The sequence below is a fragment of the Mchenga conophoros genome, linkage group LG7 (assembly GCF_057382185.1).
Source record: "Mchenga conophoros isolate Kocher_MC1m ecotype Shallow Benthic linkage group LG7, M_conophoros_male_GT1.1, whole genome shotgun sequence".
Lineage (NCBI taxonomy): Eukaryota > Metazoa > Chordata > Actinopteri > Cichliformes > Cichlidae > Mchenga > Mchenga conophoros.
The window spans coordinates 52,643,593-52,754,492 of NC_140532.1; the positions used below are offsets into that span (position 1 = coordinate 52,643,593).

At 41.8% G+C, this 110,900-nt stretch overlaps 2 protein-coding genes across 4 annotated transcripts; both read right to left on the minus strand.

Moving 5' to 3' along the window:
* Positions 1–2,205: 2,205 nt before the first annotated feature.
* Positions 2,206–4,912, minus strand: LOC146571103 (E3 SUMO-protein ligase ZBED1-like). The gene is made up of 3 exons (XM_085280078.1): positions 3,555–4,912; positions 3,126–3,378; positions 2,206–2,954 (listed from the first exon to the last, which is right to left on the minus strand). The coding sequence occupies exons 1-3, from the start codon at positions 4,670–4,672 to the stop codon at positions 2,538–2,540; spliced, it is 1,788 nt and encodes a 595-aa protein (XP_085136204.1). The 5' UTR covers positions 4,673–4,912; the 3' UTR covers positions 2,206–2,537.
* Positions 4,913–25,365: 20,453 nt separating this feature from the next.
* On the minus strand, positions 25,366–99,328 carry col5a1 (procollagen, type V, alpha 1). Of its 3 annotated transcripts, none has more exons than XM_085280081.1 (66): positions 98,908–99,328; positions 83,625–83,792; positions 77,774–77,987; positions 77,269–77,431; positions 65,649–65,780; positions 63,600–63,704; positions 63,107–63,487; positions 61,464–62,021; positions 61,306–61,362; positions 59,892–59,933; positions 59,309–59,371; positions 59,133–59,207; positions 56,492–56,584; positions 55,975–56,031; positions 55,791–55,844; positions 55,537–55,590; positions 55,325–55,378; positions 55,143–55,196; positions 55,004–55,057; positions 54,522–54,566; positions 53,714–53,767; positions 53,201–53,245; positions 52,399–52,452; positions 52,262–52,306; positions 51,304–51,357; positions 50,283–50,327; positions 49,992–50,045; positions 49,315–49,359; positions 49,140–49,193; positions 47,376–47,483; positions 45,946–45,999; positions 44,906–44,959; positions 44,085–44,129; positions 43,843–43,896; positions 43,712–43,756; positions 43,548–43,601; positions 43,395–43,448; positions 43,245–43,298; positions 42,509–42,616; positions 42,306–42,395; positions 41,739–41,792; positions 41,341–41,448; positions 41,135–41,242; positions 40,001–40,054; positions 39,820–39,873; positions 39,612–39,719; positions 39,478–39,531; positions 39,252–39,359; positions 37,491–37,544; positions 37,188–37,295; positions 37,001–37,054; positions 36,843–36,896; positions 36,696–36,749; positions 36,555–36,608; positions 36,344–36,451; positions 36,114–36,167; positions 35,985–36,038; positions 35,719–35,826; positions 35,435–35,488; positions 35,313–35,348; positions 35,164–35,217; positions 34,780–35,047; positions 33,439–33,551; positions 31,844–31,912; positions 28,181–28,414; positions 25,366–27,947 (listed from the first exon to the last, which is right to left on the minus strand). In XM_085280081.1, exons 1-66 carry the CDS (start codon positions 99,005–99,007, stop codon positions 27,801–27,803), a joined length of 6,018 nt encoding a protein of 2,005 aa, XP_085136207.1. In that variant the 5' UTR covers positions 99,008–99,328; the 3' UTR covers positions 25,366–27,800. The 3 variants fall into 3 exon arrangements, with proteins under 3 accessions (XP_085136207.1, XP_085136206.1, XP_085136205.1); XM_085280080.1 differs by lacking the exon at positions 31,844–31,912 and adding an exon at positions 31,710–31,778 and having other exon boundaries at positions 63,600–63,707; XM_085280079.1 differs by having other exon boundaries at positions 63,600–63,707.
* Between the last annotated feature and the right edge of the window lie 11,572 nt (positions 99,329–110,900).

Below are 110,900 nucleotides of genomic sequence, written 5' to 3' on the forward strand. Positions count from 1 at the left end.
GATGGGTCAAAGGAAATGATTGTGACATATGGTGTCTCTGACTGCGCTTCCATCTTGTATGTCCGTGCGAGGGTCAGGATGTTCATGGTTTGGATCACTGCTGATGTTTGGTTCAGAAGGACAGTGTTCTCCTCTAATTGTGGCAATGTTGTGAAGAATCACACATGCCACAATAATGTCACATGCCCTTTCTGGGGTGACCCTGAGTCTTTGCAGGCACTGGAACCGGGCCTTAAGCATTCCGATAGTCATTTCAATTCTGGCTCTTGTCCTGCAATTAGCCAGATTATATCGCTGCTGTGGGCCCGGTTCAGGGTCAGGGTAAGGGGTAAGCAAATAGGGTAAACATGGATACCCCTATCACCAAGCAAGTAGCCAGTGAACTCTCCTAAGACAGAAGGATACACTTCAGTTCAAATGTCCCTGTAGCAATTGGTCTTTATATATTTTAAAGTATTCTCAACTCACCATGTCCAAATTGTGCTCAGTGTACATTCACGGAATATTTGTGAGTCATGGACAGAGCCTGGCCACTTGGCTTCCACATTTGTGATAATGTTGGCAGCATCACATATGATCTTCACAGTGCAGAGAACACAAATTAGCATCCATTACTATAATGAAATAATTTGTTAGTTTGAAATGCTACAGGGAACTATGTACCTGTACATTAATGCTGTGGAAAGACTTCCTGTTCACATAGTCTCCTTCATTTACTGAAGGAGCAATGATTGGAATGTGAGTGCCATCTGTACAGCCAATCACGCCTGGGAACCGTGAAAATAAATGTAAAATTTAAGTAGTAGTCCAAGTATCACCACATCATAAATTAAGTTTTGGTCATCCTGATACCTGCAATTTTGTGGCATCCCTCTTTGATAAATCTTGTGGGTCTGTGACCGGGGAACACCACAAACGAGTACAGGAGACGTTTCAGTGCAACTGTAACATTCCTGACTGCCCGACAGACGGTAGCCTTGGAAACGTGCTCAGCTTCACCAATATTATACAGAAAGCTCCCGTTTGCAAAAAACCGAAGTGCAATACAAATAATATGTACAGAACTGAGAGAATGTCCACGATGTGTCACATGCGTAATATATGGCCTGAGGATGTTATCCAAATAACTTATAGATTGTGCTGAGAAACGGTAACGTTCACACAGAAAATCATCAGGAAATGATAAAATGTCCAAACGCGCTCTAATCACTCTCTCCCGGCGGAGAGCTCTGCGGAGAATTTGGGCTTCACGATCTACTGGCTCTTCAAGGAAGGGGCACGCCATGTCCGACACTTCCTACTGTCAGGTTTCCGACAAAGGGGCGGAGACAGTCAGGGTTAGTTGTAGTAAACCTGCTAGGGGGCAGGTTAGCTTCACGGAGTGTGTCGTCATAGTGACTCACTGAGGCTTCATCTGAACTCGCTTTGTGAAACCGAAAACCCAGAGTTTTCGTTAACTCAGGGTATACTTACTCAGTTTTTCCACTTAACCGGCTTCCTGAAACAGGGCCCAGGTGTGCGGCCAGGACTTCGGGTGTGGCCAGCCCTCAAGTTAGACCACGCCCCCAGGGCTGAAGGTGCCTGTAACTTGGCCACAGCAGAAAGGCAATACACACACATACCTGCCTACATACAGATGTGCACAGGGGCAGTGCAGACAACACACCAAATAATAATAATAATAATACCAATAACAACAACAACAACAACAGTCATCGTCCCCACTGCCCACGGACCCCGAGTCCCCAGAGCCGGGTCCGTGACAGAAACACCCTTCATTCATGTTACGAGTGTTGATGGTGCATGGTTTGTCCACCAGAGGGCGATTGGAAACCTACCTGTATTCGGGACACTGTGTAGGCTATGTGAGTGGCCGAAACTGTTACCAGCAATCTACTTTTGGGCAGTGCGTTAATTACATATTTGTTTTGGTTGTGTCCCACCCACTTTGTAATACTTCACATCCAATCCAGTAGCTTTGGCTATTTCCATCTGCAAGACTTTATATTGAGGCAATAATTGTTATTCAGTCAAAAGCAGTATCAAAATTAGTGCTGTCAAGAGATTAAAAAAAAATAGAGATTAATTAATTATGATTTTTAATTAATTGATCTAATTAATCTCTTTTTTAATCTCACCTAAAAATAGCTGAGGAAAGCCCTCAACTTATTGTGGCAGACCAAAAGACTGATATAACAAAGAAAGTGACTTTATAAAGTCATTTATTGTTTAACAAACGTTAAACAGATGCAACCATTTACATACTGTTGTATTCTTTTGTAAAATAAGTGGAAAAATAAATACAAATAAAATCAAATAAATTAAGTGCTGCAAGTTAGCACATCAGAGTTGCTCTTTTCTGAGCAATACAGCACTGAAATTCCTCTGCTTCAGATAATGAAAAATAAAACTGACATTGCAGTGCTGCAAGTTAGCACATCAAAGTATTCTTCCATCACAAAAAAAAGTGCTGAACATCAAGCAATCTATTCTAGTAGGCTACAAATGACACAGCAGCTATGCTGACCACATGTGTCTCATTTCTTCTTCCTCAGCCAGTCGCTAAGACACACCAGCCTGGTAACATTTTCTGGAAGCAAGGCTGCCCTTTTCTTTTGCACTATGTGGCCTGCAAGGCTAAAGAGTCTCTCACAGGGTACAGAGGTAGCTGGGGAGGCCAGGTACTTTTGTGCTAGGACTGACAGCTTTTCATAGACTCCTGAGTGAGCATACCACCACTGCAGGGGACAGTCATCAATACTGATGCTGGGTTCTGCTCTGTAGCGCTGCAGCTCTCCAGACTCAATTCCATCTTCTGAGTCAGAGTCAGACCCCAGAAGGAGTTCACTCCTCCTCTTCTTCTGAGCTGGTCCATCATCCTCTGTGGAGGGCTGGAGACTATCTGCTCTTCTGGGCTCTGCTGCCTGGAGCATATTCTCCAGAATGGTCCACACCTGAATGAATGAATGAATGAATGAATGAATGAATGAATGTGATTAAAACTAAGTGCTTTTTTATTTTATTTTATTTAATCTTGTAAAGAACTTTGTGTTCCATATAATAAATAAAAGTTTGATTTGATAATGAATTGGACTCATTAGTCCAGCTTAACCTTATTGTCCTACCTGTTCCCTCTTTTCTCTTGGAAGACATTTCAAATCCTTAAACCGTGGATCCAATGCTGTGGCCACCTCGAACCATATCTCGTTGCCATTAGCTCGTCGTGCTGCCAGATCCTTCTGGAAGGCATTCTTGAACTTCACCACGTAGGCAGGATCATCATCAGTAATGTCCATGACACGGTACAGATGGCGAAAAGCAGGCAGCACTACAGAGCAAGAGACGTAGGCCTCACCACCCAGCAGCTCTGTCACATACCTGCAGAGGTGGAGAGGTTTGCTAAATAAACCTAGCTGGATTCATTTAAATCAAAGTGTAACTGATTTCCAATTTAATTGTCCTTAAAAGTTCCTTGTTATGTTCATTAATTTTGATTTTACACATGTAACAGTAGTTTATATAATTAAAATGGGAAGGTGTTTATTTGAACTTACTTGCATGGTTCAAGCAGGAGCTCCAGCCTCTGCAGTTTCGCCCACTCAGCTTCGGTTGGCAAGACCAACCTGTGGTTCTGTTGGTCCAACGTAGCCTGGACAGCCTCTCGGTTACATAGGAGGCGTGAGACCATTGCGAGAGTCGAGTTCCACCTGGTGGGTACATCCTGTATAAGTTGATCGCTCTTCTTTCCGAGTGCTACTTGTTGTTGGTTAAGTTCTGTGGTACTCGCAGGGCTTTGTTTAAAATGACCAACAATCTTGCGGCACTTTGCCAGTACACCGACAAAACCACTGCTATCGAGACATACCGTGATGGTCCTCTGGAGAATGTGAGCATTGCAGGCGATGTGCTCATATGGAAGTGCTCTCATAGCAGCCAGCATGTTTGCTGCGCTGTCTGTGCCAATGGTGGATATCTTGTTTTCAATACCCCAGTCATTTGCTACCTTGAGGAACTGTTCGGCGCATTTATCAGCAAAGTGCCTGGTTTCTGTTCTCATGACGGTCAGTGCAAATGAGTTGAGGTTCCACTCACTATCAATAAAGTGTCCAGTCACCCCAAAATAGCTGTGGTTGCCAGCTGAGGTCCAGTGATCTCCGGTTATAGCAACACAGTTGGGAGAATCCTCCGCCAAAATCTCAAGTTTGTTTTTCTTTTCGCCGTCGTACATTTTGCTGATTTTGGTCGTTACTGTAGTCCTGCACGGCGGCTTGTATGACGGGTCATTGGACGCAATTTGCAACACCTCTGTCAATCCTTCGTCCTCTACTATATTTATCGGCCTACAGTTCATCGCTATCCACTTGGCAATAACATTAGTCAGCCTGTCGGTCGCAGACTTGCTCATACGAGGGGTATTCTCTAGTTTTGTTTGGCGAAAAGCTTTGCTCTGGCTTGCTATATTGCTAACGTCTTCACTGCTAGCTGTTGCTGCACTCGCGGCTGGGTGCTTTGCGTTGAGGTGATAGGCCAAACTTGAGCTGCTTCGGTGGTAAGCAAACTCCTTCTTACACTCTAGGCAGACCACTTTACCTTTGTCAATGGTGCCGTCGGGGCGTTTATGAAATACAAATTTCCCGTTCATTGGGCCAACAACTCTCAGATGCGCCTCCATATCCACACTGTAAGCTAATCACCACTTCTCACCTTGACCTCACGACGTGACTCCACCCCCAACAAGTCAAGCACAAGGAGCCCAGCACATAAAAACGGATTTTATAACATAGCAACTCTCATACAAAATCAATGACGTCAAGAGATTAAAAATTAGATTAACGAGATTAAAAAACATAACGCGCTAAATAGCATTGTAATTAATTAATCGCAATTAACGCGATAATTTGACACCCCTAATCAAAATATGCAAAGGAGGGATCAACAACGCTGAACAGGCAAATCACAATAGTTGTAGGTGGTGGTTGTAGAACCCTCTTTTTTATCAGGTGGAGTCTCTCATTCAAGTAAGGTGTGATTTTTTGAGCATTACTTTATTGAATCACTTCACATTGTAAAATCAGCATTGAGTGAAGGTAAGAATGGCACAAATAAATCATTTATAAAATTTCAGTCTTACTCTTTTTTTAAGGCACTCAGGAAGCCAATGTTAAAATGCTACGAGCGGGATAACCTCATTAGGATTAAACGTTTCTCTTAAGACCGGTTAGTGATCTGTCTTGCTTAGCTGACTGCAAAAGAGTCTCCTGCAGGCCAAAGATGCTTCACTGGTTTTGATTTTGCTTGGCACCGCTGTCTCCTGCTGATGTTTAATCAAAGGTTTGGGAGGGGTTTTTTTTTACCTGCTGGGAAGGTGTTGATGTTGAAATGACAGTGATGAATTACCTTTATGCGCTGTGACCTCAGGTGGTACATTTGCACCCATCCTTATTTAATCTTCTCTTCTTTTTTTCGACCAACTTTGTTTTGGCAGGATGCAGTGAAGCTGGATGATTCTGGGTGACTTTAATCAACAGAAAATGACATTTGGGAGTTGGCAGTTGGCAGAGGCAGTTCTAAGACTTGAAATAAGAAATTGGAACAAAAAAAGTAACATTAAGATGATTTTAGACACTAAAAGTTGCTCTGTCTGTCACACAAGGACGGTATGTAGAAAGGAGATTACAAATCATTGTATTTCTTACAAAGAATATCTCAAAATATGGCACGTTGATATATCACCGTGTCATTTTTACAACAGCGTACATGCACGTCTCTCCATGCTAACGCTTGCATATACCGTGTGTTTTATTGCAACTGAATTTGCATCCGCAAATCACCTAATCCCGATTGTACTTTGTCATTCGGCAAATGATTTAATAGCACGTAAAAGCAGGGCAGAGAAATGTGAGACGGCGTGGCCGATAGCTTCGGCATCATGAAATATTCAGTTGAGTGCACAGACTCTGAAATGATTTTATCAGCTGATTCATTTGAATCTGTTAGACATATGCTGCTAGAGACCTGAAAGATGTGGCCTCCCATCCGAGAAAACAAAGAGGAACTGATGACTGAATCAGACATGTCCTCCGCTAGATCTTCCCTCGCATTGTTTAGAATGGCTAATAAATCTAGTGCGCATGCGCCAACCAGCGTGCAGCCTGTTACAGTCGCTCCTGCTTTTCTCTTAGTTTAGCTCTTTTTTCTTACGTATTCTTTTTTTTTTCTGACTTGTATTTTCCTCCGTTTTCTATCTCTTACTCAATCATGTGGATTGAGAGAGTTTTTGTTCTTCTGGTGGCCGTGGAACTGTTACTTTTATCATGGAACGGGACCGCGGCACATCTCCTACACGCACGGACTGTTTACTCCAGAGATCAGCTGATCGCCCTGATGCCGGCCGGCTCGCTGGCCAGGCCCGCAGAAGTGCCCGCAGAAGTACCAGCTGAAATTTGGAGGAAAACACATCGGGGATGCAGAGGTCAAGGACAGAAGAGAAGAAAAAAGGTGACGGTGAGACAGCGGAGGCTCGAAGCGAGGAGGAGGTTTAAACCGTGTCTGCCGTCTATCGTGATGGGAAATGTGCGATCGTTGGCAAGTAAAATCGACGAGCTCTCAGCACTGGTACGGAGTCAGAGGGAATACCGAGAGTGTAGCCTGATGTGTTTCACCGAATCATGGCTGCACCAGGTCATTCCCGATGAGAATGCTTCCGTGGAAGGCTTCCACACTGTTCGGGCGGACAGGGACAGCATCGCTAGCGGTAAGCGTAAAGGAGGTGGGCTTGCTGTTTTAGTTAACAACCGGTGGTGTAACCCTGCCAACATAACAATCAAAGAAAGGATTTGTTGCCCGGACACTGAACTGTGTGCTGTTGGACTCAGGCCGTATTATTTACCCAGGGAATTCTCTCACGTCATCTTGGTGGCTGTTTATGTTCCCCCCTCTGCTAACCCCACAGCTGCATGTGACACTATCCACTCTGCCATAGCTCGGCTACAGACTCAGCACCCGAGTGCCTTTATTGTGATCTCGGGTGACTTCAACCATGTATCACTGGACAATACACTACCAACATTCAAACAATATGTGGACTGTCCCACCAGGGGAGAGAAAACTTTAGACTTACTGTATGCTAACGTCAAGGATGCATACAGCTCCTCCTCCCTCCCCCCACTTGGTAGGTCAGATCATAACCTGATTCACCTCACCCCCCGCTATGTGCCAATTGTGAGGAGGGAACCTGTGACCACCAGGACTGTTAGGAGGTGGTCAGAGGAGGCAATAGCGGAACTACAGGGCTGTTTCGAGGTGACCGACTGGGAAACACTCTGTGAGCCTCACGCCGAGGACATCAATGGGCTTACTGAGTGTATCACAGACTACATAACTTTCTGCACCGACTCCATTGTTCCAGCTCAGACTGTTCATTGTTACCCAAATAACAAGCCGTGGGTGACTAAGGACATCAAAGCCCTCCTCAACAACAAGAAGAGGGCTTTCAGAGGGGGCAACAAAGAGGAGGTGAGGAAGATCCAGGTGTTACTAAAGGACAAGATCAGAGAGGCTAAGGACAATTACAGGAGGAAGCTGGAGTGGAAACTCCAGCAGAACAGCATGAGAGAGGTGTGGAGGGGCATGAAGACCATCACTGGATTCAGGCCAACCAACAGCAGGGGAGCTGAGGGAGGTGAGAATAGAGCCGACGAGTTGAATCTGTTTTTCAATAGATTCGACACCACAGTGTCTGCTCCCACCCCCACAACCTCACCTGCAGTCAGCCTGGAATCCAGAGCCACACCACTGTGCCAGCCTCTCTCTTCACATGTTGCCTCCTGTGAGATTCCTGACACCCCTCCCCCACCCATCACCTTCACTCAATACCAGGTTGAGATGCAAATGAGGAGACTTCACTCAGGCAAGTCTGCTGGACCAGACGGAGTGAGTCCCCTTGTCCTCAAGGCCTGTGCCCCCCAGCTGTGTGGAGTCTTTCATAAACTGTTTATGCTGAGTCTGAGTCTGCAGAGGGTCCCGGTGATGTGGAAGACATCATGCCTCGTCCCTGTACCAAAGACGCCTCGTCCCAGTGGCCCCCAGGATTACAGGCCCGTGGCACTGACCTCCCACATCATGAAGACCCTGGACCAGCTGCGACCCATAGTAAGACCACATCTGGATCCCCTTCAGTTCGCTTATCAGCCTCGTCTCATCTACCTGCTCAATCGTGTCTACACCCATCTGGACCAGCCGGCGAGCACTGTGAGGGTCATGTTTTTTGACTTTTCCAGTGCTTTCAACACCATCAGGCCGACCCTCCTGGGTGATAAGTTAGCAGCGATGCAGGTGGATGCTTCTCTGGTGTCCTGGATTGTTGATTACCTGACAGGAAGACCACAATATGTACGTCTCCCACAGTGTGTGTCTGACAAGGTGATTAGCAACACAGGGGCACCACAGGGGACTGTCCTCTCCCCCTTCCTTTTCACCCTCTACACCACAGACTTCAGCCACTGCACAGAGACCTGCCATCTTCAGAAGTTTTCTGATGACTCTGCGGTGGTTGGATGCATCAGCAGGGATGATGAGACAGAGTACCGGGCTGTGGTCGACTCCTTTGTCACGTGGTGTGAGCAGAATCATCTGCAGCTCAACGTGGCAAAGACCAAGGAACTGATCGTGGACTTCAGGAAGACCAGGAAACACTTGACCCCTGTTTCAATCCAGGAGGTCAGTGTTGACATTGTGGAGGACTATAAATACCTTGGAGTACACATTGACAATAAACTGGACTGGGCTAAAAACACCACAGCACTTTACAGGAAGGGCCAGAGTCGTCTCTATTTTTTGAGGCGACTGAGGTCCTTCAACATCTGCCAGAAAATGCTGAGGATTTTCTATGAGTCTGTGGTGGCCAGTGCGATCCTCTATGCTGTTGCATGCTGGGGGAGCAGGCTGAGGGTCGCAGATGCCAACAGACTTAATAAACTGATCCGTAAGGCCAGCAATGTTGTGGGGATGGAGCTGGACTCCCTCAAGGTGGTGTCGGAGAGGTGGATGCTGTCCAAGATAAAGACAATGTTGGATAACACCTCCCACCCACTCCATGACATGTTGGTCAGTCACAGGAGCACGTTCAGTGAGAGACTGAGATTACCGAAAAGCACCACTGAACGACACAGGAAATCATTCCTGCCTGTGGCCATCTCCCTGTACAACGCATCCACTTAACACACTGTTTGCTGCTACAACTACACATGTTTCTTTTCCAAATATTTATTTATAAGTGACTTATGTATGTATGTATGTATGTATATATATGTATATATTGTACTATTCTTAGTTAGCGTATTGTCTGTCTTGTCTTAATGTTGGTTTAAAATGGAGCACTGTAACAAAAAATAATTTCCCCCAGGGATCAATAAAGTATTCTGATTCTGATTCTGATTCTGAAATGGCGTGCAGTCTCCATAAAGCAAACCGGGGGGTTGTTAAGATCTCGTAATAATGGCTTCATCGTGATGCACATTCCTAATGCGACCCTGCTGCACGCTTGCATGTTAGACAACTGTACAATGATGCCACTGATCCCACCTGTGCTTACCCAGCATGCACCAGCAGAGATGTGGCTCATTAGTTTTTTTTGTTTGTTTTTTTTTGTTTTTTTTTTGTTTTTTTGGCCTGTCCCGTTTGGCTCTTTTGCCATCAGAATTGTTGTCTAAAGGCAAAGAAAGATGCCCAACGGATTTACTTTACCAAACTGACCATCCCAGCCTTGCCGTAATGGTCCATTTGATTCACCTTTTATTGTTTATTTTATTTTCACTTACTGAATACGGGACAGACGTGACTGGGGGAAAGAAGGGGAGAAAGAAAGAGGGAAAGAGAAACAGCTGAGAAGAGGGACGGGGGAGAAGGGCAAAAGACAAAAACCAACAGAACGGGCAGAGAAAAAAAAATGCATATATCAATCACCTGGATCACCTGCTGAGAAAGAAAAAAGAAAGCAAGCAGAAGAGAACAAGAGTAATAGAATAAACAACATCACAATGATATATGGGAATATGACAGTAAATACTAAATGTTAAACATTATTGTGCAGCACATAAGTATTTAGTATTTATTTATTTATTGTCATTGTCAAGAACAATGAAATTGCGTTTGGGGCTTCCATACAACCCAAAAAAAAGAAGAAAATAATAAATACCCCTTAAAACCCAAGTGTACATATTTAACCCAGTGTGACTCCAATGCAATAAGACAATCCTTAGCAATAATGTTCGTAGAAATTCAGACAAAGACCTGAGAAACATGACAAAATACAACAATGCAACCCGTTCAATATTATTGTACTGTGAGATATGATATCAGATATGATAGTTATCTATTTAAGAAAGAGGGGGGGGGGGGGGGCAGGAGGGGGAAAAGAATAAAGATATGATGCACCAATGCAGACCAGTTCATTGCTATTAAGAAGTTGGATATGGTTATTGTCCGTGAGAGGGGGGCAGAGAGTTCAGGAGCCTCACAGCCTGTGGATACAGGCTGTTGGCCATTCTGGATGTTCTGGCCTGTATAGACCTGTACCTTCTCCCTGAGGGCAGCAGGTGGAAAAGGTGGCGCGCAGGGTGATGTTGGTCCCGCAGGATACTGTGCACCCTCCTCAGACAGCGAGTGGGGAAGATATTACTGATCTCTGGCAGACTTGTTCCAATAATTCTGCCAGCTTCCTTCACCACCCGCTGGAGTGCTTGCTGATCGGCCTTGGTGCAGCTGGGGAACCACACTAGAAATCCATACGTCAGAACGCTGCTGATGGCACAGTTGTAGAAGTTCAACATCAGAGATCTGGGAATGTGTGCGCTCCGCAGTCTCCTCAGGTAGTAGAGGCGCTGTTGGGCCTTCCGTACAACTGAGGTGATATGGTTGCCCCAGGACAGGTCCTCGGTCACAGTTACCCCCAAGAATTTAAAACTGCTCACCCTCTCCACCGCCTCACTGCCAATGAAGAGAGGCAGATGGTTGTTATGACCCCTCTTCCGGAAATCTACAATGATCTCCTTGGTCTTTTTGGTGTTTAAGACCAAGTTATTGTCGTGGCACCATGACTCTAGTTGTTGCACCTCTGTCCTATAGTTTGTCTCATCATTGTTGGATATAAGTCCGAGCACTGTAGTGTCATCTGCAAACTTAACAATGAGATTGGACGCGCGGGAGGAAATACAGTCATGGGTGAAGAGAGTGTATAGCAGAGGGCTCAGAACACACCCCTGAGGGGCACCGGTGTTGACCACAAGGGTGGAAGAGGTGTTCTTACCCACTCTGACACTCTGTCTACGGTTAGTGAGGAAGTCTACAATCCAGTTGCACAGAGAGGAGTTAAGTCCCAGTTGGTGGAGTTTGGGACGGAGTTTGTATGGCCAGATGGTATTAAAAGCCGAGCTGTAGTCTACAAAGAGGAGCCGTGCATAGGTGTTCCTGTGTTCCAAGTGCTTCAGTAATGTGTGCAGCACTGTGGCGATCGCATCCTCGGTTGACCGGTTCTCCCTGTATGCAAACTGGTGCGAGTCCAGGGATGGTGGAAAAGCAGCTCTGATGTGTTTAATGACCAGTCTCTCCAGGCATTTGGCGGGAATGGGGGTGAGTGCCACAGGTCTGAAATCGTTCAGACATGTGACATTTGACTGTTTTGGGATGGGAACGATGGTTGCTGCTTTGAAACAGGATGGTACCAGTGAACAGGACAACGAGGTGTTATATATAGAGGTGAAGACGTCCGCCAGGTCCGCAGCACAGTCTTTTAGCACCCGGCCCAGCACTCCATCCGGCCCGGCCGCCTTCCTGGTGTTAATGCTCCGGAACACACGCCTCAGCTCATGAGTGCTCAGGACCGGAGCAGGGTCGGTTGAGGGGAGAGGGGACAGGACAGGGTCGGTGTTCTCCCTGTCAAAACGGGCATAAAAGAGATTTAGATCCTCAGCCAGAGTAGAACTGTCGGCTGAGGGTGATGGTGTTCTTCTTTTGTAGTCCGTGATAGCCCTGATGCCCTCCCAGACCTGCCTTGGGTTTGTGTTGTTCTCAAACCTGGCCTCGATACGCCTCCTGTGCTGCTGCTTGGCAGTCTTGATGCCTCTTCTCAGGTTGGCCCTGGCAGCACTGTATGCCTCCTGGTCCCCGGATTTGAAAGCGTTGTTCCTTGTTCGAATAAGTTGTTGAACTCCGTGTGTCATCCAGGGTGGATTATTAGGGAACACACGGAATCGTTTCCAAGTTGTTACATTGTCCACACAGAAACAGATGTAGTCCAAGACAGTGGAGGTGTAACTGTCCAATGCGACACGATTGTCAGTGTCCTGCCCTTGAATACATCCCAGTCTGTGCAGTGGAAACAGTCCTGAAGCATCGGAGTAGCATCCTGCGGCCATGTTCTCACGGTTTTGGTTGTAATCCCAGTGCTCTTGATCTTTTGTGTGTATATTGGGTGTAGCAGAAGGGAGAGATGGTCTGACAGACCCAGGTGGGGATAAGCCTGGGCTCTGTACGCATTCGCCATGTTGGTGTACACCTGGTCCAACGTTCTATCTCCTCTGGTAGCACACTTCACATTACGGTGGAAGTTGTGAAGTACAGATTTCAGGTCCGCGTGGTTAAAATCCCCAGCCGCAATAAAGACACTGTCCGGGTGTGCTACCAGGCTGTTATTGATGCTGCTGCTCAATTGTGCTAACGCTAGCTTAGCATTAGCATCTGGTGGAATGTAAACAGCGCAGATGTAAACGGCAGAAAATTCCCGAGGGAGATAGAATGGACGGCACTTTAACACCAACAGTTCTACCTCTGTACTGCACAGTTTTTCCGTTACCGTGACGTTCGTGCACCAAAGGTTGTTAATATAGATGCACAGCCCCCCGCCAGTCTTCTTACCCGAGTCCGCAGACCTGTCGGCTCGATAGGCTGTGCGGCCTGCTAGATCGATAGCCGCATCGGGAATGGCGCTGTCCAGCCAGGTTTCAGTGAAAATCATGCACGAACAGTTATTAAAAGTCCGTCGAGTGGCGATCTGCAGTCGTATTTCATCCAGTTTGTAACGGATTGAACGGGCGTTGGAGAGGAATATGATCGGGAGTGGTGGTTTAAACGGACTAGTCTTTAGCCGTGCCCACAGGCCTCCCCGCTTGCCTCTCTTCTGCCTCCGCTCGCAACGTCTCCTCCTGCGGCTTGCTGTTGCGGGTAGCCCCGGGGGTTGCTTAACGATCTCCGGGGGGATGAGATACTCGGATGTTAGTTGAAGATCTCCACGGCTTAGTTGTAGTAGATCATCTCTGTTGTATTGAAGTAACCCCAGACTGTGTGAAATAATACACAGTACCACCAAAAGTGCAAAAGTGTAGGAGCTCCGGGCCGCTGCGTCTGTGCGCGCCGCCATCTTCAGATCAACAGAACACAGTGTGCTTTGAGGTAGGAGCCAAAAAGGGTGTAGTTTGTGGGTGTGATCACCCGTGTGTACACCTGTGAGCATGGACGCGCTTGTTTTTTGTTTTTTAAAAGGTTCCTTCATGTAATAATCTGCTAGAGGGTGTGGGGGGGCCACAGCCCCGTCCTCCAGGGCATGAAGCAGGTGTGGATGAGATCAAAACTCCAGACATCCAGAGGCCCCCAGAACACAAGAGACCAAGGAAGACCAACACAGGGGCAGCTGCGCCACTGTCCCGGAAAGAGCTGAGGAGAGTCCCAGATGAGGGCTCACTCAGCAGCCGCGGAGCAGAAGCCAGGGGGAGTTGCAGTGACGCGCCCGTGAGCTCCGCCGGCAGCCAGCTGCGCCTGAGTGACCGAGCCCCAGGCCGAGAGGCCGGGGGCACCCCACCTCCGAAGTGGCCCGAGCGAGCCCCAGGCTCCAGGCCCCGATAAGCGGCCGCCAAGGAGTGAGCCGGTGTGTACCTGGACGCCCATCCCCGGACACAAAGAACCACCAACGCACCGATGTCTGAGGGGGTCCGCCACTGGCAGGGGAAGTGGTGGTAGGGGGAGATAGGCCTCCAAACCTTGGAGGGCCTGAGATGTCCCCAGAGAGGTGGCGCCTGACACCCAACCTGACATATAGACACAGACATACAGGCACACACAGATACAAACATCCATTCCCACCCTCATGCTCTCATATGCTCTTACTCCACACTCAACCAACGTGGAGACAGACATAAAGAGACGTTGTACACACGATCACACTCCCCAAGCGTACTCTACAAACCGGGTCTAGGTGCCCCCGCCCCTGGAGGGGGGAACTGCACCCAGACCCAGGTGGTGTTTCCCTTTTCCCTGCGGTGGGGGGAGGCAGACCGCCCCGACTCCGCAGCAGCAGGAAGGCTCCACACTCCAGACCGCAGTCGGACGGCCAACTCCTCCTCCTAGTCCTAGCCCCCCTGCTCCAGCAGGTCGCAGAGAACGGGGGTGAGAGAAGACTCCGAACCTCCCTCCACCCGCTCATTGTAATGTTGATGCATGTGTGTTCTAAGGTGCATTTAAAACCCAGGAGGGCATGGAGCTACCTGCCAGAGAGCAGCAGGTAAGCGCATGGTCCCTCCTGCTAGCCCTCAATGTCTACGTGTATTTAAAATTGAGAGGTGGGCAACGATGCCAGGGGTGGGGTGTACACCCTGATGGTACTTTGGACTCCGTGTATCGTGCCCACCCCCAAGATCCTATATGTATGTGTAATGAGAGTGTGAGTAATGTGAATGTCTAAGTTGTGGGATAAAATTGAGGCAGAGGCAGCCAGAAGGGGACAGGGGACAGGGGGGGGGGGTAGCCTCCTCTGCACCCTGGTGACATACCCCTACTCCAAGGCCCTGCATGTGTGGGTGGTTGTGGTGGAGCGGGAAGAGGGAGGCAGCTGGAGATGGGGAGGGAAGGAAGGGAGGGGCAAGTGACCCCTCCCTGGGGCCAGCTCCCCCGCTGACCCCAGTAGGCACCCCCATACTCCGCGACCCGCCAGGGAAAGGGGGCCCAGGCCCATCCAGACCGGGCCCAGTGCAGCAGCGCCGCCCGGCCCCACAGAATGTGGGGTCTTGCTTAGCTGACTGCAAAAGAGTCTCCTGCAGGCCAAAGATGCTTCACTGGTTTTGATTTTGCTTGGCACCGCTGTCTCCTGCTGATGTTTAATCAAAGGTTTGGGAGGGTTTTTTTTTACCTGCTGGGAAGGTGTTGATGTTGAAATGACAGTGATGAATTACCTTTATGCGCTGTGACCTCAAGTGGTACATTTGCACCCATCCTTATTTAATCTTCTCTTCTTTTTTTCGACCAACTTTGTTTTGGCAGGATGCAGTGAAGCTGGATGATTCTGGGTGACTTTAATCAACAGAAAATGACATTTGGGTAAGTTGGCAGAGGCAGTTCTAAGACTTGAAATAAGAAATTGGAACAAAAAAAGTAACATTAAGATGATTTTAGACACTAAAAGTTGCTCTGTCTGTCACACAAGGACGGTATGTAGAAAGGAGATTACAAATCATTGTATTTCTTACAAAGAATATCTCAAAATATGGCACGTTGATATATCACCGTGTCATTTTTACAACAGCGTACATGCACGTCTCTCCATGCTAACGCTTGCATATACCGTGTGTTTTATTGCAACTGAATTTGCATCCGCAAATCACCTAATCCCGATTGTACTTTGTCATTCGGCAAATGATTTAATAGCACGTAAAAGCAGGGCAGAGAAATGTGAGACGGCGTGGCCGATAGCTTCGGCATCATGAAATATTCAGTTGAGTGCACAGACTCTGAAATGATTTTATCAGCTGATTCATTTGAATCTGTTAGACATATGCTGCTAGAGACCTGAAAGATGTGGCCTCCCATCCGAGAAAACAAAGAGGAACTGGTGACTGAATCAGACATGTCCTCCGCTAGATCTTCCCTCGCATTGTTTAGAATGGCTAATAAATGGCGTGCAGTCTCCATAAAGCAAACCGGGGGGTTGTTAAGATCTCGTAATAATGGCTTCATCGTGATGCACATTCCTAATGCGACCCTGCTGCACGCTTGCATGTTAGACAACTGTACAATGATGCCACTGATCCCACCTGTGCTTACCCAGCATGCACCAGCAGAGATGTGGCTCATTTGTGAGAGGAGTAAAGGAAATAGAGTCAAAGAAATATTAGCAGAAGGTGTTTGTTGACAGATACCAGAACCACAAATAAAAGTCTCCCAAGTGAATCTGAGCGCAAACAAAATTGGTTTCTGTGTCATCGCCCCCCACCCCACGCTTCCGTATATTCGCTATATGATATGCTTTTTTTTTCTCCTTTGTGTCTCAAAATGTCAAGCCATAAGGCATCTCCATCTCCTCCCCTGACTCCAGCGGCAAACCTTTCTCTCTGCACACTGGGCGGTCAGTCTCAGGAAAAACATATGATGAAAACAAAACAAAAAAAGCTGCCTCAAGTGCATTCATTCATTTCCACTGAATTTGTTGTCCTGGCTTCTGGCTGGATGAATAAAAAAATGTGTTTGTTCCTGGTCTGTTTTCCTCATATGAGCTATAAACCTTCAAGGTGGGTTTTTTTTGTTGTTGTTGTTGTTTTGTGGGTATTTTACATGAGAGATGCCTGCAATTTTGTGCACCCAAAGGAACGGCATTTGAAGTGAAATTTGATGGGACTGTTTGTGCTTTGTTTCCAGCGCTCAGCTCAGTTTTAAGGCAGAAGAGTATACAATACGAAACACAAGAACTCGGTTAAGTGAATTCATTAAGCGATTAATTCACTCTGTCCTTGTTTGTCTTTCTTGAATGACATCAAGGGGAGAAAAAAATCTGCTCGTATTGTGCCTGGGAGAAATAATTAATGCTTTTAATTTGGGCCTGTCCTTGGCTGCTGTTCGGGCCCTGTACCACACACAGGTTTCAATGACCCTGCCTCTCTACAGGGGAGCACCGTAGTGTGGAGGAGAAGCCTGCAGCTTCAAAGCTGATACTCTAAGAGCCTGAAAATAGAACAGTGCTACTGTATGTGAGTGAAGAGCGGGGGGGAAGTGCAGGACCATATGCTCTTCCTTCTGGCTGTGAAACAAGATGATCTAATTAAATCAAGGGCTAAGTTTTACATGAGTGGGACAAAGCTTCTCCTGCTGAGAGAAGGTTCAAAGTCATATTGCTAACTGTTTCCGTTTGGCACCAAATTCAACAAATCACCTCGATACTTTAAGAATTTCTTCCTGAAAGTCGTCTGCACTGACACGCAATATGCCGTTTATGTTTACGTTGCAGGCTTTAATATTTCTTACTTCAAACTTTAAACATTTTTCTTCATTCTTGAGCCATCTCAAGCTTTCTCAGTCCCCTCGAGAAATCTCATTTCTACTAGGAAACTGAATTTAACGACCTCCCAGATGCTGCCTTCCCTCATGACGACAGCTGAGAAGAACAAAGGAGATCCACGGGACAGCAACGCTAATTCATCCCCAGCATGCTAATGATAACCGCTGACAATTATTTGAATATTATTCTAAATCCGATCCAAACTCATGTGTTATTTACCTGCTTTTCTGCAGGGAAAACATCACCGGCTGTGTGCTGTGTATTTACACATCAAACATCTCCCTCGCTTCCCTGTCGCTGCTTTCCCTTTTTTGTCTTCTAGTTCTTTTTTGCAATCCATCTGCTCTTAGCATCGGCTTTGCCTCCTCTCTAATCCTTTTACGTGATGTTTCTCTTTCCATTTTTTATTTTCTTGAAAACTTTGGCTCTCTCCCTCTCTCCCAACACAAAGTACAGCATTGTGATTATTGTCTGGTAATCATCTTAAAATTAGACCATGGTAGAAATAATTAGTTGTGCAACATCTGCTGGAATACATAAAATGAGTTGAAAGCCAAAGTAAAGGAAATAACTGCATGAATGGCACTATGAAGCAATGAACATCCAGCCCTGCTCTGTGACATGCATTAAAATGCTGAGCAGGCTCAGCTTCTTCCATCTTGCAAAGAAGATTAGATCTAAGACAGTTTGAAAGAGGGTTCATTGTTGGGAAATCAAATCATTGTTTACAAGTCGAGACAGAAGTACAGACATGCTGTTTGTCATCTTTATTCACTAAAATGATTGGTTTCAAAAGTATAAAACTGATGTAAATCTTACGCTGTGGCCTTAATGGTCACCAGGTCTCAACCACTGTGGACACGTCCGGTAGATTTTGGACGAATGTGTCAGACAGCACTCTGTCTCACCAAAACACCAAATCTTGGAATATCTGTAGGGAGGATGGTGTTTCATTCATCCATTAGAGTTTCAGAGACCTTTCAGAAGCCAAAGAGTGCTGAAGTTTTTAAGGTGACATTTGATAGACCGCCGCATTGCCAACACACTTGTTTTATCCTTCAATTTGTCACCAGTCTTCAGCAGAATTACAGAACACAGATTTCTTGGCAAACCCAGATACGATTCACAAACTTTGAATGTTTGAAGAATACTTAACACTAATCAGCAGAGCAGTGAAACAAATATATACGATTCTTCAGACTGCAGTGGCTCCTATTCTGCCTCTGCACGCCCACACAGGTGCTGGAGCGCCATGTGGGAGTGTGCAGACTATGTTTGAGTGACATGTTCCAGACTCCCCTGACATTTTTTTCAAGATCCTGTTTTGATTGTTTGGGAATAAAATATGTGGTTTTAAATCCTGGCAGATTTGTGTCATATGTGCGCATAATTTTCAAATCCTCTTCTATCCTAGCATTCAATACAATTCTCATGGCCCCAGTCTGCCGGTAGGCAGCATTGAGTGTTTAGTTTGGGGTGTTTATCTGCTGCTCCGCTAAACTGCTGTTGAGGTTCTATTACAGCTACAATTATTGGCAAGGTGGTGGCAGAAGGAACGCTGGGAAGCAGCAATGGTCTTAAGTTGGAGAAACTATATTTTGCTGCTATTGACAACGGTGGTACTAAAGGTGTTGGAGCATTGGTATTACAGCTAAATTAATTTTGCCACACATTTGACTGTTGTGTTGATTGTGGAATGCAAAGCCACGGGACGTGACAAAACGTCGGTATACTACGCCCCGGGAGTGAGAACAGGCTGAAAGTACTGTGCAAAAGCCATGTGTCACCACTCATTTCTTGATTCTGCTAGAAAAATGGGGGAAAAGATGCAGCACATGCATGAGGCAAAAACAGGGTTTTTATTCTTCTAACAACCTTGAAAGTCAGTATTTGGTATGACCACCTTTATTCTTCAACACAGCCTGAACTCTCTTAGGCAAACTTTCTTCTAGTTTCTTTAGGTAGTCCTCAGAAATAGTTCCCCAGGCTTCTTGAAGGACATTTAAAGCTCTTTTACACCATGTCAATAATCCCAAACTCACTTCTAACACAGTAAAAACATACCTGGAGAAAAAAAAACGCATGATAATAAAGCCCAGAGCCCAGAGCATGATGGGATTATCTTGACAGAGAACACAACAAATGGCAGTCAACAACCAAAGAAGATCCCCAACACCACTGGCCAAAATGCAGAGCATCTACCATGTTTTACAGAATGTAGACACTCACCGGTTGCCACAGATTTTAAATCCAATTCTTGTATAAATTGGCATACCTGAGCCTTTCCTCCCTGCTTCCCTTTCGAATAGTTTCATGACAGGAACCATTCCACATGCATGTCTCAGGTCCTGTGTCAGGATTTTGCTGGATTTTTTCCTATTTCTTATTTCAGTTCAATTCAATTCAATTCAATTTTATTTATATAGCGCCAAATCACAACAGCAGTCACCTCAAGGCGCTATATATTGTACAGTAGATCGTACAATAATAGATACAGAGAAAAACCCAACAATCACATGACCCCCTATGAGCAAGCACTTTGGCGACAGTGGGAAGGAAAAACTCCTTTTTAACAGGAAGAAACCTCCGGCAGAACCAGGCTCAGGGAGGTTGGGGCGAGAGAAGAAAAACAGGATAAAGACATTCTGTGGAAGAGAGACAGAGGTTAATAACAGATATGATTGAATGCAGAGAGGTCTATTAACACATAGTGAGTGAGAAAGGTGACTGGAAAGGAAAAACTCAATGCATCATGGGAATCCCTGGCAGCCTACGTCTATTGCAGCATAACTAAGGGAGGATTCAGGGTCACCTGGTCCAGCCCTAACTATATGCTTTAGCAATAAGGAAAGTTTGAAGCCTAATCTTGAAAGTAGAGATAGTTTCTGTCTCCCGAATCCAAACTGGAAGCTGGTTCCACAGAAGAGGGGCCTGAAAACTGAAGGCTCTCCCTCCCATTCTACTTTTAAATACTCTAGGAACAACAAGTAGGCCTGCAGTGTGAGAGCGAAGTGCTCTAATAGGGTGATATGGTACTACAAGGTCATCACGATAAGATGGGGCCTGATTATTTAAGACCTTGTATGTGAGGAGCAGGATTTTGAATTCAATTCTGGATTTAACAGGAAGCCAATGAAGGGAAGCCAAAACAGGAGAAATATGCTCTCTCTTTCTAGTCCCTGTCAGCACTCTTGCTGCAACATTTTGGATTAGCTGAAGGCTTTTCAGTGAGTTTTTTGAACATCCTGATAATAATGAGTTACAGTAGTCCAGCCTGGAAGTAATAAATACATGAACTAGTTTTTCAGCGTCACTCTGAGACAGGATATTTCTAACTTTAGAGATGTTGTGCAAATGGAAGAAAGCAGTCTTACATATTTGTTTAATATGTGCGTTGAAGGACATGTGCTGGTCAAAAATGACTCACAGGTTCCTCACAGCGTTACTGGAGGCCAAGGTAATGAGTAAGAATCTGCTTAGATACCATATTTCTAAGCTTTTCAGGGCCGAGTACAATAACCTCAGTTTTATCTGAATTAAGAAGCAGAAAGTTAGCGGCCATCCAGGTCTTTATGTCTTTAAGACATTCCTACAATTTAACTAATTGGTGTGTGTTACCTGGCTTCATGGACAGACTTCTTAAGGACATGCCCTTCACTTGTAGAGTTTCTTCAAAATTTTTTAGGAGCACACTGCACACTGTGCTGAGATATGCCAAGTCTTTGGCTTATAGCTCTTTGGGAATAACTGTGTTGGTGCAAAAACATTATTTTATTCTTGTCAACCTGTCTTTAGCATTTTTGTACATTCTATTAAACTAAAGAAATTAGAAGAAATGATGTGTTACTTAATGGGCTTTTTTATGTTTCAGTGAACTATAGGTCTGTGTTTTTAAAAGGTTTAACAAACATTTAAAAAAAAAAACAATTATTTCTCTGAAGACAATCAGGTAGGAGGGCTGGATTGAAAATGAGTGACAAAGCCAATGTCCAAAGAAAAACAGAAAGACCTTCAGAAAGCCTGAAGAACTATTGTTTAAGACAACTTTGAGAAAATTCAAAGAAAGTCTGGCTCTGTGGAAGCAAAATAAAAAGATATAAGGGTAGCTCAAACTTTTTGCACGGTACTAGTCATAAGTAAAGCTGAGATAAAGTTGAAATCTATCACGTGTAAGGATTTAATTGAAAAGCAGACCCCAAAATGCTGGCAGGTGTAAAACAGAAGATGATTTTAATAGGACTCGTGGAAAAATGTGACAACAAAAGCCACTGCAAGCTGAACAGGATAAAAACCAAACTAGGGTACAGAGAAAAAATCCAATGAGTACAAAGGGAGATTAATATTAAGGAAAAGTTAAAAATAAAATAAAATAAAAAAATAAAAACACATAGGGCACACAAAGAGACAGGAGGCTGATAACTTGATGAACTGCCAAAGACTAAATGAACGGACTAAATACACAGCAGGGAGAAGGATAATAAGGCACAAGTGAGCTCACAGGAAGACAGAAAGGGAAAAAGTATAACAAGCCAGATGAGGATATAATAAAGAAAAATGGAAATAAGAGAAAGAGTAACATACCACATTCACACAGTTACTAAAAATAGGGGAAGAGAGGTAGAACAAAATATTTGTTGTTTTTTTATTTTCAGATACAGAGACAAAATCTCACATTTTTCCCTCAATGTCTTCCTTAAATCTTTAAGAGAATCTTGATCCCTCTTAAACTGCGACAGGGTACAAACACGGCAGCGACAGCCGAGAACTGCAGCTCTGTGCAATGCTTGGGTGGCCGACGCTAATCACATTACAGCACGCACAACCTGAACTGTATGGCCATTCCTCAATCTCAAAGTCTATTAGAGCAGAGCAGCCTTTTATTAATATTCCAATATGTCAGTGCCAGTGTTGTAACGCTATCTCATTCTAGCTCCTCTATCTGATTCGTATGTAAGTAGGTCAGCAGTGCAGGGTCAGGCGATGAATGGGCTCTGTTAGCTGAAAATCCACAGGCTCAAAGCAATTACACGTGAACACCGGGGTTTGGTCCCAAATTTCGCGTTTAACATCTGGCTTTTGACCCTTTAGCTCTTCCCCAACTTGCAGACCAAACATTTTAACAATGAATAATTAGCCTTTAGAGTGTTACTGGATTTTTTTTTTTTTTTTTTGTATATATTAGGATCACTTATAAGAATCTAGAGGAAGTCCTATCCCCAACCTCACTTCATCAGTGCTACACACACACGCACACTCACAAGTTTCTTATTAAGCAAGCTATCAGAACAGAGGAAATGAAACTGGTTGATAAATAACTGCAGCTGGGAACAGTTTGCTACCAAAACAATGAAACACATTTACAGTGTTCAGATTTAGAGTGGTGTCCTATTCCTGTGGGATGCCTCAGAAATGACCTGCAGCAGTCCCAGACACAGGCGCTCTTTTGTCACTGAGTGAAGCACTAACGTACAGAATGCCAATAAATCCTCAGCGTGCCAGTTATTTATCAGATTCATACAAGACTCTAAATATGTTGTGCTGCATTACCACTATAGAGCATGGGCATCAGGCGTATTTTAAAGATAAAATCTTTGTAATATTACTATTAGTTGCCCATATTTCTCCTAAAGAAAGGCAATATAAAGTATACGTCTCATGAGACAGAGGACAGGTTTTGAAACTAAAAGGCCTGATTTGGCAAAGCAAAAAGATCAATAATGAAAATAAGACAATAGGAATGTATAGTAAAACCAACTAAGAGGATGACATAAAATACACCAGGAATTCAAGAGCAGGATTAGACTATATATACATTTCCACATGTCTGTCTGTCGGTGAGCCTGTGCAAACTGTGCCCGATGTGGACTTCTGCTGCTGTTACCCATCTGCTTCAAGGTTTGATGTGTTGTGCATTCAAAAGATGTTCTTCTGCATTGTGATTGTTTGAGTTACCATTGTCTTGGATATTGTTTTCTGTGTTGGACCATTCTCTGTAAAGCCTAGAGATGGTTGTGCAGGAAAATCCCAGTAGCTCAGGAGTTTCTTAAATATTTAGAACAGTCCATCTGTCATTAACAACGATTTGGCGTTCAGTCACTTAAATCACCTTTCTTTTCCATCCCGATGCTCACTTTGACAAAAAGTGAAAACAATAAACACAATCACAATAAAAGGAAGAAAAACAACAGATGCTGAAGACTAGCCTAAACTCAATCACAGACAGTGAAGCACAGAAGGCATAAGCACACAAACACAACAGAGGGAAATCAGTTTGGACACAATGGGAAAACAGCAAAACAGAAAGAAGAATAATTTTACAATCAAAATAAGTCCAAAAATACCAAAATAACTGTACTAGAATAATAATTAAGTCAAATATGAATTTAAAACTCAAAAGCCACAGAAAATCCTAGAACTGTGGTATCACTATTTAACAGTGACAAGCTTGTGTCTTGCAACAAGCCAAGAGAAGAAACAATGAAAACTAAAACAGAGTGTAATTGGTTCAAATGTCAGTGAATTGCTTGAAGTTTCAGTAAAGCAGTTGTTCCCAAACTGTGAAGCTGACCCCCCTGGTGGGACAGAGAGCCATTGCAGGGATGGCGCTGACAGTCAGGGTAAATGCGTGGTGGAGCGAAGCAAGCACAAAGTGTGCAGAAGGGCAAAGAGTACGCTGATGGGTCTTTATTTTACTTACATTTCAGCTTTGATCCTTTAAACTACAAAAAAGAAGAAGCTTCCCTCTGAGCTTCTTGGACACAAGCTAACATGGCACAAAAAAGGTGAAATTACCTTTACCATGAAGTAAGTAGTTTTACTTTTAAGTTAGTATAGTTTATATTATTGCTTGAGTATCTTACCTACGTAGAAGACCCAAGTGTCAGAGTATTTCTTAAAATTTCTCTGAGCTGATTGACCTGAGCTGCTTGCATCTTAAACAGCACACCTCGACATTTGGTGTTACATTTCTTTCACTATGCACTTCCTGGTCTGCAGCATTGCTTCAAGCGCATCTGCATGTCCCAAATCCATCCTTGCATCCATTTCAAATCTCACCACATCCTGAATCCACCCCTACAAAGGTTTCACAGGGCCTGTCACCCTCGTGTTGCTGTTGCAGTCTTTGACATTTCACCTATTGCCATAATTGGAGGGATCTAAAGGCCCTATGTGTGGCCCTCTTATCCCCACTATTGTAAAAAGTTGGGAGCTTAAATGAGGAATGAACTTTTCGCTTTGGCTTTGCTGCTTTACTCACCCAGGATGCTGCCTTAGTGGAATCCATGCATTCTGATCGTCCCAAATCCATCCTGTAAACACTGCATTAAATATTGATCACGGGTATCATGCAGAACAACGTTTTATTTATTTATTTATTTATTTTTGCTGCGCTAAGGCTTGTGTGAGGTTTTCTTCCTAATGAGACATTTGAAGTGCTGCGAGTCATCCTCACCACCGCAGATTTGATCAAAGCTTTGGAGATTATTGAAATTAGTGGTGCATGACAGGCTTTATTATAATGATCACCGAGGAAGGCTTACATAAAATACACACAGCGGTTAATGCACATATTCCTCCGCTTGTCCTGAAAAACCTGCAAGGCGAAGTAGAAAAATCTGCTGGAAGTGATAGATGTACACATTTTCGGTCCAAAAAAATCAAACAAACAAAAAAGCCTAGAAAGGAAGTCGGTTCTTTCTTTGAAGCCTCAGCAGGGAATAATCCACGGATGACCGTAGCTGTGATCACCAGCTGTGATCTTGCCTTTTGTGAAGCATCTGTAGAGCTATAACTGTTTACACTATTAAAAACATATTGTACTTTACCTGTTGTGTAGCTTAAACAGACATCCTTAAGGACACAATCTCTCACACACACACAGCCCACAGCTCGGTAAACAAGAAAGCATGGCTGCCTCAATGAATGTGTCAAAATGCTTTGTGCCTGGCTCCATTAAAAAGGTGCTCTCATATTGTGTAAAAATAGATGGCATGTGGAAAATAATAATAACCTTGCACGTAAAGAGGGCGCCTCTTACACTTACACTATGGTATCATTTAACATTTATTTTTTTATTTTAAATAATACAATAAATATACTACAAACGAACATTGGCTTTGGTAGAGTTACAAGTTCATCAGTTTCTCTCCACTTCACAATTGTGGACATGACCTTTTTATTCTTCTTCTTCTTCTTTTTTTTTTTCCATCTGTGGCAATGAAAAAAAAAAAAAAAAAAAGCTAACGTATCCTGATGAATAACACATGGACCGGAGATCATGCCACGCTACAAAAAAATCATAACAAGAGAAAAAACTTTACAATTTCATGCATACAGATAGGTTTTAATGCTTCAAAAGACATACAAGAGTGGATGGCCACAGTAAACTTGGATTTATTGACATAAAAACCAATATATCTTCTATCCTCTGATCCTTACACAGGTTTGACAAAACTGTGAAAAACAAACAAACAGAAAATCTACAAAATGAAACAAAGACAAAAAAAAGAAAATAATGGCAGCATCACTGCTGGTTCTGGAAATTTACAAAATAATTGTTTGTTCTTTTAAAAAAAAAAAAATCATTATAATTATTATTGAGAGCGGAGTGTTAAATTTGGATTTACTGCGTCAAATGAAAAATAAAGCCAAAGATCTACAAGCATATTGAGTTATCTTAACAGAAAAGGTTCAAGTCACATATTTAAAGATTTTTTTTCTCTTTTTTTAAAAAGGAAGCCAAAAAAAAAGAAGAGCTGTAACAATTCTGTGGTAGATACTAGTGGTCATAAGCATAAAGAGTGCATAGTTTGAACAAAGAGCAATATTACAATAAGGGCAAAAAATAAAAAAAGAATTATAGACCGATAGGCAAGTTTTGACGCTGCATGAACAAACCGTTCCATCTGGCTAATCAACAAGTTTCTCGAGTTGTTTTCCCATAACAAAAAAAAGAAAAGAAAAGAAAACCTTTGGTGGAAGGACCTTCTAATTTGCACTGTATCCATTTGGCCCAATTGCAACATGTCCATCTTTTAACCTAGTTTCATGTGGCACACATGATCAAAAAAAAAAAAAAAAAATGCAGCGTCACAGAGCATTGATACGCAAAGCCAACAGCACCATCTTAGATCCCTCTCGTCATTTCCAACATTTTTTACAGACCCATTTCTTATCTGTGTGGTCCGCTGAAGCAGGAGATAACATGCTGCACTGATCTCAGAGTGGCTATGTATGGGAAACAAACAAAAAAATAACGGCATGCATAAACCACCACTGGATGCTCAAGCGAGTCAAAGGGACTGGTGGCGATGGAGTTACTCTCAGCACAAGTTTTCCATATTTCAAACACAAAACTAGAAAAAATACATAGCACCACAGAAGAGAGAGAAAATAGCACCTAGGTTTCGATTTCTTTGTGTTTTCGTTACAATGTGACATCATCACCATCATCATCTCCCACTGCAGTCAGATTTCAGGAAACGTGAAGAAGGCTTTTATTAAGTTAAGAATATTGCCACCAATGCGGTTTGTTCTGTTCAGAGGACACAAAAAGGAGGAATGTATTTTTTTTTGTTCTTTTCGTTTTCTGTCTGCAAATTAACTGTCACATAATAACAGAGCTTGTTTTCGTCCTTTATTTCCATTTTGTTCTTAAATTACAACAAAGGCGTGCTCCACAGTTGCAACAAGACAGGACTCACCACGGGGTTGGGGTTTGTTTTCTGGATTTTGATTTTACAAGTCGAATTCTCTCACTTTTCTAAAATTTTGGATGTCGTCCACGCGCTCCTACCTCACAAATATAGAAAGTCACATGCATGTTTTGAAGCCAGAAGCAATAAAAGATACCCAGAAAAATATACAGAATGTACTTACAAACATAAAAAAAATCATTTATATATATTTATATATATATATATTTATATATATATATATATGGCCCATCCCAAGAGAATGGGGAGACAATTATGCACAAACAAAGCTCCCGTAGTGAAATGAGCAAACAAACTGAGAAAAAAGCAAAGCCAGGGAGATGAAGGAAAACATGAGATCAAAACTAAAGCAAAGAAAAAAAAGAGCCAAATCAAATGGAGTCCAAGGCACATAGCGCGACCGTCTGGAACGGCTGCGGCTCTCAAGGTCGCCTTCGTTGTTTGGAACAAAAGTGTGGTGACATGGGGCTAGGTTTTTGTGTGTGAGTGAACTGTATAGGAAGGAGGATCTGACATCCAGTTTCAAAACTTGCATGTGATGGAGAAGGCACACTGAGGTTTCAAGGTTTTTTCCTCTGTTTCCTATAAAAAAAATTTCACCGCATTCTCAACTTGATTTCATTTTACTTTATACTTGTTGCTTTTTGGAAAAAAAAAGTAACGTTTTTCTTTTACAAATAGAATCGTCTTATTCTTTTTCATCAATTGTTTTTGAGAAAACAAAAATATGCTTTTTTTTTTTCTTTCTCCATTTGCTCAGTTAAAAAGTCTTAGCCGATGAAACAGACGGGCCCCACTTCGAATCCGAACTTCTGCGTGGGGCCGCCAAAATCGTTGAACATGACGTCCACAAATGGCACCTGTTCCACCTTTGGTGTGTTGATCTCAAGTACTGTCTTTTCATAGCCCTTTTTCAGCTGTCAAAGAGAAAAGACACAGTGGGGTTGAAGAATCAGTGTGCGGAAAATATTCTTTTCAAAAAAAGAGAAAGAAACACCACACACACACACACACATTTGCTGGACTCCTGCTCACGCAACGACTACAAAGATACTCAAAGCATAACTTTCCAACAGTTTCCATCAAAGGAACCCAGCTTACCTCCCAAAAAACACACACCCACACATACGCACACACTTCCCTGACTTACCGCACAGCCATCAACTAAGGCGCGGATGTAGGGGTTGTTGTCATAAGACATCTCCTCATCGTTGGAGCCCAGGAAGCGGATGGCCTTGTCATAGTTGTCCTGCTCCTGGTCCTGCCATGCCACCGATTGGTAGCAGTTGTATGTCATGTTCTGCCTGGCTGCTGCGCTCAACAGCCGCAAGAAAGTCATCTGGACCACACCGATGGGATTGCCCTCGGCATCCACATAGGAAAGCTGCAAAAAGAAGACATTTCCATGTTTACACCATGCAGTTTCCTCTGTCACCTGGAAGCATTTTTTATGTGTTGACTATTGAAAATAGTCAACCAGACAAAAAACTTGATGTGCCATTAATATATAATATGACTCAGCATATAGACCTAGTAGAGCAGTAAGGCTGGCATTCATCAAAATTAGTAATAAAGACCTTAACCAAACAATGCTAATGTCAGTCCAATACTAAAGACTTTTCATTGTTTATTACCTCCACCAAGAAAGTTTTGTTTTTTAGGCGTTCACAAATATGTCGTTCTTTCTGTCTGTAAACGTGATAGCTTGAGAACTTTTGAATGAATTCTCATTAACCTTTGTAGTGGTGTAGAGTGGACTAATGTTAACAGACCATTAATATTTGTCTTACATCCAGGTTGTCAAGGTCAGCTTCATGATTGATTGGTTGGAAATTGAGGAAATTAACTTGATTTAACTATGTTTCTTTCAAGTTTGGTGTATATTATCAATATGCAGAAAGGACCAAGCTTTAAAATGTCACATCCGACCTCTGACCTTTCCTTCAAGTTCAATAGAGTGATCTGAAGGTCAATGTGATAATTATAATATATAGAGCAGTAAAACTATGTTTCTTACTGCCATTGTTTGTATTGATAACATCTAGGCATATAGGGATTCAAAATATCACAATACTTTGGATATCTAACCTCTTCTTCAAGTTCAAATAAGGTCAAACTTTCATTAAATCCCTTTTATCTTCAAAACTTTGCTAAAAAATTCTATTGCCTTTGTTTTTATTGCCAACATTTAAGAAATTACACTGTCATATGGGAATTATAAATACTCTATTATAGTTTGCATCTCAATATAATGTCACATTTGACCTCTGACCTCACTTTTACATTTCACAACAGCAACAACATTAAACATGGCGCCTAAAATGGAACCAGTTGAAGAGCCCGTGCAATTAGTTTACTGACAGCGTCCTCTTACAATCAACAGGCTACTTATGTGAGACCTGCGGCACATCTTTCTATGAATAACAGACCTGACCTTAATTTAGATGTTAATTTGGCCCCACCAATGTATGAACGTCGCAAACACAAGTGCGAGAAGAACAATGGAGAACTAATCTGTCTCTCCTGTTCTACGCCTTTTGAAGGCTTGTTTTTTTAAATGCTTTTCAGCAGCACTTGACAAGCTGACTGGGCAATACTCCAGGTGTGACAGAACAACGTCAATCATAACAGAAGCAGGAACATACACGGAGCATTTCCTCAAAATAGCAATGCCCTTTCCCATTTTGGAGACGATGAAATATCAAACCAAGACAGGGGGTAATTTAGTTTTTAGTGACCTATTCAGCTGAAATCCCATCTTTGAACAGGTGAAGTGCCTTGACATTACCAAGAGCAACCTTACTACCGAATACCATATGTTTAAATCTTTGCAAAAACAGCCCGCAATACAGAGCTGTCATTTTTACTTTAAGTTCTTAGAGCATCTGTGTTGTGTAGTTTTATAAGAAAAGATCAAAAAGCACATATTCAGCTGCAGTTCAATACACATTTAGTACAATTTTGAGTGTTTATAACAGCATCGCTATCAGGTGTTAAACACACTGTGCTTATTAGTGCTGTAATTCATTGTTGGTTTGGGTCTTTAATGAAATCTGCTGACAACGAATAAAAAATGTAATTACCAGCCTTATCCTTAAGTAACGTACAAATATGTGTAAATTTTTAGAAGAGGAGGATAAGTGCAGAATATTTCCAAGGCCTTATGCCCGGGAGCTGCACTGATGTTCAAGGCTTAATGCGGAACAAATCTACCTTCAAAGTATAAAAAATAAGCATAACTAAAGAGCTCATTTAAATCGTAATTGTGTGATTATGTAAACTATATAAGTGATACGAGCAAATTATGGTAAAATCATGAAAATGTATTGTCGTAATAGGAACTATGTGGCAGTAATGATATGTTAATTGCTTGCTAATTAGCCTATAATTAACCCAGCATCCCTGCTTTTCAGGCTCATGTTACAAGAAGGAAAACAAAAAGTCGCATTAAGCTGATTATAGTAATCCTGACTGACTGACAAGACAGCAGATTTTGGAAACAGTTGTATTTCATTTTAATGTCCGTAAATGACTATTTGCATACCAACCAGCAGGAATCCATTAGATCCACATGGTCACTTTGTCTTTCAGACAAACAGGACTTACTGAAGACTCATGCACATGCGGATCCCTTCCATGCAGCCAGAGCAGCAAACTGTCTGTGTGTCTGTTCGTCTATTACCACTCATTCTTCCACGTAAGCGAAGGTCCATGCACACACACATGCATATAAAGAGCCCAGAGTGCCGACACTTTGACTTGACGCAATCTCCAGCTAATAATGAGGATAAATGATCTAATTTGATTTTTTAATTATGAATATATTTTAAAAAATTAAGACTGTTTCTCTGTAATTTATGTCTGTGAGTGTCGGCACTGTGGCTCAAACTGTGGCTGAGCAGGTCCGTGCTTTTCTCATTTACCCCACCACTCGTCATCCCCTCCCTCCCGCCCTGACCCGTACAGCGTGTGAATCCAGCCTGGCATCATCATAGGCACATTACCTCTTTATCATCACAGTCGCAAGTCAACAGTGACTGAGTACCCAGAGGGCCCCTGGGTTGTGACTGAGTGCCTGACCCATTTGACTCAGAGGTACTCTCCAGCGTTTAAGGGAGAGAATGGGAATGTGAGTGCAAGCTGAGAGAGAATGACACTTGTGTTTTGCCATTTGTGGAGGACAGATGCCCTGCTGAGGCAAGAGCTTGTCGAGATCACAAAAAAACAATAACAAATGTGTAAGCGATGCATTCAGTCTGAGACGTTTTGTCCACACTAATAAATCAACTATCAGTGGATGAACTAACAGAGCCGTGGGATTGTCAAGGCACACAGTCACTCTTTAAAGATGCTCTCTTAATGTAGCAGAGGTATGACAAGAATTTTTACGCACATTGTTTTCCTTTTTTTTAGACTAAATATGTTTCTTCACCAGATTCCATTTCTTGCTTTGAATGGTCCACAAACCTCTCCTCCATTTCCGTGTAAGAGCATCCGACTATGTCGTTGGACTGAAGGTGAGTGCAGCTCATGCTGAATCATGCAACTCAATAACGAAACAACCAGCAAGCGAGGAGCCAGTCGATACATACTTCACAGAACCAGAACCATGCAGAGCCTCAGGCACACGGAGTCCAGACCTGAGCCAGGACTCCGGGACCGCGGGCAGCAACACTTACCAGGGAACCTCTCTTGTAGTGACTATACCATGTGCCTGGCGAGTCTTTGGGCCATTTTGCCATTTTGCTCTGTAAAATATAAGAGGCATTCAGGGAAGGGAAAGGGACTTGAGAAAGTCGGGGGTCTGGCTTACCAGTTTACCACGTTTGAATTCACTGAACCAGGAACCGGGATTCTCCTTTAGCCAGGAAGTGAGCCTAGCCTGGGGGCATGGATCGACAAAGAGGAAGAGGATGGAGGAGGAGGAGGAAAAACAGCAGTGTTATAAGAAAAGGAAACAAGATCCGACAGAAATCCCACATCCCCTCTCAGCTTTGTTCTCTCGCCTTCTGTTTGTCCTCTGAGGAGTCTTCCAAAAACCTGAAACAGTTTCGCAGTGAGACCGACCGACTGGACCAGGGAAGAAGATTTTTGTAAGCCATTATGCTATTTTGTACTGTACACACTGGGGCTGGCAGCTAATTGCCGCTGAAAAATTCATGAGTACACAGTGATTAATTAAGAAATGATCGCAGGCAAGGAGCTCTGATAGTGGGGGCCTCCATCCCTGCTGCTCGGTGTCAGCGCCGTGCAGCCATGGTGCACTAACTTTGTTACGCCATTAAAAGCTGTGAACTGGCCAACGGGGGCACAGCTCTAATGGTCTCAGCCATGACAATGATGAATTTCTCTATAATTAGAGAGCAGGGTCTGATATGGGGCTGTCATCAATGGCTTAATGCGTTAATGAATGATGGGCCGGAGATCGCTTATCGCTGGGAGATGGCACACATTAGACCCACGCTGCATCCAAGGTGACCTTCACTTTTTTTTTGCCACGGTGCACAGAGTGGAGGAGAAAATTCAACCTTGAAGGCAGTACTATCCCTTTGAGGATCTTACAAAGCGTGTGCTCTTGTGACCACTGCGCCCATCTCAAAACGCGCATGGGAGTGTTTGGATGTCTGAAAGCAAAAAGACAGACAACGCGGGCTTTTCTTTCTCACAGCCCTGACACGAATGAGAACAGCCCATCACCAGCGCGCTATAAAAAGTCTGCTTCATTATTCCGAGCTTAGGCAAACTCCCGCTCCTCTGAGGCTTGGTGAGTGGGATCATTAAAATGGCTGTAGCGCGCCGCTATTACACAACCCCCGACTCGTCAAAGACAGTGTTCCCAATGTTTCACCACTCCGCTGTGCTACACTCCTTCACGCACTCATGCATAATGAAGCAAAAATCTTCTCACCTGCCAAAGGCTTTTATGGGTGATAAAGTCCTTAATGTCATTCTATCTAAAAATGGTTCTGAAACAACAGAGTGAATGTGAGTGCTTGTCTCGCTGCAGGACTAAAAGGAGACTTTTGCACGCTAGCAAAATAACTCGGTCCCTCTCGTGGGATATGCAGGAGGAGTCCTGGTGAATTATCTCCCACATCTTCTTAGAAGCAACACACTGGCTAATCTCGCGGAGGCTAATTATACGGGTAAATACATTTACTGTTGTATATAGTGTTGCTTTGGCATGCTCAGGTTAGTCCCAAATGTGAAGGGTAAAAAATTTTAAAAAGCTTATCGAGAGTGCTCGGCTCACATTACCCTTGCTGTCAATCTTATCACCAAAATAGACGATGAAAATAGCAAAGATTTTGTTTTTTGTTGTTTTTTTAAGGCCCAAACTTTCTGTTTACTGTGTTGTCATCTCATGTTGTGCGATTGCATTGCTTGTATACACACAGCCAGACTTACCCCTCCAGACTTCTTATCTGGGAAGATGCAGCTCTCGCCGCTTGCTGTGAAGTTGCAGTAAACCTTGAAGGAGTCCCGGGAGCAGCCCTGGTTTGGATCAATCCAGTACTCACCTGGACAGATAAAGGAAGGGAGAAGACACACAAAAACACACCCACGCACACACACACGGATGGGAGAGAGAGAGAGAGCACAGAATATATAATTCAATATATATATAGTGTTTCATTGAGGTCAAGGTAAGGCTAGACACTGGGTGTGTCGTGCCTCTGTGTTTACATCTTCAGTTCACATTAGACACATTCTAAACTGTGGGTGTTTTTCTTCTAAATTAGCATTGCTAATAAATGCATAACTCATTATTTAATTTCATTATTTGATCCTATTTTTTAAGGTTTTGGCTTCGTTTTAACAGCTGCCAAAGCAGACAGCGATCAGGAAACTGGAGCAATTAGAGGGAATTGAACCTTGGATGTTGTGGTTATGCGGTATGCACCTCACTCATTAGCACGCCAGACATCCCGGATGGTTTATCAAACATTCATTTTTGAAAAGTAAATCCTGCTGTTTGATAACATCCTCACCTAGAGATGGATGATGCACCGAGAAGTGGAAAAGTACTTTGTTTACTAATTAATTAGTAATTAACTAGTCCGTATGTGAGCAATTGCAAGTGTCACGCTCCTGTGACGGATACACTGCAGATATAATACGCCTCTGTATTACAAAACAGAATTAAACAGTGATTTATATTTGGACGTTTGTTTGTGACTAACAATTATTTTCATGATAAATAAATATTAGAAAAACACAGGAATGCGATGGCTTGTTTTGTCCAGTCAACACATTCAAATATGAATACAAAAAGGTTTTTAATCTGCAGGCAGATTAAGAAAAAATTACTTAATTTAATGCATTATTATATTATTAATTTATTTTTGGTTTTTGGTTTGTTTTTAGTTGTAAGCATCTTTCGGATTTATTCATCATGACCCATTATTAAAGGCTGGGTTTAAGTTATGCAGGGCACATGACTCCCTGTATATGTTACAATATAGAAATAAGGGGTGACAAGTATATCCACCCCTGGAGCCCAGATGTGCATGTTGGGGTGGTGGAGGGGTTAAAAGAGCATGTAGTGAAACAGGAAATATTGAGTCAGGCTGTATTCTTCTTTTTTTTGTTTGTTTCACCATTAACATTACATACCCGATTTGTGGCCAGTAACACTGACTTTCTACAAACATTTCTAGCTAGCTGTGTTTGATTTTGTTAAAGTTTAAAAGGCGTAAAGAAAGAGAATTAAACAAAGCACCAATTTGGGCTAAATGTAACACGAACCATCAGGGAAATCAGGGTGGCAGAGCTGCAGGTCCTTGCAGGTACGTGCAGGGTTGCCCTGGGTGCCCAGTGGGTGCTTCATCTGCTCAATCTCCAACTTAAGAGAGTTAAGTGAGCCAAAGATTTCCTCCATGCCATCATCATAGTCTTTATAGTTGGCATCCATAGCTGCATCGTCCACCATCTGGCTGGCATCGATGTTCCTACGTGATCGGCCCTTAATAGGAGCCTGGATGGGGAGTGGGTGGATGACATCACCAGGAGGTCCCTTTTATGGAGAGATGACACGAGAGGAGATAAATGTCGGTTACTGTCAACCAAAATTATAATGACTGATTTCGTCATTTTGAATTTTACTGCTCAAAAAGTAGAGCATCTACTTACAGGAGGGCCAGGAGGTCCAGGTGTACCAGTCTCTCCCTTTGGTCCAGTTTGACCCTGAGCAGGACAAAATGAAACCAGCGGTTAATCTTCGTAAATAAGTGTCATGATAAATGCTTGCGTTTTTTTGCAGCTTTTGGTTAATCACTTACCGATGAGCCTTTAGCTCCTTTAGGACCCGGGGGACCCTAAAAACACAGAGACAATCAAGTGATCAGTACTGGCTCAAACATTACATCATGAGTCTATAGTAAGACACACGTGCTAAGCTTACAGGTAATCCAGGGGGGCCAATGGGACCAAGTGGACCCGCAGGACCAGCAATACCCTGAAAGAAAAGAGAAATTGCAAATCCATAAATGTTGTGTGCCAAGAAAAAAAAACCTTCTTTATTCCTAAGGCAACAGTATTGACTAGTATGAAAGATATTAACACCAGTGGTACCAATTTGCTCTTGCTAAATAAGGAAGATCAAACAAAAGTCTGTCAATAGCTAGCTGACTAATGGCACAAACTGAGCTGCTGTTCAAAAATGTAGGTGCAGTGTTGTTTACTCACATTGTCTCCTTTGGGACCAGCTGATCCAGAAGGACCAGGAAGGCCTCTGTCACCTTTCTCTCCCTGTTCACCTGGTGGTCCAATTAAACCAATAAGACCTGGATGGCCCTGAGCAAACAGAACAACACAAGCACATGTAATCAAAGCAACATTTAATGAGACACGTTCCAATCAGAGGAGTAAGAATTTGATGGTCAGTGGAAAACAAAAAAATAAAAGGAAAAAACAACTCAGCAATCACTAAATTGGTTCCTGAAGTAGCTCACCTTTTCTCCTTTGACACCAGAGTCTCCTTTCAAACCAGGTAAGCCAGGTGGGCCCTGTGAGAAAATGTAAGCTGTCAGATCCAGTCGCACATTATATGAGGCATGGCAATACAAGTTATTTCTACTCACCATAGGTCCGGGAGGTCCATCTGGGCCTGGGGCACCAGGTAGACCTTGTTCTCCCTGCAAAAACATTTGTAGAGTTTTTTTAACCCCACTTCACAAGAAAACCAGTTCCTTTTAATATTCTGGATTTATTTAGCAAATTAGCGAATCATATATGCTGTTTAAACAAAACCACACTACATAAAGGTATGACAGTGATGAATCGCTGCGAGGCTGAGAAATAAGATACTTACGACAGCACCAGGGATTCCCCTGAGACCTTCAGGACCTGGCTTTCCGGGTGATCCTTGAGGACCAACGGGACCTGTTTTTCCAGGGGGACCTTCTAACCCAGGCTCTCCCTTTCACACAGGAAAATGATTCACACGAAAACATTTGATGTTAGCTCATTTGTTAGGTTGTTTTACTTACACAAAAAAATTTTTGTGTTTTTGGATGAATTACCTTGCCTCCCTTCTCTCCTTGTCTTCCCTCGGGTCCTGCAGGTCCAGGAGGCCCCTATTTAAAAAATAAAATAAAATAAATTAAGCAACTTTTTAACATTTTCACAAGGATAGGAGTAAGACAGTGCAGGGCAGCACTTACTCTCTTTCCTGGTGGTCCAGCAGGACCAGATTCTCCAGTTGGTCCAGGTGAACCCTGGTTTAAAAGAAATAATTCAACATTGAAAAGACTATTTACATTTCTCAGTAATGACATGCAGCAGAGTGGAAAAGAAAAAATAACACTCACAGCCTGACCAGCCTCTCCATCATCGCCCTTGTCACCCGGTAAACCGTCTAAGCCCTGTATTGGAATTGAAGAGGGTCTCAGTCATGATGTTTTGCAATAAAAAGTGCATAAAGACTTAAGTTTGGATGGTTTATTCACAGAACAGCTGCCATACGTACAGCTGGACCAGGCTCTCCAGGGGGGCCGGGGTCACCAGGGAAACCACTTGGACCCTGAAAATGAATAAAGTTACATTTTTTGTTTGTTATTTTTTAGACATTTACTTTTAAGTAACTATGATCGTCCTCTGCTTAATGACTTATGTTGCAAAGTGTATTTTAATAAAAAACCTGGAACAGAACTTACTGGGCTGCCTTTTGGACCATCATCTCCTGGGGGTCCCTTAGGGCCTGGAGGTCCAGCAGCACCAGCCGGACCAGCCTCTCCCTTCTCTCCTCGTTCTCCTCTTGAACCCTTTAATAATATGCAGCATGTTACCAGTGCAATTACTTGTATAAGCTAGAATTCAGAGTTGCTAGTGTACAACATGAGGAAAATGGCCTGTGGAAGATAAATACAATCTCTTTTTAACATCATGGACATTATAGATAAACTCTTTGTTGTGTTTTTTTTAATAAAAATGAAATGAAATAGACTGAGATAACTCACTGGTGGGCCAACTTCTCCCTGAGGGCCTGGCTCTCCCGTTTCACCGGTATCTCCCTGAAAGAGGTGGGCAACAAGGGGTATTAGTAGGTGAGAGAGAGACATACATTACAAGTAAAGTGATTTGTTGATCTTCTGTGGTTCTAAAAATCCCATAATTTACTGCAGCCCCTCACTGTCCCAGTGTCCTTGTCACCAAAAATGGGAATAGAAAGAGATGGCACAAGAGATTTCAATTCATCAAGTGCAGGCAGACTGGGTGGCAGGAGCAAGGACGGCGCTGACCTCACTGTTCTCCCTGGACCCTGCCCATATATCTTGTCCTCTTCCTTTTGCCTTATTGCCCTGTTGACTCACCTATATGCCAAGCACTATCGTTATTCACTGCCATATGAGACTACTGTCCTCCCTACTGAGGTCTACCACACACGTGTTTAGTGGAAGAATATTAGCCCATGTCATGTTTGGGAAACAAGGATGTCAGTTGATGGCACAGCTCTGCAGAGCCAACGACAAGCTGCATAGTGACTCGTTATGATAAGCATATCCAGATTCCCTCTAGCATGAACAATAGCTCTGTGTTGTGAACATCAACTGACACTCTAAATTAGTGTCTGGCTGTTTTCCAAAATCTGCCTCCATGCTGTCAAGAAATTCCCTCTAAGCAGCTGGTATGGCTGTTTACAAGCCTCACTGATCCGCCTGTATTAGCGGCGTACGCTGCTGTTTTATGCAATGCTGCGCCTCCGAAGCCCTGCAGAGGCCTTGACTCCATTCTTATGATGACCTTCACTAAGGACTGCTGAGAATAGGAAAACCAGGAAAAGGCAGCTGCTCATCACAGACACAGTGAGGGATGTGTTTACCAAAAAAAGGCCAGGACTCTGTCGCTTGGCAGCTCCCTGGGCTGGATAATAAAATGCCAGCTCAGCTGACGCCCGATTAGCCCAAAGACCGCTGTGTTTGCTTGCACAGAAGCAGGACAGGCTATCCTCGGGGAGATTAGAAAGGAGCAAGAGGTGATTCTATTGACCGAACCAGATAAAGCAAATTATACCATCACCCCGGACAGCAAGCGCTGAAAAACAACAAAAAAACTGCCCAGCGCTGCATTCCAGCGGCTGCAAAAACTACCAAAGGAGGCCTCGATGATGAAGCAGCAGCAACAAATGAAAGCTGTAGCCGCCTTTAATAATGCATTTATCTTCTTAGAATTGCAGTAAGATCTTTTTGACAATTTATTTATAATCTCTCCACCCCAGCAGCAGGCTACTGTCGGGAATGACACCCTGTCCATTCGATTTGGCGTGCATCTGTCACTCTCGAGTAGGAAAAAAACATCCCAAATGGTATCATATAAATAGGCATGTGAAATATTAATAGCTGCAAAAGCCTTTCAAGAGGTATCAGTCTTTGTATAAAACACAACCCAAACAAACTGCTTAGCACAATGAATCTGACTTTTTTAAGTTCGCTTCTCCAAGTTAAAACTTTTTCTCTATGACAGGTGAGTCTGAAAATAAACATACCCAGCACCGCAAATATATCTATAACGGAGGAAAAGTTCGATCGTCAGGAGTCTAAACAGCTGATATGAATGTGTCATATCAGAATTTCAACTCATTAAATATTGATTATGTTATCAGCCTCAAAAGTCCCACTACTGACGGGACTAATCAAACTACATTATACACATGAATGGTTGAGTTTCCGGCTAAAATCATTCCATCCAAAAAAAAAAAAGAAAAAGAAAAAGAGTTTTACCTTTTCTCCAACAGCACCAGGGTTTCCAATACCACCGGGAGGTCCCTGAGAACCGTCGGCTCCCGGGGGTCCTGAGGGACCTCTGGGACCAGGGGGACCTGGTGGACCCTGTAGGCAACAAGCAGAGCCACCTCAGTTTAAGAAATGGAATTCATCTTCATGCTCCTTGTAGTGTAAAGGTGCTCAATGATAACACAGTCAGAATGCGCACAAACTAAGCTCTTACCATTTGACCAACATCTCCAGTTTCACCTTTCTCGCCAGGTGGACCAGGTAAGCCCTGAAAGGTTAAAAAATTATTTAATCAGATCTTTCTAAATAAAACCATGGTTGAAGTTTGCTTAATACTCTAGTTCGCACCTGCAGACCAACTGGGCCTGGAGGTCCGGGGAATCCTCTGGATCCTTCATCTCCTTTCTGGCCAAACATACCCTGCTGACCTCTGGGACCAGGCTCACCATCTGCACCCTGCACAGCAGAAGAGATAATGAGATAATGAGAGTCAGTCTGCTAACACATAGATAAGGCACTGAATAATGTGAACACATAGCTCAAAATGGACACTTACAGCAGGACCCGGTGCTCCAACAGGTCCTTGAGGGCCAGTAGGACCGGGTGGACCCTGCAGTTGGGAACATGAAAAAGCGTAATTTTGTCTGTCACTCAGTATTTAAAATTCATGTATCAGCCTCAGAATTCTAGAAAGCAAAACAATGAATAAATGATGTGTTTTCTACAGACAAACTTACATGTTCTCCTTTGTCACCCTTACTTCCTTTCTGGCCCGGCTCTCCAATCTCTCCCTGTGAAGAGAGCATCGAAGCGTGAAACAAAAAAATAGCCAGTGGTATGCACATAAAAGGAAAATAAAACTTTGACAATGAATATTCTTAACAATCTCTAATTTGCCTGAACTGTCCTTCCTTTCAAAAAACATTGTTTTGTACCTTTAGATCTGCCTATAGATATCTCAATTACATCACTCCTTCCCTAAAAAATATACTTCTGAAGGGGGCTTATCGTGATGGCTGACTCAGTGACAGAACAAGCAGCCAAAACAGAATATATTATGACTCCCATCAGAACCTGTTTAAACCAGAATATACCAACTGGAGAACCTTGTACTTTGTTCCCCCCAAATGCCTGTGTGGGTGTTAAAAATAATGCTAATAACCACCAAAAACCAAAGGCATTTACTTTGGTGTTTGAATCAGAAAAAGCTCTTTCTGTGGTGGCTTTAGTCTCCTAAATAAAGGCCTTGGACTTATCCATTCCCTGTGAGCTGGGCTTATAATGAGAAAGTGTCTGAATGTATGTAAACATTATCTGGCAAGATCGTTTTTTATCTGCATGGCAAATACCCTCTGTATTCTCTTTGTCCGTTTACACCACGGGGAATGTTGTAAGGCCAGTTAAGAACTGAGGCATTCTTCAAAGGATGAGAGATTATCCTCTGAGTATTTCCGCAGCTGATCTTCCTGCAAATGTTTTAGAAGGGATGAGCAGTTGCTTGGATCTGAATACTAAAGGGTCACTTTCACCCATCCTGTCGTTGCCTCTCTCTCTGTGTCTGTTTGTAAAGACGGGTACAAAGCAGCAACAAGGCCAGTTCTCCTTTTAAGGATCTGTTAATCGATGCAAACCCTGTCAGACAAATTCCCCTCACAGCGTTTTAAGGTCACAGAGAAAGAGACAAGAGGGTCTGGCTGGGAGCCCAATTGCAAAGTTTAGTGTCTAGTTTAGGCCTGTGCGTACACAGAGAGACACAGATTGTGAAACAACAACTGCTCAAAAACCAAAAAAAGAAATTTAAGTGCAGCTTTATTAAATTGCATTATATTTTTCTTCACGTGGATACAAATAAACCAAAAATACTATTGTACCTTGTCTCCGTCCTCTCCAGGTGGGCCAGGAGGTCCTCCAGGTCCTGGCAGACCAACAGGTCCCTGAATACCATCTCTTCCAGCTGGACCTTGAGGTCCTTTCTCTCCCTAAAATAATGATTGTTGACATAGAGCAACATTGTGTTTGTCAGTGAGACAAAAATGTGCAGTGTAGCCATGCTATTCCTACAATGTGGTGCTCTTACCGGTCCACCTTTCTCTCCAGCAGGGCCTGGAGGTCCCTGGGGGCCAGAGCGTCCTGGGAGACCTGTAGGTCCTGCTGGCCCTGCAGGACCACGCTCACCAGGAGAACCCTACAGCAGTACCACACACTGTGTTATTAGCTAGCTGGTAGCTAGTTATCGAAATAAGACACCATTAATATCAAAGCCATCCAACACAGGAAACTAAAGCATAATATCAGGCACATCAAATAGGTCAGACCTCCCTTATGTAAGTAGCAAACAGTGCATATCATTATATTATATAAGGGTCTGGAATAGCTGAGGGTAGGAACTTTACTATGAAGATATCAGAGATGCAGAGAGAGTACAGAAGGTGAGAGTGACAAAGTGGGGATACGGATGCGGTAAATTGTACTCACAGCAGGGCCAGGTGGGCCAGGAGGACCCTCATTCCCTTTCAGGCCATGAGCTCCCTGCAGATGAGAGTGAAATAAAGGCCTCAGAAAACAAACACATCTGTTGGGGAAGCACACATTCTACCTTACACTGCACTCCTTATCTGCAAAGAGGCTCAGCATGAGATGGAAAGCCTCCTATAGACTCCAAAGTGAAGGTTGAGAGTTGAAGGGGAAAACAGTTTGGCAAAACTGCAGCAAACACCCAAAGGAGCTAGTGCATCACATAAAGTCTGAATCCTAAGGTTAATGAAAAGGCTTTGTAATAAAATGGCATGAAGAAAACAATATAAGTTGCGTAACTACCAGGACACGACTTTGTCAAGTTAGAATTATTTGAAAAAGATAAAAAAATCAGCCAAGAGCAGGCTGTTCCTTTACTGACGAGTGGATCTGATATCATCTCCATTTCTTGAGGTTTACCGCATTCTTACAGAAATTTAATAGTCCAGAACTATTATGCAATAACCAAGCTGTGAGTGATATTGATTTTGTCACGAGGCTTTAAACAAAGCAGAAGGCAATACTAACCACAGGACCAGGCAGACCTCTCTCTCCAGGGAAACCTCTTTGCCCAGGTGGGCCATCTTTACCAGACGGGCCAGCAGGGCCAGGATCACCCTGTAAGTGAAATGGGAAACAAATATGAGCTTTGTAGTTACATACATGTATTTTAATTAGCTGACAATGTTAAAAAAAAAAAGTTCACTAATAAATAGAACTTCAAGTTTCACCTTGGCTCCTTCTTTTCCTGCAGCTCCAGGCAGACCTTGCTCACCAGGTGGTCCCGGGGGTCCAGGGTGTCCACGTTCTCCCGTTTGTCCAGTCTCACCTGTTGGTCCCTAGAATTGAAAATAAATAAATATATCCCATTCAACACTAAAGTATAAAACCAAGTTACAGAGGAAGTGTGAAAAGAGGGACAAAGCAGAGAGCAAAATCAGCAAATTAACACAAAAATGATATAACAATTTTTCCATTTATTAGAAACGTGGCGAGGAAAAGCTGAACATTTGCTGTGTGGGAGGCTTACTAGTCATTAAAGCCACATACAGCTTCATTATTATGAATGTCCTCAGCCGGCATTAGCAGAACGGCTGGGAGGAAAAGTCTGTTAAACATTTATGCATAATGGATGAAGAGCCCATTGCAAATATGAAAGAGGATAAACAACACTTAAGTCGTGGCTCTTGAGATATAGGTAAGAGGAGCTAAATCGATTTTCATTCACCGAGCAAAATGCTAAGAAAGCATTCCTAATGACAACTTATAGGTTTCTATTGTGCTTCTGTGTGTGAAAGGTTTGCAATTCTGCAAGAGCCTAATTTTTCGAAAAACAATGCAAATGCATATTTAATTATTTTTTGTAGGAAATTGATAGCTATTTGTTTGCGCACAAAGGAATACAGTGAACAAAAAGCTGTGCGTCAATGAAGCAACTAAGAGAAACACTCAATGGCTGTCACTCACCTGAGGTCCAACCACTCCTGGAGGACCAGGAGGGCCTGTTTTGCCTTGGAATCCCTGTGTATTATAAAAAGGAAATAAAAGTCATAAAGTTGCCTCAGTGGATGTAGATATAAGATAAAGAGTTGAATAACCAAAGCACAGCACACTCACAGTTTCTCCTCTCTGTCCAGGATGTCCTGGCAATCCGTCTTTCCCTGCAGGTCCCTGAGAATTTCAAACAAATTAAAGAATTTATATTAAAGGTCACACAGAATGGAAAGACAAAGGGCAAAGGTCATATTTCAGTAGAGTGTCTGGACTTACAGGGGGGCCCTTTGGTCCTGGGAAACCTGTTGGTCCCTGAGGCCCAGGCAATCCCTATAAAAATTTAAAAAGCACATAATTGAGTTAAGAATCGCGTGTCTGATCGAAACCTCTGCACGTCCCGAGAATAAAATGACTCCTGGTGATGCTGTTACGGTACGTACCCTCTCACCGGGAGGTCCCGGTGGGCCGTCATTCCCTGAGTTACCCTGGACACAAAAAATAAGGAATCAAATGTGAACATGTATAATGATATATTTCAGAAAGTGGCATTAAAATAAATACTAATACTCACCTTTGGACCAGCTTTTCCTGTCTGTCCTCTTGGTCCTCTCTCTCCTCGAGGCCCCTTAAGAAAGAAAAAAAAAAGCTTTTTAACAAAAAAAAAGTTTGTAAAGGATGCATGTGATCTGAAAAGCTTGGTTATTGTCTCAGTGTGGATTCCCCTTCGAGCACGTTCAGGTCGAACAGCCACTTTTACTCAGGTGCCAAGTTCGCCATCTGCATGGAAGCACGAGTCTGCTGAGTAAGACTAACCGTTGGTCCTCTCTGTCCGCGTGGGCCCGGCTTTCCTGCTGTTCCCTGTGGACACGAAGAACACACACAACGATCAAAGGAATGCCACTCACATTATTAAGATCCTGCATCCTCTGGAAGAATGACTCTAATGCCAGGAGACAATTGAGCCATTTATGAGCTCAGAAATAATCTTTTTATAATAAAATAGGATTTACTGTAAAAAAAAAAAAAAGACCATTAACATTTATCTTCACTTACATGTGAAGTCATTGCCACCTTGGAAAATGATATTTTAATAATCAATTATGCATGATATAGCAATTTTGCAGCAGTGTTACAATGACACTGGCTACATACAAATTTAATGAGGAAAACTATTAAATCTTTTATGTAGCTTTTTAAGTTTCAAACAAGTGTTGTGAAACTATCTTAATAGCTCTATTATCCCTTTCTGTCTCGGAGCTGGGTCTCATAAACTTTACAAATGTTTTGTGAAGATGACAAAGCTTAATGCGCCTTGCTCCACTCGTGTTGACAAACCATTACTCTTGCAGGCGAGCTAATGACCCATCCCTTCGACAAAAGAAAATGAAGCATTGCTCAAGAGCCACAAAGTGATAAACAAAGCTTTTGGGGTATCCAAATGAATTGTGCAAGTGGTAATGAAAAGCAATTGCAATGGTGAGCAATTGTGTCTCTGTTGCTTTGTGTTAGAGCCATGCAACTTCCACTAGGTTGATAAAGCTGGAGCTGGGACGGGAGCCTGTCTCTGGCGGTACGCCTGTATCCAACCCTTGAGGGAATGAGACGAATATCAAGAAGTCTATCTACATACATACCCGAGTTCCTTTCTCTCCATTGGCACCAGGGAAACCTTGGAAACCCTGGGATCCCTGTGTGTGAGCAAGAGAGCAATTAATCATTTGAGAAGCAAACACAGTCACTATATTCCTTGTTTATACCCTTGGCTTAATACATTTAACAGAAGACTGCATGCACACAAGTAACAGCATTCCTTTATTGCTATTGTATCAGCAACTGAAGGCTGACACCAAATAGCATATTCAAATCCCCAGCTCTTTGATCAGGAAGCTTCAAGCATGTCCGCTTGTCAGACTGCAGCTTTGCCTCAGAGAGGCTAAACGATGAGCCATCAAAAAGTTCAGCAAAAGCAGCCTGCACATGCACGTGTGTGTATTTTTTATTTTCCTCGTTCTCTTTCAAATACACACAGAAAAGCACGTTTTGGTCAGGTTAACTGTGTCTCTGTGAGTTCTAACATTAGCTTAAATTAAATTGTCAAGTAAGTTTAATAACAAGCAATGTTGGCCAAAGCAAGGAAATAAGACATAATTTAAATTATTACACTGAATTAAAAGAAAGATAAAGTCACATTAAAGCACAATTTAAAAAAAACTGTTAAAAAAAAAAAGAAAGGCAATTATTTGAGAATAATTTGGGATTATTAACACCATACACTAAACAACTTACACGTAAGTAGACATAACCTGAAAAGGCTTATGAATGGAGGTATATTTTCAGCCACGAAAAAACTATTGGAGAGCTAGATGATCAGCAATTAAACCAACCTGACAGGCTCTGCAAATATGGAACTTAATAAAATAGTAAAAAGCAGCAGTCGACTGACCCTAACAAGTGTCACGCAAGTTCATGTGTCCATGAACACAGAAAGCTCTAACAGATAACACAGAGCTAACCCAGGGACTGGTGGTGAAATACTGTATGTTCATCTAGCGGCATCATTGGTTTCATTGGTGCCTCGCCCAAATTAACATACAGTAATTACTGTAACCGAGCATGGATATGGTAAAATCAGTAAATTAATAACAATGCTCTTTAGCAGTATAAATGCAATTACCTTTGGTCCTTGTCTTCCTGGGTATCCTGGCAATCCAGGAACTCCGAGTTTACCCTGTAAAAGAGAAAGATTAGTAAGTATACTGTTATATACGGTCCTGACAGGAACTTATAAAAGTTTATCAAAAAGTATTTACAAAAATTAATTTACTACTTTTAACAAAAAAAACGACAAGGTTGAGCTCCATGAAACGATTCATCAAATTAAGAGACATAATAAGGTTCCTGCTCTATGTAAAAATGTAAAAACTGAACATTTAACGCAGCATTTACTTAATCCACTGATCTTCTCCTGCCTCAAACCAAACTCCTTATTAGAGCCGTACCAAATTATTCCTCTTAATCCGTGACACCTGATAACCAGTGATAACCTCTTCTCATATTAAAAAGACAAGATGTTTCAGACTTTGAGAGAAATGTGTGCTTTTGGCATCTGCCAAATGCATGGCGATGATGGGATTATTTCAAATAAAATCCTGTAAAAAAATGTAAATAAATGTTTTTAATTAAACATTCTCAAGCCAACAGAGGATTTCAATTGGCATCAAATTAAAACTTATAATTACAACGTCTAGTAAGAGTCTGTTGATTTATAATTTAATATTAACACTGTCTTTGCTATAGTACCTATAATCTACACATACATTATACTGTATATGAACCTTCTCTGTACCCAGCTGAACTACTACACTCATCTGAAGGGCAGCAGGACACTACAGCCATTACACAGAGGCTGCCAACTGTGTTTACTGTGATTAGCCAGGTTGCTACAGAGTAGCCGCAAACAGCTCTATATACATGAAGCACTCTGCTTATAAATCTCATCAATCCCGAATTCCACAGCCTCTATTTCAGCTATGTCTGTAGCAAAAGCAGTGTCTTAATTTTTTTTGATTCTTGCAATGCAAGAAGTATTTATAATGTTGAACACAAGATGTTTTCATGAACTACATAAACCAAAATAGCAGCACTTGTGAAGATGCCCACACAGTCTAAATAGGGTTTACGAGTTATCTACAGACTTTCTTTACCTCGCTGATCTCCTAATTCCATGTACATTCCTAACTTAATGCAAGTAAAGAAGGCTGGCTCTCTCCCACAGTATGCTGTAAGCTCTTTGCATCTGTGAGTTTAAGTAATAAAAACTCTGTTATTCTAGCGAGTAACATCTCCATTAAAACGTGCAGAAACACTACAGCGGTATTTTTAGAACCGGATCAGTGTGTGGGGAAAAGCTGGTGTGAAGGCTATAATTAGGCATGAAAGAGACTGCTGTTAGCTAATGTGTGACCAAGATTCGGATGGATATCTGCTTTTTAAATTACACTGTGAATAACAAACACAAGTTTCGCCTGTCCTCACTGGATAAGGATTGGACCAGTCAAGCAATTACTCTGCCTCTGTTTAAGTCAGTTTTTTTAAGAATCTCACCTTCTCACCACTTGGGCCAAGAGGACCAGCATCTCCTGGAAGCCCGGAACGACCCTTTGGCCCCTCGGGGCCATCTTCACCTCTGGGTCCTGCTGGTCCAAGTTCTCCCTGGAAAGCACAAGATGTAAAAAATACAAATGCCATTAGCCTGTATGGTAAACAAACAAACAAACAAACAAAAACAAGGTACTTGAGCACATCTCTCCCCTCAGGTTTTGCAAAGATTATTCTATTGACTGTGCATTCACAAATTATTAGCATCAGTGGGAATATTTTTCCACTCATATAGCTTTCTAAGGTGATTACAATGAATCTGGGTACTATAAGAGAGATCTGAAACAAGTATTTTGTTATGACTGGTATAAAAAAACAGTTTTGCTCTCTATAGTCTATAGCTTGTTACCTTAATAAGCAAGATGCTTGCCTTTAAAGTGTTTTACTTCCTCTGAGGGAGTATATCAACTTGTATGTTTACTCATAGTTGCCATAGTTTATCTCATTTACATAATGTTTAGTAGGCTATTCAATCACTTGAGCGAAATGTCCTACAAGACTGGTAAGCGGTCACGTGCCTGCAAAACATCTATTAGCACTAATTAGCTGGTTGCTAACCAAGCTAGCTTGCACTTTTGACAACTTAGACCTCCATCCTCTTGCACAAATATGGTCACTTTTTGCTCTATAACTTAAGAATGCTTTGCTTTTATTATTCATCGAAAAAGGGGCTTAAGGATGCTAATTTCTGTTGCTTCATCATTAAAGAAATTAGCTATTTTAATATTGCTTCTCTTTTTAAGTGTGCTTTCCTTCAAGCGGGACACATATTAAGTGACAGACTACAAACTCACTCTGACAGCCAGTCACTGTTGCATGAGACCTGGTGGTGTGTAAAAAGATATCTAGCTAAAGGCTTGCGCAGAGTTGAAGGCAAAGCCAGTGTGCTCGCACACCAGCACTTAAAACGGCATCAGACAAACTGTACTTGACTCACACTTGCAAGCTCATCAAACAGAACACTTTAAATTGAGCACACTCACACACTTTTCATAGGCACGCTTCAAAATGAGTCATTTACATTCCGGTCTATGTGCATCTCCAAAGCAGAGGGCCTCCTCAAATCTTTGCTTTCATCTGGATCTGCTGCATCTCCAGAGGAAAATAAGCCGGAGCCCCATGTCTCTCTCCCGGGTTTAAAGGGGTTTAAAGTGCCATTGATTTCTCCTTCCTTTCTATGCTCAGCTAGAGACAGCCTGGTCAGGGATTGGAGGGTTGATGTTTGAAGTATTGGCTTGTGCAAGTTATGTTTCTTACTGTAGAAAGCATTTTTTTCTTAAGACTTGACAGTGTAAATCCCTGAAGCACTTTGGAGAAAGAGGCTGTAGTCAGGAACCTGTCAAAGTCGCGCTTTTCTCCTAAAGTTGTCGAGGTTAGGAGTGACTGGAAAGAGGCAATGGGGATGGAAAAGAAATTGGAAACTGCTCACATTAAAACAAACGCACGCACACAAACCACTTGTCAACTGGAACAACACCTTGTGTTTGCTCATTAGCCACAATTCTGCGGTAGTCACAGAGGCTTAGGCAATGAAAGTGGATAAAGTGACAGGAGTGGTTGCTCCTTTCACTTACTGTGGATAAAGGTCACCCTCACCCCCCCCCCCAATAAAACAAAGGTAGTTCTGAGTGCAGCACTTAAGAGTTGTTTCATTAATGTGATCATTTGAGTGATTCATCCAGCAGTCAAGTTTAAACAAACAAGCCTTACCCTGTCGCCTTTGATACCCATATCTCCCTTGAAGCCGGGGAAGCCGTCTTCTCCCTAGCAGAAGGATAAAGAAAACGATGTTGAAACCATTTGATTGGTATGCATGCAGAGATGATCAAATAAGTCCACACAACTTTCTTAGACGTTTTTTAGCCGGCTGTTTGAATTCCTTTACCTTTTCACCCTTGTGTCCTTTAAGGCCACGCACACCGTCAGCTCCCTGTGATACAAGAACAGGCAGAAATTACAAACCAGTGGGGAGGATAACGGACGGCTACACTTTTTTTAAAACTTAGAAGTAAATTGTGCAAAAGAGGATACTCTTTAGGATGGATTCATTTTCATTGTTTTGGTGTATAAATTAGCATACAAAGTTTCTTCCTTCTTGACCAATCTTTTCATCTTCCCTGAGAGCAGACTTCAGCCATGTAACAGGGGGACTATTAGCTACGAGTCGAGCCACTTGTGTGATCCCCCTAGCTCAGTAGCAGCTTTAATGATTGGATCAGTCACACTTTCTTTCCAAGAATTATTTGATGGGAATTCTTTTGTCTCGGTTTCATCAGATACTAATGGCACAGAGGAAGGAGAGGGCTGTGCACCTTGAACTGTTATCAGCCCCTTTGCCATCTCAGTCTTTCTGACAAACACAGACAGAAGCCTATACAAAACATTTTTAAGGGGATTTTTATTTATTTATTTGCAAAATCACACTAGTCTGGTTGGCCAAACACCAAAAAACAACAACAACAACAACACTCAAATGAGATATTGGGGAACTATTAACACATTAAATGCAAAGTACAAAAAAATACATAAAATTAATTTCTTAGTGGTTGATAATCAACTCACCTTCACGCCTCGAGGCCCAGGATAACCAATAGGTCCTTGAGGGCCAGGAGGACCCTAGAGAGACAAATATTTAATAAGAGTTTGCAGCACGTAGTTTTTAACAATCCAAGCATGCACACACACACACACGCACACATTTTGCTAATCTTATCTTCGTGAATGCAAACACATTTTATGCAAATGTTTCTGAACAAGGACAACAGGAGGGGAAACGAAAAAGTGAGAAAAGCGTAAATAAAGGAAGGAAGAAATGAAAGCTAGCTCATGGGAAGCAAATGTAATAAAACTCACCATGTGGCCTTTCTCTCCAGAAGGCCCCTCTTTTCCAGGGTGACCCTGTGAATTATTAAGAGCAATATTATGGCATTTCATTTGAGGATAATTACTACCATAAATACCACAAGGCCCCTTAAACAGAGAAATTAGGTTATTAAAACTGTTGGAGGGACGTATCAAAGTGGAAAACTGCAAAAAAAAAAAAAAAAAAAAATAGAGCCATTGCAGTCTAATTGCATTTGAGATTTGTATTAAAGAGGCCCTACTAGCTATCACTGAGCTCAAAAAGCACAGACTGTCATTTTCTTAATTTTGTACAAGCAATATAGCAAACAGCATCGTGCATGTATGACACAAAACTCCACCTCATCAAAAAACGCACACATCCACACACATGCATGGATGCTCATCTGAAAGGACTAAGAGGAAAATGATTGCATTCTCATTAACAAAAGGAGCTGTGCAAACCCTCTGATGGGCTATTAGTGATATGAGGATGGAGAGAGAAACAGATACATGAGAAGAGGCAGAAAGGGAGCACTAAGGTTGGGAATATTGTGCTTGCTTTATATGCAACAAAGCAGATTTAACAGGAACAGCCTGGCTGTGTAACTCAGGGAGAACTACCCTCAAAAGAAATTATTAAAAGGCTGAGAGATATTGTGTGTCGTGGGGCTCTACTTTATCTCCTTTTTCTGTTTTGCTTTTTTTTTTTAAATCTTTTTCTTGCCCTGTAGTTATTCAAATCTTGGCCCTATCTCTCTTAGGTGCCACCTGGTACCTTCCAAGAAACATCTGCCATTATAGCAGGTGTACTGTCTGTGCAGGGATGTCAGAGGGACTGTTTGCCTATATAAAGTGCGTCTGTTGTGATGTGTTTTATCCTGTGAAGCAAAAGGCTGTATAAAATAAAATTTGAGATATGGCTTTAAAAATGTGAGTTCTCACAGCTACCTATAAAAAACTCTTTATAAACAGACAGAGGGGAGGAAAAAGATAAAATACGGCTCTTTGGAAACGTGGCCTAAAAACTCACCGGAGGGCCATCAGCTCCTGGCATTCCTGGCAAGCCTGGCTTTCCGGTCGGGCCCTGGGTAGATGATAGAAGGTCAGAGTAAACATGACAAGATAACAAGAGCACACGGAGCCATCACAGGATATAGATGTCTATCGGTATAACAACAACGTGAGGTTTAGCTGATATAACACTGACTATTGTTACATAATCCATTCAAATGCTGGCGAGACATATCCCAGAAGCCCACACATGACACCAGAACCCAGGGGATCACAAAATCCTGTAGGTGTCATCCTTTGGTGATGATGAGTGTGCGTAAAATTTCATTTATTGTCATTATAATTCATTTGAACCTCAGTGGCCAAAAGACAAACAGTAGGATTCTTAGACAAGCAAAGGTACAGACACATAAAATGAATCATGACGATAATAGGATGCAGATTTCTTTTCTCTTTGTTATGCTCATTAGCTCTAGTCCCAAAAATTATTTACATGGTGTTTTGGGGTGGCAAAGTCTTGCATATGTATTGAATGTGTTGTATTAAATTCAAAGATCTACGATTTAAGTCTACTGTTTCGCTTTATTACACTTAGCAAATATCATGATGGCTTTAATGTCTTTTAAAATCAGGGCACACGCGGTACCTACATTACCAAATCCCAAATGCTCAATAATAAAGTGAGTGTGCTCCATATAAGTTAGCCAATGTAATTTAGCTGAAATGAAATTAAAATGTATCAGGATTCAAATCTGTCTGTACCGTCTACAAGGCAACATTTAGTCCTGCATTGGGGATGAGGAGGCATTTGCATAATTGTGTGATAAGCATTTCTGAATAAGATAGCAACTTGGCTTTCCGCTCATGAAAATGAATGTGACCAGCTATTTTATACATTCTGATTCTTTTTGTTTTTAAAGCATCTTAGAGTTTTTTTTAGTGGAGTTACAGGATTTTAGAGCCACGTGGTATGTTACCTTCTCTCCTGGAGGTCCAATGGGTCCTTGAGGCCCTGCAAGTCCCTGTGGGGAGGATACAGAAATGATCAGCAAGCTTTCATTTCACACTTCCGAGAAAGAAAGATCTAAATTCACACTACATTTTCATCACTCACCTGGGCTCCTGGGTTGCCTTGCTGTCCGGGAGGTCCTGGCTCTCCTTGGGGTCCCTGAAAAAGAAAAATTGTCTTAGAAATCTCCCCATGTAGAAAAGACTGAATAATTTATTGATTTTCAACCAGGCTGTGTGAATGCGAAACTGATTTGGTGACCAGCATTGTCCAGCAAAGGGGAAAATTTCCTCTGAAAAAATATAAATGAGAAGCAGTAGCACACTTCTGCATGATTACCTCATAACAACACAATAAGCCACAACTTTTGGACTGATGGAGTAGCATCTTTCCACGGCTCGAGGTAAGAGACACACACACACGTACACAGTGCACATTACCACAACTACTTTCCTAATGAAAGAAACTGCTGAGGCACAAACACAACAACACCTTTCCCAATGAGATAACTGGCAATCAATTATATTTCCTCAGGCCAAGAGTCGGGGAACGCTCCTGGTCTTTCATCTCTACCTCGTTGGATCGTTCCCAACAGAACAAAGGAGCTGCTTCAGTTAGGCATTCTCTCATTACAGCCGGGCGCTGCCTGAAATTGAGCTGGAATGGTACAAGCGGCCGAGGTGGACTGCTCAAATAGACCTAAACACAGGCAGCCTATTCTTCATTATGTCTTAATGTCTGATTGAACTGGTGTGTGTGTGCTTGTGTGTGTTTGCCCATGAGTGCATATCATGGGCTTTTTTGAGGGTGAAATTAAGCAAACGTTGATTGAAATTGAAATTGTGCGTGTTGGTTTATCTGAGAGTTTGCACATATAGGCAATTTAGTTCATTCCAGCTTCACTTACTATGTTTCCCTTGGGTCCAGGGTGGCCATCCATTCCAGTAACGCCCTACAGCAGGTGACAAAAGAACATTAAGAACAAAAAATGAAAAGGGAAAGGCAGCAAATCTATAAAAGACTAAAATGGACAGAATCAACTGTGTGAATGAATTTTAAAGTCTGATGTATTTGAATCGCTAACTCCTACAGAGAGATATCAGTTTCAAAAATGTGCAGTGTCCACGTTAAATTAAATCCGCTGGAACAAATTAGATTGAAGCCTCGCTGCACTGTAGACATCTATCAGAGAAGCTGAAGTTAAACTCAATAACATATGCTACTCTTTTGTATATTGTGTCTGAGAGATATTGAGTTTTGTATTTCCCCGTGGTTGTTGTTTGTCCTTCCCTTTTCTCTCGCTGCTTATGAGATGCTAAAAAATTGATTCCGCTCTCTAAACTGTAAATCTATTGCTGGATATGAAAAGTTGAGAAGTTGAAGGAGAGGTGAGAGGGTTGGGTGGGGGGTGGGCACTCACAGGTGGTCCAGGAGGTCCCTGAGGTCCTTTTGGGCCCAGCAAACCCCGAGGCCCCTGTGGTAAAAATGAAGGGAAATGAGATTGAGAGTGATATCACACCTGTGAAAAAGGACTGATGCATTATTAAACACGTTCAGCTAAATCAAGTTTCAAAATTATACTGCTGGAAATAACCTCACTTTCCAAATGTCCTTGAGGATTTTCTACAGAGTGAGATGTGAGGGAAAGCTGAAGCCCGCTCTCCTTTTTTTCCTTCTTTCTTTCTTTCTCTCTCTCTTTTTTTACTACTCTTGCATTTCCCTCAGCCGTACCCATGAAACAGTGCTGTGATTTTCTTTCTGTGTGCCATGCCTCACAGCTACAGTTACCCAAGTAGATGGATTGTCCTGACTGTGTGAATTCAAACCAATGTAGCGCACCCTGGTGGATAAAAAAGATCATAACATGCAATATCAAGGGCTTTCTGATGGTTTCTCCTTTTCCTGTCTTTTCCACCCTCCGCAGGGAGTATCCTGCATGGGTGAGGCGGGGTGTGGGAGGCTATTAAAAGAAGCTTGATGTGTTCTGCTTGCTTTTCTCACCACTAGAGATTCCCCTGTACACATGAGTTCTGATCAACATTCACTTTGCACCACAATAGCACTAAAAAATAAAAAATTCCAAGTCTATATGACTATGAACATGTGATATATGATACCAGCCGACAGTATGATTGTTCAGTAACACAATAACATGATGACAGCAGGCCTGCAGCTCTTATACATTTCCCTGAGTGTAAGACTGAATGGTAATATATGTGATCACTCACTGGTTCACCAGGAAGTCCCCTGGGTCCGATCTCTCCATCATCTCCCTGGGAAAGAAAAGAGCAGGTCAGGCTGTGGAACAGACAGTGAATTATAATGGAGGAGAAAGTGAGGATGTGCAAGTGTGTGTGTGTGTGTGTGTAATGTGAAAACATAATGAAGAAACAGAGGAAGTGGGGGATCAAGTTGCATCAGTTGTGTTTAATGGAGAAGGTGAGGGAAATTGGGAAAAGGTATTTTTGCAAAGAGAAAAAACTGAACGTATTATAAGGAACGAAATCGACGAGAAGGAGAAAGTAGGAAGAGAAAGTGGAAGTTCAATTCAAATGATGACAAAACGGTGCGTTTGGGAAGAATCCTGCAAAGAAGTCATTTGTGCAAGAGCAGAACAAATTCAGATAGTGCGACTTCGTGTGCACAGCACTTGAGGTTGATAAGAAAATGAAGGGGCAGGAGTGAAATTCTTTTCTTTTTTTTGTTTTACCCTCTCTCCATCCTCTCCAGGACCACCCGGAGGTCCATGGGGGCCGGGTTCACCCTGTGAAAACAAATATGAACATGTTTAACTGTTGTCCAAATTCCAACAGGCACACACCTCTCAGGTTAAAGGTTAAAATGCTTACTCTGTGTCCTTTTTCACCAGGAAGTCCAGCCAGACCATCAAATCCTCTGTCTCCCTTAAAAGCGGGGAAAAAAGAACATTTAATGATATAGATCACCACCTCAGCTTAAAAATTAACTTCAAAAAATCTTTTTGTCAAAAGCGGCACATTTAAGTGCATCGTGAATGGAAAAGACGACATACCTTTGGTCCAGTCTGTCCTGGCATGCCCCTGGCACCATCAGCTCCAGAGCGACCCTGTAAAAGCAACAGCACATGTTCTACCTCCAGATCAAGACAATCACAGAGCATTTACTATTTGCAATCGCAAACAAACACTGTGAAGTGCATAAAAACTATCATGCTTAGTCTTAATATTACTTCTTTGCTGCTGAATAGCTTGGTTGACAACTTACTCGTCTACCAGGCTTTCCAGTAGGTCCAGGGGTTCCCAAAGGTCCACGTGGTCCCTAAAACAAAAGTGCTGTAAATCACTGAGCCATCTTTTTCATTTCCAATCTATCCACCTAAATTAGGCTTTTTAGCTGATTTGCTAGTAACGGAATATTACAAAGGCTCAGCATTAGTGAACACATTTCCACATTTGCTTAGACTGATATGATCAGAAACTGATCCTGAAAACAGAATGTAGCATGGTGATTTCTAGTACCTGAGGTCCTGCCTCTCCAGACTCCCCCTTCAGTCCTGGTACACCAGGAGGACCCTTAAAAAGAAAAATACTGACTAAAAATTCATATAACAATTGAGCAAGACCATCCTGTGTGCAACAGAATCTGCAGATCAGAGTATTTGTGCTTCAGTGTTTTTGCTGGGAGGTGATTTGCCATACATACCAGCGGTCCAGGTCTGCCAGTCAAACCCATTGGCCCTGTAGGACCGCGCATAGCCAGCTGACCAAAGAAAGGAGAAATAACATAAAAATGAAATCAAATGAAACATATGGAAAAGAAGGAAAGAGGACAATTTAGCTCATGTGTGAATAGAACTGCAGCAGATTTAGCAATTCATATTTGTCTCTGCTGTATACTGTGTCTATACTTGTGCTCTGCATGTTAATGTTAAACTTAATTCACAAAATGCAGCATCTATTAATAATAAATGAGGAAGAACATTGTAGGAAATGTGCCACAAATACAGTAAAAGTCATGTGATAAGCAGTAACAAAATGTTAAAAACGAAACAAAAATAAAAAAAAATATGACATTTGAGGAGAAGTGAGGGAAAAAAGTTAAAAGTATAGAATGAAATGATCTGAAATAAGATATTTTCCACATGAGAATCTTATAGTTCGCAGAGTTTAGCAACAAAGAGCAGTAAAAATAGCAGAAATGTGAAGGTGTAAACTGTTACCCTAGCCTGCTGCATGATGGCTTGCATCTGGGCCTCCTGTGCTGATACAGCAGGTCCCTTCTGCCCAGAGTCACCTCCGGCGCTGAGTCTGAACTATGGAAGGAATGATAGCTTGGTGAGACTTCAGTCCCATAAAAAGGAATACACAAGAAACAAAAAAATGAGAGCCAAGAGAAGCATGTGTAAGGACTAAAGTGCTGGCCTGTGGCAAAATTAATCTTTTAAGTTTAAACAGCCACACACTGTTACCAACAATAGCTCTAATATTTCTTTAATACAGTCTGTCCATTTAAGAAAAACAACAACAAAAAAAACAACAACAACTATGCTACAGCCTCCAGCTGTCAAATCAGCTCCATCCATGGCTGCTTGCAGGCCATAATGTTCACATTCGACTGCCATCTGGTGGTGATAAGCCAGCATTACACCCTAACATGAATATTCATGCCTATGGTGCAACTCTTGACTTTGTTTGGGCCAGACATCTTGGTTTGGATTACACGGCACAGTCCTCAGGAGACTGACTGTCAGTTGTGCTGCAGATGCAGAGGCAACACAGCAGTGAAATGCTGTGCAGGATTTCAAAGTCACAGAGAGGGTTGTTGCCACGAAGCAAAATACAAACCGTTGATCTAGAACATCAGGGATGAGTCAGATGTACTGCAGCTGAATAAAAACAATATTTTTTCATATTTTCCCACAAATCCCGCAGTTTTTCTTCGTCCACTTGATTCTATCTCTGCCATGCAAACGAGATGTTCTGATTTATCAAGAAATGGCTAAAAAAAAAGAGAAGCTGCTTCACCAGTGTCTAGATTTGCCACCTAACCCTGCCGTGCTGCTCATGTTGACTCCATCATTTCAAGACAGAACGTCTTGAAATGATGAGAAGGCGTGTTTCTCATTAGACTTGGAGCTCAAGGATCGCCGGCTTTCTGCCAGCAGATACACCAGAACACCTTGTCCAGACAGAGTTTGCCACATGACTCCGCCAGACAGTTTTTGAGGAATCCTGAAACCACAACTCTGTATCTGCACAACTAATCAGTTACAACCGCAGCAGCAGCATTTTCCCAGCACCTAATAAAGAAAGCGGAGGAGGTAGACATCACAGGAAGCTATTAGGATGTCTGAGCAACTGTTGCGGTCAAGTCTGACATAGAAAAAAAAAAGATGCTCGGTAGCATTAACTTTGCTGACTTGGCTAGGATTTGTGCAGCTTAAAGCAGCTGACATTACAGCTGTTATTTAAGAATCTCACTCAACATGTTGAAGCACATATTTATGCAACAAAACGCTCGTTAGTAGGGCTGAGTATCGTCACTGATTTCTAGAATCGATTCGATTCCGATTCACAAGGTCCCGAAACGATTCGATCCACGATTCGATTCAATTCGATTTGTATCTGGGAAATTTTGCCTCAGACAGTCAGAAATATTCTAATTCAGATCAGTACATTTACATATATTTGTATCTATAAAAAGGAAGCTGACACTCGCAAGACTTTATCAAAGGTGTGAGCATCACAGCAGATGCTTCTGTGTCAAAGTAGCTGAAGATAAAACACAGAAAAACATGAAGGTGATTTTTCCTGGCCTGGGATTTTATAAAAATATTCTGCAGTACATCAAAAACAAAAGTAAACCATTAATCAACACATGAACATTACCTCTGAAGTTACAGCGGTTTTATTAGAGACACGGCTAAGCGTTTTGCATTTTGCATAATTTTAAAAAGTTTACATTTGTTCAGAAGCCTATTGAACAGCAGAAATGAGGTTTTCTTTTCGGAAGTAAGTGAAAGGAAAAAAACAGCGGCCAACAGCGCTGTAAACAACGGTAGACTTGTGGGTAACAAGCAAGCAAATAATGAAGAAAACAGATTTTTAGACGGGAAACTGTTCTTGAAGTACAGAGAGAGAGAGAGAGAGAGAGAGAGCTGTGCATGAAGTGTGGTGGAAGCAAAACAGCAAAAGTCAGAGGGAATTCATGACGATGTTTATGTGAAGCGTAGTTTGGATCTTCTTTTGCTGCTGGTTCGGTCAATATTGTTTGGAGAGAAATAAAACTAACAGCTTTAGAATCAGCGCAAAAAGGGCGTAAACACAAAGCGCGGACCCGCCGAAACATCAGAATCAGCGAGCTGTCGGCTTTCAGCCCCGACCGTGTCCGTGCCGTCGGGTGAGAAAGGCGACATCTCACTGATTCTTGTCCGTGGGTCTGCGCTTTGTGTTTACATTTATGTGCAGAATCCGTGTTCCTGCTCTCATTTACTGTTTTAGCTGTTTGGTGGTTGTTGAAATTTTGTAAGGTTTCACCTGAGATTCTGGCATTTTGGGCAAAATAAATTTATATTAAAAAATCGATTCAGGATTTTAATGAATCGATTTTACGTTATCCAAGCCAGAATCGATTTTAATCGATAAATCGATTATCAAAACCCACCCCTACTCGTAAGGGTTAGGCTCATCATAAATGGCTTGATGGGAAACCCCCTTTATTCCACTTCATTGTATAAGTTATCGCTAAAACACGGTGTCAATAATAACAATTGGTCTTAAAGGAGGTTAAACAAGGATTAAAGCACTAAGTTAGAATTTCTGACTTTGGAAGAAGAAGAAGAAGAATTGTATTTTACTTACAGGCAGCATCAGGACAGTTCCAGGAGGTCCTGGCAGGCCATCAGCACCAGGAAGACCAGGACGACCTGGAAGACCCTTAGATGGGAAATTACAAACACAAGTGAGTGTTTTATTATTTGTATTTGTAAACCTCTGGTGATGTTTAGGACATAAAAAAAAACAAAAAACAACCTTACCCTCTCTCCAGAATCTCCAGGACTGCCTGGTGGGCCGGAAGCACCTGGGGGTCCAGGGAGACCCTATTTTAAACAGAAGACCTCATTTAACTTCTATATATACACACAATACAACACAAGGTTTTGCCTTCATCTTGCAAAATGGTCACATACAGCAGAACGGAATGTGCATGTGGCAATATTTTATAAGAGAGGCTGTGAAGCTGTAAATCTTTGTGGGGTATTCTTATTTGTTTATATTGTAGTGCAACGCTTCAGTGGCTGGACTCCATCTGCAGGGTGTCAAAGCAAATCTGTATTAAAGGAATCTTCCTAAATAAATGACGACGTTCCTTCGACATCTAATCAAGTCCAAAAACCGCTTTGGGGGAACTGCTCGGGCCACTCCTTTTTGCATCGGGAGCCAGCAAAGCATTAAAACTCGAATTTTCTGGTAGTGCAGACAAACAATGAATGCGTGAAAGGAAGCTCTATTGGCTTTTCTTTACCAAGCGGCTGCCAAGAAAAACGGCAGCGATTACGATGCGAGGGGGGGGGGGGGGGGGGGGACACAGGAAGTTAAGAGACAGGAAGATTGACTTACTGTTGGCCCTTCAGGCCCAGCCGGACCTTCCACTAACATTCCCTGAAACACACAAGCACAAATCATTAGGCCTCATTCATAAGCACATGGCTGCAAACAACACTGTCACACTTGAGTACAATACACAGGAAAACGTTCACTTGTAAACTTGTCCCTTCATCATGTTCTCATCTTTGCTGACTCATGTGCATGCATGCCTGTCACTGCAGCTGTGTTTGCAGTCGATCCACAGAGAACGAGAGAGTGGCTGCAAACAACAGGCAAAGCCATCCTGAGGTGCTTCCCCTACCCGGACAAGTTCAGTTAAGGGCTAATCAGATCAGTGGGGATGTTAAACTTATTCACACATGCAAACGGAAACATAAAGCCAGTTTAGCCATGCCTATGAACATTTTGGAATTAGTTCAGTCTAAGTGTAGGGTTAGTGTTTGAGTTAGGGCCTGATCAGTAACACTGAAAAGGCAATAATAGCAGTTCATCTCATTTCAATGTCTCAAAGACTCAAGGATCTGACTTAACAGATGCATCAGTGCAGCTCTACAGCTACATAAATACCACATTGTTTGCTCTTGTGGTAGCAATTTGGCTTTTTGTTTTCTGAGATTAAAATTCTGCCCACTCTCCAAAGTTCAAGCTGCCTTCAGAGCATTTTTATTTTAAACACTTCCTTCAGACTTGTTGTTTTTTTTTTTTTCTTCAATCCCTGCAGTTATTCCTGTGTGTCACCTGCATTTTTTAGCTTTCTTAGTTTTCTACCTCACAGCTTTTTGCATGTTGCAAAGGGACAAAAGCACACTGGGAGGTTGCGTATGTGTGTTCCAGCATGCTTATACGTGTGCATACACAAAAGCTCATTAAGGAAGTGGACTCAAAAAAACATGAACTCCTTCTGTAAACACTGAAGGCACTCAGTCACAGAGGCAGGTATGCCTGGTGGAGCTCCATGACTTCTGTTTGAAGTAAAACAGCTGGTGCTATATTAGATACATGCAAACCTTTTGTGGCATATATATCCATATAGGAAGAGATTTTCACAGTGTTACCTGCATATATATATGAGTGTCTGTCTTAGGTTTTTTAATTGAACAATTCCTTTCATACTTCCTATTGTTCTTCCTGGTTTTACTTCCCTTGTGATTACACGCTCCCTACACCGTGTGTAGAGCTTATTAACAATTGCCGCATGGCTCTACAACAAATGTTTATGGTTTAGCCACGATGAACAGCCAGGAGCAAGGCCTCGTCCGAGGATGCTAACAGATGACTGTGGTGAGCTTGTGTGGCTTATGGAGCCTTATTCAGGAAGTAAGGGATAGTTTGTGTTTAGATGTGGATTACACATATGTCCTCCCCATGAGCCCAAACGGAGCCTTCGTCTGCTGCTTGTGTATGTTGTTCAAACAGTCATACTCACAGGCTCAATAACAGCAGGCTCTCCCTTCTGTCCTTTCTCACCATGAGCTCCGTAACCCTACACAGCACAGACACAAAAACAAAGTCAGCCCACCCTCACTTATCTTCATCACCTTTATGATTTATTTTTATTCTGCAGTGTATCCTGTTTAATTTCACCTGCCCATAATCCTGAGTGTTAGCGGGCAGCCCTATGTTAGGCAGCTCTGTGCCGTAATCGTAGGTTTCATCTAGCTCTCCGTCATAGTTTTTCAGGTCCTCCTGATTGAACTCTTCCGTGTAATCATAGGCATCCACATCCAGGCCAGTGCCGGTGGAGATGGACCCTCGGTTTCCGGTGCCTGCGCTGGCTGAGCCGCCTCCCACTGACACGGAACTTCCTCCACCCCCGAGAGTGATGGTGGAACTGCTGCTGCTGCTACCACCACCTCCACCACTGACGTGCACAGTAGTGCTACTGCTGCTGCTGCTGCCTCCACCTCCAATGTTCAGAGTACTGCTGCTGCTGCTGCCACCACCTCCACCACTGACGTGCACAGTAGTGCTTCTGCTGCTGCCTCCACCTCCAATGTTCAGAGTACTGCTGCTGCTGCTGCCTCCACCTCCAATGTTTATTGTACTGCTGCTGCTGCTGCCATCTCCATCAATGGTGTGGGTCCTGTCAAAGTCATAGTCGTCATATCCGTAGGATCCGTAGTCATCGTGGGAGGCTCCTGCCTGTTGGAACAATTAACAGGACAGAATAATTGAGGATAACTGGCAATGTGGCCTTTTGAATACCATTCCATCCATAAACATGATAGCTCGAAAAGTTTTGAATGAATTCTGATCAAATTTTGCAGGGGTGTAGAGTGGGGTGGTGTTAACAATCCATTAACATTGGGCCTACATCCACCAACATTTTCAAGATAAACGTATTGATTTGACAATCTAATTATAATTGACTTACCATTGTGGTGTGTCAGCGTATAAAAGTATCGGATAGAGATTTAAAATATCATGACAAGTTTGACCTCTGACCTATCCTTCAAGGTCAATAGATTTAATGCTGATAATAATGCTACATAGAGCTATTTAAAACCATGTTTCTTACTGCTATTGTTTACACACATAAATATCACTTAACTTTGAATCTCAAGTCAAGGTCAAATAAGGTCAAACTTTCATGAAACATCTTTTATCTTTAAAACTATGCTTTAAATTCTACTGCCTTCATTTGTATTGGCAGCATGTAGGAAATGATACTGGTACATGGAGATTCTAAACATCACACTATAGTTTGCATCCAATCTATGCTTCATTTTTACTTTTCCTTGTTTTTAATCACTGTTGCACATTTTCTCAGACCCTTACTAGGCACCTGTGCACTTTTACATTAACTTTTTTGTTTATTTATTGTAGACTTTACTATCTATCTAGTCACATTTGACCTCTGACCTTATTTTTACATTCTTTACATTTCTTTCAAGAAGGCCCCAAAAAGGTTTTATGTCAACTGAATGAGAATGAGCCGCCTAGTTAGTTAGAAATAAACTGTAATATAATATTACATAATAAGCCCAATTTATATTTATGTCCCATTATTCACAAATCAGTAGTTATTATCTATGACCTATTCCTACATACATGTTTGTGTATTCTGTCACCCTACCTTTGTCTGACTTTGCCTGTGCTACAAACTTCTTAAAGTTTTTTTAAAAGAACAAAGAAAATAAAATGAATATATACAAAGTACAATACCATTCATAAAGGTGTGCAGTAATACTGGCAACAATTAACTCCCATGATTAATGTCCACCTACTGATGTTTTGTTGCTGGAGATTGTGACTGTAGTCCTTTCACCAGTGGTGATGACCCTCGTTCCAGTCCCGGCATTCAAATCAACCCTTCCCCCTGCTCCCAGGTCCAGCTCGCCCCCAGTGCCGATGCCGGTGATGGTGACACTTCGAGAGGTATCAACGCCACCAGGTGAAGACGTGGAGTCATAGTAGTCGTCATAGCCCTCATAGGTGCCGTACGTGACCCCCAATGCGTAATCATCTTCTCCTCCTCCAGTATCAGTACTTGAAGAGCTGCTGGATGAGCGAGAGGATGAGCCGGTGGAGATGGAGGTCCAGTCGGTGCCAGTCGAACTGCCTTTCAAAATCTCACCCCCTGTGATCAGACTGTCCCCTTCTGTCTCCTGTAAAGATATTTGGAGGGGGACGTTGGCATTGGATGCTTTACTGTAGTAACATAGAAACAATACAGTTATGTATAAGATGCGGGCATTTAGAGCAAACATGAAATGGTACCTCTTTTGTGGTTGTCTCAGTTGTCTCAGAATCAAGAGTTGAGTCATAAGGCTTTTCCAAATCATCGTAGTAAGGGTATTCATAATAGTAGCTGTCCTCCGCTTTCTTCTAAAGGGAGAAAAACATTCCACCAGCATTAAGAGAGTGTATGACTGAGAGAGAAAGATTGGCAATCAATTATTAGCAACATGATTTTTAAATATGTTGCACTGCGCTATTGCCTCTGGCTGGCTGATGTTTGTACAACCGGTCGACCATCGATCAGAAGCACACAGGAGTTCCTCCTCCTTGTGGAAAGCTCACACTGTATCTGCCTGTTGTAAACTGCTATGACTGAATGACACATTGCTCTTACATAGTTTTCCTAATGACTCCAGCACCTATCTTTAGAAAAAAGGAAAACAGAGGGGCAAGATTTTGTGTAACAAACAGGGCCCTGGGCAAATCAAAAAGTCAAAAGGAAGAGCTTCCTGTTCATCCTGTAACACTTCTTTGACATCCCGTTAATTAGCACACACTGAGTATATTGGTATTCAGTGGGAAAAATGACACAGTGCATGAATGCAAGCTTAGGCAGGCACCACATCATTCCTAAACATGATTAAGTAAATGCATAGACTGATAACTTGGTTCTTCCCAGTCAGCACTTTTCCTCTGGCACATTGCAGGTTTCTTACACAATGCCAAGAGGCTCTTTTCAGCACAGGATCCAGCAAAGATCTGATTTGAGTATTAGAGACAATTATGGTTTAATCATTTCCATGAGTAAGACCAGCAAGAAAATACTAAGTGGTTCTTTTGTTGGATTCTATAATGTGTAGTTTCATTCTGTATGTAAAGAATCTACAAAAACTGCTTCTAGTAAGCGGTAGCCTACAAAGCTGCACTTACACTTATGCACTGGTTAACAAGTAAAAAAAAAAAAACTTGGACGAAACCTGTGATTTTTTTTTGTCATTTATGTATAATTAGATGCATAGCTTTTTGTACACTAACATCTTCATGGGAAACACAGCGTTTGTTGACATCCAGCAGTTCTAGACTTTCGCACATTTTGATTACTGGCTTTAAAATACATTCTGGGATTGTACAGAGGCAAAATTACAAAAACCACATCATTGTTATCTCTGGCTCTGCATTACATTTCTTTCTTTCTCATGGACGAGCATTTTCTCTTCTAACACTGCTTCGTTAAGCTGTGGGGTTCCACAAGGTTCAGTACTGGGTACATTATTATTTTTTTACTATTTTTTTCTACATCCTTTCTTTTGCTATCACAATTCAAGCACCATTCAAGCTTTTTCTATGACAATGATGCTCACCTATATATGTCTTTTAAGCCTCACCAGCTGTGCAGGCTGCTCACCTTAGTCCATGGTTTATTGGTTGGCTCTTTAATAATTACCTTATTTTAAATGTCAACAAGACTAAGACATGATTATATCTCCTTGTGATATATATTCTCAAATCAGTCGGGCTCTTACTTCATTTTGTTCACATCAGTCAGTGCTACAAACCTTGGTGTAATATTTGAATCCTCTCTAGGTTTCAACTCACATGTAAAATTCATGTCTTGTTCCTGCTATTCTCATTTAAGGAACATTTCTAAATTGCAACTTATGGTCTCTTTTGGAACTGGAGAAAATTATTCATGCATTTTTTTCATCGTCCTTAGATTATTGTAATGCTTTGCTTACTGGCTTAGATAAATGATCTCTTTCACGTCTTCAAGCAATAAAGAATGCTGCGGCCAGATTATTAACGGGTTCCCACAATCGAGCAAGCATCACTCCCATTTTATATTCTTTACACTGGCTTCCAGTAGGTTTTAGAATTTGTTTTAAAATTCTCGTTTTCACATACTGAGCTCTAAACACACTGTTTATCCCAGCTCCTTACAAAGCACACTGCTGCTCATAGGCTTGGATCACAGGATCAGAATCTGCTGGTTGTTCTTCCAGCCAACCATAAAAAAATAATTTAGAGGAGTGCCAGAATAAAACATGGAGCCAGAGATGATTTGAAAAGCAGAAAAGTAATGTTACTCACAGCGTTGTCTGTGCCGGGGTCCTGGTTCTGTGGCTGGTCAGGGGATGGCACTTCACAATCGGGGCTGTAGTGCTCACAGTAGTCATAGGCAGCACGATGGTCTGCTACAATCATTAGCTGCTGGATGTCTCCCTAGAAACCCAAACATACATGCATGCTAATAAGTAAACAAATGAAAATGACAGAAGCAATGCATGACACTGTGTGACCTGTGAGGTGAAAAAGGGAAAGCATCTACACTGCAAATGTGACATTGCTGCAGAACAGGCAGTCAAGAAACTAGGTCAAGCCAGGGGAATCTCAGGGTGACTAAATGATGAAGAACGTTGTCAAGGGTCCAAGAATGCCATTTTGCATCAGAGTTAAGAGTGTCAGGCGAACAGAGTTACAGCAACACAATAAACAAGATCAAATGTTTGGAGCACAACATGTAAGCCTGACCTCAGTCTGTGTGAATTGTAAGTGATTTTACCTTCAAACTGATTGTGTAAGGCATGTGCATGAGCAGACCTGCAGCTAGGACTAGATCAGAAGAGATAAGAGCTCTGTGTATATCTATGTATACACTGAGTGGACATGCAGTTGTGGAACAGAAGAAGAGGAAGAGAGATTTAAGACAGAGAGAAGTTAAAAAAGAGACAGAACAGAGAAGGCTGCTAGAAAATTACTGAGAGAGAACAAGGGAGAGAAAGGCTCAGAAGGATCCCCAGGCTACATAGGGAGCTGGGTGTGCTTCCCACATGTTTCTGAAAAGAATTCATATGGCACCAAAACCTTGTATTGCATTTATCCAAACATGTCCTGGTCGCAATTCCAAATTCAGTGATGTCATTCCACATCAATCAAACACGATGTCAGCGTAGCTGACACAAATATATTTCCAGGAGGCAGGAGGATCGTGAAGCGACGCAGCTATGGGAACGGACCGCCACGGAGGATGAAGTGTTTTTAATTATGTTCAATTGCCAAAAGTTGAAAAAGAAAAAACCCTCAACATGTCTTTCCAGCTGAAATGAGCTTTCTTTACTGACATGCATAAATGGATTGCATTTGTGGTCTAACCAGTGAGAGTTCAATGAAGTGCACCAATCCCACTGCTTTGCTTGAACATACCACTCAGTACCCCTTGCCTCAGATCCTTTAATAACCCTTGCAAAACACTTCACTAGAAGTTGTTTCCTGCTCCATCCTTGGTTTATGTTATAGCTGGACTTTATAGTGGATGCAGGGAAATCAGTCTCTTCCTCCAAAACAGAAGGACTAGAGGAGCCATTACACAGCACTCCCAGCTATGGACTTTGAAGCTTTCAAATGGCCACCTCTGAAGCCACAATCTACAGGAGGGTAGACTTGGTATCACTGTAGCGCAATGCCCCCTCTTATTTCAGCGGAGCAGTGTGCCGCAGCTGCGCTGACAGGGGACGATGGGAATTCAGTGTTTGAAATGAGGTCACACTCAATAAGAAATAAACCCACTCTACAGCAAAATAGCCCCCTCCATTTGGAGCATTGCACCGCTTTCCTATTCACATGCCATTCTTGCACTTCTCTGTTTTCTTTTTTCCCCCCTCCATCTGCCACAGCAGCCAAAGGAATGTCAGGGTACATTATGGCCACAAGTGGTATTGCATGAACCTAAGTTTTCCAAGACGAGACTATTAATCATACACCAAAGCTTTAATTAGCACATCCTCGCAGCACGTAGAGCACCATGGCAGAAGGCGCTTAATGATCTGTGACATGTACACAGAAAGAAGAAAGAAAGAGGTCCTTGCTTGCCTAGGTAGAAAAGTATACTGTTGCACAGGCCCTGCTGGGGATAGAAGTAAAAAAAAAGGCTGACATCCATCAACCTCCACTAGAGTTTATAATGAGGCTCTCACTATGACTTCAGCTGTTTTATGAGTTGCATATCTGTATAAGACCTCCTTTAACTTTTAGCCTCAATTGCCAGGCATGTGATAATAGTAAGTCCACCGCTTTCTTGTGTGTTTTGTTTTCTACACCGACATTGAAAGCTGCACACCTTCACAGTAAAACTACTGTCGAAGTCTCGAGGCGGCATGGCAACCACTAAAGCTGGTTCTGATTTCCTGTCTTTGAGCCTCTTTTCACCACAAGTCACTCCACGGATTCTGAAGCCAAATGTTGCATAAGCTACTATTTTACAGTTAGAGGGGAGGAGCTAAATGTTCCCTATACTATACCGCAGACGTATGCTGATGCTTAAATTTCTCATTTTGAATTCTGGCCCTGAATGCCCAGCTTAGTCCAGCAACCCATTAGAGCATGAGGAATTTACTCCATTAGTGCAAATGGGTTGGGCTGTGTCACCATAATTTTGACGAGGGGAAACGGCAGTGCAACTGCAGAGTCAGACATTCAGCGTGTAATAAGGCTGATTGGTTAACAGGACATTATAGATTATTCTTCACCTCACGAGTCACATCACAAGGAGCCGATATGTGACCCCGAGAAATGAGGTGATTGACATCTGAGACAAAGGGTTAAAAAAAACAACCAAAAAACCCTGGTATTATTGCATAACACCCAAACGCTGGGTGAAACCATAGAACACATGCAATCAGCTCTCCTGTTAGAGGAGGGACAGTGATATTTTTCACTCTGGAGCATCATGTGGCACATCAGAGCAGTGCTTAAGGCAGAGTTCTCAGACAATAACAGGGCTGCAGTTGTCAGCATCTCCCCAGACTCCGCTGAAATACGACTCTGCTCCTCGCCAGAGCTCGCCTGATGTCGAGCTCTGGTGTTAAAGCCATCGCCTGTGGCTGTGAGCGACAGCCAGCCTCACTTGGACACGATTCACGCTGAAAGACACCTGCACGCACATAACATGTTAAGAGCGCAAGGCCACAGCTCGCAGCAAGAATGCGGAATGGGAGCAAATCCGTACAGATCAATGCCACTGAAAAATTCATCTTTTCAGAGTTTTCCTAAATAAAATATCACACAGTCTTTTAAGCTTTTATTCCCCAGCTCACCCTATTTTCTTTTTTTTTCTTTTTTCCCGAAACACAACACTGCTAGATTTTTCTGCTTATGTCCAGATGGGGGCAGGAGAGTGCTCTGGTGATCACAATGCCAAACATCTGTCTCCATTTGTATCTGACCCACAATCATGCAGGGTGGACCAAGTTCATTGTGTTCCGTCTTCTGAATTACAAAATGCGATGGATAGAACGAAAATCAATATTGGTGACATTTCAAAATCATCACATCGCATAATGAACAGGAGTAAACGTGGCTATGTTTGGAGGTTAAAAGTGGACAGTTACCAATGCACACATATTCTTCTTCCGTCTTTTTCATTTTACTTGCACACACAGAGACATACTTAAAGCATTAGGTGAGCATAGACCAAAAGAGGTGCATTTTGATTAGAGGAAGGGCCTAAGGCAACTCCCCCCGCCCTGCTGGTGGAGGGGCAGGCACTGTGTCCCATGAAATCTGCACCTTCTCAAGCTTAGAGTAGCGTACCACGAAATACACAGCACAAACCAACGCTCATTATGTTCACATATCCACGGGGACATCTGATAATGGTTCTTTTTACCTTCTAAACCTCACAGGAGACAAAGGCAGCAGTCAAAAGAAGAAAAACTCTAGGTGAGTTTTCATCATTTTTATGATCAGATGTCAGCATAGGAAAATGAGTAGGTGGCCCCCAAAGAGCAGAATGTAACTCTTGGAGGTCTTGCTGCAGTTTAAGGAGCGCTACTTTCCCAACATATTTCCACAGTCACCCCCGAGCTCCGAGCCAAGCGTTGGTGTCACTGCCAGCCCACACCGGCGCACTCACATGCAGCCCCAGCGTCTGGGCATTGTCCAACCTGACCACAAAAACCAAACAACAAGCTGCAGAGGTCAGCTCGCTGCATAGGGGAAATAAATCAGAAAGGACACATGCATAGAAAGTCACATAACCACGCACATGTAGGTATAGAAGTATATGTGTAGACACACGCACGTGCAGAAAACTAAAGCAAAATGCATAAATGTAAACCGTCGTCAGACATCAATTGAATTTTCATCCACTTTCCCCTCCAGACTCTAGTCCAATCTCAGTCCTCAGAGCTGCTGCCAACAGCAACATGTCTGTCTGCCGGCCCCACTTATCCACAACACAGCCCCCTACAGTAACCATTCCCCCACCTCATTGTCGCTGCCCAGTTTTTTGATTCCCTCTGGATGTCCCGTGTCACTCTAACCCTTAGTTTCCCAGCCCCTGCGACACTCACTGCACATAAGACTTTAATCCCACATCTCTATGGACTGCGGGAAGGCATATTCCCATTTCCTGTTCTTTTGGGAAAGCTGAAACCGCTTCACTCACCTAGGAGGGCGTTTGGCTTGGGCATTTGCTGAAATCTACATTAAAAAGAGCTGAGGGCACACTTCACGGTTTGCTGACACAGTAAAGGAATAACACGGAGAAAAAAAGGGAGTGAAATATCAACTTTTGACATGAGTTAAGGAAAATCTTAATTATCCGGGGAAATTCCATCTATCCCAAGGATAGTGATGTCTGGCCTAGAATGTACAGAGTAGTGTGCTTTTTCAGTGAAGCAGGATGTATACCTTGGACAAGATAATGCAAAGAAGCACGTGAAGACATAAGTATGTGGAGCAAGTGGCTACTAGGATCCAGGTCCATATACTTGGGGTTTAAAGTTATATCACTAACCACAACCCTTTTCCACAGTAAAGGCAAAGACAGCTGTGGCTTAAGGAGTACAGTTATCTACTAATTAGAAGGTTGGTGGTTCAATCCACAGTTGCCATCATAGTGTAATGTTAGGTATATAAGTACTTGTGTGATTGGGTAAATTAAACTTTCAGTAAGGACTTTCAGCATCATACACTGAGTTCTTTATTAGCTAAAGCTTTCTGCTGGAACTTTTTTCAAGTGCTGATTAAACTTTATCATATATTTAGGGGCTGGGTTTTGTGCATTGCATTGCATTTCACTGGAGTTTGCATGATATATGTGCCCTCTCCATTTATGCCCACCCCTCACCCAAACTGGTTGCATCTGCCGCAACTGGTTGCATCTGGGAAAGTTTAAACAAAAAGAGGTTTTGCTGGAGGTTTCTTCCTGTTAAAAGGGAGTTTCTCCTTCCCACTGTCACCAAGTGTGCGCTCATAGGGGGTCATCTGATTGTTGGGGATTTCTCTGTATTATTCCAGGGTCTTTACTTACAGTATAAAGTACCTTGCAGTGACTTTAGGTGTGATTTGGCGCTATATAAATAAAATTTAATCTAATTGAACTGAAATGCCATTACAAAGATGTAAATGTAAAAAAAAAAAAGACTGACAGCGCCACTAGCTTCTGACTTGTAAATGATCATGATGATCAGTCAGCATCTCATAGAAATAGTTTCAATATAAACTGAACATCATGGCGTCTTTGGATTAAGGATTTATACTGTGGCAGAATGCATTTGAATTCAGAAAGCAGAGTGTAAGATGAGTGAATTGGATTTAGGAATGTAGTTACAGAACTTTCTCTGAGCTATATGTTGATCAGCCATGTTTGTGGCCTTCTCAGTGTCTGCGCTCAAGGGCTAATTTGCCATCACACTTCTGAACAGGGGATTTGAGGGCTCTCTACATTGCAATTCAGGGTTATTTGAGACCTTGAGATCATTTGAGATGATCTATCCAGAAACACTGGTCCCTGGCTCACATGGTGAGATACGCCGTACAATCCCTCATCCCTCATTTGGAGTTCTGTAGAGCAAAGACAGCCCCGGGCGAAACTCTGCATTAAATTCTGACTGTGTTACAGTCAACCTAACAGAAAAAATGACCCAGCACACACTATACTAGTGAATTATATTGAGTAGGGGGGAAAATGCATACACACATAAGATTGGGGTTACTTTTTTTTTTTAAGTTTCTATAACATTAGGAAGTCCTGTGTAATATATGAGCAGTGTAAATGAGAGACACACTTTTGTAATGCTTTGATTAATTACTATGTGTACCACTTTTATTGTCCACTTGAAGCCGGATCTCCTTTTCCCCCCTTTCTTTTCTTTGTGGAAGAACCTAAATTTCCACTTATAATTTTTTTTATACAAAGCAGTCATGGAGACCCAAGCAGGGCATCAAATTTCTTGGCCTCCTCTAATGGGGCAAAAGAAGAGAGGCCATTATCCACGCATTAGAAAAACTGAACAAACTGCTACTGCTTTCTGACACCCAATGGAAATCTGAGGTCACGTACATTTTTAACAGTAGAGCCACAAACTGAAATGCTTTTACTAAAGCTACTGAAACTATTAACTGAGAAAAAAATTAATAACACAGGAGCCAAGCCAAGGTCTGGCAAAGTCACTCAAACTGACCAATGAAAACTGAGTGACAAAGGGTTCAAAGTGTATTGGGAGATTGCAAAGTCTGCTGCAAATATCACTCATTCTGTCAAATCTTTACCTTAGATGACTGAAACATGTGAACAATAAAGATGTTGGCAGGGAAAAATGGAGGAAAGTCCTGAGGTGAAGATGGGAAAACAGGATGTGTAAAAACCCATCAGGCCATGACAATATTAAAGCTCATTATGAGCATCAAGCTCATGTGTTGCATTTTTTTATTAGTTTTTCCTGGCTTTATCTGCTCTACAGGGGCCCCGCAACTTGCTTCTTTCCACTCCGACTGAAGGCTTCCAGACCCATTCCCCTGCTCCCTTAGTCTTACCCTATTACTTTTAACCCTCCCTATTCATTTCATCATTAATCCTTTATTTCTGTATATCTAAAGCGTAATCATCTTCTGTTTTGTTACCTATCCTACCAAACTTAACACTCACCCTCCCATTCGCTCTTGGGACAGCCTATCAGCGGATACCAAGGAAACCTCTGGATGATGTCATGTGGTGCGGCTCCTGTTCCAAGACTGACATCAGCTGGGGAGAGAACTCCTCATTCTTTCCAGCGAATGACCCAACATTTTTGGCTTCTGTACCCACACCTCCTGTTCTGACCTCCCCCTCTCCTCCAGCCCTTCTCATTTCGGAACATTATTTTGTTTTCTGTACACTCAAAACTTCCCTCTGATGTCTTCCCCTATAACAGGCCGAATATATCTTTCTGTGATAAAGACTCCACCATATCATTGTCCACATTCATGGAAGTTGCTGTCTGTGCTTTTGGCCAGACAAGAAGTGCTGTGTTTGCACATCTCCACCTCAGTTGCTTCAATTCAACCGCTTTCCCCTGTGGATTAACTCTGAGTGGGGCCAAGTGGTTCATCTGTCCCACTTAGGTTACCTCAGACCAACCACAGGTCGCCATTTCACTGAATGCTACTTACAACTAAGGGATGGGTATTAAATTATCTCTGATTGTTCTTGGCTAACTCAGTTTGAAACAACATTGAACAAGGAAATCAGGGGTACATTTAGAATCTGGAGTCTTTCATGCAGAGATAAAGAGACACTAGAAATACATCCAAACAGAGAAACAATAATATCTAATCTGTACCCACAGGTATATCTGTCAGAGAAGTACCCTTTAAGGTGATTTAGCTACTCTTTATATTGCAATTTTGTTATGCTAATGTTAATTTGATAGTTTTCAAAACACCTTAATCTAATGTTGGTTGATGACACGCTTATTCTCTTAGAATGACCAGTCTACCACTTTTGTGTAGATTTTGCAAAGACCAGCAGGGGTCAGCATTCCAGGTTGCATTCCCAAACATAAAACGGCACCTTGCTTTAACTCTTGTGTGAATATTTTCCGGAGCTAAACATATAACAGAAAATAAGTGAAGGTTTAATCGAAATTAAAAAATATGAGGAAGAGAATGTAAGGGTATGAGAGTAAACAACTTTCTAAAAGACCTCATGTTAGCTAGCTATGTCAACCAAGCTAAATGCTACACAGGCTACACTCTCATTTGCTGTTTCAGGGAGTTTGTTCATTGAATCAAAGAACTGTTAATCCTAATGAGAAGACCATAGCTGTGGAAAGCACTCTTAAGCAGATTTAAACCACAAAATGATGATCTCAGGGGTGACACTGGTCAGCGTAACCAATATTTCAACAATCAAGGCGATCTTTGACTTGCTTTCAAATTAATGGATAAAATGAGTGTAGTCATTTTTATTACATTCATTTTACATTAAATCTGCTTTAAACACACACAAAACTTTATGCTTGCACTTCCGCATTTCAGTGTATGAGGAGTAGCTCTACTGATCCATGGTCATCATCTCAAAACAAGTGAAAACTTCAAGAAGATATTTCACACATGGCCGGCCCTCCCTGAGCCTGGTTCTCCAGGAGGTTTCTTCCTGTTAAAAGAGAGTTTTTCCTTCTCACTGTTGCCAAGTGCTTGCTCATAGGAGGGTCATGTGATTGTTAGGGTTTTCCCATTAATATTGTAGGGTCTTTAACCTATGATATAAAGCAGCTTATACTGAATAATGGCGGCAATTGATAGCATTCAAACAACAATCATAGAGAAAAAGGGAAAAAACAAAAGATTACAATTAGTTTGCAACAGCACCAATTACTGTACCTGGTTCCAAAAAAAGTTTGCTTACTTGCACACCTAAAAATCTTTTTAATTCCCTTCACACTTTTTATTGGCACAAGCGCAAACACTATGGAAGCCCGTTTCCGCCACTAAAAAAAAAAGGATCCATAACTCAAAATTTCGAGTTATTTTCTCGAAATTCCGAGTTACTTTCTCGAAATTTCGACATATTAACTCAAAATTTCGATTTATTAACTCAAAATTTTGAGAAAAGCAACTCGCAATTTCGAGTTAGCGCTGCCAATCCGTAATCTACATGAATGACGTCATTTCCTCGTTACCCGGAAGCTGAGGCCCTCAGCTACAAATGCTACAGCTAAGCTACCGGTATTACATCCAGTCGTGAATGCACAGATTGCTGAGTGTTCTCAGCCTGGCTTCACAAATTATGAAATCCCTGTGTTATTAGCTGAATCACATGGTGTTACTATCAGCAAACATACTCGCGAAAGCGCCAATTTGTTGGGATCCGTTTTTGAGTGCGCGTTCCTCTGCGCCATATGCTTCCAGGTGTATATTTTTGATTGGCAAAGCTAACTCGAAATTTAACTCGAAATTTCGAGTTAATAAGTTGAAATTTCGAGAAAATAACTCGAAATTTCGAGTTATGGATACTAGCTTTTTTTTTTTATTTAGTGGCGGAAACGGGCTTCCATACAAACATAGCACCCTTAACCAAGCAACTAAAATAGAGTGGTGCAAGAGGACAGACAGGCTCTTTGTGACCACAAAAACCTTGTCAGAAACCAAACCACAAACCACCTAAGCATATAAGTACTGCTTTTCTTCTTACTACTGTATGCAAAGGAAAGGCTCCATTAAAAAAAGAAGTATAGCACCAATCACCAATCACTCTGATTTAACAGTGTGATAAATCCTAATCTTTTCACTTCATGTTTTTCTCTCCAAAACAAGTGAAATGGATTAAGAGGCAATACAGGCAAGAAGGAAAATATGTAAATGTGATTCGGGGTTGTACTTTCCCTTTAGGACCCATTAAGTATGTCATTTTTAAAATCTCTTATAAATCAGCAATTACCAGCAATTATGTTTTCTTTTTAAGTATCGTGCAAAAAATAAAAATAAAGGTTTGCAGTTTTCTGAAGAAATTGACCTGGAAATCCCCAGACTCTAATGTAAAGGTCCGACAGTGAAATCACATATGTTATTTTGTGTTTTCACACTTACCAGCTCTCGGGGGTAACCAGCTCTGGCAAAAGTCAACACGGGATCAGACTAAACTACAAAGAGAGTAATGAGAGGAAAAGGAGTGCAACCTGAGCATAATTTGGAAACTATGTGGCATAATTTCCATTTTCTGCAGCACTGGAGCCTGTCCTGTCTCCTAACTGGCAGACGCACAGCAGGGGGGGCTTTAAACATCTCCCACAAAATATCTGTCCGTTCCCACGGTAACTACTGAACTGTTACCGCCGCTAAAATTGCTGGCTAAGATTTAATTGTTCCACTATCACCCCGATCTCCTGATTTGTATGCTAGGGGCAAATAATAGAAGTAGAGCAGAGTTACAAACGGATAAATGCCGTCATCTTTTTGGCAGCTGTGAGCTAATAGGCTGAAGAGGGGAAATAATGGCTGTAACACAGAATGCAGACATATAAACAGATGACACGATATCTTTATTTGTGCACCAGTAAAATTGGCATCCTTCCCTTTTTCCCTCATGAACCACATTTTCCCCGCAACATTGGATAAAAAGCTTCATATGTAGAGTTCATTTTGCAGATAAGTCTCTTACTTAGAAACTCGATTTTGTTTACAAGGCTATAATTTTGTCCATGTCTTTCAGGGAAACTTTAGCGACAGTGGCTAGGGAAGTGATGTCATATTTCTTTCTCTTCATCTGATACGGCTGAGTAACAGTAAGGTTAAAGGTCAGCTGGCTAAGGATCAGTCACATCAGTCAGCCTCTGTTACTAATTATTATTGAGGGCTTTGGCCTCGCAGACTAATCCCCTCTTTTAAACAAGCACAACTCCAAAGGGACAAAGGCAACACTATTCTTTGTGCCTCTCAGAATATTTTGGTGTGTCTGTGTGTGTGTCTGTGTTCCTCACAAACACAGGGGTCAGGTTTAAGAGACACACATATTCAGACAAAAACTTGTTACAGGAACCCAACAAAAGCTCTCTTACAGGAACTGTCCAAATGAATTCATAGTGCACAAACACTTTTTGAGCCATATCAGGGACTTGCAGGTATTATAAAGCACAAAAAGCTTCTTCTCACCAGTCAGATTATCATACATCTTTTGACTCCCTATCTTTATTAAGCATAAACGGAAGAGAAGGGGTGGAAGGAATAAAGCTCTTATTCTAATAACTGAAACAAGTAGCTGCCTGTGGAAAAACCTCTGTAAAGCGAAGTGTCATAGCCCTTTTAAACAAAGAATCTAGACGTGAAGCCGCAAAGAGAACTATAACAGCTTGATTATAGATTTAGCTACAATAAGGCAACACTTTGAAACAGCAAAAGAGGATGAACTGAGCAGCAAGCAAATCTAGCACAGCTGGCAGCAGAAGGGAACTGCAGGACACCAAGTTCTTTTGCGGACGATGTGGGATATGTGGTACCTTAAATTAAGTCTGATTTACGATTGTGTGCGTGTGAAAGAGTGGGTGGCAGGAGGATCAGATGCTGGCGGACTAGGGCAAGCCAAATATCTCTATAGAGGATGCGGCCTCTCCCGCAGTCCCCAATTTCAAGCAGTATTTCAAAAGAATTGGGGACTGGGGATGACCACCATTGGCACCACAGCCACATGTGTCTGTGCTGTAATTAAAAAGGACGAGTCTGATTATATAGAAATGGGCCTAAATCATCTGTTTAAAGGCACTGTTTGTTTGTTTTGTTTTTTCATTTTCATACAGCCTTTCAACATGAAAACAGCAAAAGCTGAAGCTAATTTGAACCTGGAATAAATGGCAAGCCAGCAGTCCATGAAGCAAACAGTCCCAAATGACCCATCAAATTTGCCAAATTATACTATATACAAAGCTCGGATTAAAAGTTTGAGTTTAACGCCTACCTCAAAGACTTCTTCATCAAGTATTCTTGTTCCAAACACTATAATTCCTTTGGTATCAATGACTGGTTGGGGACTTCGGAGTAACTTCTGTGTGGTCTTCTTTTTACAGTCCAGAATGAGGGTGATGGTCTGCTTGTGCACGCTGATGGCCACTCGATGCCACCTGGAATGGGAGGTACAATCAATTCACACACTTACTGGATTACAGGCCTCTTTTTGTGTTTGTCCATTTGAATTCGAATCTATCCATCTCTGTCTTCCAAAGTGAAATACAATCTCAAATCCTAGTTGTTAGTAGCGTAGTGAGGTTACGCAGTCAATGACACTTAAGGTTGAGAGTGACAAAAAGTTGCTTCCAAACTTCTAAATTTAAACAAAACTGCTGTCAAAGCCTACCATCATCGTGAGGGTCCACTCTAATAGAATGATTTAAAATTGTTTTAAAAGTAGAGCCTGACACGCTTTTTAAGCGTTTTGTACAAGTGAGGTGAAAGACTGCACTTACTTTCCGTCGGCTAGGTTGACTCCTCTGAAGAGGGGGTAGTCCTCGGGGCTGGGTCTGCCTGTGTGGTCCTCATACAGGAAGACTGGAGAGCGGCCCACTTCTAGACCAAGCTGCTGGATGCCCTGTTCATTGTACAGAGACAACAGGAAGGACTGGCTGCCCTTCTTAGGCTTCACTGTGGCCATGATGGAAAAGTCCTCAGGGAAGACATCACCTGGCAGGACAAATGGTGGGTTTGATAGAAAGAGAAAAACATTTATTTTTTTTGGAGACTTATAAGCAGCCGTAACCATTCATCATCGTAAGAGGAATGAAGTATGAGGTTTGCTTTTGCAAGGTTGTAGTCGTTGTGTTATTTTAGGAGACTGACTGCGTTCTTTGATGTCTAAAGGGAGTGTGGTTATTTTTTACTGATGCTTCTAATGGAAATCGAACAAAAACTAACAAATATCATTTATATTGGTGGAATCAAAGATTTGGTTTTGCGCACCAAACGGAAACACCAGAAATTTTTGAGTGCCCAAAATATAACCGGATAGGATTCATCTGAACGGGTTGGCCGGTAAAATGAAAGTTAGCGGGAGGAAAAAAAGTGGATCGATTCCAGCGCAGCGCAGAGTGAAAAGCATTAATGACAAAAGCATGTGATCCACAGAGACTTCGTCAAACTATCCTTCAAACTCCTCCTCTCCGCTTCTCTCCTCTGCCACAGCTGATGGGTCTAGCAGACGCCGAGACACCAATGAAGGGCTGGAGAGGAGCAACACATTTTTACAGCAGAAATAATGAAAGACACATTGCCTGGAAATGGAAATACCAGCAGTATAGTGGTATTTAAACGCAGAAAAATATATAAAGAGGATGTGTTGGCCTCCGTCTGCTCGGCTCCTTTGAGAAGCCTCACAAGTTCCTGCATTTTGCTTCAGTGTGGAAAACATCTGCCAGACAAATTCCTGTAGTGGGGTGTTCTTAGGACCTCCAAAAAGGAGGAAGCTTGCCAACTGTCTGTGCAGACTGTTGCTTCCCAGATAGTGCTAAGGTCTGACTACATTTGGGAACACAGATCACCTTTCAGAACAGGAGGCAACCAGAGTGTATTAAAGCCACCACTGTTATCTGGATTATACTGAACATAAGCATAAGTTGTAATCTCCAGTCTTTAGCATGTGTGGAGCAGAGATTTCCAGACAACCGGAAAAGAAAGGCAGGGTTTGTGGCTACAGTGGCTACGCTGGTAAAGCCCCTTACCCAGCCACCATATTCAGAATATGAAGACACTGCTAAACTAAACTGGGGAAACTTTGGTAATACTAGCCAATCAGACAATGTGGAGGAAAAAAAGAGGACCTCAGTCGGGTTAGAGAAGAGAAGAGACGAGAAGAGAAGACAATTTTTTAGTCTAACCTTCAACTGCAAAGCAGTTTTCATGGGTTTTAAGAAGTCGCTGTTTACACAGGCGACCTCTGGTGGTCACATGAGCGCACAGCAAACACGAAAATGAATAGCTTATTTAAGGACGAAGCAGTCTGCCTTGTAGTGTCCTTCAGATCCACACCGCCACCTTAGCTCAGAATATTTGTTTCAGCAAATACTCGTATACGTATGTCATTTCTACTTGGTAGTCAACCGATTCTGAATTTTGCTACCGCCACTCGTTCGCTTTCTTCTTTTTTTTCCCATCGGCCTTCAGCCTTGTCAGCATCTGGACGTCTGTTTGCCTTCCTGTCTTGTCTTCCTGCCTTTTTCTATCATTCCTTCATTAAACGCTAGGCATCAGATCGCATCATGCGGAGAGCACATGCCTTGGCAGTGAGCTCCCTCAGGAATTCTGCTTGGCATCATATGAAAAACATTGCTTTAATTGACAGATGCTTCAGTGGGACGGTGTAAAGCAGAGAAAAAGGAGAGACAGAACACAGACAAGCAACAGGAAGGCAGCTCTTCAAAAAAAAGCTCCTGAGATGTTAGCGTTTTGTAAGGAAGACAGATCCACAAATCTTTGGCTGATTGCATAGTGAACATGAAATTAAAGCACTATGATATAAACAATGCAAGTGGGAAATACCAGAACAAAGAAACACAATTAAGGAAATTTAGTGCTGCATCTGTCTTGCACAATAGCCACGTCAGACACTCAGGCAGTGATTCAGCAGTGGTTTGGTGAAGGCTGTTTGTTCAGAAGTGAAGGGTCAGCTAAGGGGTGAAAGGGAAACCAGAGCACACGGGAAAATGAGTGGGTGTTCTGTGGAGTGTAAGCAGCAAATTGCAAAGCATCGTCCTACTGTATCTGCCCTGCTGGGACTATAACGACCCAAACCCAGCATGAGAAAATCTAACCCCCCCACCAGAATGTGTTTCTCAACCTGCTGCTCCAGGCCACCAGATGAGAGATACCTCATACCTCGTGTGTGTTCGTGTTGTCAGTGTGCGTCTGTGCCAACATGGTAGGAATGGAAAGGCTGGGGTGCCAACAGTCCCGAGAGTTTACTCTGGCATCTCAGCCACCAGTGTCAGGCCAAAAAAGGTCACGGGAAACTCAAAGACGCCTCCAGCTAGCCAGACTAAATCCAGCATTTTACTCCAGATTTTGCTGAAGAGTTTGTATCTATCTTTTATTCGTCACGTAGGAAAGGGCAGAGGGAATGTCTTGTCCTGTGATATCATGCTACAGGTATGTGATGTGTACGCCTGAGTATTCTTCCTCAACAAAACTTACAGAGCCTCAGAGAATGCACAAAACGTCAGCATGGGACCCGGTTATGGCGGCACTTTCTCGGATGATGTCTGCCATCTGTTAGAGTGCATACACGCAGGTAATGGGGTAGAAAGCTTTGTGTCCTGTAATTGGTCATTCAGTCATCACTGTGTCCAACTCTCTTCTTCTGTATGAGACAAGCTGCATTCCTGTGGGACTGCATATTGCTGCAGAGACAACAACTGCCTTGCAGAGCTGTCTGTTTGCAAAGGAGTGCACCTAGCAATAGGACGAAACAGTGAAGTGACTTAACATAACAGTAAGTGGCTCTAATGTAAACAGCTCCCACTGTACAACTTAAGAAAACACTAATAATAAAAAAACATTTTAGCTGTGATATGACATGTTATTACTGTCTTACTCTGGAGTCATTGAGCTTGCCCTCAAAGATCATGTTGTACATCTAAGTCTGAGATAGGCAATTTTCCCATGGGCCCACATGAGAAACTATGACTGTTGTGGACGGCCACACCAATGAGCTTGGAGTTATTCTATAAACTCTTTATAGGCTTATTTGTGCAGCTCTCCACAGCAGACTCCCTGTTTCTCATGGAGAATTAATTGTCCATCCATGAATTCTACAAAATCTTCCAAATAAATAGTAGTAAACACGATTACAACCTAGTTTTGCTTGAAATTAAATGCCACTATATATGTAGCATGTGGCACTGAATGCAACATATCACTCTTGAGGGATGCTGGCACACAACAGAACCGTGATTGCTTTTACAGCTTGTGAGTTAAGCTGTAGCAGAAGCCCCTGGCCATCTGTGGTCGGTGCCGTCTAGCTAAAGCAGTTGTGACCACAGGTTTGCAGGCTAAGTTACAGCTAACCCCATTCAGAGAACCTAGGATTTGCTGAGTCTTTCTTCCTTTGGTGTTTGATGGCTATTGTTTATGATGGCGCACAACATACGCAGAAGGTAAAGAAAAAAATGTTCCAAATGGACAAAATTAAAATGCCCAGATTGGGATTTACTGCAATTTCCATTGCAATGAATTCTCAGATGCTTATTTGTTCTTGATGGGTTGTAGTTTAAGAGAGAGGCAGTTTTATTGCCCAGTTTCTTCCCAGCTCCTTCACTTAATAAAGGTAAGAAAGGTCTCTTCTGTTCAGGGTGCCTCAGAAGTTTCAAATGAATCATCTCTTCCACATGTTTGCCTAATGAGTGCATGTCTGCACTTGCTCTTTTCCAACACATCATCACAAGCTGTCTGTGGCTATGGGGTCACAAGGCGGTGTGATCTTAGCCGGTGCTAGTGTGCTTTTGTTTCAATACCATTATTGTAAAGCAAAACAATTGTATTTGTATGCCTTTATTTTCTATGTGTGACTTTTTTGTACCTTTTCAATAATTAAAGCAAACTGTACCTCCAGACTGAAGTCATAACTCAAACTGTACCTCCAGACTAAAGTAGCAAACTTAGTTAAAGAGGGGAAAAAGAACCGGATAAAATGACCTCAACTGCCTTCTGGAATATATTAGCTCTATGTTCTTGTACCATAAAGGCAAGAGATGGCCACATCACAAACACTGCGAGTGAATTTTAAAGCCTTCAAGCCAAAGACAGCTAGTTAGTCTGTTTGCACCTTAAGACTGTGCGGTGCCTGTTGTGAATTCCTCCAGTTGGTTTGTTTTATATAGACTGTTATTTTGGATGATCCAGCGTAGCATGTGTGTAATTACAGCATGTGTGTCTAAACAGAGACTCATATGGGGACATGCTGTCATAAAGCATCAAAGTGAACAGTATTTGTTTGATTGGAGGGCATGTAAGGGCATGCAGCCCACAGGAGCCTTGCAGCTCTACATTAAGCCCCTAGGAAGAGTTATGCCACGGATCAAAGATCCACCAAGGCCAATGTAGCATCTTAGAAGACCACGAATGGAGTTGCCATCCAATCTAAACTTTGTGGAAGCTTAGCGCACAGGAAGGGATATTATTTCTCTCTTGTTGCTATATCTAGACCTCACCGGCTTTTTATATCTGTAAGCCAAAGGAAAGGCAACAATCACAATCATTTTCAGAAATTGGTTGTCTGGGTCATGAAACTGTGGGTTTTTAAATTTATGTTTTATGGGGAAAAAAAAAATATACAGCAAAGACAAAGGAAGAAAACACTGCAAGGCAGAAGCAGTCTAGGAGAAATGATAGAGGGAGAAGCGATGACGCTTGAGGGAAAAAATGAGAGAAGGAGGGAGAAGAGCAAGGAAAGAGCGCTGGAGAGGGAGGGGAGAAAGGAAAGAAGCACTGCAGCACAGTATATAGCAGTAACTCAAAGCCACGTCAGCATGATAGAACACAGAAAAGTGGAACCCCAGGCTTCCCTCCCATCCACCAACCATATTTTCGCTGCTTTTTCATCACCCAGCTCCTCCTGCTGCGACATTAAATATTACAGGGCAATGCATCTGATGTGCACTTTCATTATCGTTCTTTTACCAACATTTGCTAAAAGTGTCCACACGTGGTAAGCAATTTGTTTCAGTAAAAAATACAGACGCACTTGGACATGCATTAGCAAGATGTCAACATGTTTGCAGGGGACTTAAAGATTAAACAGCAGGCACAGCCATTTTAAAACCTAGAAGTTAAAGGTAGAGTCGAGATAAATTATCAGCTTATGCTAATGGACAAAACTGCGAATCTGGAGGGGGAGAAAGGAACAGGCTAGACGGGAGCAAATGCAAAATGCTATCCAGCCAAGTTAAGACGTTATATTTGGAGTTTAATGTGAAGTAGGATTAAAGGTCACGAAAGCCAAACAGATGGTAAGACTTTAACTTTAAAACCTGGGGAAATGTCTTTAAGCAGAAAAAGGTTTATTCCCGCTAAAAAGGAGTTTTTCCTTCTCACTGTCACCGAGTGTTTGCTCATAGGGGGTTGTCTGATTGTAGGGGTTTTCTCTCTATAATTGTACGGTGTTTGCGTTACGATATAGAGCACCTTGAGGTGATTGCTGATGTGATTTGGCGTTATTGTAGTGTTATGTGTTTCATGTTTGAAAGAGGAGAAATTCTTCATTGCAAGTTTTTAAATTACTTCTTAGTTGAACATGTGCAGCATGAAAAGTTCCTTGAGTCATATACTCACCTGGGTACAGCTGTTTGGTGGGGGCACTGAGCTGGGCATCTTTGGATACTCTGTAAGCCACATCGGGTCCTTGTGATGACCTTCTATGTGAGCACAATCCCGTTGTTTTCGTAACACCTTCGGGTAAACTGTGAAAATCTAAAATCTTCAAGAGGTCTGCTGGTTCCACTGCAGAGAAGAGAGAGAGAAACACACAAAAAGGACATTAGATTCATATTCAACAAACTTAACTTCGGAGCATTTGGCTAGTCTCTATGAAGGCCAGCGCATTGCTAAAACAATGCCACTGCAGAGTTTGTGCAACTCCAAACTTCTGCATATTAAGCAAGCCTTAATTATGGCACACTCAATCTATTTTCTGTCCTTTGCTGACTTAGAAGCACTAGTTACTCAGCAGGAGACTCCACTGTTGTGGTTCAGTGAAGATTTCTGTTATCCATTTAGGCGCTAAACAGAGACATGCCCATTTATAGATCACCCATGATCACTGGTTTCAGCTGCACCAAAACCCATCCTTCCATCTCTTTCCCTGCTTTGTTAAATCTACCGCTGCCTCCCTTAGACCACAACCATGCAATTAGCACACTCTCAAGCCGGTCGTCCAAGCTGTAACCAGGCCACCACAGAAGTACACTAGGTCAGAACAATGTGACACGAGGTTTGACCCTGGACCGCACTGTCACATGCCAAAACCACCCAGGACAAACAGCTGTTCCTGCAGCCAGATGCACAGATAGCAAGCTACCCAATGACACACATTAGTACCAAGCATTGCCCAAGAAAGGTTCTGGACAATAGCACACAGAGTCACGACTATAGGGACGGTCACATAATGACTGAGGATCAAAGGCTGTCCTCATTTTTGAAAGGACAATCTAAAAAAAGGACAACAGAGGGGGTTATGGCAGTAGAGTTAGGAAAGAAAAAAAGAAAGCATTTTTGTATTGTTATGTGAATACCAAGGGCCAACCCACTAGACAAGATTAAAAACACGCCCACACACAGGTAAAGCTGTGTCTTTTTCGGTCTACACAGACCACACACATTGTTTAAAAAAATGTTCAATGGTCCCATCCATCTAAGAGTGAAAGGGCTGCTAAGAAAGGTGAACAGGCATCTCTAAATAGTCTTTGAGTGCATTCTCCATTGCCCTGCAGCAACCTCCAGCTGGATGTCATTACACATGACTCACGTTCAGAGCAGATCAATTAAAAAGAAAAAAAGGGGGGGAGGGGGGCGTCCTAAACAGAGGTTTTCAGTTAAGAGTACTTTGGATGCACGTGTTCCTCTGCAGCTGTGCAGGCTTCGTAAAAGAAAAACTTCCTCCTCATCCTCGAAGGTTTGATTGCATGTTTCCGACATTACAAAGAACTAGCTAAAGAGGGCTGCTGATGTCTAAGGCTACAATTAGTAAAATAAAAATCATACTGTTTTTATTTGTTTGCTTGTTTTACTAAAACATCAGGTTGGCAATGAACACAAAGCAAGAATGCTGAAGCATCTGTTTCCAGTTCAGATATTACTTTGTAAAGGCAAGAAAGTTGTACGATTCAAGTCGTGTCCGAGTTACACTGTGTTGTTGTGCTGGGGTCATATTAGGCAAAAGTGGTTAAGGGATTTGTGATAGCAGCTCTTTTACACCCACTGCACCCATCTGTTTAAAACCCCAACAAGTCAAGCCTGTGAGTATGTCAAAAAGATAACTACTCTTATATTCCTGTCAGTCCAAACCCACAGGATGACAGAGCCTCTGCGCGGGTGAAGGGTCTAAACACAAAGAGCTTCGTCTGTCATCAGCTCACAATGAAGCAGCAGCTCACGCAGCAGCCAGAAAATGTCTATCATTCAGTCATGATGACAGAGGTTCACCTAATGAGGCTTACTTTCAGAGCTCAGCAGCAGAGTAATGATATATCACATGTGCTTCTTGTACAAATTTCCTCATTGATAGATTACTAATCCGCATTCGTGTTCTACATCATTATTGCTTCATGAACAAAAGGTCAGAAGAGCCTATTCCTACTGAAGGAGTCACGCGGCACAAGGCGAACAAAGCCTGTGAAAACTTGGTCCACCTATCATCATATAGACTGATTTTTAAGGCCAATATGTTTCAAAATATCCACTGATTTTATTTTTTCAAACACGTGAACAGATTTCCATAAAATTCATTATGTGTAGATATTGATTTACCCTTTGTGTTACTCGACTCTGTTCAGGTTAGCTGCTTGTTGTGTTTGTGGCAGAGTTTTGCGATACAAACAGGGAGGGTGCAGTGCCCTCTGGTGGACAAACTATGCAACGCTAACACTCATAACATGGTTGAAGGGTGTTTCTCCTCTCTCTTGATTTCATTTTCATTTTTCATTTAGCAACTGTTATAAAAACAAATACCAACAGACTGGCAATTAGATAATATCAGCCTGCTGATACATTGGTCACCCTCCAGAGTTGAAAAAGTTTAGAATACTTTAACTCATTTAAAGTATGCATTTGCTTTCAATATCTGTGTCATTCCTCAATTGATAATGTGAGAAATATTTGGCCGAAAAAACAACTTACCCTGTATCTTCACACTTCTTAAATGGCATTAGCAAGCACAATCTATTCATCAAAATATCCATCTGAAGCCTCTATAATCCATTATTAACCACACAGGAAGATTATTTATAAGGCTGATGCATTAAGCATAGAATCACAGAAACATTTTTGTTATTTGCTACAATTTTTGAGAGGGACCACAAAATGCAAATATCTCTGCTGTTCCCCAGCAGACTTCTTTGCCCCAACAGTCATTCCCTTTAACCTGCCAACATCTAACAGCGCTCACTGGGAGACAGATCAATTGATAACTGCACAGAGGCAGTCCATACAAGGGATGGAAATAACTATCTCACAGCTGACACAGTGACCACTGTCTAAATGATGCAGCTTAGTAGTGTGGTCATAAAGTCAGTACACAGTGTTGCAATCCAATAGTAATGCTCAGGTGGTGGCGTACTGTGGTGTCTTTGATTCTCAGACTGTTTCAACCAGCAAGCCACAACCTCCCTTTTCCATCTCACCTCCTCATACATCTTCATGTAATCTCCTTCTATCACACACTGTCCCCGTGTCCTTATTTGGACACAACCTTGCTATTCCCCACTGCTGCAGACTCTGGTGGTGACAGGTAAAAACACCAAGTTCAACTTTAACTCACTGATAAAAAAAAAAGCCTGATTTTTTAGCCTGTGCTTCTAGACCGTAGGGGTAATTTAACACAACCCCTTTTTATCATTTTGTATGAAGTATAAACACAAACAGATACACTACCTCCACTTATGAGATGTTTCCAACAAGCCATTTTATTAAGTCACAGACAAATACTGACAAGTTAGATCAAATATTTTTGTGCTACAGCCACTTAAACTCAGATTAATACTCAATAACAAGTTAGTAATAACATCCAGGTCAGTACTAAGGGGAGAAAAAAAGGAGGATGTTTGTAAGGAGCACCCAGCGACCCTTTCCAAGGAGTGTTGCTTTTGCTAATCCACACTGACATGATCAAATGTCAGCGTGGATTAGCAAATTGGAAGGGAGCATCAGGACAGCATTCTTTCATATCCAGTTCAGAGCATCCATAAGTCAATTTCTTATATTATTCTTTTATCCTCATATAAAATCCTTTTGGTTTCAGGTGAGGTTATGGATGCGCCTGGTCCTTAAAGCAACCTCAGGGATCGGTCACCTGGAGGTGAACCAAGGTGGAGCCTGCCAATAGGATTAAAAGAGAAGGGGGTAGACTAAAGGAAAGCATAATATAACAGCTATAAAATAAAAGCCCTATTGAAAAACCCATTTGAGAATCAGCCAAAAGCGCGTCCCTTTCAATAAAGCAATCTTTTTGGGCACTTCAGAGCACAAACACCAACATTATCGCCTATGTTTCCATCATCCGTTAACACATACGCACTTTCATTTACAGATTTCTGTCACAGGCAGTCGACTTTTTTGACCACATCCTAAACCACAGGTATGGCTCTCAATCCCACCTTGTTAACCTGAGATGTTTACCCACTTAGCATGGCAGATCCCTCAAGAGACCAACACCTGAGGTGCTGGATGCTAAAAATAATTTTCTCCCAGACCACAGCCCCTCACATCCAAGACGCTGGCTCTCCATACATACACAGAAAACTGTTTACATGACACGGTCTTGTGTACATTTGCTCACCCAATGGATCTGCTGTAGCACTTTTGCTGTTGTTTTTACTGCTTTCATGCAAGTGGATGTGACACAAATATGGTAAATGGCATTCCTTAAGCTTTAGTACTCTACAGGAACTCCTTCAGTGTAAATAAAAACATTATACTTCTCATGTTACCTGCGCATGCTTCCACTAAATACTGAAGCACCATTCAAGATGTGAAATAAGCAATGCCACATGAATCCTGCATGAAAAGTAAACCTGCACTGCCACCACTCAGAACATCGGGTGGTATTAGCAAGACTGTGAAATTAATGGATCTTTTCTCAGTAATGAAAACTACGACCTGAACACAAAATTTTTCTTTCTATGAAACTTTCTGTTGGTTTTTGAGAGTGGCTGTAATCCTACAGTTAGTGCGTCCCCATCCATGTACAAAGAAAAAACCCTGTACATTGGATACATATATTAGCCACCAAATTACTTTGATCTTTGATGTGACATGCTAAAAAAAGCCGTTTATGGTTTTGTTTGTCAAGCACAGGTCGTCACAGTGGAATAAAGTGTAATGAATTCATAAAGTCTGAGTTAATTTGAAAGGTGTGGTGAAACATTACATTGCAACAAACTGTTATACAAAGAAGTTGGCAGAAAGGTCTTTTATAAATCTTCCCCTCCCTACCTAACTACACCTTTTTTATTTCAGATTTTCTCTCTTTATGTGAACAGTAGCTCGAGTGCCACATTCTTAATCCACATTCGGCTCCGTGCCAGGACTGTGGTGGATCCCATTCCCCTAAACATCCATCTACCGTCTACTTCCACTAACGCACACATACGTGTACACACACAGAGTCTCTGTGACAACACTCAGCGACTCCAGACAGCAGCATTTCATTTGACAGGAGGAGGGGTGCCGGACCACTGAATTAGGACTTTTTCATGGTGGTGGGGTGGATTAACATTCTTCCCTCTTTCACTGCCTCCTCCTCCAGCCCTTCCTGAAGTGAGGCCTAACTCTCCAGGCACATGCTTGACCTGGCGCTGAGGACAAGGAGTAATTAGCACTCATAAAGAGGACCCTGGCTTCTCTTGGTAATCAGCACAGTCAAAAACAAGAATGCCCAAAGAGAGACTTCCCCCTCCTAGTGCGCATCACAGATGGGGAGGGTCTGGGAGTCTTTTTTTATTTCACCTGATTCTGTTATAAAACTTGAAGCCAAGTGTTATGAAGCTGGAGCCACACTGTGAGTACAGCAGGTTACAATTAGGGTCCTGGCTTTAATTACTTAAAGCAAGACTATGTAACTTTAAAAATAGGGTGATGTAAGGCATTCCTACAGTTCAAAATTGAAAGCAGAATTCATAACCAACAAAACACACAACCAAGTAGCCTCAGGGGTTTTACACATAAGATATATTTGGACCGGCATGACTCATGCGGGTGGATATTATCTAGTTCACCAACTTACTTTTGTAACTTACCCTTCTGCAACACCTCATTTGAATATTTATTGTTATTATTCCATATTTGTCCTTCAGCAAAACACTTTGCTTTACAATCTGAAGCGGAAAGATTTATCTTAAAACTGGCTTAGATCCTGACAGAAAATGCCTAATCAGTACAAATTATTTGAGATTTTTTGCCATCCTTTTTCTTTCCCCGTTAATGGTTCACATTTAATCCCATAAAAGTAACAAACCTTTTATTAAGTTTGCAGATGTTGTCTTAAGATGTGAACTCCTGCAAATGTACAGCATATTAGATCCAGAGCATGAAGGAAAAAAATGAACACACCTCCATCAGCGCTGACCTTAAGTTGTTGCTTCTGGGTTTCATGTGACCAGACATGAGAATCATACTGTAGGCATTATGCTCATGCTAGACTAAGCACATTATACACACTGCACGGGCACATGTTACTGCAGATGCATGTGTAAACTAATGCAAGCACATACCGGAATGGGATGCCAGTACCCAAGATGGTAATCATCTCCACAACTTTAATTAACTCGTAAACTATAACTAGACTGGTTTCTTGCCAATCACACTTCTCTGCATGCGCTGCAGTGAGGCTCAGACAAAGTTTTAAGTTGTGGCAAAGCATTGAAATCACCTTAAAAAAACACCTACACTGAATACCAAGTGAATGTGAAAGTTCCTGTTAGCGTAAACTATATAAAGAGAATCACAGGGCCACAACACATTACACCGACAGGAACTTTTCAGCCATACAAACTCACGTCATGAAGCTCCCAGCATACAGTATTGTTGATGAAGTTAATGCCAGAGGTCTCGGACTTTGCAAGTACTGAGTCAGCGGAGTGTTGGTGACTATTATACACCATGTGGGTCAGCACTACGTGACCCAACTTTATATGGTCTGCCACTTTGTGGTTGAACTACTGTGGTTTCTAAACACTTCCACTTTGCAATAATACCACTTAAGTTGTTCATCGAATATCAAGGAGGTAAGAAATCTCACAAACGGACAGTGTCATAAAAAATGTCACCCATTTGTGACATTTTGGTCTCAAGTTTCTGGTAATTGCTAGAGTAAAAGTGACAACAAAGAGGTATTTGGTGCTGCACCAAAAACCTCTATGCTTTGATTGTTAGCAGGTTGCTGCAGTTGCCAACTGATTACATGGAAGACAGTGACTTTTCTGCAAACACTGGCAAACTACTCAGCAACTGGTCATGAAACTGTAAGAAGAGTGAAACAAACTGGAAACCTATACCATTTTCCTTGGAAAAACCTATACCATGGTAAAAGTAAACACTTTACCATTTGAAATGTGTCTGCTGCAATTCAGCTCAAGTTACAAGTCTAGATGCCTTTGCTACTGTTAGCATTAGCAATAGCAACCATCATGTCCTCAGCAGGGTTGTACTTTACAAAGATCCAAGTAGGGATGAACCAAAGTATGAACCCAATATTGGCATCAACTGATATTTGCGCTGCTGACAAAAAAAAAAGAAAAGAAAAGAAAAAGAAAGATGGAATTTATTCATGTCATTGGTGGAAGTTTATTTGTTGTATTGCATTACCTTTGCACAAACTAAATGAGCTGGAAAAACTTTAAAACATGTCCAGAGAGAGAGAGAATAAATGAGCACAAAAACAAAAGCTTGAGAAAAGAAAAAAAATTAATTGGTTTCAGGTATCACCCACATTGCTCGTTTAAACACTGGCATTGGTATTGAATTTAACAATCAGTGCAACCCAAGTAGCAATACACAGTACATCTAGTTAATGACTAGATCATAAGAAAATGTTTTCTTAGGCAACAACTTCCAAAGGCAACAAAGGCCAGTGTTTAGTCTGTAAATGACTTCACATGCCAGTATCAGTTTCATTTTATCCGCCAGCTTCAGTCCCAGACATTTCAGGACACTGACCCAGTGACCAGCTGAAAAAGCTGCACAAGGATAAAGCAGCAGGGAAGATAGGAGGAGAGGAGGACATGAGAAGCCCGGGATCGTTTTGTTTACATATCCACTGCATTTGTTCCTGTGGTTTTGATCAAATAAATCTGACATTCATTTAAAATATGAAACATTAGCTCAAGCCTAGTTGCAAAATGACAAGACACTAAAAAAATGACAAGCAGGTAGGATTCACACACAGACACACACCTGAAAGATGATCCAGACAACAGAGTTTTCCTGACCTGAGCTTCCTCAATGCAGTCTGATGCTCTGTACTTTAGCTGCACTCTTATTGCTTTAACAGTGTAAATGCCATATGGTTTACTTCACTGTCTCCACGCTGCAGCTCACAGCGCTGAAGATAAATCATTGTCTGCCGTCCACCACAGAGTCAAGATTCCACTGTGCACCTCTCATTTTACAGCAAAAACTACAGAATTGGTTCTTTTGAAGCGCATATGCGATCCATGTTATCTCTCACTTATTAAGTCTTTTCTCATTCCGCCCACTGTGGTTTTGTCTTTTTCGGCAGCTTCTGTTTTATTTTTTAATCTCTCTGTGCAACCTTCTTCCACACACAGACTGCCTGTTTTATCTTTTTCCTTTTTTCTGCACTGAAGCCTTCCCCTCATTCTGCCTCTCCCACAAGCAGATATGGTTTTAATAGCTGACTGCTGAGAAATTCATGATAAAGGAGAGCCTTGCAGCACTGACATTACGGAACCATTTCCTCTCGGAAAGCCTCACAAAGAACAGCTCCAGCACCAACACACTGGGACAACGCAATGAAACAGAATAATAAATACAAAATCCTGCACAATAATGATGCTTTTGTCTTCGTTGAGGACTATCCAGCACTGCCTATCAAACCTATTTGCCTCGACGGAGCTGCTGTGCCTCACAGCTAATGATGGGAATCAAATGTGCAATGTTTTCTCACCAAGAAGGTGTTTCATCATCTTTAGTGAACTCATTGACCCATAATGAAATAGTCCCACTCAGCCCACATAATCAATAATATAGTGGTTAAACATATGTGTGGTGGAACATGGGTTATATTTTGTGTGTGCAAAAAAAAATCCAATTATATTTCTAAATTGGGAATGTTTACATTCATAGGCATGGCTAAGGAGAAGTAAATGAAAGCATAATTTCAAGGCGCACATCAAGCTTGTCAGTGATGAGAATGGAAATCACAGAGAAAAGAATGAGGAAAGTTTTTTCTTTCTTTTAAAAGCAAGCCAATGAAGTGTGAAAAGGCATGAAAACAACAGGAATATATAAACTATCAGTCATATTTCTCATTATACAGTCTTTATATGAAACTTGCAGAAAAACAAAACCTTGCCATCTCATCACGGTGCCAGATAACATGCAACGAGCTGCACTGACAGCCAAGTCAACCATCAATTCATCTCCTGCTGACACTTTAACCAGTGTCACAGTTGAGCAACATCAAGCCTGTGGGTGAACAGAAGTTAAAGCATGAGTAAATCTCAGGAATGACAGACAGCTGCAGTATAAGTGATCAAAATCAGCTGCTAACTATGATAAGATGCACAGTCTTGAAGTCTTGAAGAAATGATCCTTCAGGTTAATTTCATTGAGGAAGATCTGTTCCCTGACAGTTTGCTTTTGTTCCTCTATGTGTCAGAGTGATGCTGTAGTCCCGTTCTGTTGCTCTATTTTTCATCATTTTTGCTTTCCCACTTTGTCAAACTCACTCCTTTAACAATTTTGACATAACTGTGTTCTGAAAACCAGTCACTTCCTGTTCTTGAAGTAGCCTTTACTTTTTAAGAATTCTGCCTTCCACGTAAAATGCAGCCCTCCGTTCCCTACCCATCACGGCCTCGTCCTCCTGGGTTTCCTTTTACTAACTCTACATTATCACCACTAGCATCTTGACTCTGGAGGTCCTGCACTAGCTCCGAACTTCATTTAGAGCATCACTGTATGACATTGCTTCTTATCATGAGTCTGTTCACAAAACTGTAACTCAAAACTCTAAATTACACAATTTTTGTTGTTTTTTTACTTTCATTGGAAACATTTTCTGGGTTTTTCATGCAAACAGAGTAAATGACATCAATGCCACAGGCCATAGTTTGTATTCTGAGTACAACTTGTGGTTGAGTTTGCATAACAAAAAAGAGTTTTGGCCTAGGATAGGGAAAGATTGCGGTTTTGGTTAGCATATCAGTGCAACCAAAAAACTTTTTGTCTCAGTTTTTAGCTTTATAATGTGTAGCTTTTCAATATCTAATGCGAGCAATAGTATTCACTAAACCGCGTACTGTACGTGTAAAAGTTTTATTGTGTTTTAAATTATGCTATTTTGTTGCAAGATGTTTTGACAGTGAACATTTTCCTCTTATATTGTCACCATTTTGCAACTGGGAAGATAATAAGAAACAGGGTTTCCTTTCCGGGACCTTTAGCCTTCATTGAGCTTGCTTTGGCAAATTAGTGAAACTCAAGCTTGTTCCTTTGTTGCTCCCTTGTAAGTTCATTGAGGCTGGTTTCATGACAAAACACTGCTAAATAAGCAAAACCTTACTTTTTACTGTGTTATTATTTCAACTCCTTCTAAATTTGTCAGCCAATAAATTAAAGAGTACATGGGGCTACAGTAAAGTTTTTAGAGTGACCAAAAAGCCATTGTATTTCCCCCTAGTAGGAAAAAAAATGCTTACACTCAGTATTTCTGCTGCCCAGGCTGTGGCTTAGCTCGGGCTGGGGAAGGGGGAATGGGGTTGGAAAGGATGAGTCATACATTGCTTTCCATGCTCAATGATTATAATACCCCATTACAGAGAGAAGCACTGTTTCCCAGCTAAAGTGAATACTCGGCTTGTGAGCCTGGACCAGAATTCACTTTTCACTCTGCCATGCACTACACGCTGCAACAAAGCATACGGTTGAAATCAAAAACAGGCGTGGGGGGTTGCATCATTAGGTAGAGCATCCAACTTTTACATCACTCGTAGGGTCATGTTGACATTTCCAACACCACTGTCTCCATTCTGAGAGTGTAAGGAACACATCGTCCCCGTTTGCTTGTAGTTTGGAGCTATCTATCCATCTATGTCGGTGTGCTTTTAGCAATAAGCTAATTTGGAGAAAAATCTACCACTGGCTTCAAATCAAGCACACTGTGTCATGAGTACAGAGGACCATTGAGCGGTTCAACACAATTATTTGAACCTTAATTAGTCTGGAAAGGACTAGACGATATACTTTCCAAGATATGGCAAATAACGAACTATTTGTGCAGCACAAAGGATCTCCTTAACTCTGACACGGGGTCAAAAACTTGTCCTGCATATTTTGCTTTATCTTCCATGCTATTATCAGGCATTAGGGCTGATTTACAGAGTCGTTTCCACAAAGCCTGTATTTACAGGGCTGAAGTGGCACATGCAGTTGCAGGGTCACTGCTTCTCCCCACAGAACAGCTAACTCGGATTCCTTCCTCAGCGCCATGGCAATAGGCACACACAAGAAGCCACTTTTTCTCATCGCCATTTATCTGATTGAGTTTGACGTGACCTCAGGATTGCCACTTCAAGGTAAGTAAGAAAAGCCCTTCAGAAATTACAGTTACATTCTCACTGGAAGATTGAAGCTAAGGCAGATTGGTGATGGTAACATAAATCTGAATATCCCTCTTAAGGTTAAAACCCAATGTTGTAAATGAAACATTGGCATTGTTGCCTTTAATTTATATAAACTGATATGCAATTACCAATCAGGAAGTAATGTCATTGGTTAAAATCTCTCTGGTCACAGTATCTTTTATGATTTTTTTCTTACTGGGCTCATGAAAAACGGTATATGGAAAAAAAAAAGTCAAAATCAGAGTAAGCCACATAAATTCCTTTTGAAAACGAGTTTTCCAGATATGAGACTATAAATAAAAAACAGCTGTGGACCAGCTGCAGTCGACCTTTAACCCTGCCATAAACCTGGCGTGCTTAAACAGAAAGAACCTTTTAACAGCCCTCAATGTGTATGTGCAAACCTTGCTGAAATGCAAGGCGTAGCATCATTATTTTTATAAAATCTGCTCTAAGACTGCAGATGTTATTTGATTAGAAATCTTCTCTAAAACTAGCACAGAATGTATTTTCACTTGAAAAAAAATGCAGCAGTATTTTTTTTTCATGGTCCCCTGTTCCACATAGAATGGGAAGAAAACATCTGGAAGCCATTTTTTCTGGCTTTTTGAAGGGCTTAGCAGACAGCACAATGGAACTTATCAAGTCCAGATGGGAAGGAGCTCAGAGAAACAGCGAGGCCTTCTTCTCTATATTTCTTTAAAACTTATGTAGAGAATCAACATATATCAGTTCTTACTGTATAGGGTATTTCTCAAGTCGTTACCATATTTTGTGATCTATTAGCCTGTCAGCCTTTTCTTCCAATATTTTCAATGCCCTTGGTGACTTTGGCCAAAACCCATTCATGTTTTCATTTGCACAAGGTATTCAAAGAATGTTATTTCAGCATTTTCGATCTGAACTGGTTTAAATGTCTGGTATTAACAAGGGTGATCCAAAAAAAAAACTTTTACTAATTAAACAACAACAAACCAAAGAAAAAAGAGTCAAAGCAGATTATCTAATACTTGTGAAAAGAGTCCATTGATTGAGGAGGCCAGATTAAAAAATGCAAGTCAGCAGAAACACAAAGGAAACCATTTGTAAAATAAGCTAGATTTATTCTATAGCAGTTATACTGTGTCCCACAGACATGTGAAAACATCAGTAAGCTAAAAAGTCGAGACTACACATATCAATCAATCCTAATTTGAATTCTGCATTTCAGGGTTTATATTGGCTTCAAACTGTTGCAAAGGTTCTTTGAAAAGCTCACATCTTACCCTGCTGCCTCCAAGACACAGAGAAGAATTATGGGAAGCAAAGATGAGAGGAGCTACACTATAAAGAATGCCTCTCTTCAGGCAGTGAAACTGTAAACCTGACAGCAGTCCTGACCTTCACTTTTGAACTCTGACCCCTCTTCAAATTCTTGTCCAGGGCCTTCTGTTATTACCACTTTTCACATAGCTTAAACTGAGTTTTTCCTCTCTAATACCAAGACAAGGTCTTTCTAAACGTAAGTCTACTGAAAGACAAACTGACCGCAAAATATTAAAATATATACACTGTGATACAAGTATATAACTTAATCACAGTATAAATTCAATGCATATTTCTGTATTTGTCTTTATAAAATAATGAGTAAGGAGCTTATTCCACATAATTCAATTCTGGTCAGCATCAAATAAGCTAAGCTACATTTAACAGCAGACACACAGCATTAAGACTGTCTTTTATACTTTAAGAGAGACTGTAATAAAGCTGCAACAAATTAGCTTAGCTCTACATAGCAGGCTATTTTAACATCGTTTTCCCAACTGCGTTAGTTTATAGAATGTGGCGTTTTAGTATTTGTTTATTAACTCATTTCTGTGTTTCAAAATGTATCACATGCCAACAGTTCACAATGGAAAAGGCTCTGAATCAAATGTAGTGAAAATGTAGTTATGCTTCATGGGTAAGTAACCCGTTGTGTAAAGAATATGCTAACTGCTAATAGGTTAGGCCTTGCTGTATTGTTTGCTTGTCTTTTTATTGAGCTCTATACGCATTTTAGTTATAGGAAATACATTAATTATAGATTTATGAACACATTATATATCATTTGATAAGAAATTTGTTGGGCTATGATCTTGACTGGGTATTGTATTCAAAACAAAAACCATTGTGGAATTAGCATCATACTACCTAAACAGCTGGTGATAAAACATGAATACAACATTAATTCTTTAGTAAATGGTATTTGCTCAACTGTCCTTTTTTGATTTCAGTGTTAAACAAAAACAAAACAAAAAAGCATACTTAAAATTTTGGTTTTTAATTTAACCATAGCTGACAAGCCCTAAACAATTAGTATTGTATGCCTGGGCAGGTCTCTACTAGTCTTCAGCTTGATGCATTTTGGTCCTCCCTCAGGCTAAGAGGTGATGAGGCTTAGGTCAGCAATAAGCTTTCACTTGTGATAAACTTGCTAGCTGTCAGTAATTATTTGTAGACTATTTGTCTTATCTGATTGTAAGAGGTCTAGAAAAGCCATTTAGCAAAAAAAAAAAAGAAAAGTTTTTATTAATAGCTAAACTGGATTTCATTTTTGCATTGCACAGTGTTTAACTGAAAGCAGCTAATTTTAAAAAATGAATGTAAAAATCTAAAAGATATTTGATGGACAGAATAATTAGTTCACAAAAAAAAAGCTTTCATGGAGTTGGCATGTTTCTTGCAATCAGTCATGAAGTGCTTCCTGTCTGGCGTGTGTCAAGTTTCAGAAAATATACCAGAACCCTTAGGGATTTCTTACAAAACTCTCGTTCCTCTCTGTCAGTTTCAAGAGATGATTAAATCCAGCCACCACCATCAAAATGACCTCAGGCCCACACTCTTTAATGTCCCACCAAAAATTCAACTCCTCCTCAGTCATCACAAATGACCCAGATTTGAGTCCAGCCAGCATACAGTGACCAAGGTTTTGTCCAGTTAATAACCAGTGTTTATAGGAAACATGAAAATAAACACTTTGCAGTAATTTTCTTAGTGTATATTCAACGACATGAACCTATAAAACCACTTCAACTTTATATGTTATCATGGCTTTCTAAACCGGAGTGCATTTTGAACTCCATAATGGGCTGTAATCAGGCATCACAACAAATTTACACCATCAGCACAATCATGGAAGCTTTTTAACTGCCCCGAGCAGACAGAAGAAGCTATCTGTTCATCTCAATGTCCTGTGTCAGACCTTCACAGCACACAGCAGCCCGCCACCCATGCCAGGCAGTCTTAAGGCGCTAATAATACATATAGGCCAAGCATAAACCCAACTGCATGCCCTCTCACCACTGAGACAAAGAGGTGGTCACTTCTCCAATTAAAATAAGCGGGCCTCTAACTGGCATACCAAACTATTATTTGTTCATGTTTTTGGACTAGACTCATCAAACTGTCAGTGAGAAACATCGGGAGAATTTATAGAATGCATTTAGTGAAAGATGTGTTTGCTTGAGCCTCAGTGCAGGGCCCCAGTGCTGTCCCCTGATGTGGAGTCCTTAAGGCGGCTCCACCCTACCACTTCAGAGGAGCTTCAGCCCCTCCTTCTTATGAAAATTATACTCATCCTTCTCATCTGCTGAAAAAGGAGCACTGGTAAAAGAGTATTTAGACTTTAAGATGCACCACAGCAATTACTCCTACATAATAAGTATGCCAGAGAAAAACTAGTTACTTATGATGGTTACTAATTAATACATATATTTCCTATTTTTTATGCATTGAAATAAATAAATGCACTTCAGCTATACTGCTTTGGCAAAGAAAGAAACAAAAAAAAACTTAAGCACAACTTGCAGATGAAACCTCCAAAAGCAGTCTTTTAATTCTTTTTGACAAGTTCCCATAGTTTCGGGGCACACCACCAAGATGAATACATTAAAGAGGAGGGGCAGACATCTGTGGTCCACTATGAGCGAAAAGGCAAAAAACTTTTCAGTGCAACGCTCCTCCAAAGTGCATCCACAAAAAAAGAAAGAAAAAAGCCCCACACAGCTGCATCTCACCTGAGCTCGCTTGCGACGTGATAAAAAGGAGAATCACGGATAAAGTGATTTGGACGTCCCTTATCCTCCGTTTAACTTTCCATCTTATATGGGTATCCATGACCGCCAGAGACGTCCACGGCAAAGTGGGTTCACTTTTTCAACAGCTAATTAGACTTGCAAAAACTTCTGGTCAGGACAATAAAAAAAAAAACTAAAAGCCAAAAAAGTCCCAGAGAAAAAAAGGGGGGAGGGGGGGTATATCGTTATTTCTCAAGCAGCCATAAGGGTTTGTTAGTGTGTGTTTTCCCCCAGCTGGTTGACGGACGGCCACCGTCTCTCCCGTACTCCTCTCTGCGCTTCTGAACTGTCCTGCACCGCTGCGCCTCCGATCTGAAGTGCTGGCCCCTCTCTTTCAGTCACGTAGAGCCCCTTCAACTCAACAGGGCAACACACACACGCACAGAAGAGGAAGAAGTCTTCCCCCCCAGGCTGTCACTCACTTTGCGGACAGGAGACTCGGGCAAATCAGAGGAGCCCGTATATTAGGGCCAGCCCTGTTATTGGCCGAGGGTGGGAGGAAAAGTTGAGGTGAAAGTTTCACGCCTCCAGCTCTTGCGCTCGGAATTCTTTTACATGGAGTCCGCTATTTCCAGAGAAGTGGTTCAGAGCGGGAAAAGCAAAACTGCTTTTTTATAGATGGAAAGGCGAGGTGTTTTATCTGCAAGAGCTGATTTATCTGGAGCTGATTGTCATGGGACTGCGAGAAAAATCGTGCTGTGCAATCCACAGGTGGACCCCCAGTGCTAGTTGATATAACAGTATACTGAGCCTAGATGATCAGATACATCTATTTATGACTTTTTGTAATGTTCTGCCTTTTAAATGAATCAGATATTTACTCTAAGGAATAATCCACTCAAAGCTCATATCTTTTTCATGTTAATCGGTGATCTACGGGCTTTAAACCTGTTGAATGTATGATGAAATAATGTGCTTGCAGATTTTATTACCCTCGGAAGTTTTTTCATTAGTACCACAACACTTTAATGTTTAAGAGTTAATAAAAGTAAATATGTAAAAGAATTTCCACCTTTTATGTGGTTTCTTTATCTAGAGCAGAGACGTGAATTCATTTAATATCATTCCCACATACAGCCCACTTTGATCTTATGCAGGCCAGACCAGTGAAACTACCCTTTATGTCAGTGTAGAGAAATTTAACTACACATTTAATCAATGCAAGATCTCAATATGAGAAAAAGAAGCTCAAATTCAACAGTATGTCTCACTCTCTCTACATGGCAAAGTAATGCCTCTGTAGTAAATTAAAGAAATCTCTCAGCATGACTCATTGGGCTTGAATTGTAAGAAGTAAATGTGTAAAACACAGAAATCTATTGCTTAATTGCTTTGGTGTTGTATGAACGGCCATAGGGGAAGTCTTTATCAGTAGGAAAAGCTGTAAAGCTTGTGAAAATACAGTTAAAAATGCCCAATTTCCTAAATTTCCAAAGCCATCCAATGGGCTCGAATGGAGTTTTTGCTTATGTTTGACAACCCAAATCTAGAGGAGCAGAGGTGGGTGGTGATCGATGATAAGAATTTATATGGCAGTGAAAGGGAAAAAAAATAACAGCTGAGGGTTAAAAAGAGAAACATCTCCAGGAGGACCAGGCTCAGGGAGGGTGGCCATGTGCCGCAAAGCTGGTTTGAAGGGGGGGGAAACAGGAAATGGAAAAGATGAGGATAGAGAGGCAACAAACAATGCAACACACAAGAAAACAACACTTAGTGCCATATAGTCACCAAATAACACTTTTTTTAGAGCTGAATGTAGCATGAGATTCAAACTTTCTGTTGTTTCAAGAACTGCCAAAAATGGCAGCTGTCTTTTATAAGCTGTCACATGCCTCCTCCAGTGGGGGGCAGACTTCTATTAATTGCCCAGTAAAAGTTGGTTCTACGCAAAGTAAACAAGCAGCAACATTGGAAACCGTGCCATGATGTCACATTGTGAAGTGGGATAGGATAGGAAAGGATGAGTCTGAACATGGTCCCTCTAACTTCAGACCTCTAAATTCAGACTAAGAGGTGTTGTATGTTACACGCTGTAGGATTTTTAAGAGCAACAGCTTTACTTGAAGGCTGTTAAGCTTGTTAGATTAGTTCAGCACCTTTGAAAGATCTCTCAGATGGCCTCTCTCAGATCCTCAGGTGACCTCTTTGACCACATGGAAAAACTCCTTGGTTTTAAAGACATTCATTTTTTCCCCTCTGTTGTTTGAAACGAAAAGCTTGTTCTAAAAAGCGGGGTAAAAATTTACATTAAGTATAAAGTAGTATTTCTAAACTGACCACTTAGCCATATACTGTAACCGTTATGTGGTAACATGGGTCAAATTATGGCCCGAGCCCTATATTTAGGGTGGGTTCATGCCTACACCACACTTGCCCACACTGTGTTAATCTCAGAGACTCCAAACTACTCCTGAACAAGGCCGTCACGAGCTTACTTAATTTGCCTTCTAACAAAAAGGATGTTGATACGCTAATGCTGGCACACTGCTGGTTAACTTTCATTTTAATTTTGACTTTCATCATTTGCTAAAAAACAGTTCCTGTGAGACGTAAGATAGGATATAGTGTCTAAAACAGGAAATTATGATTTACTCCTCAAGTGTTTCTATCCGTTTCTCCACGCTTTGTTTTCCACACACGCACCAAATGTCAGGCAAGCTATGACAGTCTGGCAGTCTGTCTGGCAAGCTATTACTATTACAGGGAGTGCAGAATTATTAGGCAAGTTGTATTTTTGAGGAATAATTTTATTATTGAACAACAACCATGTTCTCAATGAACCCAAAAAACTCATTAATATCAAAGCTGAATGTTTTTGGAAGTAGTTTTTAGTTTGTTTTTAGTTTGAGCTATTTTAGGGGGATATCTGTGTGTGCAGGTGACTATTACTGTGCATAATTATTAGGCAACTTAACAAAAAACAAATATATACCCATTTCAATTATTTATTTTTACCAGTGAAACCAATATAACATCTCCACATTCACAAATATACATTTCTGACATTCAAAAACAAAAACAAATCAGCGACCAATATAGCCACCTTTCTTTGCAAGGACACTCAAAAGCCTGCCATCCATGGATTCTGTCAGTGTTTTGATCTGTTCACCATCAACATTGCGTGCAGCAGCAACCACAGCCTCCCAGACACTGTTCAGAGAGGTGTACTGTTTTCCCTCCTTGTAAATCTCACATTTGATGATGGACCACAGGTTCTCAATGGGGTTCAGATCAGGTGAACAAGGTGGCCATGTCATTAGTTTTTCTTCTTTTATACCCTTTCTTGCCAGCCACGCTGTGGAGTACTTGGACGCGTGTGATGGAGCATTGTCCTGCATGAAAATCATGTTTTTCTTGAAGGATGCAGACTTCTTCCTGTACCACTGCTTGAAGACTGCTTCCAGAAACTGGCAGTAGGACTGGGAGTTGAGCTTGACTCCATCCTCAACCCGAAAAGGCCCCACAAGCTCATCTTTGATGATACCAGCCCAAACCAGTACTCCACCTCCACCTTGCTGGCGTCTGAGTCGGACTGGAGCTCTCTGCCCTTTACCAATCCAGCCACGGGCCCATCCATCTGGCCCATCAAGACTCACTCTCATTTCATCAGTCCATAAAACCTTAGAAAAACCAGTCTTGAGATATTTCTTGGCCCAGTCTTGACGTTTCAGCTTGTGTGTCTTGTTCAGTGGTGGTCGTCTTTCAGCCTTTCTTACCTTGGCCATGTCTCTGAGTATTGCACACCTTGTGCTTTTGGGCACTCCAGTGATGCTGCAGCTCTGAAATATGGCCAAACTGGTGGCAAGTAGCATCTTGGCAGCTGCACGCTTGACTTTTCTCAGTTCATGGGCAGTTATTTTGCGCCTTGGTTTTTCCACACGCTTCTTGCGACCCTGTTGACTATTTTGAATGAAACGCTTGATTGTTCGATGATCACGCTTCAGAAGCTTTGCAATTTTGAGACTGCTGCATCCCTCTGCAAGATATCTCACTATTTTTGACTTTTCTGAGCCTGTCAAGTCCTTCTTTTGACCCATTTTGCCAAAGGAAAGGACGTTGCCTAATAATTATGCACACCTGATATAGGGTGTTGATGTCATTAGACCACACCCCTTCTCATTACAGAGATGCACATCACCTAATATGCTTAATTGGTAGTAGGCTTTCGAACCTACACAGCTTGGAGTAAGACAACATGCATGAAGAGGATGATGTGGACAAAATACTCATTTGCCTAATAATTCTGCACTCCCTGTAATATTATTATTACTATTATTATCCAGCTTTTGCTCTCTTTTTTAATTCTTGTCTGCTGCTAGTGACACCTAAGGATGGTGAGATTGTGGCTGAAAAAAAGAAAAGTAGCTGAGAAATTCCACATCCTTGCTTGACAGTTTCCTCAGTAAACATATACTATGAGCAGAGTGGACCAGCTGTTCGCAGGCTCAAGCTTAGCCAAGTTATAATATTAGCAAAGTAAAGATTTATATAGCACTAAATCAAAGCATGCAGCACTGCATAATCTGCAGTCACATGTTGAGATTAGTTACAGTACCTGCCAGGTGGGCCCATAAATATATATTTGACTGGCACACATTGATTTGACCTTTAATTAAATATTATTTAAAAAAAAAAATTAGTTTGGAGGTTGAAAGGATTACTTAGGTCAGAGCTAAGCATTTAAAACTGCGTATGACACACGAACATGAGCTTTTAAACTGTTAACACCTGATTGCAGCAAATTGCATGTAATTTGTGCTTTTTCTCAGCGGGTTGGCGTTGATTGTATTATGGCTCCAAGACGGGAAAACATTAGAATACACTAGTCACAAAAGTAGAATGGAGGGAAATAAAGTCTGATTCCAGACTTTTGTCTTCAGTGCCCCTAACCAGTCACGTTTTATGGTGCCCAACCTGACCGCAACCTTAACCCTGAGCAGTAATCTTCATCTAAGGTGTGCTGGAATGATATGTTTACATTTCTATTACAGCTAAGTACATTTGAAACAGAAAATATTTTTGAATTTTAGAATACACCCATAAATCTCCTTCACAGTTTTACAGTGATAATTATCAGTGCAGCTGAAATACGTATAGCATGATGCCTCAACTAATGGCAAATCAACTCTTTGGGGAAAAATAGCACTGCCAATTCTGAAATTGGTAGTGCTATTGGTGGCCAAAGTGACTTTCTTTCTTTTCTTTTTGTCTTTTCATGACGTGTCGCTACGAAATATAGGAGCAAAATTGTTCTTTGATTGTTCCTACTGTAAGCCGTTTTAATGAAATTGCATATTAGTTTTAATAAAGCAATATAACCTAAGTCTCGTTCCCATTTATCTAATAGAAAATCTGTGAGTACGCAACCTTGAACTGGATAAGGAGAATTGGATGAATGGATGGAAAAAAAGCCCAATTGCAACTTAGAAATTTGAGTGCATAAATTTGACTTCCCCATTGTCAAACATGGAAATCAAGTGTTACACCTCTGAAATGGATCCAGCAGTTGAAATTAGGAGGTAAAATAGTAGTTTTGTCAGAAATGATGCCTAACTTGAAAAAAAAAAGGTGGCCATTTTGAAACCCCAAGTGGCTAGTGGGATGTTTAAGATTACTGAATATGAAGGGACAATTACAAGGTTTGATGTTTTTGTTGACATTACAGTTACTGTATGTGCATCACTAAAACATGCGTCTCGATCGCTTGGAAAGGAAGGAAAGTATAGAAAGCCACTTCTAAATATGGAAGATATAATAATAATAATAATAATGTAGGCAGAGGGAAAGTACTCTCTGCATTTAGCCCATTCAATGTAACGAAGCAGTAGGCAGCCAATGTAGTGCATGGGAAGCAGTGTGTAGGGACGGTACCTTGCTCAGGGGTACCTCAGGATAGCCGTTCAGTGGATTCGAACCCCCGACCTTCCAATCATGGGGTGACCACTCGACCTACTGAGCTATCCCTGCCCCTTGCCCCCTTGATATAATAAAGATATTTTTGAGATATTTAGATATATCGATATTTTTAAGGTTAAGTTTGTTTAAAAAAATCAGCTCTATGTTAGCTAGCTCCTCAGGTTCCCCATAAACAAACACATTTAATTAATCAAGAACTTGTAAACTTTGTGCAAGCTGACTCACATATACATCAAACCTGCATCCCGGAGCTTTCAAGTAAAGGCAATAATTTTTCACAGACCCTCCATCAAAACATTGCCCTTCGGCACTGTGACCTAGAGACAAATCACAGAATGGAGCCCATGCTGTGGTTACACTTTAATCATAGTTTCTTTAGGAGGTAGAAGCAGGAAAGTCATATACAGAACGCCAAAAGACCAGATAAATTGTAGATCCTGTCACCGAGTTCTTCATAGCTCCAAACACAGAAAGGATTTTTACACAATATTGGATGCTGCACTCCAGATCAAGGATGTGGAAATAACAAAAAGATCAGAGGTACGACATAAGTGCTTGTCTGCTTGCATGTTTTGCTCTCTGATCTGTGAGCTCAATGGCCCATCAGCCTCCTTCAGGTGCACAAGCAGCAAGAGGGGGGTAGGAGAACAAAGAAAGAGAGGAAAAGCCTAAAAAAAAAAGGTACATCTATCATCCCAAACACAACAGGTATCTCTGGGTCAAATCACAATTTTTTAAATCAAGACTCCACAAAACAAGCTGGTAGCATTTTTTTAAATATATATTTAAATTATATTTGATCTTTCTTTTAATCTATGTATAAAATGAACCAAGTGCCTTCTCTTTCAGTTGCAGGCTGTTTTTGTTATGCTTTGTTAAAGCCTGTTTGGCACGATGCACTACAGCAGCACACCATATTTTCCATTCCACAATGTGTGACTCCTTCCGTGCCAGATTTTATCATGGCAAATCTCCCCGTGCACACTGTGGGGAAATTTTGCAGAAGTCTAGAGAGAAAGAAGGCTTATACTTACACACCCATAAAGACAAAACGACATCTGTCATCAGAGAGGAAAAGCACTGGTGTTCAATGAGTCAGTCTTACCTATCTGCTCGCTTCCTTCAATATGCTGTATTGGAAAACATTTTGGAAGCACAGATTTTTCTCTTGCAAAAGAAGTAGGCCAAACATATTGTTGTCAACCATGAATCAGTCAGCGGCATTAACTATAATAACTACAATAAGAAACAGACGCGTGGGTGTATTATAACTTGCAATTACATGCCAAAGAGTGTGAAACAGGTAGGCTCAAAGGACAATGTATTGTTGGCACTGTGATCACAGACGAGATGTGGATTTCTTTAGTTTATCAGCCGTGACAGAGATATTGTGGAGCACAAGAGTTCCCTGTGGTCCTTGGGTTCAACGGAGCTGCAACCTTCCTGTTTTAACAATACTGAACTTGATCCAGCTTGTGCTATTCAAGAAATGCAAGACATCTGCTTACACTCTTCGAAAGTGTGTGCTCATAAATGCTGTTGTCAGCTTATTTATCAATTCAATTCTATTTAGTTTGATCTATATAGCAACAACAATCACCTCAAGATGCTATAGATTGTATGGTAAGGACTCTACTATATTAGAGAAACCTAAAAAAAAATCTGAGGAGTCCCTGTGAGCAAGCACTCGGCAAACGTGGGACAGAAAAACTCCCCTTTAACAGGAAGAAACCTCCAGCAGAAAAACACAGGGTCAGGGAACGGTTGAGACATTTGGGGAGAGAAGAGAAAACAGAACATAGAGAGACATGCCTTATCCTTGTTAATGTGGTGCGTAGTAGAGTTCATTACAATTTGGGGGTGGGTGGGGGGTCTGTGTGGTAATGGGCAAATTAGACTTGCACTTGCTTTAACGTAAAAACAAGTTGAAGTTGCTTGTCATCATAAACATACTGCTGTGAGGTGCATTAGGTCTTGGCTCACTAAATTATAGTTGTTACGACTATGTAATAAGCGCAATTTCAGCTATAATTTGCAAAATTAACCAAATTACAGAAGAACATTTTTAAGGTGAAGCAATTTTTCTTTTTGTAAACTATCATATTCAACATGTCTTTGGATTTCAGTGCTCTGAGTGAAGAGATCTAACACCGCCTTAAATAAAACCTTTCGGCCAGAGCAGCAAAAATTAAAGTGCCAAAGTCGTCGCCTGTCGTCTAAGAAATTAACTACCAGTGTCTCCTTCCCCAACCCTACGAGCCCATCTCCGCCCTGTCGGCTGTTTGTAGTGGTCACTGTAATTATGAAAGGCAGCTCATAACTATGTGTTTTAACGAGACCCATTTGTTATGTTCTTCTCTCCCTGCTGAAGGCGGCTTGTCACATAATTGCAAGGATCTGAGGAGAGACATGGTGCAGGCAAGTTACTAGTCTGTCCAACAGAAGGAGGACTTAAATACTGATACAGTATTATGGTAAATCCCTTAATGCTTTGTGATCTAATCTTTGGGTCAAACAGTTTTCTCACGAAGATGCTCAAATTATCTTGTCTTCAAATAAGCTTCGTTAGCATAGCCTTCCTTGAATGTGTAATTATTTGGCATGACATTTTGACATAGTTATGACAAAAGTTATTGTTAATGTCAGGCTCTCTTGCACAGTGTGTCTTTTGTTCTGCCTTCCTTCCCTCACCCCTCGCAACTGCTTGCAGCAGATGGCTGTGCCTCCCTCAGCCTAGTCTAATGGAAGTTTCTTCCTCTTAAAAGGGAGTTTTTCCTTCCCACTATTCCCTTGCTCACAGGGGGTCGCCTGATTGCTCGGGTTCTCATTCTATTATTGCAGGTTTTTTTACCTTTCAATAAAAAGCGCTCTGAGGATACTGTTGTTGGCCATTACATAAATAAAACTGAACTGAACTGATTTGAATATAGGGAAACTTTTTTAGGTAAGTCCTCTATAACCTGACTCTCTCTGGGCAAACTGCAAGATTCTCCAAGCTGAAACCGAGTACCCACATTTTTAAAGTGGAAATAAGCATATTTCTGTTTTAAGAGCCAAAGTCAACCCAGGAGAATCTTAAAAATGCAGACCTGTTTATATTTCACTTGCTTCTTCACACCATTTTCCAATTTATTGAACTCAAAAGGGGGGAGGCCTGGCAGCTGATTGGTGACTCACTGTAGTCTTGCATCAGTGTTTAGTACTGCCATTACTAATAAATGATAAAAAAGCAATGATTTATGACATCTCATTGCTGTGGTTAAGCTTTAATTGGTTTTAGAAAAAAAGACTATAATGTGTCAACCTGTCAAACTTACGGACCTTCCACCATAAAGACACATTCTCAAATTCAACCAGAAACAGCTCCACAAGTCTACAATAAATAGCCTTGGACCATGTGAATAAAAGGCATTTCTTTTAATTTAACCAGGTAAAAAGCTTCATTTGGTTTGAAAATCTCTTTTTCTGCACATTTGTACAATGCCCCTTCATCCCAGCTAACCACAATGGACTCTAAATAGTCTGTCACAGACTCCACCATGATGCAGGACTATGTGTCTTCGCGCTACTTTCTGCTTACTCTCCAGAATAAAGTTTCCAAACACTCACTGTGTTGTCTGTGGTTATGTCAGGACCCACCTTCTGTCAGTCATAGCCGACAGACAAACCAAACCTCTTCTTCATGTTTCTACATAATTAGGCACCCTTTACTGAGTTTCAATAACATTTACTTTTTCACGCAAATATGGGAAGCGGGAAATAGCAAGTGCCAACGCAGGAATTTGGCCGAATCTGTCTAGTTTGTGTTTCTAAGCAGGCACTTTTGCTGGATGCTTGAAGGCACCTACGCAGACAAAAAAAATAAACTCACGTGGTGCACCCCCGTCTTTTGCTGTTTGTTTTGATCACGATGATGTGAACGCCCAAAATGCCCAAAACACAGAGAGTTTCCACTGGCCTTTGGTTGGAACCGAGCTCATATAAATATTATCATGAGTGCATAATACTTGTGCACCTGTTAATGTGTTTTGCAGCTGCCCGCAGGAGAGCAATACATCAGATTAAACTAGAAAAGCATGAATGCACACAGACACACACACACACTCGCATACTTTTAACAAACACTAATACATCTTTCCTCCAGATTTACACAACTGACACGTTGTCATGAACTCACCAAATGCATGTTATCAACTGAGTGCAAATCCCTTCCTGGCAGTGTACAACGGCCTGCATGGTTGTGCTCTAGAGAAATGCCTTTCCCCTGAGTATGAAGGGTAATCCCCCGAGGAAGACCTTTCAGGGTATTCAGTTTTTGTAGAATGAAATCAGAAGGATAAAATGTTGCTTAATTGTGAAATACTGTTTGTGTGTCTACCTCAGTATGCTAAGTACACACACTGAGTTTAAAATCACAAGGTGCGTGTGCATGTTTTGTTTTACCTGGACCCTACAGAGGTTGCACAGGTGGTCCAGCTCCTCCAGGATGGGACATCAATACGTGCCATTGTGAGAAAATTTGCTGTGTCTCCCAGGACAGTCTCAAGAGCATGGAGGAGATTCCAGGAGACAGGCAGTTACTCTAAGGGAGTTGGACAGGGCCATAGAAGGTCATTATCCCATCAGCAGGACCACTGTCTGCTCCCTCTTTCAAGGAGGAACAGGATAGCAACATCATCTAGTGGACCCTATGCTCACTGTGGAGCCCGATTATGATTTGCCAGAGAATACCAGAGTTGGCACGTCCACCAGTGGTGCCCTGTGCTTTTCACAGACGACAGCAGGCTCACCTTGACATGTGACAGACACGAAAGGGTCTGGAAAAGCCATGGAGCATTTTATGCTGCCTGTAACATTGTTTACATGTCCAATTTGGTGGTGGGACAGTGATGGTCTGAGGAGCTATATCCAAGGTTTGCATGATCCCCCAGTACGCTGGGTACATTATTGTACTCAGAGAAGTACTCAGTGCAACTTTGAGTTGCTGAAATAAATGTATTTTGTTACCCAGTCCATACCATTATAGATATTCAGCATGATTTTTATTCCCATTGAGATCTACATTCCTTTAGTTTCTTTGAGCAGTGTATTTATAATAATAATAGATTGGATTTATATAGTGCTTTTCAAGGCACCCAAAGCGCTTTACAATACCACTATTCATTCACTCTCGCATTCACACACTGGTGGAAGCAGCTACAGTTGTAGCCACAGCTGCCCTGGGGCAGACTGACAGAAGCGAGGCTGCCATATCGTGCCATCGGCCCCTCTGGCCAACACCAGTAGGGTAAAGTGTCTTGACCAGGGACACAACGACCAGGACAGAGAGCCCAGGGATCGAACCGGCGACCTTCCGGTTACAGATGCGATTCCCAACCCCCTGAGCCACGGTCGCCCACACCAAACATCTGTCTCCTTTTATTGGTGGGTTTTGTTGCACTAAGGGATCGAGCACTGAATCCTTTGACTTGATACCTAAAAAGTCTGTTTCATTATCTCTGCAGAGTTTTTACAAGCTCAGCCTCATTCTTGTGTAAACAGGCAGCAAGTCAGAGAGCAGAGGCAAGAATCGCCTCAGAAGGGAGTTGTAGGTGGCGTCCTTAGTCAACAGCATGCTAAGCATTATCTGATGCAATTGGGAGATGTTTATGTGGAAATAAATATCATGCTTTTCTGACAGTGATCATTTATGCACTCCCAGTTAAGTTTATTACATGAAGGCAGAGTGCACCAATCACTGGGGCACCGCAGTTTCCCACCTGGTAGCTTGTTTGTAGATTGACTCATTATTTCAGCAAGCTGGCTTTGATTCAGCGCCGGCTCTTTGCTGCATGCATGTAATGTGTATAGCTCTCTTCCACTCTCTTTCCAGTACTGGTAAAAAAAAATACTTATATTTTAATGAAATGCTTTTCTTCTGATGAGATTCTTGAGGCATGAGGTTTGAGACAGCCGTACAAATATATATATATGCATATATATATATATAAAAGGAAATGATCTCGTTAATGATTACA

Bases quoted from the DNA above. Each gene is read 5' to 3' on its own strand.
- LOC146571103 (XM_085280078.1), bottom strand. From the start codon at position 4,672: ATGGAGGCGCATCTGAGAGTTGTTGGCCCAATGAACGGGAAATTTGTA. The intron at 3,379-3,554 runs GTAAGTTCAAAT...CCACCTCTGCAG, and splicing joins CTCCTGCTTGAACCATGCAA to GTATGTGACAGAGCTGCTGG. The intron at 2,955-3,125 runs GTAGGACAATAA...TCATTCATTCAG, and splicing joins CAAGAGAAAAGAGGGAACAG to GTGTGGACCATTCTGGAGAA.
- col5a1 (XM_085280080.1), bottom strand. From the start codon at position 99,007: ATGGATACCCATATAAGATGGAAAGTTAAACGGAGGATAAGGGACGTC. The intron at 56,032-56,491 runs GTAACAGTTTAC...TTCTTTGGTCAG, and splicing joins CCATCATGCAGCAGGCTAGG to CTGGCTATGCGCGGTCCTAC. The intron at 46,000-47,375 runs GTGAGATTCTTA...TCTCTTTTACAG, and splicing joins TTGGCCCAAGTGGTGAGAAG to GGTAAACTCGGAGTTCCTGG.